General features: G+C 47.6%; 1 protein-coding gene across 1 annotated transcript; it reads right to left on the bottom strand.

The window, feature by feature from the left end:
• Positions 1–14,723: 14,723 nt before the first annotated feature.
• On the bottom strand, positions 14,724–116,327 carry Hunk (hormonally up-regulated Neu-associated kinase). The gene is given in 13 exon segments (XM_042055799.1): positions 14,724–14,897; positions 14,900–15,384; positions 17,973–18,060; positions 18,062–18,190; positions 20,417–20,464; positions 25,107–25,190; positions 29,626–29,788; positions 34,048–34,183; positions 40,655–40,782; positions 50,804–50,939; positions 56,603–56,658; positions 70,930–71,222; positions 116,067–116,327. Coding segments are annotated over 13 exon segments (2,181 nt in total).
• Between the last annotated feature and the right edge of the window lie 27,852 nt (positions 116,328–144,179).

Here is a 144,179-nt window from a genome sequence, read left to right on the forward strand (position 1 = left end):
AGAGGTGTGCTGGGAGGGATGTGTCATTTACAGCCTTCTTGACAGACCCCTGTAACTCCTCTGACCGTGGCAAAAACAGACACTCTCAGGTGAGGGATCTGCAACAGAACCTCCGCCGGTTCCCGGTGGACCTTACATATAGTTATTGATATACTTACAAGACGGTTGTGTGAAGACTCAAACACATAGAAAGATGTCATGTGAAGTTAGAGGTAGAGGATGGACCAAATAAACACAAGGCTACCCGTAATAACCTGAAACAGGAAGAGAAGGGGAGAACCCTGACCCAGAGGCTCAGAGCATGGCCTTGTTAGAACCCCAGTTTCATCCTTTGTAGATTTGTAGATGAACATGTTTCTCTTTTGAGCCATAAAGTTCATGGTACAATAAACACAGCCAGAGAAACATGGGTGAGGAGGCATCTGACAACCCATGGCAGACTGATTATAAAATGAGGAAATGGTTAGATTATAGATGACAATAGAATTCAGACCTCCCACACACTTCTAAGGTAAATAGTCCATGAAGATACACTTCTATATCAGTGGGTCCAGATGGCTATGGTTAGTTCAACAACTGCAGACTTGGCTTCCAACTCCAAACCAATCAGAAAGAAGCCAGATAAGCTCCTTAAACCAGTCACAAAAGATGTCCTACATCTAATGTCTTGGATGTCATCCATTCACTAGTGTCTTAGCTAGGATGACAAAACACCATAACTAAAAAGCAAGACGGGAGAAAAGGGTTTGTTGGACTTCCACTTCTACACTGTAGTCCATCACTGAAGGAAGCCACGATAGGAACTCAAGCAGGGCAGGAACCTGGAGGCAGGAGCTGAAGCAGAGGCCATGGAGAAGTGCTGCTTACTAGCTTGTTCCTCGTGGTTTTCTCAGCCTGCTTTCTTTAGAACCCAGGACCACCAGTGCAGGGATGGCAACACCCACAATAGGCTGAGCCCTCCTAAAACAATCACTAATCCAGAAAATGCCTTATAACTGGATTTAATGGGAGAATTTTCTCAACTGAGGTTTCTTTCCTTCAGATAACTCTAGCTTGGGTCAAGTTGACATAAAACTAGCCAGCATATCTAGATAGGCTATCTCTACATTCCTCATGCCAACAACTGCCAACCAGTGAGCACCCACAACCTTCCTTTTTCCTCTTACTAGCTTCCCTGCCCGCTGTCTGTGAATCTGTCAAGTGCAAATAAAGTCTAGTGTTCACCTACCTTGCTACAGCAGCTTTGAATCATCAGGCTGCTTTTCTATGGTGAGCTTTGCTGCCCTGTCTCTGGTATTTGTGAATGACTGACTAGAATAGAGCAGGCGTGATAAAATACCCCACACTGGGTGGTTTAAACAACAGGCCTATGTTGCGGGATATTTGATCATGCTGTGTGAATATGTGTCTCTGTCCTTCTTCACCTGCCTAAGGCATGTAGAGGGAACGGCGGGGCTGTGTCCCGCCACCCAGCTAGCTTTATACCCGAAATAATTACATGGAAACTGTATTCATTTAAATAATGCCTGGCCCCTGGCCCGTTATCTGTAGCTTCTTATTGGTTGATTCTCATATCTTGCTTTAACCCATATTTAGTAATTTATATAGCACCACGAGGGGTGGCTTACCAGGAGAGATCTTAACCTGCGTCCATCTCGGAGAGGAGAGGCATGGTGACTCACTATGGCGACTGCCTGAAGGTCTCCCTCACTGCCTTCTACCCAGCATTCTGTTCTGTCTACTCTGCCTACCTAATTTTCTGTTCTCTTAAAGGGCCAAGGCAGTTTCTTTATTAATAATGAAAGTAACACATAGACACTCCTCCATCATTTCCCCTTTTTCTGTTTAAACCAAAAAGAAAGGCTTTAACTTTAACATAGTAAAATTACATGTAACAAAACAGCTATCAAGCAAGAATTACAGTTACAATATTTAGATCTATTTTATCTTTTATCATAACTAAGGAAAGCTATAACTATCTATTTATTCTTCAACGCCATCAAAGACTCCAGAAGGATATAATATTACCTAAGTAAACAAGTCATATGCGACTTTCAAACTCTAGAAATGACAGAGACAACTCGTTGCCTGGACTGTCACCCAAAGTTTCTCTGTACCATTGGGGCATCCATCTTCGGCCTTCAGGCCCATAGTGTCCAGCAGACATTTCCATGAAGCAAGAAATTCCAAAGACAGTTCAGTCACTTTCTGCTGCATCCTGCAGAACGTCTCGCAGACTCTTTCACAAATCAGGAACCCTGAAAGACCATCTCACCTTTAGGCAAGTTCAGTAGTCATCTCTCTGCGGGTTCTTTGTGTCCAGTTTATGCAACAGTCCAGGCAAGAGCAGTTTCTTGCCCAAATGGCTATCAAACTCCATAAGGAGCCTCTTCGATGCCCATCTTCCTCTTGAAGTAGATTGTTGCTGCCAGGAGCAGATGTGTCTCATTGTCATGAAAAACCCTAAGTTATTAAAACATTTAAAATGCCATATTCTGTAGCCTTTGAAAGATATGAAGAATGCCTATTTAACTGAAATATATCTCTATATATCTAGAAAATCTAACTAACATGACAACAAGCTTGACTATTATTGATGATTATCCATTAACAACCTATATTTCCTAATTATACATTACACTTTAAAATGAACTACACAATAGCTTAATCAAGATCAGAAATACATATACATAACAAAATTGACATTAAAATCCATACCAATGCAAATTATTCATATCTATATCATATCTCCCTTTAAATGTAAAAGAACATTTATAAACAATATTTGGGAATGTGGGCGCAGTTATTTCTCTCCAAACTGCTTCCTGCTGAATGGGGACACTGTTAATCAGATCTTTCATGGTGTAACCTGTCTGCCAGGTTCATCTCAGTCGGCAGTTGAGTGAAGTAATTTTTTGAAGATGTTCATAGCAACCTTTCAGGAGGCGTGGTCTATCATGCCATATTGGGATAGAAGTAATCCACAGTCTCATCCTCTGTGAAAACAAAAGAAGAAACTCTTTTCCAAAGCATGATATCCTTAGATCCAAATTCTGAAGTCATACTGTTAAGATGTCCATTCTGGTCTAGCCTGGCAGCCCATATAATAAAATGTCTCTCTGTATTTAGCTCCTTTACAGTCAAAAATTTCAAAGAAAACACAATAAAATACACAATCCAGACTCTCTGTGAATTTTCCATTTTTACGTGGCTTATTTTCACTCTATCACTTTACTTTATTCTGTCTCTTTAAAGACATTACCCTTTTTTTAAAGGCATTAACTTTATTCTCTATATTTTCTTCTCTCTCTCAAGCCTACGTACATTCATCCAACATTGTGAGCCATTTAAAGGCCTTCTATGTCTGAATCTTTTTTATTGTGAATCTGTAATTTTTTTACTGTCGAGAAACATGTTTGATTTGCGCCTTTACATCGCTAAGCACTTAAGACTCTAAGCTGTAACATTCCTAGGTCAAAAACAAGTACTGTGTGCTTGTTCTGCCCAGTCCAACATGGCGGAGCCGCTTGTGACTCTGAATCGCTTGCACCTCTGAGCTGCAGAACCGCTGGGCAGTTCTGGATGTTGGCTCCACCTCCCTCCAATTTCAAAATGGAGGATGTACCATTTTCTACTAGCTCTGGGGCCTCCAGGTAGGAGCCGCACTCAGCACTTTAACTTTGAGACTGAGCGTGCAGCACAGGAACTCTTTTCATCCAAGTTACAGCCAAATCTGACACACAGAGCACCGTGCAGCCTGGAAACATCTCTCTGTATGGCGGCAGAAATCCGCCATGCTCTTCCACTTGCGGGGAGCTCTGAAGAGCCACTGGCCCTGTCTCAGCGCACTCTCCTTCCAATCCCAAGTGGGAACACAAATATCCAGTCCCATAAAAGCCACTGAAATGCTTTAAAGCCAGAGTTTGCAATGGTGGCACAGCGCAGGAAGCCGCGTTTTAAACTGACTCAGCTTTTTCTCTGCCGCTATTGCCAGAAACAGGAAATCTCTCTATGGCACGTCCTAGCAAACAGCAAAAAGCTGTGTTAAACTCTCTCTCCTTTATTTAAAGCCCTCTCAGGTTTTTAAGTGGATTTAGTCACCACGTTGGAGCGCCAATGAGAATCAACCAATAAGAAGCTACAGATAATGGGCCAGGGGCCTGGCAGTATTTAAATGAATACAGTTTCCGTGTAATTATTTTGGGTAAAGCTAGCTGGGTGTTGGGACACAGTCCGCCGCTCCATCTACAAAGGCACCTTCTGATTGGTTTAATAAAAGTCCAAACAGTCAATACCTCAGCAGAAAGGATAGGTGGAACTTCCAGGCAGAGGTAGGAACTCTGGGGAAAATCTGGGGTGGGGATTCACCATCAAGATGCCCAGGATGATGGATGTATAATATAGAGGAAAGGTAATGAGCTACATGGTGGAATGTAGATTAATATAAATGGATTAATTTGAGTTTTAAGAGCTAGTTGGGAATAAGCCTAAGCTAAGACTGAGCTTTCCTACTTAATAAGAAGTCTCCATGTCATTATTTGGGAGCTGGTGGTCCAAAGAAAGACCTGTTACAAGCCTGCATCCTAGAGTTCTGGAGATTGAGGCTCAAGAGGTTCAAAGTATTGTTGGTTGGGTTTCTTCTAAGGACTTAGCAGTCAGATGGCTGCCTTCATGCTGTGTCCTTGAATTCCTGGTGTCTGACTGCTTATGTTTCTTCTTCTTACCAGGACGAGGGTGAGACCAGATGAGGGTCTATCCTAAGGAGGTCATCTTAATTTTCCTTTTAGAGGTCTCACCTCTAAACACATTCACACCCATCCAGCTAGTCATCCATCCACTAGCCTTGACATTTGACTATAAATGCTGCTGGATAAAACCAACATATATATTTTGAAAATGCCTTGACTTCAAAATTTAATTCAGCCGGGCGGTGGTGGCGCACGCCTTTAATCCCAGCACTCGGGAGGCAGAGGCAGGCGGATCTCTGTGAGTTCGAGACCAGCCTGGTCTACAAGAGCTAGTTCCAGGACAGGCTCCAAAGCTACAGAGAAACCCTGTCTCGAAAAACCAAAAAAAAAAAAAAAAAAAAAAAAAAAATTTAATTCAAAAGATATGTAACTTTGGAGAAGAGGTTTTGTTTTCACAGGAAATGAGAATCTATGGATTCATTCTTGGTTAAGAAAAATAAGGTTTGATCAGATGTGGATTCATTCCTGGTTAAGGATAATAAAGTTTGATTGAGAAAGACCCCTTGGAAAATCTCCAGTGGGAACGGATGACCCAGATGATCCAACATTTCAGAGTACATTTGTTGCAGTTCCCTCTGAGTTCTACAACCAGAACAGCTTCAAGACTGTTGGCTGAGATAATAAAGCCTCACAAAAATATTCCAGACAAGACTTGACCATAATTCTAAATTTTCTTTAGATCCCAATAAGATTATCAGCACCCCCAATCAGCAGGAGTTAGCCTAGAAACTATACCCACCTTCTCAAAACAATGGATTATGGATATTTTTCTTTGTTTAGAGTATTGGTTACAAGTTGTTATGGATAATGGTCAAGAAAAAAACAAAGGAGATCAGATTCAGAGTGCTTGTTTTGCAAAAAAAGGGGGGAGTACTGTGGGACAATGGCCTTGTATCCTGTAAAGATTTGTCACTTGTATTAGTTTAATAAAATGCTGATTGGCCAGTAGCCAGGCAGGAAGTAGAGGTGGGGTGACCAGACTATAAGAATGCTGGGAAAAGGAAAGGCTCAGTCTGCAGTTGTCACTCAGGCACAGAGGAGGCAAGATGAGAATGCCTCACTGATAAAAGGTACCAACTCACATGGCTAACACAGACAAAAACTATGGGCTAATTTAAGATGTAATAATTATCTAATAAAAAGCCTGAGCTAATAGGCCAACCAGATGATAATTAAGTAGGCCTCTGTGTGTTTCTTTGGGACTGAATAGCTGAGGGACTGGTCAGGACAGAAACCTCCATCAACATTGCCCCATGATACTCTCTCTGTCATGAAGACAACTGACCCGAAACTTTATTTAGTCTTTAGAAATCCTTTCTGGGTCAGGTATTTGGCTATGGTGATGAGAAAGGTAACTAGTGCGTCATCCATCCGCCCACCTACCTACCTATAATTGCATGTTTGGACCCCACAACAGGTACAAGAAAAACTGAAGGGTTATACCAAGCTCTTCGTAAATTTAATGACTGCCATTCAGTATATCAGGGCTGCAGTGCTAACTTGCCAAGAGGAGGGCAGGGTAAATCCACCCCACACAAACCCTTTTCCTTTAAACCCACCCGAGAATCCAATTTCTTAACATGCTCATCCTCATCTCCACCTTCTCTGAAGGCTAAAGTTTTGCAAAAGGGAATGAGTTTAATTCCAAAAGCCAAGGCCTCCCGAAGAAGACACTCCCCTTGGGGTATCTATCAACTCCAGACTCCTTTTCTGAGGTAGTGGTTTGAGAACTGTGCTTGAGACAGATGGTACTACCCCCCCCCCCAACCACATGTTCTTCAAGGCATTATTTCTCCATCCTGGCTTTAAAGAGAAGTTCAGCTTGACTTCAGCTTCCAGCCATGCTTTGCTGATGTGTCTCAAAGCAGGTGGGACAAGGAGAGTTGGACTGAGAACATTCACTCTGAATTTTTTTTAATCTGAATACAGGACACGTTAAAATCTGCTGAGAATTCAGCTGTGAGTTATAAGAACTACACTTCAAGCAGCTGCCCTGTGCTCATCCTGAGGATCTGTGTTTCCTGGTGTTGCTTCACACTCCGAGGACTGGAGCCCGGAGACAGGTCAATTCCAAGGTTGCTGTGAATCTCCGAGATGGCCACACTGAGAGAGAGAATGGCTCATGTAATTGAAGTGGCCGTGGGTGGGAAGGACACTTGAATGGGCTATTTGGAGCTCTGACTCAGACACAATTTGTCTTTCGGAGGCAGGGATACTTATCCGGCCCGTGGCCCCACGTCATCCAGTTGGGAACAATGGCCATGACTAGCCCAGGAGTGTCAGACATCTTCACATGGGTCCTCCATTTAGATATTGAGTAAGCACTCCCTTTCGCAAAAGAGAAATGGGAAATGGCTTGAAGTGCAAGCAGCTTTATGACGGGGGGGGGGGGCAACGTTCCCCTCTTCACAGCGGAGACAGGAAAGGATCCCAGTGTGGGTTACTCAATGGCATCAGCAGGCTGGCATCAGCATGACTGGACCCAAGCATTGCTGCATTCGTGATGGCAAAGGACCCTGCACATCCGCTGTGGTTTGCGTGTGGCTTGGGTGTGTGCCCCTAAAGGATTCATGCATTGAAATTTGATCCCCATTGTGAGGTGTTAAGAGTATGAAAATGTTTATACAGCTCTGTGTTTAGAGGAGGCACTCTGGGAGCTGATGCGACTCCATGAGGTCATGAAGATGGAATTCCCCTACTGAGCACTGGTGGCTCCATAGGAAAGAGAGGCCCGAGCATGGATACATACATCTGTTCCGCATCTCTCAGCAGGTAATGTTCTGCAGCCGCCAGTAAGGTCGTCTCACTTTGGGACCAGAACCCTGAGCTAAATAAACTTTTTAAATAAAGTTATACAGCCTTAGGCACTTGGTTAGAGTCATGGAAAGTAGACTAATCCCAAAAGCAAAACAAAGAACGATAAAGTCTGAAAAGTCAGAGTCTCTCCTGACCTCTGCTTCCCATCAGGTTAAATCATCTTCCAAACACTTTAAGTTAGCATGCACTGACCCTTCTGAGAATAAGGAAAATTCAAGCATGACAAAGGGAACACTCTGTGTGTGTCTATCTCTCTCTCTGTCTGCTGTCTCCCTTTTTTCTCCCTCCCTTTCTTTCTCCTTTCTTTCCTTTCTCCTACCTTCTTTCTCCGGACCTTGAACATATCTATGACACAGAAAATATGACATCTTGCCAGGTGGTGGTGGCACATGCCTTTAATCCCAGCACTGGGGAGGCAGAGACAGGCAGATCTCTATGGGTCCGAGACCAGACTGGTCTATAGAGGGAGTTCCAGGACAGTCAGAACTACATCGAAAAATCCTGTCTTGAAAAAAACAAACAAAAGAAAAAAGAAGAAAGAAAAAAGAAAATTTGACACTTGACAGTGGAGACAAAATCAAGGCTCAGCCAACTACGTCCTGAGGGCTGAAAGTCAACTGTGGTCTGACTTTGTATATTCACCAGATAAAAGGGATTTAATATCTCAGATCCTTGTGAAAAGGGACCAATTAAAAGGACATTTCTGTTAGTTTGTTGCTGTTGTTGTTATTGTTGTTTAAAAGCCAAACCAGAACAAAGAAAGATAATCCTCTGAACTGAAAATGTGGTGGGCCTTTATAGAAAAAGTTGGCAGATCTCTGTTTGAGAGGGGATTTTTTTTTTTTTAATTTAGCTGAGCACACTGGGAACACATGGAAGAGGTAGAAGTTTTATTCTCAGACCAGGGAATTTTCTGGAAGTCATTTCACAGCAAGGGAAAGCGTAAATGAGCACAGCAGACAGGACAAAAGTCACAAGATTTGTAGAATATTATTATTTAAACATTTCTCTTTGGCTCTCTCTCCATGTTAGTCTGTAGGACACCCCTTAAAAAATAAAACAAACCAACAAACAAAAGCTCACTCTGGACTAGGTGGCTTCCACAACAGCCACTTACTGTCCCCCAGTCAGGATCTGAGGTGATTTGAGGCCAGCTGTGTTCTCCCCTGTCCTCACAGGATCTTTCCTGTCTGCTGTCCCTCCTGGGAGGCGATCAGGTCTCACCCCAATGGCCTCATTTTAATTTGTTTCTAAAGTTGTCACATTCTAAGGTACTGAGCTCAGGCTTCAGCATGAATTTGAAGAGGACACAAATCACCCTAAGGTGCTCTTCACAAATGAGATTAGAATTTACCAATGTGGTCCCTTTCTTTAGCAAAAATAACCGTTGGGCTGGGCCGACAGCTCATTTGCTAGATTGCTTACCTGGTATGCGTGAAGACCTCAGTTCCATCCCCCAGAACCAAAAACCTGGATGTGATGGCACATGCTTGCAATCCCAGTGCCGGGCATGCCCAAACAGAGACACACACACACACACACACACACACACACACACACACACACACACACACACACACACAGTGGGGCTCTCAGGTCAGCCAGCCTAGCTAGCTACTGGGAAAGGTCCGTGAGCAATCTCGTCTCAAAAGACAGGTGGAGTGACAGACAAGGTTGCCCTCTGGCTCCATGCACCCGCATGAGCTCTTGCACATACGGACACAGAGAGAAGATAAATCCTTCGATTACTGATAGCTGCCATTACTGCACAACAGTAGAGTGAGGCTTGTCTGATTTCAGCAATATTTATCGATAGAGCCTCTCACTCTGTAGCCCAGGCTGGCCTCGGTGCAATCTTCCCTGCTTTAAGCTCTCCAGTGTTGGGACTTCAGGCATATACCACCAAACTCAGCCAAGGGACCATGAGATAGCTGTTTCTTTCAGGTTGGACATGACTACTGCCATCTTGCAGCAGACTGGCTGTGATAATCTGCCTAGGACCCTCATGAGATGCGCTAGTGAACATTCCCTCCAGGAGGAGAAGAGAGGCTGTGAGACTCCCCAAGGCCCCGGTCACTGCACTAGAGAGGTGAACAACTGGAGTAGGATGGCTGTCCAAAGTCACTTAGAGGACTTTTGGGTGGTATGAGTCACCCACGATCCTGTTTATAACCCTAGCAAGTGCTCCAGTCATGCTGAGAAGATGCTGGTTTGTGCCCATCTTGGGTCCTCCCCAACCTCTGGCTCTTAAAATAGTTTACTCTCTTCTGTGGTGGTCTTTGAGTTTTCCGAAGGTTTGTGTAGGGAACACATCTTTGCTGAGTAGACCATTAGGATCTGGGATGTGCTGTTAGGCAGGCAAAGTCCAAAGGACCCCACACACGGGCTGCTAGAGGGGAGGACCCTGGTGAACCCAACACAATCTGCCCCTTGTCAGCGGTCTGTGGTGAGATGTCTCGAAAAAAAACTGAGTTTTGTTATTGCATGAAGCTTACATATAGTACATGAAGTTACAGACTTGAACAGAAGTTAAGGCTTTTGCTTTCAACATAGGCCATCTTCTAAGTAGGGAAGGCGCATAGCTCCAGCCTGGAAGCCAGCACCCATTTATGCCTTCACCAGTAAATCTGGTTCCTGGTGGAGTTCTCTCTGCCCTGGGCCCCCTTTCATCATAAGCTGGCTGACTCCAGTTGGTCCCAGTTTGCTTCATATCTAGCTGGTCTTCACTCCCAGATGGGATTCCCCCAGATAGCTCATTGCTTGTGCAACATCTCAGATGCAGGCATCTCCAGAAGGTGAGTTGCAGAGTCACGCCTCCTGGCCACCCTCCCCCACCGCTCCTGTGTGCCCACAAATATCAAATCCTAGAAGAGAATGCTGTGCAAACACGTCTGTAGCAAAGAAGCACAAATACATACCCCCATCCCGCCCGTTTGCCTTTGGATCCAGATGTCCGAGAAGCTCCCTTGAGCAATGGGCTGCCACAGATAATACACTCACTTGCCACTCAGGAAACATACTTCTTTCAGGGAAAAGTGATGACATCAAACGGAACCTACTCCCAGAACTGCTCTGAATTATTCTCAGTGTGTCTATGGCACACAGACAACAAATAGGGAAACCAAGAGGCTTTCTAGACCCTGCTTGAAGAGTCAGTCTTGCATTCTTTCCAAATTTGTCTCACTTTGTGATACATCCCTGTGTAAATGTTCGATTGGTTTAGCCCCACAAATGCCCAGAGATTACAAGGGGCTTCTTTTACAACAGATTCAGAAGAAAACAAAAGAGTCCTAAAAAAAAAGTGGTCTGTCTGTCGAGCATCAGCAATCAGAGGAGTGTAGTAAGGTCCAAGGCCTAACAATCTGCGGGTTCCTCAGCTATACGCTGTTCTGAGAGTGACTTAAGATGCCCAGACAGTGCCTCCCGGGAGTGCCTGCTGCAGGGACAGCTTGATCTGACCTCAAGTTCCCTCTCAGCACATGGCCGCCAGTTCACCTGGGAACTCTGGGACATCATCTTTAAAAAGCCTGGGGTCACCGCGTGTGGTGGTGCACATCTGTGCACTGTGGTGCACATCTGTAATCTCAGCTCTCAGAAGGCCAAGGCAGGACCGTGATGTCAGATAGATAGTTGGGTATGGTGGCAGTGCATCTATGTGTTCTCGGAAGGCTGAGGCAGGAGGATTATGACTTCACAGCGGCAAGCCTGGATGACCTTGAAGATGAAGACAAGAAAAAGAAGCAGCAGAAGAAAGAGGAAGAAGAGGAGGGAGAAAAGGAAGGGGAAGAGGGGAAGGAGGATGCTAAGGCTGTATTAGAGAATCTCGGGTTTCTTCCTGTTCTGAAATGCTGCGACTCTTACAATAAAACATCGAAACCACACACCTGCTCCTTTATCTCTAACTTCAGAGCGAGCCTGTGCAGTGGCAACAGGAGCCCCCGCCTGCTCTGTAGTCATGCGACCTGAGCTGTAGTCCCTGTGGGAAAGGGACACAATGATTTAAGGACAGTGGCACCTATCGAAAAACGAACAGTCGAACAGTTCAAATGGTGTTGTGACTGGGACAATCCATACAGCAAATGCCCACCTACCCCCGTCACATACCCACCTCTTTCCCTGACCCAGGACCGGAAACAGACAAAGGCCAGAAGCAAGACTGACGGCCATACTTCTGTGATTCTCCCTGGGAAACCCTGGCCCATTGATGTGAAAAATACGCTGTGTCATCTTGAGCTGTCAGTCAGTCCATCTGCCATCTCAACTTCCATAAACACTCACTGCAGGTGAAATTAACCAGGGGCTACTAGAACAGAAAGTGCCCCCGAGTCTCCCACCTCTCCATTCCCGCTCATATCTGGATCAAGAGCTTCAAGTGAACGGTGGTATTCTGAAGCACACACTCAAATGTTTTAAGAGCAGTAAATACAGAAGCAGCCATAGTGAGGAAAAAGTGTATTTCACAGCCATTATAAAAGTACATATAGTCAATAATGGTGACATAAATACAGTCCTTACTCATGACCAAACCGTACAACTAAAATGGACTCTTCCTCCTGGACTTCACACAGTGACAGCTCGGTCATTCCCATCAGTAGCCACAGGCTGACTGAAATCACAGGCAAAGACTCATGAGGGACAGTCATGGGTCAAACAGACAACACACTCTGTACTTAACCAAAGGGTAGACAAGTTTTCCATATAAATATAATAGAACAATAAAGAACTCAACATTTTTCTTTCACTCAGCTTCATAGATTTGTCTGTCAGGTGTAGACACAACGCAAAACGCAGCTAGTTTCCCCTCCAAGCTCTCCCACTGGGCTCACCACACACCTGAGTTCCGAGTCTGTTACCCGTGGCAACGCAGGCAGCGAGTTGTGCATCTGACATCTTTCTTGAAGCGTTCGCAGAATGGGAAACACTTTCTCCATGAGCTAACACCAACACAGGCACACACAAACACACACGTGTGAAGAAAGCAAACAGCCAGAAAAAGACAGAAGGGGCTACAGAAAGGAGGGGGGGGGGCACGGCACACAGGTATACATCCGACCAACTGGCAGAGCCAGGCAGTTACAGTTGGCAGTTAGATGCTTCAGAAAGGATTCTTCACCCGTCAAACTCAAGCACAACACGCCAATTCAGCATCTGCAGATGAGTCTTCTCTTCCCTCTGCTTGCGGAGTTCTGTTTCAACATTAAGCTCTGGAAGCTGAGCCAAAGCGGTGCTGAAGAACAATGCTGGCTGCCGGGAGGAGACTGGCCTTCTTTATGGTCCCTAAGGAGTGGGGGAGCCCCTCTCTGGGATTAAGCAGCCCAGGTCTTGCCAAGTTTAGCAAGGACTAGAGCATCTTCCAGGGTCAGCCAAATGTGTGTGTTCTTCTTGCCCTGTCAGAGCTGAGGGAGGCCAAAGGAAGCCACCACTGGCAAATGAGAGACGGTGATGCTTCATCTCATCCTTCCCTGGCCAAGGCTGGCGTTGTGACGGTAAAGAAATTAGCCCACTTTACAATCAGTGGACCGAGATGACGAACCTGACTACATGCCTACAGCTGTGGTCTCTGATCACATCTGAAATAAACAAAGATCGAAGATTCTGGGCTATTCCATACTCATCTCCTAAACTGTAACCGGACTTGTGCCGGTCCTTCTCCTCCTTACAAAGCTGCCCATGACTGAGCAGTCCCCCGCTAAGGACCAGGATCCACAATGAGACAGTCCCCCATCAAGTGCCAGCTGGACAGGATTTGACAACACCAGATTCCACAAGAGACACAAGGATGTCACAGCCACGAAACCAGAAACGCATCTTTGGTTCAATCCTGGAGGGGAAAGGTGCAGAAGACAACATGGACCGAGAGTCTGTTTGGGGGACACTGCTTTCCTTGGGGACAAACTATCCGCAAACGTGCTCCCAGTGGGCGAGCCTGCTCCCAGCTCCCAGCACAGCTAAGCTCCAGCTGCAGCCAAGAGAGAGCACTGCACAGTGCCACAGTGCATGCCGCCTTCTTGCCATCTTTCTCCGGAACTACCCGGAGCTGTGTTCTATGCCTTCTGCTGCTGCCACCAGTACAAACACAGGATGGCCAGGCTGCTGTCCCACATGCAGGCCACCATGGTCTAACGTGACTGCCATTACTACCCGGGTCAGCTTTTTGGCCACCTGAGTGAAGTGCAGCCTCTCAGAAAAACATGAATTTTGGGAGAAGCACTTCCCATCTGGTCATTGAGGTTTTTTTTTAATTGCTATTTTGAGACAGACACAGGGGTATACACTTGCCATTCCAGTATTTTGGAAGCTGAGGCAGGAGGATGAAGACTTTAAAGTCAGCCTGGGCTACTTAATGGAGACCCTGACTCCAAAAAAAGAAGTTACTTGAATTTAATAGCGTCATATAAAGAAAGATTTCTTTGGACAAGTTCTTTCAATCCTCAGCAAGTTTCAATCAAAAAAAAAAAGAAAGAAAGAAAAAGAAAAAAAAAGACAGAAAAGACAAATTAGCGAAAACATTTTTTTCTTTTTTAGTCTTCGTGGTCCATCTGGGATCTCACTGTTGGGTTCCATCTTTGTCTGAGGCTCTATCCCATCTTCCTCTGGGGTTCCTGGGGTCCGACAGTGTTACTCAACACTCCTGCCCTCCCACAGGGACTCACTGTTCGGGGAAGAAGGGTTGCTGCCCTCTGTGGAATCCCTAGGCTGGGTGAATGTCCTTGGAGTGGTATGGTCCCTTTGAGTCCGTGATTGGTCACTGGGCAGAGCAGTCTATGAGAGGCACACGTGTAGCAGAGGGAAGGAAGGCCTCCTACCAACTGGGAACTAAGAGTGGTCCAGGGATGGAGGTGTGGCTTTCAGCTCTGAGCCCAGCTGGGGGATACTGGAGAGGGCTGGATGAGGGGTTGTAGGAAAGAGGGTCTCAGACTGGAATGGACGGCCCCTACAGCTGGCCCCCCCTGATTGTTCAGCATCTCAGATGATCCCTAAGTGAGGTTGGGTGGGTGTGCAGGCTTTGAGTCTGTGGATTACAACTGGTCCGAGCTTGGGACATTGTGAGGCAAGGATAATGGATGCTCTTGAGAGGTTGACTGCTCATGCCCTAATGTATGTGTGGAGCTCTGTTCCATTGCTATTCTCAAAGACCACGAATCTTGTCATCCCGTGTTAACACTGGCCCTTGACACCATCAGCCATGTCAAAGGAAAGGCTGGAGGGGGCTGTGGGCTGCAGGGGGGACATGCTGGCCTCCAGGGACCTCTCTGAAGAAGGCTGCAGACTCTGGTGACGCTTCCTCAGCATCTGTCCAATACCCATCATGGGGAACCTTCCCCTGCTTTTTCACCACAGTTGGGGCTCCCCAGAGGCTGTGTGAGGCCATTGCTGGGAACCGGAGGAGGGGAACACACGCCCTCCTCTTTCGGTGAGCTGTTCTTATCTTCATGGCCAAAAGAGACCAGCGTGGAATGCAGTGGAGTTTGGAGAGGTGATGTACTTCCAGACAGTAGCCCTGGAGAGAGTGTCCTGTCACTAGAATTCCTACGAGCCAAGCTCACAGGTGAGTTCAGGATCCTATAATGGTGGGACGGGGACACCAGTTCTATGTGGTCCTCGCGATCCACGGACTCAAAGGAGCGCACCATATCCAGCAGCAGCGGCTCTTCCTTGGGGAGGATGCTGGCACTTCCTGGCCCTGACTGGTGTGGCTCTAGTTTCTTTACAATCCTGGGTGTCCTGGGAGGTGGGACAGGGATGAATTCCATGGAAGAAGAAGCCACACAATTGGAATCGGAGGTTTTGCGGAAAAGATTGCGGCAACCGAAGGAATCTGCATACCGGAAAACAAGACCATGAAAATAGTTTCAGAAAAGACTTACACGGCCATTTTGCCTGTGTTGTTCCCAGCTTAACTGAGATAGCAATGTGGTGCAAGGCATGAAACCAACGACCTGGGATAGGACGCATCAACCAAAGCTCCTGACATCTCAGCAGGAGCCCCGGAAGTCCTTCTAGAGTATAGGAGAACAGAGGCTAGCCCAGAAGCCCAATCTAACGTCTGCTGCCCCTTGATAACTGACAATTCCTGACGCTACCAAGAGTCCTTTGAACAAAGAGGTTTACCTGCTCAACAAAACACCCATTAAAGCTTGGAGGGACACAGAATCTGACATACTGAAGACCCACAGGTCTGGCTCCTTGACTGTTGACCCCGGAAGGACTTGTGCCCCCTAACTTTTTTGTTAAGTTTATCATGGTTTAAAAAGACATATGTAACAGAAAGTTCATCAACTTAGTTTCTTTCTGTCTACAGTTCGGAAAAGCATACACGGCTGTTTCACCCTACAGAAGTAATGTTGCCATTAAACACTCGTCCACCCTTCTGTTCTCTTCCCTACACTCTGGCAGTCTCCACTTGGCCATGAACTTGGTCACTCTAGGTACATAAATAGCCTTTGAAGACTGCCTCATCCCCTTAGTGCGAGGGTTTCCAGGTTCATCCAGGCTGCGGATGTCTCTCCTTTCCCAAGTCTCCCTGGTGGCTTTGAACACAGCAGCCTCCTCACCTTCAAACAGAAATATGTAGCAATATGTAGCAAAGGCAGCCAGCCAATGCCCAGACCTTCCCTCTTGAGCTGGCCTAGACCAGAATCCAGGTTTGTGACCTCTACTAGGAAAGAGATGGAAAACCCCAAAAGGCTTGACACGCGGGGGAATACAGCCAAGTTCATGCAAAATAAGCTCTGTCTCAGGCCCTTCTCAGTGCATAACACTTTATGGGCTTCATCACAGCCCAGCTGCAGGAGCAAGCTGCTGCCCAGTGGGGGTGATTTCAGGAGCAGTCGAGGCCACTGAGAATCTCCCCTGCCTGCAGAAATAATAAATCTCCTCGGGCAGCACATGCCTGAGATGCGACAGCAGAAAGAAGAAAGATTTCTTTAAAGGCCAATACTGTCAGTGCTCCGACTGGCTCGTGAGTGAGCATTGCTTCCTCTGTGAGGTCTGCTGTGTTTGTGTACCAAGACAGGCTGCTCTGGGCAATGCCGGGATATTAGCCACCACCCTGGAGTCACGCTAGGCAAAGCAACAAGCCTGAGTTAACCTCAGATGGCCACAGCCCTCCCTGAGCCTCAGATGCTGCAACCTCTATAAATAAATAATAAAACCCCTGCAACCGGCCTATAATATGGGAGCAGTCCTGCCTGAAGATTCCACATTAGGACACCCCCAGCTTCCATGCCTCCCTCGCCAGGGGTGTTGCTCCCATGCATCTCAAACCTGTGACATCCTGGAAGGAGTTATCAGTATCAACAATGGACTGGATTCTGAATCAGAACACATTAATCTACTTAGTAGGTCCAGCAATCGGTGGCAATTACAACTAAGGGACTCAGTGAAGGTCTTCAGCACCCAACAAACAGTAGAACTGGGGACTTGAACTTGGGTCTGAGAACCCTACCGCCACTCCAGAACCCAGACACAGCAGCCTCACTGGAATTCCTCGTGGGGCCGTTTCTAAGAAAAGCTCCAATAAGATCTCACCCAGCACTTGCTTTTGCCCTCCAGCTCCTCCTCCTATCTACCTACCCCGCTGATCCCTGTAATCTCACCTACTCATTCTGGCCCCAGAATGTGGTGTGTACCGACCAATCGATCTTCAGCCTGCACATCTGCTCTAGTCCTATGCTCTAAATCTCCTTCTGAGATACCTTATACCCTCACCTCTGGTCCCCACAATACCATGAAACCAAATCTCTGCTCCTACAGGCCACAAGCCCCCCAGACTCTCATACCACAATTATCTACCTGATCTCCACTCCTACAGTCCCATGCACACCAGCCTCTACTCCCTCCGTACCACGCAACCCCAGCCTCGGCTCCCTCCTCGTACCCCACCCCCAGCCTCTGCTCCCTCTGTACCACACACCACAGCTTCTGCTCTCTCCGTACCCCGCACCCCAGCCTCTGCTCCCTCTGTACCCCGCACCCCAGCCTCTGCTCTCTCCGTACCATGCACCCCATCCTCTGCTCCCTCCATACCACGTACCCCAGCCTCTGCTCCCTCCGTACTACCCACTCCAGGCTCCGCTCCCTCCGTACCCCACACCCCACACCCCAGCCTCTGCTCCAACAGCACACTCTCCCTAATTTCCTCCTCTATGGTTCTATGCACCTCAGTTCTTCTTCCAGAGTCCTGCTACCCTGACAACTTGCTGCCACATCTCTCAATGCCCGCTTCTTCGTGTCTACAAGCACTATGTACCCTCATCTCTGTTTCCAGTACACCCATGTGCCACCTCTGTCTCACAAGTGCTCAACACCCCACCATTTGGCCCCCAGGTCCCATTGGCTTAGATGTGCCAATGGTACCAGTCTTCACAAGCATCTGCAGGCAGCAGGACCGTGGAGCTGACCCACCTTTGTCGGGAAAGCCCGCCTTGGAGGCCTTGCGGTCTTTGAGGAGGGCTTTGGTGTTCTGGATCTGGGTGATGAGGGAGGCCGAGGGGCTGTTTGTGAGAGGGAAGGCTCTTGTCTGGCTTCTTGGAAAATGGACGATGAAGAAAATCTCCCTTTTTTTCTTGCTCTTTGGGCTCTTTTATCCTTCCAATCAAAGAAAACAGGACACAGTCAGACACCTACAAGAACAGACTTTAGGACTCTTCTCTGAAAAGTCACCCAAATAGACAAGGGGAACTCCAGCTTTTAATGCGGTATATTTTTGCGGTGTGTGGATGAAGGGTTGTCGGGGGCTGAGGTCTAGTCCACGCTCCAGGCGGCAGCTTCCTCTGCCCCGGAGCAAATAAACCTGGTCTCTCTCTAGCTCATCGCCCTGCCTCAGCGTGTTCCAGAGTGGTCAAGGCCATCCTATGTGACCAGGTATCTGGAAAAATGTGAAGGAACTAAGGAGCAAACAACCCAGAATTCCAAAGAACTACTGTGAGCCTTTGAAGCGCTGCCCTACTGTGTTGCATTTGACATGCTGCCCTACTGTGTGCATCTGTAGCGCTGCCCTACTGTGTGCCTTTGAAATGCTTGCACCACTGTGTGCCTCTGAGCCCTACCCTACTGTGTGCCCTGAAGCGCTTGCCCTACTGTGTGCCTCTGAAGTACTAGCCCTATATGTGCATTTGAAGTACTGCCCTAGTAGGCATGGGGGTGCAGACCTCAATTTATTGTTGTGAGGTTAAGTAAGGAGGATTTCAAGTTCAGGGCCAGCCTGACTCACACAGTGAGACCTGGATGTGGTTAATCCTTCAACTTGAATGGATTGAGCAACTTGTAGGGGCTTTAAAAAGTCTGCTCCTGGGGGTGTCTATGAGGGCCCATTCCTAAAGCCTTTAGCTCATGAGAGCAGTAATCCTATTGACTCATCTGCTGATGGCTTCTAAACTTAACAGAACGTTAGGGGAGAGGTGACACCTAGGGAGGTGGGGCTTGGCTGAGAGAGAGGTCGCTGAGTGTGTGCTATTGGCAGCTATATTTTGTCCTGGCCTCTTCCCATCACTCCATTTTTCCCCATCTGCTACGATAAAACCAGCTCTGCTGTGTCCTTACCCCTATGGCCTGAAACCTCTGAGATCAGAAGCAAAATAATTTGTACTATAGGTTATTTTTCTCAGGCAGATAGCACAACAATGAGAAAGTCCACCATAGATCCTGTGCAAATTTATCCATCCATCCATCCATCCATCCATCCATCCATCCATCCATCCATCATCAAGTGGTACCAACAGAGAGATAGCTGATTTCATTTAATCTTAGACCTAGTGTGTTTAGTCTAAACTGCACAGAGCCCTGAGAAGTCCTGTTAGGTTAGACTTTCTATTGTCTAAGCATTGGCGCATTTATATGTAGATCTAAACCATGCATGTATGCTGCTATTTTTTTAAGCTGTGGATTGCATCTTTATAGAACTAGATCATAATCTCTCTAATAAGAGTGGACTTGACTGTTAGATTTGCCTTCAGCCCCGTGGCCTCTGGCATCAAGCCAGGTCCTTAGACACAGCCTTACATTCAGCTGTTTGGAGGGAGAGAGGGTCAGTGGGAACTGAACTGAATTAAAATTAATTGAGTTCAAGTTTCTGGGAATGGTGAGGCCACGAAGCAACTGCAGAAGGAGAAATCGTTTTCCTGGCCCTGATGACTACACTGATATTTACCGTTAAACAAGGCATCCCTGACTGCGTGCCGGGTGAGGGGAAAGGGCAGTTTCCCACATTTTTCTGTCTTTAAGTTGAAGGTTTTGCAATCCGAGGGAGCTCATCTATTTTTCATTTATGTTCTGAGAAGCTTAGTGAGGAAGCATCTCTGCAATTTCACAAAGTGCCTTTCCCAACAAGGACACCCGGCACCTCTGTAGAGAGCTCCTGATGACAGGGTCGCTCAGGAAAGAACAACAGGGAGAGTGGGAAGTGGGGATACTGGGTTTTTAGGGCCACAGGAGATGTAACTTAGCCGGTGAAGGGGGAATGAGGCGGAGGAGAGGCCACCCAGCTCCTACAGCTTCTTCCGTAGCCGCCACTTGCCTTTCCCGAGGGTCACAGTGGGCTGTGATGGAGAAACAGGCTGGGGTGACCCAGTGATGGACCCCAGGAACAGACTGAAATGGACCTCCATAGCCCTCAAGTCAGCACTGTGAACCCCTGACTCCACACAACTGGGGTGGGATCAGAAGGGTGGCAGCTGGGGGAGACATCGCAGGAGACTCCTAATAAAAGGAAGACACACACACACAACTATCTATCAATCACTCTAGCTATCTTTCCACCATATTTCTGTTTTCATGTGTGTATGTAAGTGAGAGAAACTACATCTCCCTGGAGAGCCTGGCTAACCGATCAGAAACCCCCAGGCTCTTACCTGCACAGCATGGAATTCCAAGTCTCTTGTCCAGGTGTCCAGGGAGGCCTGTGAAGGACACCAATTTTCATCAATTCAAGAAGTTACATCTATTACTTATTCCCAAAACTCCATCCCATAGGATTCCCCCTACATCTCTGATGGAATACAATTTCAGTGTGTGTGTGTGTAAATATATATATATATATATAACAACTGCCCTGAACCACTGCAATGTAAGGAGAGGCAGGTGTCCTAATCTGTAATGATATTTTATTTGCATTTTAATAAATAAAGTTTGCTAAGTTCAGGAAGTGATACAGCCCCACTGACCAGCCTTACAGACCAGGCAGTGGCGACACACACCTTTAATCCCAGTAGCCACAGAAACCGGGCGGTATTGGTGCACGCCTTTAATCCCACTCCTAGAAAGGAGTATAAGATGGGAGGAGACAGCTCCCAGACACAGTCTCATGCTGAGATTCCTGGAGGCAGGATCGCCATTTCAGACTGAGATAGAGGTAAGAGTCATTGGCTGGCTGTTTTGCTTTTCTGACCTTCAGGTTGCACCCTAATTTCTGTCTCTGGGTTTTTATTAATCGTGCTACACTAATCTATATATCCACATGTAGGGCAGATCTTCTAGATGAAGTTATTCAACTCTAAGACTGGGAAGGGAGACGTGCTCTCCTGACAAAAGAGCAATTCAGCGCGTTTCTCCAACAGTGCAGACGCCATGGAAAAAACACCCACATCAGGAACTAAATCTCACCAGCAGCTCAATGCTTCTCCTCAGAGTTTTCTCCCAGCCCAAACTCTCTTCTTAAGACTTTTAATTTTAACTAATTAATCAGTTAACTGTGAGTATAGGGGCACACCAATCATAGTGCACATGTGGAGGTCAGAGGACCCCCTGCAGGAGTTGGATCTCCCCTTTAACCTTGTGGCTTCTGGGGAGCAAACCCCTGTCCTAAAGTAGCAAGTTCCTTCACCTGTGACCCATCTGGAAGCTCTCTTCCCAGCCTCTCTGTCCCAGGTGTAGCTACCATTTTCATTGCCTGCAGCACAAACCACTTGACCCGACTCGACACTTTATTTTTTATTTTAAAATATCTGTATGATATAGTTTATCCTGCTTCCTCCTCCCCAGTTCCTCCCCAACCAACTTTGTTCTTTCTCTCAAAAAACAAACAACAAAAATCAAAATCCAAAACAGACCAAAAAAATGCCCAAACAAGATGATGATGATGATGATGATGATGATGATGATGATGATGATGATGATGATAGCAGCTTACGAAAATCCATGGTGTTCGTTTTGTTTGGCCAACCCTAGCCTGGAATGTGGCTGAAATACCCAGTAACACTCCACTGGAGGAAACAGATTTTCCCTTTGGTAGCAGGCATCAACTGCAAATAGCCCCTTGGCCATTCTTCATTTGTGTGTGGAATTTATATACATCATATATATGCAGGTGCTCAAAGACAGCGTCAGATACTCTGAAACTGGGGTTCCAGGCTATTGTGTTCCTCCATGTGGGTGCTGGAACAGCAGCACCAGGGTCCTCTGCAAGAACAGTAACTGTTGAGCCATCTCTCCAGCCCCAAGTCACATAGATGTTTAAATAAGTCCTAAGCTGAACATCTTAATATTTACCTTTAAACTTACAGTCTCAATAGATCAGCAATATCTCAAAATTTCCATGTTGGAGTTTTAGCCTCTAGGACCACAGAATACAACCCTGTTTGGAGTCAAGTCGTCATAGTGATAGCTGAGTTAAAGTGAGGTTGTCAGGACAACCCTTTTGCAGCAGGACTGGTGTTGTCACAAGGCGGGGGGAGGGGAGGAACTGGACATGGGAGCGCATCTAAGATGGCACAGGAAGGCAGCCGAGCCGAAAGGAAGATCAGCAGCAAGTACCAAAGCCTAGGCAAAGGCTGGCAGCTGGTTCCCTCTGCTGTCCCTCAGGAGGAACCAGCCCTGAGTCACCCTGACCTCTAGAATTAAGGGACAGTAGATTTCTGCCCTGTCCCTGCTGCCCCATGGCCATGGTCTTTTCTGGAGCCATCCATCTCCTGTTTCTAGTCTATATTTTATAAATTGACATTATTTTTAAGAGATTTCAACCAAAATGACATTACACCATTTTTGTTCTTAAAGATGGGTTTTCACTCTGTAGCCCTAGCCAGCCTTGAACTCAGAGTTGTACAGGACACCACCTCCTGAGTGCTCCCTTGAAGCACCCTCTCTTACACCTAGCTCATCTAAAGTCACCTTCAACAACCAGTTTAAAATGATGACCAGCCTGCCTCCACCCGGTGGGCCCGGGCTTCACTGGACACCACACATTGGTGTTTCCAAGTGAGATACCTCTACCCCTTCCGCCTGTTTTTTGTTTGTTTGTTGTTTGTTTGTTTTGAAGACTGGGTCCCTCTACATAGCCCTGACTGTCCTGGAACTCTCTCTGTAGACCAGGCTGCCCTCAAACTCACAGAGATCTCCTTGCCTCTGCCTCTGTGCTGGGATTAAAGACGTGCACCACCACACCCTGTTACATGTTCCAATTTTACAAAATAGTCTCTTCCTTTTTACAGGCACAGGAAGAATAATTCTTAATATTACAGCACTGTAATTCCCAAGGGAAGTTTTTGAAAACTCAGTTAAATTTATTTATCCTCTAGTACAGAAAAGAATAGAAATGAGGAAATAAAAGAGGCCACCCATGCACTCAGGGTACAGGACCCAACCGCATGACGTCCTGGGAGCTTGTGGCCCTCCAGGCAAATCTCTGGTGAAATGCGACCTCACTCTCCCATCCACCCTCACCCCTGCACTGTGTTCCCCTCCCTTCTTACCCTCACCCCTGCATTGTCTTCCCCTCCCTTCTCACCCTCACCCCTGCACTGTGTTCCCCTCCCTTCTCACCCTCACCCCTGCACTGTGTTCCCCTCCCTTCTCACCCTCCCCCCTGCACTGTGTTCCCCTCCCTTCTCACCCTCACCCCTGCACTGTGTTCCCCTCCCTTCTCACCCTCACCCCTGCACTGTGTTCCCCTCCCTTCTCACCCTCACCCCTGCATTGTGTTCCCTCCCTTCTCATGCCTGCCCGTGGCAACTGAAGTGAAACCAGGGCCTCCCCTCGGCTGCACCAGTGAAGCCTGGGGCATCTAAGACCTTCTGAGAACTTTTCCTACCCAGCCCTACTCCACTCTCTGGGTTCCGACAGAGATGAGTTGAGCAATCTAGTAACAGCCTGTAATTCAATTAGCAGAAGAAATGCTGCACATTGGAGAAACAAATGGATCACGGGAAACCGTGATGCAGTTTGCCCATTAGTGCTCCTATGTAAATCCTAGCTGTTCAATATTTCAGCAAAGGTTTAAAACGTCCGCCGTGTGTTCTCTGGCCAAGTGGAAATAACCATCAGAGAAAGGGAGTCTGATGAGAGATGGGGCTCTTCCCATCAAGGTGCTGGCACTTATGGGCACATCTCAGAAGGCTGGGAGTGAGAGAGCAGACAAGAAGAAAAGGCATTGCTAGCCTCAATTCAGTCCAATTTCTGACATAGGACAAGGTCCATTTTATCTGACCACTTAGCAAGTATTTACTGGTATGACATGGTACTTCCACCATACCACGGACCATGCAGGCTCTCGGATGCTAACATGCTCCTTGATCTTGTGGAACTCACGGTCCACACGGGAAGTCATTTATTCATCAGCTGATCCCATTAAATAACCGAGAAAGTGCTGCGACCATCCCTGCATGTAGAACGCTGGAGGGCAGCTGCCTTAGAGAGAATGCAGACCTCGGGCACCCGTAATCACTGCGGCTCTACTCACAGTGGCCAAGCCGTGGAACAGACCTTGCTGTCCCACAGCTGGAGGATGGCTGAGGAAGATGTGGTCCATGTGTTACATACATGAAGGGTTTGGTTATTTTGTGGTTTTTCAGCAATTAAGAATAACAGAGTCATGTGCTTTGCAGGAGAATGGATGAAACTGGGGGAAATCACATTAAGTGAATTAAGGCAGCCACAGAAGACAAATATCATTTTCCTCTCATGTGTGGTTCCTAGACCTTATAGATACACAAAATCACGTATGTATATGCCATGAAGTAGAAACAGAGCTAACTAAGGCAATAAAGGACTATTTCTAGAGTGGGGGTGGGGGAAGGGGGGAAGGAAGAAAGGGAAGGAGGAAGGAAAAGGGGGAAGGAAGAAAGGAGGGAGGGAGAAAGGAAGAGGGGAAGGAAGAAGGGAGTGAGGGACTGGAAGATGAGAGAGGGAGGAAGGAAGAAGGGGGAAAGAAAAGGGGGAGGGAAGGGGTATATGCTCAAAGTACCTTATGTACTTGTATGACATGCCTTTGTGTAAAGTAATACTATATATAATACATTTAAAAAGTTTTTTTTTAAAAAAAGGCATTTAACAAATCTCACTGAACAGACTCGGAAACAAAACCAAAGACACAGAGTCTTGACTCCCAAGACTGGATGTCACTGGTGTGTGGTACGGACTGAGCACACAGGTGTTTAAATGTCCCAGGGGTGTGTGGCACATAAGGCCTTGTGGCTTGGAGGCTGAGCAATGCTGGCTCTGCTGTGAAAGCTGTAAAGGTGTTTGTCCTTTGGTGTTTCTGGGTTATGGCGGCTGGCTTTCTTTCCATCTTCCCTATAATAGCCGGACATTTGCTTCAGGGCCACTCACCTCGTAGGGCTCCTTGCTGGCTCTGCACTTCTCTATCTGGTAGAGCTGGGTCTTGTAGCAGATGCCATCTTGGATGTCAGATTTCTACCGAAGAAAGAAATAAAATGTAGCTTAAGTCTTGGCAAACAGAAACATTTGTGACACAGTCATGAATTTTCCAACCAGTGCTTGGCTAAGAGAAAGTCAAAGAATGGCTGGCACTCAGCAAGCTACAGGGCAGCATCTCATGCCAGCACTGAGCACAAGGGGAGTCCAAGGCCCAGAGTTAGGCAGCCCTGGGCCAGTCTCCACTCTCTACTGCATCTCAGTTCCTCCATCTGCCCGGTGTTTGCTGTAGGAGGAGAAACAGAAACCGGACAGTTAAGCTGGAAGAATGACCTACTAACCACACCGAGGAGGAAGCAGCACGCTCACTTGCTTATTGTAAACAGGGGCGGAACACAGTTCAGTTGGTGGAGTGCTTACCCAGCACTCGTGAGTCTGTTCCACCTACAGCACTAAAAACCCCGGCATGGCGGCAAACACCTGCAACCCCAGGGCTTGGGAAGCGGGTGCTGAGCGAGCAAGGGTTCAAGGTCATCTCTGACTATATAGAAAGTTTGAGGCTAGCCTGGAACAGGAGACCCAGTCTCAAACAAACAAACGCAGCATGAAAACGCAACACCCGAAGGAAGGCCACAGCAAAGTCACAGTGGAAGCTAGTGAAGGGCACAGCTTGAGAGGACGGAAGAGAAAGGAAGAAACGACAAACAAGGGGAGACAGGCATTCTAGTTCACTGATTTCAAAATCCCACCCTGGCTATTAGTGATCGGCCAAGATAAGCAACCGTGCCTACAGGGCAATTAGATGAGCCACATCTGGCTACCACAGAGCCGCCACATCTGGCTACCACAGAGCCACAGAGCGGACCAGCGGCCGTCCTGGGAAGAGATCAGTTCACTCCCCGCCTAGAGCTTGGATTCTCGGTCCAGGTAGGTCTTACGATGGAAGAGTTAAGTGTCATTGCTCAATAAAGCCAAATGCTTCTCCAGTCAGATGCGCAGGTCTGTGTTTCTGGGGATGCTTTCCACGGGACATTGCCACGCTCAGCTTTACGGCACTCAAAACTGATGCTAGACAAAGCTGAAGAGAGGAAATGACAGCAGAAGGCAAGGAGCCTGGGCAAAGCAAGGCACAGCCTAAGAGTTTCCGACACAATGTCCCTCTTGCTTGACATGAGCTATGACAAGGTATCGAGGGACCGTGAACGATCAAACCTGTTGGGTGTGAACACAGAAGCAGCCATAGGACACCGCTTTCCATCTGACTTTGGAAAACACATTGCTGTAGACCACCATGGGGCAACATCATTCAGTAATGTATGAAACTAAGACTTCCCTACACGTCAGCGCCATCAAGGCACGCTAAGATCCCGAGCAACAGTCATCATTTGAAAAACGGCGTGTGTGCATCCTCCTATGATCTGGGAGCCATTTGAAAGATTAGCTTTTCGCCTCTGGCATGATCTCCACGTGCTATATCACCTGGAGCCCGAAGGAAAAGGTTGTATGGAGGCGTCTACAAGAATACTCATATTTATAATTCATCACGCACCATGCCACTCATACATCATCTACATCATAAAATATACAGCAAAGTAGGAATTTAAAGGATGCATGAGAAGGAGACTTGAAGATGAGGTCTCTTGCAGCAGAAAATTGAAAAACAGCCTCAACTCCCACCCGACTCTCAGGGTCTCCGCCGAGAGCCGGGAGCCACGTGTGGCACAGAGGCTGTCTTGCTCCTCCTCCCTTACCACTTATGAAATAACAGACTATACCACCAGGGCTTGCCTGGGGGCCCTGGAAGTTCACCTGCTGGAAGCTTGGTTCCTCGTGTGACAGTGTTAAGAAGTGGTAGGGTCTTTCCAACAAAGCAGACAGGCACAAGATAATTAGGTCATCGGGGTATCATTCATGGAAGGGACTGGTACTGTCTCACCCGGCACATCAGTTACCAGGAAAGTGCTGTTGAAAAGCGGGCACCGTACTCGCTTGGCCCTTTGCCTGAAGTTATTTCCCTTTTCTGGCAAGTTGTGACAGAGTGGGGACGCTCCTTAGAGGCTAGGGCATGATCTCAACTCTCACTTTCCAAATCTCAGGCTCAAACAAGCCTGTTTTTAAAGTGAGTGTCCAGCCCCTTGGGCATTTTGTTATAGTAACAGAAGATAGACATATACATACATATATATAGCAATATATATTATATATTAGATATTGATATTACATATTCAAGCTTGATTGTAACTGCAGACCCTGTCTTTCTATGTTATTAAGGGCTAACTTTCAACTTGGCACAGCCCAGAAGCACCTGGAAGAAAGAGTGTCAGCTGAGTAGCTGTGTGTTCTAGGCTGGTCTGTGGGCATGTCTCTGAGGGACTGTCTTGATTATCAACTGATGCAGAGGGCCCAGCACACTGTGGGCGGTACCCTTCCCTGGGCAGGTGGCTCTGGGCTCTGTAAGAAAGCCAGCAAGCTAGATGACAAGCCACTAGGAGCATTCCTCACTCGTCCCTGCCTCCAGTCTTCACCCTGACTGCCCTCGATGATGGGCTGTGACTTGGGAGTAGAAACCAACCAAACCTTTTCCTCCCCAAGTTGCTTTTGGTCAGAATATTTTATTACAGCACCAGAGTAAGATAATGTGTCACCTAATGCCACTGTCCCGTGACTGACTGACCGCCACAGAGGGACCGACTCACAGCCTCCGAACTCCAGACAAAACGTTTACTTACTCATGATGATTTTCCTTCTTTGGGAAAGCATCTTAGTGTTTCCTTTCACATGTCCTGCACATGCGTGCACGTACACACACACACACACACACACACACCAAGAAAGCACTGGGTAAATTTTCCTGGAACCAAATTATACGCTGACTCAGCCTGGGAACACCTGACCATCCACCCAGATGTTTGGTCGACCTCAAGTCAAGCTTCTTCAGACGTGTTTTCTAGCTGCCTCTCAACCTGCCTGCTGACAGGAGCTTCAACAGGACCATCACACCCCACGGACATTATTTTGGTCATTTCTATCCTGTCAAGTGGACACATTTCTCCAGCTGCAGGTGGATTTCATCTCCTGCTCTAAGATAGAAACATTAGATTATTGTGTGACTTTAAACAGTATCGAACTATCTCTAGAAGTCTGACCTTACTGTCTAGGTTCTGCCTTCCTGACAGAAGCACACCAGCAGACCTCAAGGTGCAATATACACAGGGTCAGGGCCACTTTTAAGACAGTGGGTGTTTGACCAAATCTCAAATGGGCTTCTGTCAACCCTGAGGTTATCTGGTTGACTTCCCCTCAGAGCCGGTCAGCACTGCACCTACCTTTCTGCATTAATGCGGAACAGTTTGCATAGAATCTGTACACTGCCTTACAGAATTTTTTTCAAGAGATTGTCCATTTGGAGGTGACTGACATATGAACTACTGTGACCAAGCTGATAAAGATACCATACTATCAGGGTACTACTGGTAAAGTGGGTATCCCACAGTACTCCACATAAGGCACTAGGCACACTTGGCCTTTCTTTTATTAATTTATATGTGTGTGTGTGTGGTTTGCCTACATGTATGTGTATTATGTGTGTGCCTTATGTCAGAGGAGTCCAGGAGAGGGTGTTGGATCACCTGGGACTGGAGTTACAGACGCCTGTGAGCCACCTTGTAGGTGCTGGGAATCGAACCCAGGTCCCCTGCAAGAGCAACAGTGTTCTAACTGTTGAGTCAGCTCTACCCTGTGACTTGAATTCTTTAACATCTGGCCTGTGTGAAGCTGCTGGAGTCAACCCAGTGAAGCACATTGTGTTCTCATTTTTGGGAGAAGAAACCCTAATCATTTTTTTTTCTCTTGGCACCTGGTTCCAGGGCTTCCTACAAATCCCAATTTGGGGTAAGTCATTTATAGGAAACCATACAATATTTGCATATAAGCTATGCGTATCTTCCATACACTTTAAATCTCTGAATTACTCACAACACCTAATACAATGCATATGCCACACAGCTATTATTTAGGGAATAAGAAAAAGAAGGTCGGCACATGTTCGGCCCTAATACAATATTCTTCTAAATATTTTTGATCTGTGGTTGGTTGAATCCTGCAGACACAAACCATCAGAGAAAGGGCCTCCCAGTGGCTTTTCCTACCCAGCTTTATAGATCCAGGTACGGCTCCACAACCTCTAAGAGCAGTGAAGGCTACAGTTCCTCTAAAGCCGAGAACTCAAAGACCTAAGAGGCGACAGAATAAAAACAGACAGCTGAGAACACAAGACAAACAACGCTGAAGGCCCTCGGGGGTCTGCCAGGGCTGTGACGGGAGAACCTCTCCGACCAGGAGCACCATCTAAGAAACGGTGTTTGCCACATTCAAAAGACTCGGCCTCACATTTTAGGCTAAAATAACAGCACGGATCAAGTGTCAGTATCTGCGTAACCCTGGGCAGAAGATGCTCCTCTCGGGTCCCACTTACCCCTGACAAATAGCGCTCGAGTTTCTTGTTTAACAGGAAGTAGATAGCCAAGATGTGGCAGGCGCGGTTGGAGAGCACCGTGTTGATGACGTCGCTGTTCTTATAGCCCAGCTTCTCAGTCATGTGCAGCACCACGCTGGGGCTCAGGTCTTCCAGAGAAATCCTGTGAGAGGCAGACACCGAGAACCAGTCACCTCTCCACCTTCACAGAGCGGCTCACAAACACGGCAGACAGAAGGGGACCGCACAGGGCCCAGGGACAACCGGGCCCTCAGTCGCTCACTCATTCACTTGATTTTTTTTTTTTTTTTTGAGACAGGGTCCCATGCAGCCCAGGCTAGCTCAGACTCTCAGAGCAGTTGAGAGAATGACCTTGACTACCAGACCCTCCAGAGACTACCTCCCGAGGGCTGGGATTGGAGACACACATGCCACGCCTGTTTCATGTGCTACTGAGACAGAACGCAGGACTTCGTTCACACCAGGCAGGCACTGCCTCAACGGAGCTACATCTCCAATCCCAACAGACATTTTATTTTGAAATTTTTTTTATGTATATAGAAAGGTGGTGGGTTTACTATATAATGTTCCTTACATATCTGTGGGCTTTCCATCCATAGGATTCAATTAATCTTAAAACATTTCAGGGGAAAAAATAACTACATCCATACTAAAAAAAAAGTTTTTTTTTTTTAATTGACGTTATTCCCTAAGCAATATAGTATAACAACTATTATAAATCATCCAGGGGTGATTTAAAATGCATGGAAGAATTTGTGTGGTTTATGTGCAAACTATACCATTTCATATAAGAGACTTCAGTGTCTGTAGATTTTTGGGTGGGGTATTTGAAAGCAGCTCACCTTATAATCCTGTAGACCAGGCTGGCCTCGAATCTTCCTGTCTCTGCCTCCCGAGTGCTGGGATTAAAGGTGGGCATCACTACACCTGGTGTCTATAGATGTTTAGTATCTTTTGGGGGGCGAATCACAAGAACTACCCCACCGATACAGGGAAACACCTGTGGTTAGTGTGTGCGCACCATCACTTTGAAGTGTGGGTGTACTTCGCCACACTTCCTCCATTTTCGGTTGTTACTGTTGCTGCTAAAATATTTTAAACTGTAGGCAGCATGCCATGTCATTTCTAAATACTTCAGTGTGTGCCCTTAAAACTGAAGGACAGCCAGACCTGGTGGCACAGGCTTGTCACCCCAGTTACTGGAGAGACTCGGGCAGAGGGATTCCAAGCTGTGTTAAACAGATGTCATAAAAAAAAAAAAAAAAAAAAAAAAAAAAAAAAAAAAAAAAAAAAAAAAAAAAAAACCTAAAAATGAACACATGAGGCAGAGTTGTGCGAAAACTCCTGGTGTCCTCACGCATACTGGCAAATCATGGCCATGCAGGGATGACCCCACTCCTGTGTGCTGCCTCACAGTATGTGGGGAGGTGCAGTGTGCCACCCCAGCGAGAAGAGAGGGAGGGACGGAAGTAAGAGGGATGTCAGCGCTCTGTATCTGTCGTCTCAAGAACCAGGAGACTCCCCCATAATGTAGGGTTTTGACTGAGAGTCATGTATATCGTGAACCTTTTCTGGTAATGAATATGTTTGGTTCTAATACATCTGTTATTGAATCTTTACCATTTTTGGCTGATAAAGAGAATGATAACCACCAAATGTGGTGGCTCATACCTATACCGCCAGGGCCCAGGAGGCTGACACAGGGGGTTCACTGTAAGCTTCTAGTTGGCCTGGGCCGCATAGTGAGTGTCAGGCTAGCCTGGATCATGTAACGAATTATAATTTGAGCTAAGTACATTCATATTAAGTTGCATTGACACTATTTTGGTTTCACTCTGGCCCATTAACAGAACTGACTATGGGTGTGGGCTGTCCAGGTCCCACAGGGAGACAGGAAGAGGAAGGAAGGCCTTCTCCCCTACAAAATGTCTCTGTCCACACCAGGAAGAGTGGCCAGGCACCCAGCCAACACCTTCTGACCAGCTGGGATGAGTGTTTACTGTAAAATATTTCTTACAACATTGTTCCATCCTACCCTTTGGAGATCAGCTTAGAGGCCGAATGAATTCACAGAAGAAAGTCGTGCAGAATATTGTGAAACTTTTCCTTACTTTCCCAAAGGGAAAGGAACACTGACAATATCTAAACTAATTAAACCAAGAGACAGCAGTATCTGGAAACTAGAAAATAAATTTTACATACACACACACACACACACACACACACACACACACACACACACACACATATATTATGTGTCTTTGGCTGTGTTATTTTTTATTTAAGGGCTAGTAAAACCAGAAAAACAGTTACCAGAAATAGATATTTTTTGCCTCAAAGACTAACACTTTTCCAAAATAAAAGCTGTAAATAACACATACCTCCCCCAATATATTAGAACCCTGGTCTCCTATCTTAGAAACAGAATGTTGTTTTGTCTGTTGTCTACAATGAGCCACAGGCCATAGATAACAGAACACACCAAGCTGCTGTTTTCTTTAAACAAGACCTTTGCCATTTTTACATTTACCATTTATTGGCTAGTTGTTTCCTCTCTCTGGCTCACTCGCTTGCTCTTTCTCACACACACGCACCCTCACACACACACATTCACACTCGCACACACATAACTAACACATAGTCACATATTCTCACACCCTTGCATGTACACACACATACACTCACAATCTCTGTCTCTCTGTCTCTCTCTGTGCCTCTCTGTCTGTCTCTGTCTCTCTCTGTCTCTCTCTGTCTCTGTCTCTCTCTCTCTCTCACACAGACACACACACACACACACACACACACACACACACACACAAACAGACATTACTAAGCTGGCTAAACCAGGATAAGGAATTAAATCTGTTTACCTCACCAAAGCCTGCCTCCTATCCCCTGTGGAGAGGCTACAAACTAAGCCACCTTGTAAGTGTTTGACACTGAAGAAGTAGCTGTCTGTGTCTCTAGTGCCAGCCCCACAGCCTTCAATAGCTTCTGTGTTGGGGGGGGGATGCTCAGGTAGACAGTGATTATATTAGCTTAACGACTCATTTGGTGGCCATCAGTACCACCTCTTCGCAGAAGGCAGCCCGCGAGCTGCTCTGCAGAAACAAGGCCGGGCCCCCAGCTTGTCTGCAGGCTCACAGGGGATAATTGTTCTGGTGTCTGTTTCCATTCCTGGCCCAGACTGAGCAGGTATTGGAAAACAGTGTCTATTTCCAGGTTCCCTTGACAACCTGGGTAACCCCGGACTTAGTCTAAATTACCACTCGTGAGTTCTACACGGTAACTAGACCAAGTCATCTCCTCGATGCCCAGGGCGAGAGCAAATTTGGTCAAGTAGCCTGGACGCGGATCCCAGGGATGTTCATCCAGGCACTTTAAGCAAGTCCATCCCAAGTGAGAGCCCTTGTTCAAGAGACTCAGCACTTCAGCTCTCAGAAGGCTTGGCGGATGTTTCTAGAACTTCTCGCCCAAGACCAGGGGATTTTCAAAAATACAGTCCCAGAGGATACCCTTCCCCCGCTCCTTTGTCTGTAGTTCTCTGATCCTCATTCAAGCTTGGTAGAATGTGTAGTGCTTTCAAGGGTTAAAAAAAAGAAGGGAAATGGGCTACCCTGGAAGGCTGGAGTCAGGCGGCCTCCATATCGACCGGAGTAGCCCAAGGGAGGATCTTTATCCCTCACTCAGAGAAGCTGAGAGTAGAGAAATGAGTGTCAAAGCGCACAGAGATGTTTCTCGTGCCAGTCTTCCGCTCTGTAGACTGCCCTCAGCAGACACAGGCCAGGTGAACTGACTCAGTGTACCCGTCCAGAGCCCTCGTGGAAACTGGGAGGTAAGGCCTCCGTCCACGGCAAGTCCACAATATGGCAGCCGATGAAAAGGATCCGACCTTATCTGTACCCATTCCAGATACTTTCAAGCAAGGGACTTGGAGCTGAAAGACACATCAAGACTCAAGCAGCAGACAACATGTGTAAACAGGTGATTTCAAAGACTTAGTTCCTTGGGATCCTATGCTTAATGTTGGCACACACACACACACACACACACACACCCCACATAGGTCACAGTTCATTTAAATAGACCCTTTAAGTGAACTAGAGGGCCCCTTAGAGAATATGTAACCCATCAGAGCAAGGGTTAGTGAGGGGGCGTGTCCTGTAGATCAGCTTCCATTCCTCCAACCAGGCTCCACAGGACCCAATCAGCACAAAGGCATCTTCTTGCCCAGTGAGAGAGTGGCTGCAGAGGTAGGCAAGGCCAGGCAAGCTGGCCAAGGGCAGGGGGATAAACAGCGCTGACTTCAGTCACGTACAGCTCCTGTCTGGAGCTGTGGAAGGCTCACAGGACAGGCCCCACTGCACCGGAGAAGGCGTCCCTCTGCAAGCACTGGTTTACCTGTTGGGATAGGTGACATTACAGGGCACTTTCCCAGTGTAATTCTCGTTCAGCCAGCGATTTGCCAGCGCTTGCTGAATATTTGGCCTCTTCACAGGGTCTGGTTCCAGGAGCGAGCGCAGGAAGTTGACGGCCCCTGTGGGAGAGTCAGCAAAGAACATACCTTACGGACTGAACACGGGTGCCGGCACCGTGGCTGCAGGTCTGCTTCCAATCTCGGGGTCTCTGGCAGGGCTTCATTTTGATTAGGCACAGATCATGGAGTTCGGTCCCCACCTTCAGGACCATGCATTTCTGGAACAATCTGTGGGCTCCTATAGTCACTCAGAGATCAACCACAGACAGGAGCTATTTCCACGTGGGGGATGAAAGTGTAAAAACTGAGAAAACGCCCAACAGCATGGTGGCGACTGAGCGATCCATCAGCAAGGAAGAAAGACGAATGAGTTTGAATTAGACCCTTGAGTTTGATCCTTACCGCAGGCACCGTGTCTCGTGAGGTGCTTTCTGGCTGGTTGGTTAATTGATTGTTTAATGACCCAGGGATTAAGCCTGAGCCATCGTACACGCCTGGGAAACACCACTGAGCTATGCCCTCAGCCCTACCTTACTTTCTATTTTGAGATCGGCTCTCACGAAGTAGCCCAGGGTATCCTCGAACACCTTCTGTAGCCCAGGCAGACTTCTCTCTTCCCCACCTCAGCCTCCCTGGTATCTTGGATTACACACATGCGTTACTGGGAGTCCAGTCTTCTTCTTTCAAAGCTATTCTTTACTGCCTCCTACACTTGCCCCAAACTCTGTGAGATTCTAACACAGTGCCCAGTCTAGCCTGAACACACGTTCACCTAGCCACATGCATCAGGCTGACAGGACACCAGAGATCTGCATGCTTTGGTCTAGGTGTTAGGCCAACTCTAACTTATGTCTTCAAATTCCAGTTTGTCACAGGGTTCTAGCAAGCAGACCACAGCAAACCCGTGCCCCTCTGATGCTGCCCCTTAAACAGAAGGAGATGCCTAGGCAGAATGCACGCCAATAGTATTTGCTCGTATTTCCAGCCTAAAGACAAGTGTAAGGAAGGATGTATAAACCATTGACAAAACTATAAAATCCGTGCAGCCCCTCTTGCTTCCATCCCCAGCACAAGCAATTTGTTTTAATACCTGGTTCTCCTCTCACTAAACGAACGTTTACAGAACACCTGTGATCTACCCAGACACTGGAGGCAGGAAGCTGGATTCTGTAGCCTTTAGGATCACAATAGGAGGGACAACTGGACAACATGCAAAACCATATTCTGGAAGGCCTCAGGTACAGAACTGTCCAGCGAGAGAGTCTGCACACAGATTGAGGGTCCACACACAAAGAGTGAGAGTTCACACAAAGACACTGAGAGTCTACACACAGACAGCCCACACCTGGACAGAGAGCCCACACACGGACAGAGAGCCCACACACGGACAGAGTGAGTGCCTACACACGGACAGAATAAGTGTTCATACATAGACAGAATGAGATTCCACACACTGACCTGGTTTTCCTGAGTTCTGAGACTCTGTTCTCCTGTTCTATGACACCTTATCATAATGTCTTGCAAGGCACTGAGATACACCTCATCCGGCAAAGTGACTGTCTAGCTTGAAGAATTTATCCTGGGATAAATTCCTAAAACCATATAAGTCAGGCACAAGCCTATGAACCCAGCACCTGGGAGGTGGAGGTAGAAGGGTCAGGAGTTCAAGGTTATTCTCAGCTACATAGCAAGTTCAAGGCCACCCTCAGGGTAGGATACATAAGCCACATCCTCTTCCCTCTCAGAAGCAAAAAATACTATTCCTATGTATGTAAGCATGTTCGTATCTATCCAAGTACACATGTGCACTTGGGTGTGTGTACACACCCATGTGCATGTATGTAGAGGCTAGAGGACCACCTAAGGTGACATCTGAAGGGGGCATGGATCTAGGGAAAGTCAGGGAGGGGGTAAATATAATAAATACATTGTATGAAATTCTCCAAGAACTAATTAAAAATGAGGGGTAAAAAGGAATGCCACTCACTTCTGAGACAAGGCTTCTCCCTGACTTGGAGCTCAAGTTAGCGCCAGGATCTTCTTGTCTCCCCCTCTCCAGCCCTGGGATAGCAAGTGCATGCCTGCCACGGTGTTCACCACACCCAGCACCCTCATGTGGGATTCGTGGAATCAAACTCAGGGTTCTAGGCTTTCAAGTCAAGTGTTCTATCAACTAAGTCATCCTCCTAGGTCCCCCACCAAATACTTCTTTTATTTCGTTTTCTATATATCCAAATCTACCGGCTCAAATAGTAAGTCCCAGAAGATAATCTCCATTTGCTTTGACTCCAAATGGCTCTTTCTCTCAAGAGCTCTTTCCCAGGGTTTTGATAGAACCCTGCTTATCCAGAAGCGGTGATGGAAATTCACTTCTGCACCGGCCCCGGTTGCCATTTTATACCATTCTTGAAAGAATGAAGGCCCTTCTGTGAGCTATGGTGGAAATGAAGCTGTCAAAAGAGGGGCCAGTTGTGATCAGAATCGGCTCCATAGCCCTTTGCTAGGCCACATCTGTAGGTAAATTGTGCATCAGCACCCAGCGGATGCGGCCATCTGCCTTCAAGAATATATTGAGCCACTGCCCCAACCCACCACTAAATAGGGGTATCTATTGTTCAAGGACAAAGTGGTGTGTTTGATGACTGACTTGGGTGGGGCGTGTGAGTCAGGGTGCCTTCTGAAATCTCTGATGCCCACCTGTAAGTTACTGGCATCCATTTACAGCCGGGCAGGGCTTCTTTGAAGAATGATTAATCAGAAGAGCTAAGGGTACCCGGATGTGTGTTTCTGTTCTATTTTCACCTCCAAGTGCTCTAAATCTTCACAAACTGCTGATGAGCACACATAATTTTAGTCCAAGTCCCTGCTGACGGTCATACACCTCTGGACGTCACAGTCATCACACCGCTGTCCTGAAAAGACTTTGTGAACATCCTCAGAGTGCTTCGAAGTTTGTCCTTGAATCTTGAAAATATCCGTGTCTCTGGGGCCAAGAGGGATGACGCATTCCCCGCTAACCCAGAAAGTGAGACCTAGCATGGTCCTGGCCACACTCGCCTCCTGAGAGCTGACCTTTGGGCTTTATACTCGAGCTGAGAGAGTTAGAGCCAAGTGGGGGCTCCGTCACCTGCACACACCAGGAGGCAGGCACCACTGGGGGGCCAACACCGTTTCTTTCAGCAGCAGTCTGACTTCTCGAGTCTGAACTGGCTTATGTGAGCACTGGACACTGCCAAAAGCAAGGCTGCCGGCACCAGACAAAGACACCCTACATTACAGCAGCCAGGCAAACACAAGCAGAGGCCTGTCCTCAAGGGAGGCTTCCCCTCACCGCCACTCAGCTAAAAATCCCTTCACAATGGATGGGTAAAGCCTTCTTGGAAACCTTAACCGGGCCCAACCCTCAGCAATGCCAACGTTTCTTCCTCAGCTTCTCTCTCCGTGCATCTGTGAGACAAAATCCTCTTAATTGGAAGTGTCTGCTTGGAATACATTAGAAAGGCTATTCTATGGCGCCGTGACGGAAGAGTAAACTGTTGGGAAACTCTCTCAGCCGCGAAAGCATTCGTGAACTCTGTGCTGTGCAAGAGGCAACTTGCAGAAAGCGGAAACCAACTGGAGGAGAGTTGGAAAGGCCCCCAGGCTGAAGGTTTCCAATTGCGTGATTGGGAACAGGAGGCGATTCTTGGCACATTTCATAGATTATCAAGGACAGGAGCACTGCAATTTTTTTTCCCAACTGAACTTTGCTAAAAATAAATTAATAAATAAAACTTTGAATTTAATCTAAATGGTAATCATAAGATTTAATTGATGTAATCATTTCAAATAGGGCAGACAGAATATCAAACTAACGATGATATGTGTTCCTGATAGAGGTACCATTGGTGCATTTTCAATTTGTGATGACATCACTCGAAACACAAGACCTAAAGACAAGAGACAAGACTTTGAAGTTCATAAGCTGTGGAGGGGACAGATCCTGAGTTAAGTAAGGAAAGAGGGCCAGAGATGGCTTAGCAGTTTAAAAAAAAAAACTGGGTGCTGTTCTTGAGGAGGACCCAAGTTCAGTTCCAGCACCAACATTAGGTGGACAACACAGAACTCCAGCTCCGGGATCAGACACCCTCTCTGGCCTCTGCAGGTGCTGCACACATATGAGCGTGCGTGCGTGTGTGTGTGTGTGTGTGTGTGTGTCTGTAGTGTGTGTCTGTGTGTGCACGTGCACGTGAATGTGTTTTTAAAAAGAAAAGGGAAAATGAAAAACATAGTACGAAGGGAAATGCGGGTTTTCAGTCAAGCCAACGTAATCCCTCTGAGACTCTGGTTCCTCACTGGTAAATTGGGAACAATGGCGTACACCTTGTCTGACAGAGTGAACAGGCAGGAACAGGGGAAAGAACTTCATTCTGTTGGTGCGTGAAGAGACTGCTTCTCTTGGAACTGGTAAGCTAGTACTTCTGGATATAACAGCTGATCACAGGGGCACGAAGGCCGACCAGGCTTGCTGCACCACCCTGCTTCTCCTACAGCCTGTGCGTGGCTCACACTAGTTCTGTCCACACATCTCGGCCTTTCCACCATCAGCACCCGTGGTGGGTGGCACTGCTCCCTCCCTAGGGCCTGACGGAGGCCATGTGCCAGCCAGGCTTAGATACAGAAGGCATGGGTGGCTTTTACTGCTGGGCAGGGACCTCCTCCTTTAACTTCTCTGCATGGACCAGCGATGGGTTTGAGATCCCACTTGGGCTCAGACCTCGTCTATTTTTGATCCAAACTTCAATTAATATGAAGCATACAAAGTAAGCCCTTGTGGTCTCGGCCACTGAGAACTGGGGCTGGCCGTTATCAACGCGACCCAGCAATTCTTCTCTTGGCCACTTGTCTTACAGAAATCACATCCGCACTAACATCTGGGGTTGGATGTTCACAGCAGCCCCAAACTGGAAACATTCCAGCGGTCCTTCAGCGGGTGACAGGCTAAACAAACTGTGGTCTGTCCGTTCCGGGGACACAACTCAGCAGGGAAAAGAGATCTTAGCACAACTGCAGCGAGACAAGGGGCTTGTACGTATTCTCCATCTTCATGATGCCTTCACTTCAAAAACATGAAGAGAGACGGAGATTGGACAGTGGCCAGTAAGGCTTTGTAGAGCCGGGGGAGGGAGGAGACAACGCCTATACAGGGACGGGGAGCGGTTCTTGCAATGCAACTGTGTGTCTTGATGCCACCTCACTTAAAGCACCAACACTACCATCTAACCGACATGTTTATTTATCCATATATATGTGTGTGTACAGATACACATATACGTGTATATGCGTGTATATGCATATATTTGCCTCTCCCACAGATGTATATGCTCTATAGGAGCAGAGGCTACGTATGGCTCTCTTTCTGGCATCTAGAACACACCTAGCATGTGATTGGTTGTCATGGACTAAGAGAACGGATATAAAATGATGAACACATGGATGGATGAATGGACGCTTCCCTAGGGCTTTATGGCACCTCCTAACACTTCCGAATGTCCAGAAGCCTCGTGCGGCGATTCCTTCAACACGTCGTGAATTTCCTAACTCCACGAGGCAGGGCCCCCAGTGCAGAACTATTTCTTCTACAAGTCACTACTGTAACCTCTCTTCCCAAGGACACAATGCCTCCCTGGCTCTCAACCTCCGGGGATTATAATCTGCTTGATAGGCGAAAGTGTAGCTGGATTGGATAATCATGCCCAAGAACTCATTTCACGTTGGGTCCACTGACAAGAGTATATCTCAGGTCAGTTCCCCAGACGCTTACAAACCCAAGGGGAAAACACTCAATAGTGGCAAAACAAAATGTATCGGGAAGGGGGGGAAATTAAATAATTGGCCTTTCTTTGTCAAAAGCCTCATTTTAGTGATCCTAGACTTACTCTAACACAGCAATTAAATGGCCCCTCCGAGCTGAGCGCAGGCCAGGAACTTGATGTGAATTGTGAACCAAACAAAAGATCGGATCCTATCAATTTACTGAGTCTGAAACCCAATCTTTACTCAAGTCTTTTCCTGCAATTCGAAGGGGCTGAAGTATGAGAGAACTCCTCAAAATCATCTCTGATTTAATCTAATGAAGTAACCGAGTCCACATATGCCCGAAAGCTTTTGGACGGCCTCAAAACCCATATAATAAAACAAACCACGGAGCCAATACTTGAATGAAACCACGTTTCCCTGAAGTAAACTGGCTGAAGCAAACGAGTCTTTCCGAGGCCGCACTGCACAGTGTGGCTGCAGCTCCTTCTCAAGCAGAGACGGCAAGGCCCTCTTGCTGGGTGTGGTTTGTACCAGAGACAGAAGGAGGGGACCGGAGCTTCCGAATCACAGTGGAAAGGAGAATGCACGTGCAATGGACGACTGGCTTTGCGGGGACGGGAAGCCCAGCAGCCTCTGTTGTTTGGACAGGGAAAGGAAATCACCACAAGGGGAGTCCAAACCTGTCCGAGCACAGGCGCCCAAACCCTGAGTCCAGGGCAGCCGAAACATTACCTGTGGAAAGCTGGGTGGGGAGCGGGTTCATTTCTTTGTCCACCATCTTCTGGTACAGAGCCCTCAGGCTGAAAGGCTCCACTGTGAAAGGCAGGGTCCCGGTCAACATAGCGTACATGTTCACGCCTCTGAAAAGAGACACATCGAAGCGTGAGAACAGAGCGGGTCCCAGGGTGCAGAAGACAAAGGGCACACAGCCAGCCAGCTGAGGCGTCTTTCTAGAACCCTCCAGTCATGTCACGGTCGAGGTGTTGACACCCGAAAGGCTGGGGTGAGAACACTGTGAAGATGTAATGAGGGCCTCGGAGATGAGCAAGAACCGGAAGAACTGCCTCTGGAGAAGAAACCACGCTGTCTTCGCTCTGGATTCGGGCTGAGTATCTGCCGGAAAATCTAAAATGCCCCAATCAGAAACCTCTTGACTACTGAAATGACACCACAAGCAGGAAGCGCCCCCTCTGGCTTCATGAGGTAGTGCACCAAGGGTACTGCCTAAAATCGCCTTTAGGCTGGGTCTAGACTGTATATGCAGAACACTGACTAGGGTCCCATGCTCCGAATACTTCATTACATACATACAAAGATTTCAAAACCAAAACATGGTTCTGGCCCTAAGCATTATGGACAAGGGACACTCAAGTTGTAATGAGAAGACATCAACACCAAGAGAATTCCAAATAGCAGAATGTGAGACACACTGTTAGGAGCCTTGGAGTGATCCTGCCAGCCTGTAATATTTCCAGATATACTATGCAAGGTAGAACTTACAAGGGGCCAGATTAAATGATACAGGGCACCCCTTCTGGGTTAATGAGGGTTCTGGCTTAGCACTCAGTCCTTAGAAACCAAACTCCACACCCAAAGCCAGTCTTCTATCCATCTCTTGTAAGCAAAGCCATGATACCCACTCCAATCTCTTGAATTTTGCTCTAGGAAGTCCTTTCCAGGCTCATCTCTCAACTGATTAATTATTGGGAGCCTACCACCAGGCCCTGGACCAGTATCTCAGCTATGGTTGAGCTATTGCTGAGCAGACTTAACTGCTTATACCAAAGCCAACCCAGAGGACAGCGAAGTCTTCTGGGAGAATTTTATTCTCTTGATATATAAAGTTCCTGTCATGTGGATGAGGTTTCCTGATGGGGAAGAAATGCCTGCTCGCCAAGAGGCCTCCACTCTTCAAAGGCACAAGGGGCGGATGTGTTTTTTAAAAAAGGCAACAGGATTTCCAGTCAAAACAGAGCCAATGAGACTGGTTGAAATTAAGACCCTTCGGGCCTAATTCCACAGAGGCGCCTCTGAATTCTGCATGCCATATAATGACAGGTACTGGAGCCCACACTGCAGCCTCAAGCACGCTCAGATTCCAGATGTAATCTGAGACTCAGTTCTCTCTCTGAACTCAGAACGGAGTCAGGGGACAGACACATTCATTCCACAGATTCTTGCCGGATGCCTCTCTCTGACTGAGAGTTCTGTCAGCCAGACAATGGTGCCATTTTGGATTTTGAGCTGGAGAGGAACAGGCAATGGGCAAACACACGAATAAACACAACCCTTTCAAGTAAAAATGAGATCAGAGAGAGGAGGACAATGTGGGATTACACTGCTTTTGATACAGGCTCAATTAAGGAGACCGACCGGGCAGCCTCTTTGGGGAGTGTTTTATGTATGAGCTTATACATCTTCAGTCGGATGGACGAGGCCACGTGACAAATTACATAACCCAAGAGTCAAACAGACAGGGCGGATGCACAGTTACAGACAACAGTCATTCTTGACGCGTGTTCAGTGCAACACGTTCCTCAGGGCATGAAGAGAGCTGAACACAAAGTTCCACAGCCAAACAAGTTACCTACACAGCGAGTCACCCTCCCACACAAGCGAACCAAAGGGGCTCAGACTGGAGATCTGAGGAGGGTGGCAGCAAACACACAGTACTGCTATCAGTCAGAATGAAGCGATAGATTTCACACAGAAATCAAGTAGGCAAATGAAGGGATACACCAAGTTAAAACTCAGAAACCAGACCAGTCATGGTGGCAGAACTGAGAAAGCCAAGGGAGGCAGTCTGGAAGGAGAGGGGAGGGGAGCCGAGGTTGCGGCTTGTCTTAAAGACCCATTCTGCAGGTTTGCGTCTTTGATGTGTTTTTTAGGTAGAGCCAACTGCTTGGCTTTTGGGAAGTCTTCAGCACTGACAGAAAAAAAAACTAAGAAATCTCAAATCTATGCGATATTTACGAAGAGGCCTTAGACATAGGCTTTAACGAGTGGAAAACCTCTGGCCTCTCCCACGGTTACTGAAGACCACTAAACAGTTAACCTCCAAAATGAACTGTTCCCAGCAGCCTGGAGGCGGCCTCTCCTGCGCAGGGCTGAAGGAGGACCGGTGGCCAAATACTAAGCCAGAGTTTTCACCTTCTGTACAGGGCTTCTGGAACAAGTCCAGGTACTCGCCCACAGCCAGGACTTTACTGTATCCGTATCTAATGAGGAGGAGGCCAATGTGGACTTGATGTGTCAGGGATGCACCTGTGAGTCTCCTGCTAAGGGTAGTGGCAAACAGTCTCTCAGAGTGTGTCCCTCACTCTGCACACCAGCACCACCTGAACACGGCTTCCCAGAGTGTGTCCCTCACTCTGCACACCAGCAGCACCTGAACACGGCTTCCCAGAGTGTGTCCCTCACTCCGCACACCAGCAGCACCTGAACACGGCTTCCCAGAGTGTGTCCCTCACTCCACACACCAGCACCACCTGAACACGGCTTCCCAGATGTGTTCTCACTCTGCACACCAGCAGCACCTGAACACGGCTTCCCAGATGTGTTCTCACTCCGCACACCAGCACCACCTGAACACTTGAAAGTGCACATTCCCGGGCCGGCTCCAGACTCAGAGTCAGAAACTCCCAGACCTTGTCAGGTGTGGTTTAACAATCCCACTGGGGCCAGTGAGATGATCCAGTAGGCAGCTGGCCAGGCAAGCCTGGTGATGTGTGTCTGAGCGCCGCAATGCACGTAGAAGTTAAAGGAGAGACATGAATCCACAGCAATGTCCTCTGATTCCACATGCCACTGAGACGTGAACCTCCTCTCCTCTCTCCCTCCCTCCTCTCCTCTCCTTCTCACTCTCTAACACACACACACACACACACACACCACATACACAAATGTACTTAAGTGCAATAATGATGAATTTAAAAAAAAAACCTCTCTGAATGCACTGTGCTTTAGAAGCCACTGGGAGGATAAAACATAGATGGTGGGAGACTCAAGTCCTCCAATGGGAGGACTCACTGTGATGACTTGAGACTGGCGGGGAGGACCACCCAGACTGTAGACCACAATCCAGCTCCTCTTCAGCACTGGCCCCACTGCGTTATGTTAGTGTCCTCATTGGAATACGCTGGGGCTCCTAAGTCTTCGAGTTACTAGAATGTAATTAGTTTGGGCATTTTAGTTATACAAGGCCATACATTTACTGATATATAATTCTGGATTTATGTGCTCATAACACTTGAACAAACAAACCAGAGAAATACCTAAAGTTAACACATGAAGACGTCACATGCTCTTCCACTCAGAGGGCAGCACACACAACACTCGAGCCTGAAGACACTGCCCTGTCACCTTTCAGGCCATAGCTCATCTGCTGGGGACGTGTGGCTTCTATGTCACAGGTGGAATGCTCTGAGTGCTATAGGAAGCCTCCAGCAGCAGGATGCTGTGTGGTGGGGAAGGACCCGGCTGAAGGGCAGGATGCTGTGTGGTGGGGAATGACCCAAAGGACAGGATGCTGTGTGGTGGGGAAGGACCCGGCTGAAGCGCAGGATGCTGTGTGGTGGGGAAGGACCCGGCTGAAGCGCAGGATGCTGTGTGGTGGGGAATGACCCAAAGGACAGGATGCTGTGTGGTGGGGAAGAACAGGTGGAAGGGATTTGTTGGAAATCTGAACCAAGAGCAACTCTAAAACTATTGCAAAAGTTTCTTCTGGGTGACCTAAAGATAAAATCACTTGACTCCTTATCACCAGTTGGCTCCAAAGAATAAGAACTAACAACCAAATACAAAACAAGGCACCAGCTCCCTGTGTCACTGCATAGCACGCTGGTCTCTGTCTCCTCCTTACATACCTGGGACCACAGATAAAGATGAAAGATACTGTGTTCAAGACGGCGCCAGGGAACTCCAAGCAGGATCGTGACTGCCTTACCAAAAGGCTTCCAGTTATTATGGATTATTATCAATTACAAACTCACAGACGTTGAGAGATTCCTCTCACCTCACAATGTGAATAATGCAAAGGCCAAATAACTGAAACCATAGGAAGAGTTGAGTGCTGCATCTGGAGTAAATTAAACACCAAATAAATCTTCTCTGTTGTCACATTAAAAACAAAAACAAAAAGGAACAAAAAAAAACCTCATCTTTTTAAATAAAACAAAACAACAATAAGAAATACAATTGTATTTGGGTAAATGACGATGGAAACCCACATTAATAACCGGATAGCCCTAGGAGAGTTTAAAAGACACACCAGATTGGGTGTCTTAACTCCTCTCTCCTAGAGTTTTCATCCATGTTTAATAGGTGGATAAAGAGAGAGGCAGCCCCTCTGACATTACACAAGCATGCGAGAATACCAAGGGAGATGTGGAATGTGGTTTATAAAGCCTGTAATCCCATAGAATCAGGCAGAGTTTCCAAACATGCTCAGAATTTCCTGAAAAGCCTTTTGAAATATGGCCCAGGGGTTTCCTGGGTTCTCTGCGGCAGACACGGAACTTCTACAACTCCAAGATAGCTTTGAAGAGAGCCAGCAATTACAGAGACAGGGCCAGGGAGAGCAGCAATCCAACAGGGCTGGTTTCACAACCAACAGGAAATACAGGGAGCCACTGCAGGGTGGGAAAGCCTATGGGATAAAGAACATTGCACAACGGTCTGATGTCGAAAGAGAAGGAACTGGTGGCAGTGATAGGGCAGCTGGAAGAAGAAAGGGGCCCTGTGGAGAAGGTGTGGAACCTTCAGTACTGAGTCAGAAGGCAAGCGCTGGTCCTGACAGTAAGTCCGACACATTAAAATATTCCCTGGAGGAATATTTTATTATTATTATTATTATCATTATATTATTATTATTATTCATTATTTTTCCTCTGAGAAGGAAACTACCCAGACTCAAGGAAAAAGCGAATATGAACTCGGCCTGAGCAGATGGAGGGTGAGGTCACTAGTCCTGGGGGCATGGGGCCAGGAGCCTTGGCAACCACCTGGCTCACACAGAGAAGGTGATGGGAACCAAGCACACCTTGGTTCTGCATGGTTCTACAAAAAAGGAACTACCTTGAAGAATCTAAACTTAACCCTCCACCAGAAGGTTACATGTGTCTTTCTGCATCAATTTTCAGCAACAACTCCCAAAGGAAGTCCTGACAGGAAAGGAGGAATCCTGCATCCATCTGGAAAAGGCCCCGTCTCAGCCCTCTTCCATTAAATGGTCTGCATTTGGCAGGAAAATAAGTCTGGTGGATTTCAAGGTGTTTGTTCCTTTCCCTTCCCTACTCTATTTCAATAAAAGCAGGGAAATACCAGAGTTGAAGGAAGCTTCGTCTTTGAAATGAGGTTTCACTATGTAGCCCAGGATAGCCTCAAATGCCTCTGGCCCCTGACTCCGAACACTGGGATTGGAGGCAAGTACACCACACCCGGCCAGCACGGAATTTCTCTTCCAAAGTCAACAGCCTTCAGTTTCCCCAAATGAACACAGTTCTCCCTGCACCTTCCTCATCAGCTTTTATCATGAATACAGAGAAAATCCTTCTGTCTGTGACCCCTGCCTGCAGGGAAGAGCATCTGGTGCCATTCTGTAAAACGCGGAGACTGGGACCCAGCCCGGTTCTGTCATTCTCTTCCTGAACACCGTGTTCTGTAGAGAGACAGATGCGCTGGAAGCAGCATGGTGCCTCCTGCCCAACTTATCTACCCAAAAGCACTGGGAAAAGACAGGTTCCTCCCATGAATTCAGCGTGGGGTTGGCGGGGGCACCATGTCTGTGCACGACTCTGCACTAGGTCCCCAGGCTGCACAGCCACCAGGGCAAACCACTGTGCTGTGAGAATGGCGCTTCCTCCATCTCCTGGGGGACAAGCCTCTTGGTATCCGTTCTTCTAACCCTTAAAGGCTCACTGAGGTTCTCAAGCAAGTGTTGTAATAGTCTTGAAGTTAAATTCTCTTCAATTAAAAAGCACATCTGCATTAGCGTTATTTTCAAATTAGAACACATGCCACTCTGAGGAAAAGGCGAAAAGCAAAAATAAATGTTTGATATACTAGTGTGGCCATTACAGTTTTGTGTCTAAAATCTCAAAGTTCACTGAAGAGAAGGGGAAGGGGTGGAGCAGGGAGAGAATGGATGTGCGTGCGTGCGTGCGTGCGTGCGTGCGTGCGTGCGTGCGTGTGTGTGTGTGTGTGTGTGTGTGTGTGAGCACATAAGACCTCTGAGTGAAGTGAAGGAAAAAGGTGAACATGGTTTTAAGGATAACTTAAATGGTCCTGAACGTGACGCCATTGACAAGGATGAGCGCCCCAGGACCCCATCCCCTTCTGCACAGCTAATGCTCACATTACCAGCAGGATGCTCCAGCTGTCTCAAGCATTCTCCAAGCCTTCCTATGCAACAGGCTGGTTTCTTCTTCACCAGTCTCAGAGTTGGTCCCTGCCATCCAGCAGGCTCAAAACCCTCTGGAGAGGGATATTTGCTTTTGATTTTAGAAGTCAATTCCTTACTATGCTGTTTCACAGCAATGAAAAATAAAAAAAAAAAAGGCATTTTGTAATGATGGTATTAGAGCAGGGAGCCAGTAGGCTCCATTTCCCATCTCATCTTAAGCAGTGTTGAATTAAATTCTCTTTGGGTTTTCTATTTCCCAATTCTGTCAACAAAGCCGTGGGTACCACACAGAAACCTAATCCCTCCCCCAGACAGAGGACTCCAAGGCAGTGGAAAATCCACCTTCTAACGAAGGCTCTGAAGTTTCATGCTCTTGCCAGGACCTGCAGAGCCGGCAGTATTCAGATGCCAGCAGTGCCTGAGTTGTACACGGCCTGGAGCCGTCCCTGTCCACCCCCCTCCCCTACCTGGTCAGCCTCACTCAGCTCTCAAGAGCAGGTTAAAGCCCACCCCACCCCCACACTGCTTTCTCAGTTTCAGCCAGGCTGCCTCCAGGCTGCCTGACACTGCATCTTTTTTACAGAGGACTTGTGGGCAGGTATGTGTCTTCATCAGCCTGGTCTACGCTGTGGTTTGGGCAAGTCTCCACCAGAGGTTCGTGTGCTTTTGAAGGCCTGATTCCCAGAAAGGCATTAGGAGAAGACGTGGGATCTTTAGGCGAGGGTCTAGCGGAATCCTTAAGCAGCTAGTACATGCGCTGAAAGGGAACTTGGACTTTCTCTTTGCCCCTGGTTTGTAACCTTAGCAGTTCTGCCCTGTCACAGACTCCATCCCCAGTGCTGCACCTCACCACAGGCCCCAGTCAATGAGGTCAATCCATCCCAGACTGAAAACTTCAGAGGTCCTCGCCAAAATAAAACCATTACTCTTCATGTGCTCGTCATCTCCGGTATTCGGTTATAGCAACGAAAGCTGGCCAACGCAGGCTACCGTAGCAAAATAGCACAGAATGGGGAACTCAAACAAGATACCGTCTTACAGTTCTGGGGCTGAAAGTCTAATATCGAGATCACACAACGGTTGTGTTCAGGAGAGAGCCTCTCTCCTTCCCTCCTTGTCCTGTGACCTCACATGGAACACAGACAATACAAGTCCTCTGTGCCTCCTAGAAGGACACCAGTAGCAGCATGGAGTCTGCCTTCTTCACTACATCTGAAAGCAATACATCCCAAAGGCGCCATCACCAAATACCTCGACCGGGGGCATTAGGGCTTTGAAAGGTTAAGCAGGTGACACAACTCAGTCACAGAACAAGGCACATGAGTCATAGACGCTGGCTATACCCAGCAAGCAGGAGAGAAGGTCTCTCCCGGCTCGGCAAGGTTAAGCCATGCAATTGGCTCTGCCCACTGTGGCACAAGTAAAGGAGACATAGTACTCATTGGCTCTTGGGTGCTGCGGCTTGCCATCTTGTTCCAGGGACTCTTCTGGCATGAGTGAAATTCTACACCTTCCATGCCCTGCTCCCGTGTCTGCTCACCACGAAGCCTCCATAGAGATTTTCTGAGCACCTAACAGCTGTGCATTATCTTCTTGGGGAGAATAATTTCACCAAGTGAACATGACCACAGAAACGCTGAGGAACACCAGGAGGGACCTGTCCGTGCTGGATGAGTGGGAGAAGCCCGCTGGTCACTGGCAGCAGACAAGGCTTCTGACGCATCCAGGCATTGTGGCCGGACATAATCTCCCTTCCTCTTCTCCAGTGTCACCTGTCACCATCACTTCCAGACAGACACAGAGTCCTTGCTTCTAGACAGAGAGCTGGCGGCCATGGGAAATGGGGGAAGAAGCTTCCCTGAGGAGCACGGCCCTTTATCTTAGTCATAGAACTGAGAGATTGGGTGTCAGCAGTTGCTAAATATGAATTCCTTCCCCTGATGGAGCAACTTGGCAAAAAGGCCAAGAACAAAATCCAACCTTTCTCGGCCTGCGCTTGCATCTCCAAGTGGATAACCAATTCATTCTGTGTCAGAGTTAGCAAGAGGCGGCAGAGGAGTCTGGGCCTGGGCCCTCCTCTACACACCTACGCAGGAGATTCTGGCTTCAGCTCGTGTGTTCACACGGGGGGCAACACAATCTTGTCCATCCCCTTAAGAGCCTGACCTCAAGGAGCAAACTGCCATCGGCTCCCTGACCTACCAGCTCCACCTTCCCTTTGGTCATCTCCCCGTCACCACAGGACGCAACACCCTTGCAATGTCCCTCGGCATCTGGGGCTTCCACAGCCTTTAATTTCTTCCATGGCGTGTTAATGAATTCCCCAGCTGTCCCAAGACCGTGAAGACTCTGGAGGAAGCAGCGAAGGGGCTCACAAACGGGAGAGTGGACGGCGGGCGTACAGGGAAATTAAAGTGGGGGGCACAGGGGCCCTCGGCAGGGAACATGGTGAGTCCACAAAGGGGCTGCTGGAGGAAAGTCAGAATATGAGATTGGATGAAGAGCCGGAACAGCATCCCGGCAAAGGAAAAACAGGTGGGAAGATGGGAGAGAAGCCAAGCTGGGGGTGCGGGACCAGGCAGGTGCAAAGAGGTGGGTGAGGTGGAAGAGGTGGGTTAGGTGGGCCGCAGCAGACGGGCTTAAAGCTCATGCTTAGGAAACTATGGTAGGGTCTGTTTGTCTGATTTTGTTTTAGTGAGGATGTGTGGGGGGTGTATGTGATGTGTGTGTGGGTATGTGTTGTTTGTCTACTTATATGGTGTGTTTATGTGGTATATATACACATGTACTGCAAGTGCACATGTGTTTGTTGGTTTGGTTTGGCGTGTGTGTGTGTAGTTTGTAGTGTATGTGTCTGTGTGGTGTGTTTATGTGATGTGTATCTGTGTATGTATATCCATAGGTCTGTGTTTTTGGTTTGGTTTGGTGTGTGCGTGTGTGTATATGTGTGCACATGTGTTTGTTTGGTTTGGGGTGTGTGTGTGTATACATGTGCACATGTGTTGTTTTGGTTTAGTTTCGTGGCACAGGTGATTGAACCTAGAACCTACCATACACTAAGCCAGGATTTCACCACTAGCTGCCTTTCCATCCACTCTCTCCTTGTAATACAGAGACAGAGTCTCACTCAGTTGCCCATGGGACCTTAAACTCAGCCTAGAACTTGCGATCCTCCTGCCTTGGCCTCTTGGGTAGCTGTAATTTCAGATCTGGCTTTATGAAAAGGTTTACATACAACGTGGGTGGTTCACGGAACACCAGTGGAAGTCTGTGAAGGCTAGACTTTGCGCTTTTCCCAACTCCCCAATGAAATGTTTGTAAATGCCATTTTGGAAGTTTATGAAGAAAAGTCTGGAAAGAAAAAAGGAAGGCTGGGCTCTGAGAATCACTGATGAGACCCCAGCATAGTCGGTACATTCTCATCAGATAGTGAGAGACCTTAGGAGGCAACACTGACTTTTACAAGCTGGATAACTCACATTGACCAGACATCAATTTTGGGGCCGTATTTCTTCCTGGCGAGCAGTTCCGGAGCAGCGTAGGCAGGGCTGCCACATTGTGTGCTGAATGGGTCCGAGTAACCCAGGATCCCTGCACAGTTGCTCAGACCAAAATCTGCAGAGACGAGAAGCAAAACACGAACTCTGAATTAGAAAATTGCAAAAACGAGGAGGGAAGAAGAAGAAGAAGAAGAAAAGCAGAAAAGGAAACATTCTCTCAGGCTAACACATAATTTAGCATCCAACAGGAAACCCGCCAGCTGCAAACCATAACCCCTGCTAGACTTCTCAAGACAAAGGCGTGCCGGGTGGTGGCTCCCTTGCTTCGGTGGAACATCTTACATCAGCCCTCGCTGCACAATCCGGCTAGACCTAACAGTGTGAGGAGCCAAAACATATTTCTATCGAGCCTTGTAAATGAGTCATCTGGGGTAAAGAGAGACTCTTAGCTTTCTAGGACTGAGGCAGGAACGGAGAGCATGCTGAGATCCTGGCTGCCTGGTGGCCGTTAGGGAGAACCTGAACGGTGACTGATTGTCTCCGGCTGGCCGTCTGCATCCCTGGCCACTTACGGCTGCCTTCTTCAGCTCAGTTTCTTTCATCAAAGTCTCTGAGAAATTCCTTCCAGAGGTATACTGTAATTTGGGGGTGGGTGGGGGAGGACTGTTTAAACAGCCCTGCGTGTTGGCTGGAAAAAGAACATGCAGCAGGCTGGCAATGCCAACTAGACTAAATGACCTCATGGCGTTGCTTTGTTCTAACTAAGATGGGAAGGCATCTGGGAAGCCTGCAGGAAAACCCGGATGGGCCTCACAGCTACTTTGGGTCTATTAGGAGTTTTGTGAAGGCTTTACTTTGATCTAAAGATACTACATCTAGAGGGCAATTAGGGAGCTGTTAGTGCTCTTCCCATCCCTAATATCTTCTTCAATCTTTGTTGATCTCAGACTGAAGGGCTGAGATCCTGGGCCATCCTTTGAACTCCACTGCAAATGCTGAGCTCCAAACCCATAGGCATAAGACTCCTAAGTTTCAGGGCAGGTCAGAGATTGGCGCTGAGGAGGCTGCGACCACACCCCGTACTTTCTGCACTGGCACCATCTCTGTCTCCGTTCATGACTGCTTTGGCTTGACTCTCGCTTGGCTCCACCTGCAAGTGCACACCCACCACAAAAGCCATAGGGAAGAGAAATGACAAACAGCCCAGGAGAAAACTGGGAGGGTGTGATGCCACCTGCACACCCTGGGTGGCGATGACGACACCGAAGAGCTCCCTAACACTCATAGCAGTGAGCTGCATAACTGAACAGCTTATTCAAAGAGAACCCCGTGGACTCTTTCAGGCTCCTAAGAAGAATACCGAGCCCTCAGGGATCTAGCCAATGAACCACCAGGAAAGTTGTTTCAACACCAACCTTTCTCTTCTTTTGACTTTGATTTGATTGTTTTCCCTTGTCCCCCTCCTCCTGCCCCTTCACGTTTACCTCCACCTGACCGTTTCCTTCCCGTTTGCTCCAGTTTGCCCAATTAGGTACCAAAAGAAAACACTAGAAAAAAAAAGCCTGTCTGAACACAGAGGATTGCTAGCCTCCCTTCTGGGAAAGTATCTGTTGTAAAGAGGGTGAGGGGCCCTGTTCCCAGACCCCAGTAGATTCTGTAGCGCACCAGCTAGGTGGGGTGGGAGCACTAGCAGAAGAAACCATGCCTCTTGGCTTAAGAACACCTGCTGTGGAGTCTGGAGATGGTACCACGGGGTGGCAGTGCTGCCGGGAGTCAAAGTTTTAAGGAAAGTTGTCTTGCTAGAAGCCCAAACACACAGCGGTCCCAGAAAAATGTGTCTCTGAATTTCCAAGATTAGAGGCAAAGCTATCATTCCTCAGGTCAACGGGGGCTCTGTTAAAGCAAAGGGCGGAATCTTTTAGGGCACCCTCCCTCTCCCCTCACCTGATCTATCAAGAAGGGCAAGATAAAAGGCCACTGTCCCAGGCAAGCTAGGAAACAGAGCCTGGCCTTATCTCAAGAGTTTTCCAAGAAGATAAATTAGTTCGGGATTTGGGAAACAGCAGGGCGCAGAACCTGCATTTAAAGTTCTCTTCATCTAGCCAAGAAGACTTGATTTTAAAGACATTGTAGAGAAGTAAACGGCAGAATATTTCACATTCATAATTATGGTTGTTAAAATTTTACACGTATGCCTATAATTAGAATGGTGAAACCAGAGAGAAATTTGCCTCCCAGTAATGTCAGATAGGTCGGAGTCAATTAGATTTGGTAAATACATAAGCTAATTATCACTCAATTTTCTGAGAGCTGCAAAATGAAATCTCAAAAGAAGGCCCCAGTGAATATTCACAGCCCATCTAAGCTGGAGTTATCCCCCCTGGTGGGGGAACATCCTTGCAAACATCCGGCTGCCTTCTCTTTTTTTCTCTCTTTCCTTTCTTCTTCTAAGAAGAAAAATATATGATTGAATCAAAAATCTTACTCCTGATAATTCTAGCTAATTTGAAACATGGCTGAAGCAAGTTTATTTAAACCAAATGATTTCAAAAACAGGGAAACTATTAAGAAGAAATGATAATAGCTATAATCCTCTTTGAAAAAAAAAAACACCTAAGTAAATCCTTTGAAGGGAAGAGGTTCAAAGGGCTTTCAAGTTAACATAGTAATAATAAGGGTTAGGAAAGACTTTTGATCCACACTGCCATCCCAGGGGCTAGAGAGCCACAGACACTTCCCCTTAAGGGAAGCAGGCTAAATATAAGAACTGGCTACCTTCTAGGCTAGTACGATGATCATTCATTTAAGTCATGAATGAACTGGGAGGTGACAGAAGGAAGAGACCAAAAAAAAAAAAAAACCCAGTAATCAGAGCTTCCCTCCTGACAATTGTCCATCCTGGCTTTTGACGCCAGGTCTTTTCCCAGTAGGCTTGGCGCATCTTTCACTACCCAGTTCAATTTGGCCAAAGATGTCACTTTGTAGTTTAAGTTTGGATGGAAGACACCTCCCTGCATAGTGAACTATGACCTACTATAGTGACAGGCATTATGAACTGCAACTCCTCTTACCACAGGAGCGGAGTCTCGGGTGGGTCAGCTGTTGAAGCCACACTCATGCAAGGCCGCTCTGAACTATAACCAATCAGCTTCTCTCTGCCTCCCTCCTGTTACTTCTTTCCTTTGCTATAAACGCAACATGCATGCAGAGCAGGCCAGAGTATTCTGAACGATTTATGGCCAGGACTGCGAGACTCTCAAAGGCAAATCTGGTCTGAACAACTAGTTGTAATTTGTCTTTTACAGACTTGACTTGAAATACCTGGCTGGGTGTTATTCCCATGGTTACCAGCCAGGAGGTGAGAACCCAAGAAAGTGAAGAGAGAAGTTCCTGACCTCCCGATCGTACTCATTGAGAAGAGAATTCCAGGCTCTCTAGCTTAGGTATGCCGTCTCTTCAGTCTGCCTAGAGTGATTTGAAAGGAAATGGCCCCCAAAGGGAGTTGCACTGTTAGGAGGTGAGGCTTTGTTGGAGTAGATGTGGTCTTGGAGAAAATGAGTTGTTCTAGACAGGGGCTTTGAGGTCTCATATATGCTCAAGCCACACCCAGTGTCTCAGACCACTTCCCGTTGCCTGTGAGTCAAGATGTAAGAACTCTCGGCTCTTTCTCTAGCAACATGTCTGCCTGTACACTGTCATGCCTCCCACCACGATGATAATGGACTAAACCTCTCAAATGCAAGTGAGCCATCACAATTAATGTTTTCCTTTATAAGAGTTGCTATGGTCATGGTGTCTGTGTGAATTTCCTCTAAGAGAGTTTATTACTCAGCCAATCTCTGACTTCTTCTAAAAGCACCTGCTATTTCAGGGAGCAACTCTCAGCACTGTGGATACCGGGAGTCTGCTGGCCTAGCGTCACCATGATAGGTTCCTCGTCAACAAAGAGGTCTGTCTTCCGCAGTGCTGCTGTACAACAGCACAGATTTGTAAGGGGTCACCTAGGGCTACAGCCTGACAGAAAGACAAGGCACCGAGGTGAGGGAGTGGGGAAACTGCAGTGTGGACAAGTGACCTGGCAGGACCTGGAAACCCTCCACAGCCGGGCGCTCTGCTAGAGGGGCCTTGTCAACAAGATGGAAACAAATTCTCGGAGCTCTTACTGAGACGCCCATCGGCCTTCGCCAAGCTTGTTCTCTCCGGGTCTCTGCTGTTAAAACATCTCTGTCACTGCCACCACTACATTTTCCAAAGCCAAATTACACATTAGCCAGGGTTGGGTGGAATCGCCCTCCCACCAGCCCTTACCCTCCAGGAGGCTCTTTTGTTAAAGGCCAGAAATCCCAGAGAGTTTGACCAGAAGACATCCTGCAGGCCTTCCGGCAGGGCCTCTATTCACTGGCTTCTGTGTCTGGCTCTCAGGGCAGTCACGGTGAAAACAGCAAAGCAATTTAACCAAAAGAAAATCACTGGTCTGCTCTAAATCACCTGCTAAAAATAGGTCCTTAAAGGGCCTTTTTTGCGTGGGGAAGATTGGTTCCCTCGGAACTGTTAATTTTCCACTAACGGGTAAACCAGCCCCTCACCACCTGTCAGGATGCCCAATCAATGGTGCAGAAAGGCGGGCTGGAGTCCTTCAGCCCAGGAGCAGCGTATCCCTCACTGGGTGGGATCCCAGATGCCAGTGGGTCTCACATGTGAAGTAGAAGTAAGAAAAGCAAGAAATGAGACTTGGCGCTGGCTACCTCACGGCTGGATGTGGACTTTGAAAGCCAAGAGCAACCACACACAAGCAGAGCATCACCAGCAAAAATAACCCAGTTCCTCCTGAACAGCCATGGGGAAGTCACTTAGGATCCTGAACTATGAACCAGTCACAACCTCTAATGTCCTGTAGCTTCCCTTCAGTGGACCCAGGTTCTAGCCATCCCCCTGCTGGCCCCTCTCTTCACAGCACCCAGCCTGCTGCATGAGAGTCTATTGAAAAGGAAAAGCCATTCTCCCTCTTCCTTGTCCTGGGGCATCCTCAGATACACAGTAAAGGGTAATAAGATATGAAGAAGCTATGGGCAATGTTGCTGAGTCAAACTATTTTCTACTAGTAACAATACATTTTCTTGCTAATTCACACTTAAAAACACAATGCTTTAAAAGTTGAGGATCATCTACAAAGGGACCCATGTTTGGGTTCCGAGCACCCAAGGGAAAAGCTGGTCACAGTGGCACATGTCTGCAGTTCGGCTGCTCAGGAGGCAGAGACAGGAGGGTCCCTGGTGCTCCCTAGACTCACGGCCTAACCAGCTGGGTGAGCTCTGAGTTCAGCAAGACCCTGTCTCAAAACATAAGGTGGGAAGAGACTGAGGAAGACTCCTGACCTCCGCCCTCCAAACCCATGTGCATGTGCACATGTATGCACACATGTGCACATGTGCGTGCGCACGCACACATCAAACGTATACCACAGGCACATACAAGAAGCTTACGGAGTCCAAAGAAATATGTGACCAACAAATATTTACTTGAAAGTATAAAATTCATTTCACAATCAAGTGACACTACTTTTAATCTTCCTAATACTTTTAATTTATTATCTAAATAAACTGTTAAGTTAATTTTCAAAACTATGATTAGACGTTAGAAGTTCAAGGGGTAATATGGAAATCTTGACTTCGGATCAGATACAAAGCATGGACAACTTCCAATGTTAATCAGGAGCACGACACTTAAGGGGTAATCTTAAAAAAAATAAATAAAAGTTAAAAAAAAAAAAAGCCATACCAATCAGCTTGATGTTGTTGTCTTCATCTAGTAGCAAATTTTCTATCTTCAAGTCTCTGAAACAAACAAAACCATACGTTTCAGATAAACATTCGGGAGGTCAGAGTGACATTTCGTTCCTGGAGGAATGAAAGCCTTGAGGACCACTTGGAACCCACCCTCACCATCTCTCCTCAAACCTGGTCATGAAGTAAAGAGTTATATGATGGGACATAATTAGTTGTCGTTGGCTATAAAAAAAACTGAAGGATTTCAGGGAATACAGAGTGAATGGGGCAGAAGAGACGAGCAGTTTCCAGAAGTGGACCTAAAATCTGAACATTAAACATAACTGAGACCAAGAAATAAATCAGTAAGTAAACATAGGGACATAGCAGTTCACACAGGTGCTGGCTGAGAATCACAGTATATGGATTCTGGGGCCGGGATGGTGACAATGTGAATAGCACCAGTTAGAGTCACCAATGGATTTGGGGAAGAACTTAAACAAAATAGGGCCAAGAGGGCTAAGGGAGCAAAGGCACTTGCTACCAAGCATGACCACCAAGTGCAACCCCCAGAACCCACATGGTGGAAGAAGAGAACTAGTTCCTGCAAGTTGTCCTCTGACCTCCACACACGCTATGGCCTACCCTCCTCTGCCTCTTATCAATAAAGTAACATAAGTAAAATAAATAAAACTTGAAAGTTGATTTAATGAATCCATTCCACAGCCTCTACAGGCCTCCACGCTTAGCCTGTAAATGTCACAGCACGTTGGCAGATGATAATATTTTAATCTATTTAGCAAACAGATGTTATCACAGGTGGAATAATGGATTTCACAGATGTCAGCCTCCTAATCCCTGGTGCCATGCCTGAGTGGATGCTAACCTGACATGGGAAAGGGAATTGGGTGTGCAGATGGATGAAGAATGCCCCTCGGATGGTAGGTGACGTCACTCGTTGGCACGGAGGTGACAGGTGGGAGACAAAAAGCAAGTAGAGCCCTCTGAGTGGGAGACTCAGCGCTGTGCAAGCTGACTGTAAGCTTCTACCGGGCAGGGAACAGGCCTGCCTTTCTCTCCACTGTACCAGAGAACCCTTGTTCATTGCAGGTAGTCAGTCACTATCACAGAGTGAAGCTAGATTAGCAAAGAGATCATTTGGGGTCTGGATCTGTGGTAACTGGCTGATGTGCACAGTCCCCACAACTACAAAACAGAATTAAACCAAAGAGAACCTCCTGGGTTTCCTGCTGACTCAGACATACACTGATCTTTAATGAAGAGTACTTTTCTAGGGGCTGGAGAGATGGCTCAGCAAGTCACAGCACTTGCTGCTCTTGCAAGGGACCCAGGTTTGGCTCCCAGCACCCACATGGTGGTTCACAACTGTTTATAACTCTAGTTCCAAGAGATCTAAGACCTGGCCTCCTAAGGCTCAGTGAGTGCACACACATAGTGCAAATTCATACATGCAGGCAAAACACTCATACACACAAAATTCAAAAAATCCTTTTTAATAATACTTTTCCATAAATGTATATACACACACATTTATATATTGTCTGCTATGACTGGCTCTGATTTAATTTTCCTACATAGGTATAGAGAAATCAGACAATAAATACTCTTTTTCTTATGTCTATAATGGGTAACTTTGCAGTCTGATCATAATGAAACAGAAATGGCGGCTGACACCTTATGGCAATGTCCGTAAATAGATGAGCATCATCAAACGGAGCAGCAATGTCCCACCTAACGGGGACGGTTGCCTGTAGCCCAGTTCTCGTGCTGCCAGCCTGCCCATTTTCAATGTCCCACCTAACAGGGACGGTTGCCTGTAGCCCAGTTCCCGTGCTGCCAGCCTGCCCATTTGGCGAAAAGCCGAAAGTCTTAATTTGGTCTCAGTTTTTAAATACCAGCAACAAACTTGTGCATAAAATAACAATAACCATACTATGCAGGTCAAGCTTGAGGCAAGATGTGGCCTGCCAGTAACCAATTCTCAACTCAGCATGAGTAGAAGAAGCTCGGGTGAGATATGGGGCTGTCCGGGGCCAGGGTGGAAAACAGGAGGAACAAAAATAAAATCAAATCAGTGTGCACAGGCCCCTGAGGAGTCCAGCCATTTGCAGCAGGACTGGGCTGGAGGGAGCCGGAAGATGGCTTCCTTAGAACCACCAACGATGGGTTTAGAATGGAAAGAATCAAGGAGTGGGGTGTGGGGGGGTGGGGGTGAGTGAGTTCAAGACCAGAAGGCTGCCGGGAGCCTTGGGGCCCGGCACGTGGATGAGGGCTGTGGTAACACCAAGTTAGAGAATATAAATATGTAATGCCCTCTGAATGCACACGTAACTGGGGGAGAAGTCCGTACATCTTCAGCTCAAGCGAAACTATGCATGGTTCACTTAGAAACTGCTCTGAAAAGACAACACATGTACCCAAATATCAGGTCACCCTAAACATAAGGCAGCCCCACCAGCTTTCCCAATAGGCAGACCTGGCCCCTTTGAATGGTTGTTTTGGAAGCATGTGATATCAGCTTTCAGGACTGCGATGGGACCACCAAGTCACACTGGCTAATATTCAGCTTTGAAGTCGCAATATCACATCAGACTATAAGGCTACGTGGAGCCTTGGTTTCTGCCCCAACACCACAAAAACAAAAGACAATATACTCAAATGCCCACATAATTCACCGTGCAGCTCTAGCTGGCCTAGAACTCTCTACATAGACCAGTCCGGCCTATAACTCACGAGATCCATCTGCCTCTGCTTCCTGAGTTCGGGGAGTAAAGGTGTGCACCACCAACTTTAGAATTATTAACTGCACGCACACCCCACCTTGCATCTCATGAAACAATGTCACTACCACTTGTCAAGTCAAAACCGAAGTCTCTTTGGGTCACTGCATGGGAGCGAACCCTTCCTGAACTAGACATTTGCAATGGCAGGCGTGGTTGTCCACTGCTGCTGGGGTACTATCCTGGGTCCTCGCACACTTCGGCAGGAGCTCTCAGCACTAGCTAACACCATGGAAATGCATATCTGTGAATGTTAATATTTGCTTGAGACCCTAAACCATAGGCACCCATTTAAAATCCCCATAAGTTAGGCACTCAATGGGTTGTTTTCCGTGTAGTCCCTAAGCCATCACAGCTGGGAGCCATTCTTCCAGAATCTGTGTCCACTGTCTTCATCGTCCCTTCTGCCATAGTCCTAGGACGACTGCTGGAGCCCGGAGTGTCATCGGTGACACAAACCAAGTGTGATGTGCCTTCTACAGCTACAGCTTGGTCGGTGATAGGGATTTCCAGAGAGACCCTGCAAAGGACGGTTTCTTTCCCAGAGATAACTACGGCTTTATATGAGCCTGACTTTTACTCGAGCATTTACGGCAATTCCAACATGCAGACAAACATACAGCAGAGAGCCAGGAACAGCCCAAAGTGTGATCCGGTGACTACTGATTACACAGCACGACACTTTTTCAATCTAAGGCAAAGACACAGTTTGCTTCAAGTGAAATTAAGCCTCCCTGCCTAAAGGAAGTCACAGTCAGGCATTAAAGGGGGAAAATATTGTTCAGAACAAATATTGTACAAAAAAAAAAACAGCTTAAAGAGTTGAGGAAAAAAAAGTAATTGATAAGAATAATAATCGAAGCTGAGCAATTCTGGGGCCATGAATGCCTAGAGAAAAACAGTAATGATTAGAGCAAGCACAGAAAAGAGGCACTATAAAAGAAAAAATAGCTACAAAAAACACAGAAAGTTTATAAAACCAAGAGGAAGTATAAAATATAATTATTTGGTAAAAGGAGAATAAAACCAGCTCAAAGCCACCACCTTCCTACGCACAATTCTCCTGAAGCGCTGACTCCAGTCACCAGGACAAATGGACAGAACAAGCCTAGCAGGCAAGCGGCCACCCGTTATCCTTTTGTTCAGACTCCTAGATGATTCCAGCGGGAACCAGTTTCTCTACCAGGATGTCCCAAGGCTAGCGGTGGGGACAGGAAGTCCCTGGGTGCCCAAATGATCTTGACTGCTGAGGTGGCAGGAGCATTGGCCCTTCAGACATCATTCCAACTTCCTGCTTTGAAAGGACAATGTTTCCCCGTGGTCTCCCGTGTCCAAATTTGGGGGAATGAATGTTTTGTTTGTTTGTTTGCTTTAAGATGAGGTGAAATGAGGGGTTGAGGAAGGGGAAGTGCCTTGCTATGTAGCTCAGTCTGACCTTGAACTTGTAGCAATGCTCCTGCCTCAGCTGCCCAGTGGTGGGATAAATACGCATCACCACCCCTGGCTTCATGTCCAGCTTTCTAATGTTGCTTTTTCCCGATCACAGCAAACCTTTTGGATTCAGGAGTTCTCCAAGTTCAGACTGAAAACATGTGGGAGGAGAAGATATCCTGTGCGGAGGGTACCCAGACGCTGTCCTTGCCGTGTAACTTAACGTGGTGTTTGCATTGGTTTAGCCATACGGCCAAGGGCTCTGTGCAAACACGGGATAGGTCACTTCATTTCAGAGGCTGGGTTATCTGAAAGATGGGATGTGAGGCGTTGGGGTGCTGGTGAAAAGGCCCTTTGTGGGTCTGTGCTGCTGTATCCATGGAATCATAGATCTCAGGGCTCACAGAAATGTACGATGCAATGAAACTTAGCGCCAACTGCAGCCCTTAGTCAATGCCCATGTCTTTGTTATAGGTCACCAACTAAGACAGGGTGCTATGGCTCCCCAAGCTGCGTAAGTAGACAAAGGGAAGGTGAATGGGGACCCTGGAGTTTCTGTGCAGTTTCGCTACAAGTCTATGATCTTCTCCAAAGAGCCTTTACGCTTTTCTCTTCCTAGCGTTAGGAACATGCGAGGCCGCGTTCACTGACCCTGGGGGAAGAATGGCGCAAATGGCCAACAGGAGAGGGGAAATGAGCAGATCTTCCTACTATCTTACAATATTAATAATGCGTCCTCACGGCAAGGTGACCATGAGGTTCAGTGTTGGTTTGTGAAAGTCACTTTTTCTGGGCTGCAGGGCTTCAGAGAGCAACAAGGTTTATTCCATGTAATACCGTGTCCGGCAGGCTCATTCACGCTGCCACAAACGACAGTCTGCCACTCTCTTCTCTGACTGAATGTGTACATGCGCCATGTTATTTTGTCCACTGCCTGTGACGGACAGAGAGGCACTACAGGTGCCCCTTGGACTTCTTCTACCCTCTGGATACGTAACCTAAAGGTTGTGTGGTAAATGAAATAACCCAAACGCGGGGAGATAAATACCGAATGTTCCCAACCATTTGGGGAGGCGGAAGAAGTGACTTCCTCTAAAGAGGAGGCAGGACAGATTTGCCAGAATCTGGGGAGGATTGAGGGAGGTAGGGCAGAGAGAGGTTGAGGATACAGGTACAAAACCAGAGAAGCCAGATCTGGTTCTACCGCCTGGCTGGTGACGAAAGTTAAAGTAATCTAGTGTGGACCAAAGCAGGTAGAGCTTTGGGCTCTTCTCACACAAGGAAATGATGTTTGAAATGATGTGCTAATTACCCTAGCTTGACCGTCACACATTGTATACACCTATTAAAACATCACTCGGTACCCAATAAACGTACAAAAGTATGTGTCAGTTAAAAACATTTAGAAGGAAAGAAAAATGAAAGCTTTTAGTACTAAAAAGGCCTGGGGGAGTGGGGAGATGAGGATAAAGCGGGCTGTGCTCCCAGGTGGCTCCAGAGATGGGATCTGGGACAGTGCTAGAGGGGACCGGGTCTTCAGAACAAAGTACAACACCAAGACACCAATGAGGAGATCCACCTGAGCTGCCTCTTGTCAAGGAGAGAGTCCGGCCAAGATGAGATCACCAGACAGACATGGGAAGTAGGCAAACAAAAGGTCCCTGGACCATCTCTGCCAAGTGCTCAGCTCCAGCAGGAAACAGCCAGAGGCCGCAGATGTTGCCAAAGCGGGTATGTCCGATGGAGTTCACAGAGAGCATGCCCATGGACCTTTGGTCTAGGTCCTTGACAGAGAAGAGGCCAATCCTACGGTTCATATGTGTGTCTCCTTCCTTCTTCGCCCACCCAAACTTTGCTTGAAGCTTTTGAAGATAGTCATCTTGAATTTGGGGGAACTGGTCACAAGGAATTCCAGCCACTGTCCCCCCAGACAAAAGAGTGATGGAGAAAAGAACAGGGGGGACTCTTGTCAGACACATTTGGGTCTTGACTGGGCAGGGACAATACCTGTGTTCCAAATGAAGCACACAGGAGCGGCACAGGAGAGGGGATTAGGTGTACATGTGAGCACACATGTATTCACTGTGTGCTCGTGGGCATGAGTACACATACATACTCATAGACATATACAAACCCACACACGAGGGCATTACATGTACATGTGTGCATGCATGTGGAAGAAAACAAGCATGCATGCAGTTTACATATAGGCATGCACAATGTGTGTCCTAGTATACAAAACTATGAAATCATCATATGCACACATGTACATGAGATCAAACACATATCCACAAATATGATTGTGGGGGCTGCGCATGTGTGTGTCACATGTTTCCAGGATCATGGGATAGTGGAAAAGTAATGGTAGGAGTGGCAGGAATTCAGGAGAAAGCCAAAGGGAAACGCTCAGGAATGAGACCCTAAATTAGAGGTTCTCAACCTTCCTGATGGCTGCAACCCTTCTAAGTATATCAGAATAACTTCTCAACAGGAGCCCTAAAAAAAACAAAGGAGTAACATGGAAACTCAGTATATAAGGAACTAAAGAGGCCAAAATCTCCAAAAATGGAAACAAAAACTAAAGTATGAGACAAGAGGAGAGACCCAGGAGTTAGCCACTTGACTGAGTTACAACAGACCAGCGGTTCTCAGCCTTTAACAGAGTTCCTCTGTTGTGGCCACCCCCACAACAGCTACTCCATAACTGTAAATTTGCTATTGTTATGAATCATGATATAAATATTTCCTGGAGACAAAGGTTTGTGAGGGGGTTGTGACCCACAGGTTGAGAAGCACTGGAAATGAACGTGATAATGAGCTGAGGCAGCCAGGATTTGCAGAGGTGAGAGGAACCTGAGATGCTAGAGCAGTGACTCCCACAGCTGGGGGCTGAGCAGACAGTAGACAAACATGATGGCCCTGAGCGTGGGGAAGGCAGCGTGGGCTCCACATTCTCTCTGTGAGCGGCCAGCGTGGGCTCCATGTTCTCTCTGTGAGCGGGCAGCGTGGGCTCCATGTTCTCTCTGTGAGTGGGCAGCGTGGGCTCCACGTTCTCTCTGTGTGAGGAGGCAGCGTGGGTTCCACGCTCTCTCTCGCTGACCAATGACTTGCCCCAAGCAAGTCATTCAAACTCCCTGAGCTTTTTATTTTTCCTTTAAAAGAAGACAAAAAGAACAAATAGCATCCTGCAGAGCTGGGAGATGGCTCAGAGGTTCAGGGCACATACTACTCCAGCAGAGCTCTCTAGATTGGCTCCCAGCACCCATGTGAAGAGGCTTGCAACCACCTGTGATTCCATCTCCAGAGGATCTGATACTTTTTTTGGGGTTTTCAAGACAGGGTTTCCCTGTAGTTTCTAGAGCCTGTCCTGGAACTAGCTCTTGTAGACCAGGCTGGCCTCGAACTCAGAGATCCGCCTGCCTCTGCCTGCCGAGTGCTGGGATTAAAGGCATGTGCCACCACCACCCGGCTGATCTGATACTTTTAGATCCCACAAGCACCTGCACACACACACACACACACACACACACACACACAAAGATAAAAGAAGGACAACTCCAGAAAAGACTTATGTAGGATAAAGAATTGTTCATTGAACAATCAGTATTAAGGGCACAACCCTCCCAAGAAAGTCAGAGGGATGGAATCCAGGGAGAGCTAGACCACACTCAGACAGGATAAAGCTTGAGGGAGAAGACTTTTTCGGGGGTGGGGGACAACCACAGATGGACTTTATTGTATTAAGAGCAGATGGGGCAAAGCCTCCAGCTCCTCAAGGCAACGGGCTCTTTGTGGCGAGCTGCTGTCTTCCCTTCAGAAACACCGATTTATAAATCTGGCTGTTTACAAGATGGCTTGGTGGTATAAAAGACACATACAACCTGTTAATGCTGATCTACTTATTTAAAATGAAATTTTTATTTCCTATTATGTTCCACAAGCAAATTGCTAATCAGTGAAAAAATAGTAATAACAAATAAGCAAACAAACTCACACCAAATGAACCAAGAAACTCCCCCTGAAATTATGGGAAGACTATGGAATATTCCAAAAAGAACCTGGGACTGATCCCAGAAAAGCACCATCTAGTACCAAGACTGACATTTGCTGAATTCATTCCGTTTTCCTTCCAGGAGCCCTGGGCTGAGCTCAGGTCTAAGGCAGAATTTGGGAAGAAGACAGAGAGAGACCAGGCAAAACGCACCCAGGATCATGATGGGAAGTAAGTGACGGGTGCTTGGTGTGTGTGGACATGACCAGGGTGCCTGGCCGGAAGGGTTTCCCAGAGGAGGCAGGCTCGAAGCGGGACCAGAGAAAGATGGTGACGGCAGCGCGGGCAGAGGACAGTGGTGGCCGTGAGCATCCAGAGTTCGTCATGGACAGGGACTCCGACACTCCCTACAGAGAAGCTCGCTCAGAACACTTGACACTGGTTGACCCGTCACCACACACAGTGGATGATCGAACGTCCTTGTAAAACGGATTGCCAAAGACAAAGGAAGCCTGACTCATCTGCCCCCCCCCCCCCGTAGCCTGTAAGCAGCAGAGTCTAGAGAGCAGTGGTCTGAGTCCTGGTTGCTGACAGTACACGTCTGTCCACAAAGAGCTTGGACTAATTCTACCATTCACGACCCTGTATTTCAAACCCAACCACACACACAACCTTCTCTGTATCCAGTATCCACAGGCAGATGTCTGCTCCCCACAAAAGGCCCTGGGATCCCCAGCTGGTCCTGGAAGTGACAGACAGGATCCCTCCACCCCGACTTGCCTTCTCCTCCCCTTGCTAAGGAACAAATCCTAAAAGTTAAAAGGATTTATACAACCTGCCCAGGCGGTGCCTGCTTCATGTCAGTCTGAGAGAACAAAGGGCACCCCTCTTTCCCACTGCTGTCCCTCTCAGGGAGGACAACACCTTCCCAATGTTGATGAATACAGGTCAAGGCCCTGGGCAGGGAGGTGCTAACACTTGTCTAAGCATGGGCTCCAGTTCCCCTTTGATCATGGAGCCCTTTCTTCTGGCCCTGCGGGCCTGTGGCTTGTCTCTTCCTGCTTAGGGACAGGCGGAATGCGGCTGTGTCTCTAGCCATCTTTGGTTGGAATCTGCTACTTTGAATGACCAGATGAGTTTCAGATTAGTTTCCCATCATGCTGTTCTTGCGGGTTCACGGGTCAAGCTCTACATGCAGCAGGTGAGTTGTCTGATGGCGACATCCTGCTGCAGGAGCGTTTGGGGGGAGGTAAATAAAACAAATGGGGGGCAGAGGGGCCTGGGCAACAGCTCTGAGGGGGGAGTGCTTGATGCACAGGTGTGAGGCCCAAGTTTGAATCCTCAGAACTCTGAGTACTTAGAGCATCCTCCAACAAGAGAACCCACAGCCTTTTAAGGCTCAGTATCCAGGCAGCCAGTGACATCCCTTCCATCCCTTCCAATCGCCTGCTTCCTTCTCTTCACTCACAAGGTTTCCTCCCACCAGAGACCACGGCTTCTCTGAAATGCTAACTCCTCTAACCTTAGAATAATCGAGGAGCTTTGCTCCTCCACTACCACATGAAAAAGACAATTCTCCACCACTGGGACAGAACGGGGACCAAAGGAGTGGCATTCAAAAATATGCTGCTGATGGCCCCTAAATCAAAAATGTCAAATCAAAAGGTAAATAATTAATTAATTAGTTAAAAGTCAGTCGTGTGAGATTTGTGAAAGTCAAGACGTTTGGAAGAAAGCCACTTGTGAATGGAGGACGGCATCACCTCCTAGACTGCAGGGGGCTGGGGGGACAGCATAGGCATGAGAATCTGAGTTCAGGTCCCCAGCACCCTCATAAAAGCGAGGCGCAGAGGACCACGCCTGCAGACACAGCACCGAGGAGGAAGAAACAGGGCCTGCCACTGAAGTCAAATCAGCAAGCTCAAGGCCGCGTGAAAGGCTGTCTCGAAAACTAAGGTGGAAAAGCAACTGACAGAAACCCAATGTCAACCTCTGGCCTGCACACACATATGTTCCTGCATAGGTGCACACACACATGCACACACACATGTGCACACACAGGCACTTACTCACACACACATACACACTCACACACATATATATGCTCATACACGCATACATATGCTCACATGCAGATGCACATGTACACACACATACATATGCTCACACACAGGTACACACACATACATACATTCACACACACACATGCAGATGCACATGTACAGACACACATACACTCACACACACATACATATGCTCACACACATACATACACTCACACACACATGCAGAAGTACATGTACACACACATAGATACATTCGCACACACATACATACGCTCACATACTCATAGATATACTCACACACACACAGAAGATGCACACGAACACACACACACACACACACACACACACACACACCATGACTTCCAGAGGGAAAAGCAAGCTATACTTGCCTGTCTTTCTGCTCCCTCTCTTCTAACTCTAAAAGGCCAGAGCTCTAGCCAGTATTGGATTATAACACTATTTCCAAGGAGAGAGGGGAAGACAGAAAAAGCTGGAGTTGAGAGCTTTTTAAAAGCGTCCTGTCTCTGCTATCAAAACATTATTAAATTCCTTCCTTTGACATTCTGACAGTAATTGCACTGTGGGATTGGAGTTTGTTAAAAATTGCTTTAGAGGGACTGTTGAGATTTTTCTGCAGGGGAGACCCACAGGCACCCCTACAGGATTTGCTCCAGCTTCCTGTGTTGTCCTCCAACCCTGAGAAGCCCAGCACTCTTCTTACTTAGCACAGAACCCTGGGAAGAAAACATCGAGTCCAGGGGAACACTCCGTGGCTTGCGGTCCTGCTTCTATTTTCTGCTGCGACCCACGGAGTCAGTAGTCCAAGCTGACTCAGTCCTGAGGTTTCCCTCTGTCATCTGAGCAAACAGAGACAGAGCCAGGCACCCTTTTCGCATCCTTCCCCTATAACAGGCCGGAGGTGACAGCACAGGACACACAAGTCAAAAGCAGTGACACACGCTGCAAATTTACTAACGTTCCCTTCCGTGCTGACCTGCAGTAGAGGTCTTACAGAGAAACCGCCTGAGGGGGTGTGACTAAGGCTGCCTGTATGGAGAGGGTCCTCACCTCAGCAAGGACTAAATGACAGGAGCAGATGGTGACCAGCCAAAGCCTGTCCAGAAAAGCAGCAAGCCACGGGGTGTCCTTGAAGCTGCCCCTAGATTCAGACACATGGCAGAGCACTCCATGTGCCAATCTCACTGGGGAGGACACAGCCCTGTAGAACTCGGAAGTGCTGGGATTTATTAAGTGGAGTCGTTCATTGATCAGAAGCGAGTGGCTTTCCGAAAGCGAAGAGGCAGCATTCAAAGTTGAATGTAAAGAAAACCCGTGTTTCTGCAGAGGTAACCTTAGATTCGGTAACTCCCCGTGCAGGAAAGAATCCTCAGGAACAGCAGAAGTGGAAACACAGGAAAGTCCACTATGAACATGTGCTGTTCACAATGGCCCCAAGGAGGAAGCCACCCAAGTGTCCATTCGCATATGGAGAGACTAATAACATGGGCATCCCACCACACGCAGAGAATATCATTAATTGTGAAGAAGAAGAAGAAGAAGCAGAGAGACGAAGAAGAAAGAAGAAGAGGAAAGAAGCAGAAGAAAGAACAAAGCAGAAGGGAAGGGGAAGTGGAGTGCCTGTTTACTGTTCAGTGTTCCTGTTCCTTTTCCTTTTCCTTTTCCTTCCTTTCCTTTTCCCTCTTTCCTTTTCCTTTTCCTTTTCTTTTCCTTTTCTCTTCCTCCTCCTCCTCCTCGCCTCCTCCTCCTCTCCTCCTCCTCCGCCTCCTCCTCCTCCTCTCCTCCCCTCCTCCTCCTCCTCCTCTCTCCTCCTCTTCCCCGTTCTTTTGTTCTCGCAGTATTATGCTGCCTAAGACACCAGCAATGCGGCCATGGTTCAATTTCTATGAAATATCGAGAACAGGCAAGTCCACAGAGACAGGCAGCTGACAAAGAGTTAGCCAAAGGCGCTGGGACGGAAGAATGGTGAATGACTGCCAGTAGGGACAGGGCTCTCGGTGAGGGATAAGAACTGTTTCTAAATTGGATGTAGTGATGTTGCAGAACTCTGAATATTCTTAATACCATTAAACTGGTTGTGCATTTTATATTGTGAATTTTACCATTATATCCCAATTTCACATTTCAACATGTATTCAATGCACATGTATACATGTAAAAATGCATGCATGTTCATTTTATGCCCTGATTTTGCTTTTTAAAATGAGCTAAATGACTTTCTTAAGAATATGGCAATTACTTAAAATTCTATAAAAATAAAAGAACATTTATTAGAGAGCCACATACTGTTTTCTCTCTATCCTTTTTGTTTTTGTTTGTTTCTGGTTTTGTTTGTTTGTTTTGGGTTGGTTGGTTGCTTTGTGTTTGAGCTTTTTTGTTTTTTCTTTTTTATATAAATAAAGGTATTTTTTAATTTTATGTTTATTAGTGTTTTGCCTGTGTGTATGTCTGTGTGAGGGTGTCGGGTTCCCCTGGAATTGGAGTTACAGACAGGTGTAAGCTGCCATGTGGGAGCTGAGAGTTGAACCCGAGTCCTCTGGAAAAAGCAGTCAGTGCTCTTAACCACTGAGCCATCGCTCCAGCTCTTGTTTTTTTCTTTTGAGACAAGTTCTTACTACGTAGTCCTGGCTGATGTGGAACTCAATATGTAAACCAGCCTGGCCTCAAATTCATGATTCACCTGCTTCTGGCTTCTACATGCCTCTGCGCCCAGCACTTTCTCAAGATTTTATTCTTATTTTTAATGGCATGCACATGTTTACACGTGAGGAGCCATGTGGCGGATGTACATGGGGGTTGTGTCCAGAGTCCTCAGGGGGCATCAGCTTCCCTGGAGCTGAAACTGCAGACAACGTGAGCCCTGCCCCCCTCCCACACACACACAACATGGGTGCTGGGGACCAACTTCAGAACTCTGCAAGAGCAGCGAGCACTCAGTATTTTCTTGAGGAGAAGAGGGGCACTGGAACCTATTTTAAACTTTCACACAGAGACTTGCGCCAATAACAACAGCAACACTGCAATGTATACAGTCTCCGTCCACTTTCCTTCTTCCTCCCCACCCCCAAGAGAACAAGCTGGTATCATCAAGCTTGATTTCGTTAATCGTCCTCCAGGTTTGAAGGATTCTGGAGAAGGCCCCTCACTGTAAGGGCAAGCTCACAATCTGGACGGGGATTCCACTCAGAGCAGCTGCCATCAACAGCACACACAACGAAATCACTGAGCTAAAAGCATCCATTCCAAGTGCTCGCCAAGTGAGTTCTGTGAGGCATTCGGGCAACTGGTCCCCTCTATGGCCTTTTGTGATTTTGTTTTGTTTTGTTCTGCTCCGTACATTTTCTATTTATTTTTTAATAACACATTGGTTTATTCTTTGAAATTTTCATACATTTATACAATGTATTTTGGTTTAAATTGTCAACTTGACACAACCCAGAACCATGTGGATAGAGTCTCAAAGAGGGATCTAGATCAGGTTGGCTTGTGGGCACGTCTGTGGGGGATTGTCTTGTGGAGTGGGAAGACCTTGTCCACTGTGGGCGTCACCATTCCCTGGGTTGTGGGGAAGGTGAGCTAATGACCAGGACGCAAGCGCTCACTGCTCTCTGCTCTCTACCGTGAATGCAATATTTAGCTGCTTCAAGCTCCTGCCACTGCTGGCACCACAATGACAGACTGTAACCTAAAATTTTGAGCCTTTTCGCCTTAAGTTGCCTTCACTAGGGTATTTTATCACAGCAGCGGAAGGCAAACCAAGATGGCCGCCTTTGGAAGTAAGAACAGGCTTGCCTGGTGCTTCTATGTATCAAACACTGCTAGGGATCTGGCCCAACACTGGTTCACTGGAGAGAGGCATGTCAGCACTCCCACTTCACAGATGAAGAGGCTGAACACAGAGGGGTCAAGTAATGTACCCAGGAACAACCAACCACTAAAGGGCGGAACCAAGACCCAGAGCCCCAACTGTGAGGCCTTGCTAGGAGGGTCCCCTCAGTACAGACTCGGGGATCAGCGCATGCGCGGCTCTCACCTGTGAACCACTCCAGCCCGGTGCAGGTGCTCCACCGCAGAGATGAGCTGCCGGATGTATCTACGGGCTTCGGCCTCATCCAGGCGCTTCTTCTCATAGATCTTGTGCATGAGGTTTCCGCCGGGGCACAGCTCCATGACCAGGTAGTAGCTGTTCTCCGTCTCCAGGATGTCCAGCAGCTGCGTGATGTTGGGGTGCCGGATCATCTGCTGGATCTGGCCCTCCCGCCGCAGGTTTTTGGTGACATACGTATCCTTTTTGGCTCTCTTCTTATCGATGACCTTGATGGCGACCTGCGGTGAACCAGAAAGCAGAGCAGTTACCAGACACTGCAGGCAAAGGTCATTCAGTCCTCGGGAGGTTTCCAGAACTCTGGGGAAGATGGAACCCGGGAGTAACCTGGGTGTCACCACTTGACGCAGAGAGGTGGGGGCTGGGAAGGATACAGCTGCACAGCCCCTGCCTAGCACACGCGAGGCCATGCATCCCATCCGAGCACCATGAATAAAACAGCGAGCTAGCTCATCAAATAGCATCAGATGAAAACACTAGAACAACAAAAAAAATTCCTTTAAAGGAAGAAAGACAGCATTAACTTAAGCAAACCTGAATCTTGACAACTCAGCAAAGAGACCAACCACGACAAACTTGCTCCCCACGGGGAGGGTGCTGAGATGGGACACTCCTTTTCTTCTGGAACTAAGGACTCTGCCACTTGCTTCCTTCGGGTCTGGTGATCCCCAAAGCCCCGCTTCGCAAACAGCTACACCCAGAACCCCATCTTCAGTTCTCGGGCACAGTTAGGGGGCTTGGGGAGGGACCGCCACAGATGCAGCTCTCTCAGGCTCAGCTCTGCCCACCCTGTGACCTGCACAGATCGCTGTCACACTGCCTCTAGCATCCAGTGGTGGCTCCCTGTCAAATCACCTTTTGGGTAAACTCTAACCCTGCTGTCAAGATCCAACCTCACATAGCAACCACCCACAGACGCTCCTTCTGGGCCATTTCCACACAATGACCTTGTCCTAAACATAGAAGGAGAGCGGAAGACTCTATTATCCACCCAAATCAGCAGGACCCCAAGCTTCCTCCTTTCCTTTGGGGGAGTCACCTCTTCACCTTCCAGGTCCTAAGACACACCTCCACTTTCCCTCGGTCCCCCTCCCAGTGCGGTTAGCTGTGATCAGGCCTCCAATTCACCCTGCCAGGGGTTCATCTCCCCATCTGTCCTTCCCCTCAGTTCATTGGCATGCTGACTCCCTCGAGCCCAGCACAGCTACCTCTGGAGGACACTCTGGAACAGAGGTTGACGCTCCTAGGTGCAGCGGAAGCACGAGTGATTCACACTCCTCTCTATTTTCTTTTGAACAACCGGATTTGGTACCCGGTGCACAGCACACTCAGTGCGACCGAACATGGGTACAGCTCTACACATAAATGAAAGGTAGGTCTGTACGGAAATAGATATGCTTGCGGTGAGAGGCCCAGATAGTACTCTCTGGACATTGTTCGTGGTCACTAAGACTCAAGATCTCATGAAGACCAAGGTGACTATGGATAACAGTGTAACGCACCGTGGGCTTCAACACACTCAGCACATGCACAGGAAATGCTCAGTGGGTGGCAGGGATGCTAACGAGCCTGATGGTGGAACTCATTTCACAACATCATCCACACATATCAAAACAGCACGCTGCACACAATAAACACGTGCAACGTTGTAGCTGTCGATTAAGCTTCAATGGAGCTATAAAAATACTATTAATAAACATAAAATGAGAAAAAGAACAAGCCAAAGACAAGTTTAAATTAGCAAAACACTGGCCAGTAGCAGTCAGCCTGGACTACGGCATCAGTATCCTAACAATTCCATGACCCAGGCCTCCCCTATACTCCACATTGGATATGGATATAGACATTGGATGGACGGGGGCTGCCCCGGGTTTCTGGGTGAACTGCCTTGGGGTTCACTCACTGCTTCACGCAGAAGCAGCTGCACGCTTTTTCATCAGGCCACCATAAACCACCCAGGGTCCCCTCAACCCTCCGAGACATGTCTACGCTACCTAAGTATTTCTGCCACCCTCCTTGCCCCTGTGTGTCCCTACATTCTAATAAACCAACTCAAGATGGCCAGCAGAACCCCCTCCACATCCCTGCACGCTGATCTGCTGTCGGGTGTTAAGACCCCCATTGCTAACGAAGGGCCTGTTCCCTCTGCTCATCACAGTGCATCATAAACAGTGGTAGCCAGGAGGTTACCAGCCAATGAGATGACTGGAGAGGGCATAGCTGTGCGCCCTGAGTCTACTGTGGCTTCCTCCTAACAGGGCTTCCAAACTCCTAGCCTAAAGATACGAAGAACAGAGCAAGTTCGCAGGGCAGTCAGCAAGGGAACAGACAGGCTGGAGGAGGCGTGCTCAACTCCTCCCTTATAACAGGTCGCCTTTCATCTTACCCTGACCTCCCAGGCCAGAGCTCATGGTCCACCTACAGTTACATTCTGGCTGTGGTGTGTCCCAAACTCATTCCAGATGCTAACCTCACAGCTTTATAGATCCTGGTGTGTGCGTGTGTGTGTGTGTGTGTGTGTGTGTGTGTGTGTGTCTGTGTCTGAATGTTTATGTATTAGACTGGAGAGATGGTGCCATCAGTAAAGTGCTCACCTTGCAAATGGAAGACCTGAGTTCCATCCCTAGAATCCACAGTGGGGAGGGGGGAGCCCAGCATGGTGGTGTGTGCTAGTAATCCAGGTGGAAGCCTAGGGCTCACTGGCTCATCAGGCTTGCCTACTGGGCAAGTTCCAGACAACTAAGAGACCTTGTTTCAAAAAACAAAGGGGGCAGTGTGTAAAGGACAGTCACAGTTGACTGGGGATGTCTACACAGACGTGTACACACATATGGTCACCCAGACATACAGGTGCCCCTTTATGCACACACATATATGTATGCACGTATGTATATATCTATCACATAGACAGACAGATAGACAGACAGATCTATCTTTTGGGGGATGGGGGATGCTGAAAAGCCACTACCAAGTTCTGCCTCTGCTTAGCTCTGTGTGGGTGTTTTTAAAAGGACACTTTTTGGCAATGGCGTCTTGAAAGTACAACAAATAAACAGTAGTCTAAAAGCTAGCAAAAATACGACCTTCTTTTTAAACAGAGCACCCAGTTACTGTTGAGATCATTTACTTAGCTCATGAATTGCTTATCCTAGGCTGAAGAACGACCATCTAAAGATATGAAGCGCTAATCCCAGGGTCACATCAATGTGACTTTATTTTGGAAAAGCGACCCTGTGGACACGGTTAAGGGACGTGGTAAGATTAACCTGAACTACGAGAGTGGGCTCTACAACCTCCCAAGTGTTCCTTTGCCATAGCAGCAGCAGGGAGCTTGCGGAGGGCACAGCAGAGAAGGCCACGTGAAGGAGTAGAGAACAGAGTGACTCCAGCCAAAGGACACCAGAGACTACTAAAAACCTTGAAGAGGGAAGGAGCCTCGGGAGGGGCAGAAAGTCTAGCCAGCACTTTGGTTTCAGACCTCTGGTACCCAGAACTGTATCTGAATCAATCTCTCGCAACTGTCATCAAGCTGGTAGAAATTTGTCATAGCAGCGACAAGGGCACAAATAAGTTCCCCGGGGGACAGAGGGGAGCTTTGCCTGGGTGCAAGTTTCCAAGAGCACATCTCCAGGACCCATGCCCACCTCCCTTGCCAGCCACACATGAGGCCACCAGCACCCACCTCACGCCTCTCCTCTGTAATCTCAGGGCTTCTGACAAGGATCCCCACAGGCACGGCCAGGACACTGGATTCTGTCAAGTGACAGAATCAACACCGGCCAGTGCAGGCTTCTCTCTTTGTGTCATGGGTCTGTGCCCTGATAAACCCACAGCAGGAATTCGCTACAGCATACATACCACGCCTCCTGGCTCAACGGTACAGCATGGTGTCAGGAATGGACTGTCACACATGACCACTGACAGGGAAAGCACCAGCTCAGGAAATGACCCAGATGGGGAACAGTGAAGTGTACTTTCTTACTGAATATATGTCACCATTGTGCTACTGCAGTCAAATCATCCTAAATTGAACCGTCTTAAGTCAAAGAATGTCCACATTTTTCAATCATCTCTACCTGGAAAGGGAAGGGGGGAAAGGTAATGGCATGACTCAGCAGGGAGCACCCTGGATGACTCAGCAGGGAGCATCTCGGATGACTCACAGCAGAGAGTACAGGACCCTCACCCTCAAACCATCAGCCCTGCCCTTGAGCTGTCTCACAGAGGTCCGTGGTAATAATAACGTGGAAACTAAGAATCCCAAAGACAGATTCATATCCCAAGCCGGGGAGCCTGTAAATGCTGTTAAGCAAAGGGTCTTTATCAACATAGTAACATGGGCTTGATATAGGGAGATTGCCCTGCGCCGATGGAGCGAGGCCCAGAGACCTTGCCAGATGGCCTTAGAGGATGAGGAAGATCAGACAGGCACACAGAGAAGGCTCTATGAAGGAAACCATGATCAGTACAGCCACCAGAAAGCAAAACAAGCCAAGATCTCCCTGAGGGTCCCAAGAGGAAATGCGGCCCTGTGGTCATCTTGATTGGGAACTGATAAAGCTGACTTTGGACTTTGGATATCAGATACTGGAAAATAATTTCCTGCTGTTTCAACCCACCAAGTCCGTGACAGTTTGTCACTGCAGGCAGGAAACTAACATCGCATGTCACCATCATGTGATGGCTTATTTCCCGAGTCCTTCCAGTCTGGCAGCCCTGTGGGAGCACCCTGAAGGGTTAAAGCTACCGCAGGGACAGAAGGCTGCCTAGTAAACTCTCCCCGTCTTCAACTTGCTTCCATTTCACCCGGCACTGATAACGCGTACAGAGGAAGGCCATTCTGATTGCAGACCCTCTCATCACCTGCATGCACAACAGCTGGACAGGGACGCAAGCTGAGCAGGAGTCAAGGGGAAAACAATCAACGGTCGACACAGGGAGGCCTGGATTCAATAAGACGGCAATCAGAGATCTGCAGGAACACGTCTAACACCCGTTCCATCAGTGTAACAGCCAAAGTGAGCCTAGGTCTCTGCTGGGAAGAGAAAACTGTCCGGCAGGAGAGGTTTCGAGGAAAGCTGTCACCAAATAACCACAAAGTAAGCAGATCCAGCATGGTCTGGACCACGGAAGAGAAGACACCAGTGGCTAAGACCATCGCTACAAAGCCATTGCAGGTCAGGGCTACGGCAACGCCGTGTAGGAACTCCCAGTCAGAGGTGTATGTGTGGTTTTTTGTTTTCCCAGGTTGGGAAGTGTAGAGAAGATAAGGGACAATCTAGGCCTACATGTCTCCCTGAGAAAATCAAGAGAACCGATTCTCTACGAGGGCCATAAAACCAAGGATCTGAGTTGAAAAGTATGGGAATTTTACAAAGGTATCTATTTTCAGGTCTAGAGAGGTGTCTCTGTGATGAAGGGCACTCACTGGCTGCTCTCCATGGGACCCAGGTTTGATTCCCAGCACCCACATGGTAGCTCACAACCACCTGTAACTCCAGTCCCAGGGGATCCGACAGCTGCTTCTGGCCTCTGCAGGCACCAGGCAAGAACGTGATACACACACACACACACACACACACACACACACACAAGTGCGAAACATCCAAACGCATAAAATTTTAAAAGTGGAGAAAAAGGAACTTATTTTCAAAGATTGCCCGTATTTCCAGCATGCTAAACAGCAGAGCTGTAGACAGGTCTGACGCACAGCTGGAAGATGCTTGCCCTTCCATCTATGCCCTGCACCGAGAAGCAGTGTGCCCCCCCCCAGGCTGCCACCCTCCCTCCAACTTCCTTCCTCTTTCCCTGTCCAAACAAACCCAGAGCCCACCCAAGATGGCTGAAATCAACCTTTAAATAGTGAGATAAGCTCACTAGAAAAAAAGAAATCCCTTGACATTAATTTCAAAAGAAAAAAAAAATCAAACAAGCAGACCTAAAGGAACAGGAGAAGGCTTTGTCCCGCGTGGAATGGCGGTGTCACTCTGAGGGGTCCACACCCAGGAGGAAAAGGACCTGGCGGAAAGGAAGCCCAGTGCCTCTGTCACCTGCTTTGTGGAGAGAGTCTATGAGTCGCGCAGTGGTAGAGAGCATGACACGCGGACACAGTGAGGACCCGCAGTTCCCTAATCACACAGAGCGCTCGGGCCTGCGCCCCCACACCTCGTCAGTCCTCCTTAAACTGATGCCATTTTTGTCAACTTCACTTCCAGTAGATCAGCCAGGAGGGAGCAAGAAAGCCAGACCTGCGTTTCAGAGCGCTGAACTCTCCAGCACTGGTTTGACTTTCCAGTTCCGAGGCAGCGGCCTACAAGTCTTGTCTCTCATCTTCAAACACCGGCTTGGCTGAGACTGTCTACAGCATTTCCAATTCATTTCTATCTCCTGGATTCTCTACCCATCAATCATTCTGAAGCCAGATCCAGAATGATGAACCAACTCCCTAAAGAGGAAACCCAGGTATAAAATGGGCCTTGTATGTGGCTGGAAGAAAGATGGACTCCTTTTAACACAACAGAGGCATACACACGCTTTACACATTTCACGGCGGAGGCTGGGTTTCGGGGCGTTCATGCCCTCGTCAAAGCACTTGTCCCCACTCAGGGACAAGAGGCCCTAACAACTAGATTTCTTTTTTACATGGAAATGGGCCCCCAAAAGCTTTCTTTTCAGAGCCCTTTGGTTTCTTAATGGATATTATGTGCTAAAGTGAAATTAATCTTTCCTACTTTAATGAGCAGGCATTCAGCATTACGGCACACTGGATACTGTTCCAGATAACAACTATACCCCGTAACTGGCTCGAGTTTTCAACCTTATTTGTAGGGACAGTTCAAATTAGTTATAGTGGTTTGAAATTACTCTTATAAAATGAATTTTCCTTCCTCAAATGTATAAGCTGAGGCCCCAAGTCTAGTGTGACTATATTTGAAAGAGGAGATTGAAAGTAAGGTGGGGTCACAGGGGTGGGACACTAACCCAGTGCTGCTGGGTCCACACGGAAACAGAAGAGAGAGCCAAGTTCTGTCTCTTTCTTTGTAATGCACAGAAAAGGCCATCGGAGGACACTGCAAGTGGGGGACAAGCCTGAGGAGAAAGCTTTCTGCACCTCCGTTCCTAACCGTCTAGAGCCACGAGAAAATGAATGTGAGCTATTGTAGCCATTCCGTCTGTGGGCTCTCATTATAGAAGCTGGGCAGTCAAATGGGCCACAGAACATCCTACAAGTTCACCCCACAGTAATACAAGGTACCGGGGCTCAGTCACCAAGGCTGAGGCAGTTCTCTGAGCCCCTCTCCTGTCCTCAGCCTGCTCGCTACAGACAACACATAGTGCCACATACCACACTCCAGCATGGGCAATGCTGAGCACAAGACTTCCAACTAACTGTGTCACTTCGAGGCTTGGACCTCTCAAGCTTCCCTCACTGGTTTGAATAACAGAGAAGAGACTCTAATGTCTGGGATGCTGGAGAAACAAATGAACCCTCAGCACAACAATCACCATATTCCTTAAATTGTAATTGTGTTTTGCACGAGAAGGGAAGGTAAAAACAGAAGCCAGGAAACCCCTGCAGTCCAACTCCCCGCATCCCCTACAACTGTCCCCTCAAGTCCCTGGTGCCATGAGATACCTACTCCAGTGTCCCAATTCTCTCTGGCCCCACCTTGTTACCTTGCTCCAGATGAAGCACCTCCTGCTTTTATCACCAGAGCCCTAAATCTCTGGTCAAGGCCACTTTTCTGCCTAAGGGAAGTCCATGTCCCTCCTCTGCGTCCTGACTCAGATGACGCCCACAGGCAACGACAGAGGGCTTTGCTCCACGCTAATGTGCTTGCAGTCATCTGGTGTGGGTCTTCCAAAGGCCACTCAGCCTAGTACCTCTTCTGTGTATTCCAGGTATCCACAGGCTGTCCCAGCTGGCAACCTCCTCCCCTCCTCTCTCCACTCCCCCACCCCACCCCTAGCCCAATCCCTAATTAATCACAAGGCCGGTCAGCTCCTCCTCCTAGTCGCCCCTTTCTTTCCCCTCCTCCACCCCCCACCACTACACTGACCTGGGTCACACTTCCCTGATCCTATCCCTGTCCCCTGCTCTGGTCCTCACTCACCCTGGCCTGGAAATTCCTCCCAGGCACACTCCTCCCTCAGACTCAGGTTACACACTCCATCCCCCACTTCCACCACCCCGTTCCTCCTCCCTGGCTGCCACACCACACACAGGGAGAGGTGGGGGAAGAGAAGGGGAGAAAGGAAAGAGGGACTGAAATACCCCCACAGAGGCAGAAATCGTGTTTGGCCTTCTAGCACTTTGTAAAGAGTTGGGTCCTCAATCTACTAAGATTGATGAGTTCCTAAGAGGGAGACAGGGGCCATGCGCACGCACAGGTAACGTTAGCACAGGTAACGTTAGCAGCCGTAGGGTCAGGGCCTGGGCCCTGGCAGCCCTAATGAGCTAGCCCACCATCCTCAATAGACCAACTAAACAATAAAGAGCAGAGAAAGGAGCTTTACTCAATTCGATCATGTTAGAAAAAGGAAAAAACGAAGATGTCTAGGGACCTCCAAACATGAGGGCTGGGTTTAAATACAGTCATGGGATATGCTTAACGAAAGCAGACCCGGTCAAGGGTGTAGTCCTGCCCATCGCTGGCCCATCTCACTGGCCCATGACTGTCTCAGCCTGTAGTCCTTCCTGCAAGGTGGTCTGAGAAGTAGCCAGGACTGTGTAAAGTCTCCCTTTGGGATACCAGCCCCACCCCCACCTATCTCCTGGGGAAATTACAGTTTGGGGGAAACACTGTCTCAATAGTTTGATCACCAAAAGGAAGAAGGCAAATGTCTTCCTAGAGTAACTCCATCCCTGTCGGGGACAATTAAAAGAAGACCATGTGAAGACATAGCCAGAGAATGGCCATCTGCAGGACCAAGAGAGGCCTGGGGAGAAAGCAAACCTCTGTACCTGGGCTGCCGAGGCCTGGACTGTGGTTTCCCTGCCCATCCTGGGATTTTCTTATGAGCAAACTAACTAGCTACTAGCACCACTTTTGGTAAGCCTCATTACACATAATAAAAAGCTGGGTGACCCTGCAGCATGAAATCAGCAAAGAGATGCTCCCAGCCTCCAAAGAAGCCAGGAAGAAAAGCAGCAAGGGGCTTAGGGCCTTGCTTCTCCAGCCCTAGCCAGAATACAGTGTAAAGGGGCCCAACGCCGGCATGATTAGCATGGCCCAGTGGGAAGGTTTGAAAATCAACTGGCTTCATGCCTTCTTCCCGTAGAAACTGTGTGTACATGCATTCTACTGGAACGTGCTCCTGCGTGCATGAGACTTATTTAACAGGAAGCAAAAGTATCCTTTGCTGTCTTCATAATTAATTTCAGTGCTGCTCTGATTCACAGAGAAAGAGATGCCAGACGACAAACACGCATGACTGTCTTTTACAGGGACCCACTAATTGCTGCTGTTTATGTAGCTGAACACAACTGTACCCGACCCCTGGCTCCCTGCTGGCCTCCCACCACCACCACCACCACCCAGGCTGCAAGCTAAAATTCTTCTCTTTGTAAATGAGGGGAGTGCCTTCTCCCCCAGTACTAAAAATGAGTGGGGGGAAGCTTCCTTCCCCAGAAGAAACCACAGAGCTCATTAGAACAGATCTCCCCGACAACTGACATACCTAGCACTGGGTAAAAGCCAAGGCCTCCACCCTATTTGAAGGGGAGAAAATAATCAGCCGCTGCAGGGCCGGGAAGCCCTCCCACGCCTGCCCTCCCTGTGGAGTTCGGAAGCTACTTTCCCGGGGTTACTCAGCACACACTCCACTCTGGCTCTAATTCATTGGGCAAATCACCCTGGAAACACACCCTGCTGGTGGGAAACAAGAAACTGGATCCTGCTGGACTGGGTAAAAGCAAACAGCCGCTTTCTGAGCTGGCCTGGTAAAGGCTGGACTATAGACGTGGGTGCCTGCAGTGCCTGGAATTCCTACCAAGTCTGCCTCTTCCTTCTTCATGGCCAGGCTGCCTTTGTAGGCCATGATAAAAGAAGACCAAGTCAACCAGTGCACAAAGTAGGACTGAGGACCCTGGGGCATCTCACGGGGGAATGAGGAGCTAATGAAATAAGGATGTAAATGTCATTTCTCTTCCCAACAGAAGTTTCTAGAGGCCAGGTGACCCTTCGTGGTACCCAGCCCTCGGCCTCTGAAGCCAGTCTATAGATAAAGGCGCTACAACACTGCACTCCAGTTGTCTCAAATCCCCATCAGCTCTCCACCAGCCATCTTCACTTCGTTTCCCCGACTCAGCCCCATATTATCCAGAGCCTAAACCAATGGGCAAAGCCTCAACTTATATAAGCTGAAAGCAAAGAGATCCAAGAAATGCAGAGGGCAATGGGTGGGTTTTGACAGCGAGGGTTCCCTGACCACTGAACTCACTCATGGAGGTCAGCAGCAACCCCACTGTCCAAGGATACCCCAAAGTGGGCATTCTGTACCCCACATTTCTTATGTACCATCCCTAAGATCATAACCACGACTGAGACCCCCTAAGAAAAGCCCCCTGGGTCCCATAAGACTCTTTGATGTCCTCATCGACAGCTACAGTGATCCAAATCCTTTCTCTTCCTTGCAACCAAGCTTCTTCTTCCAGAACATTCCATATGGGCTAGCCTCCTCCAAGGCTTCATTCCATCTGGGCTAGCCTACTCCAAGGTTGCATGCATAACACGTGCTCTTAGCTCGCTCTTCTTCCCCATCTATAACTCACTGAGGCTGAAGAGATGTCCTTAAACTGTTCATGACAGAAACTCTTTTTAAAAGATTTCTTAACCAGAAATGTGAAACTCTCCATGATCTGGTACCAGTCCGCTCCCTGCTCCTTCATTTTACTTTTCCTGGAACAATTTCATTTTGACTGCTGATGTTCTATATCCATTTTCGTGTGGCGTTATTACTTTTGCTCAAATAAAGTTTTCATCCTCTAAATGCTTTCTCACAATAGCCATTGTGGAACATCAGATCCTCTATTTTGTCCATTCTCTACTACGGGATGTATGTGTGTTTACGTGTGTGATGTGGGGGAGGACATGTCGCAGCCTGAGTGTGAAGGTCAGAGGCCAACTGTATGGAGTTTAGTTCTCGTTTCACACTCGATGGATACGGCCCAGAGAGCCAACTCAGGTGTGGCTGGACCGCCCTGCTGGCCTTCGGTTCTCATCCTCCCTTGTGCCCCACTTCTGCCTCTCTCTCTCTCTCTCTCTCTCTCTCTCTCTCTCTCTCTCTCTCTCTCTCTCTCTCTCTCTCTCTCTCTCTCATTTGTTAGTTTTTTTAATGACATGTAACAAAACCACCTTCAACATTTGACATGTGCTTGTATTTGTGTGTGCGAGGATGCACTTGTAGGGGACTCTGCATCGTGTAGAAGACAGAGGTCAACCTCAGGAGCCATCCACCTTGCTTTCTGAGATAGGATCATCAGGGGTCTACAGCTCATCACCTAGGTGGGCTAGGTGAGCCAGGGAACCCCCAGGCCGTGTGTGTGTGTGTGTGTGTGTGTGTGTGTGTGTGTGTGTGTGTGTGCGCACGTGTGTGCATGCATGCGTGCCACATGCGTGACTAGTGCCTGAGGGGAGCAGACGAGGGTATGGCACCCCTAGAAGTGGAGCTACAGATAACTGTAAGCACCATGGAGAGGCTAGGAACTAGACCCGTGTCTTCTGACAGAGTGACAGGTGTTCTTAACTGCTGAGCCATTTTTCCCAACCACTGTATTCAGAATCCTTAATGAGCTATCTCTACAACTCTTCGAAACTCTGATCTGTATGTTATATTCGACAGCACATCCTTTATACTCAGGCTTCAATAGCCATCTGTGGTTAGAGCAACCACGGCAGCTATAGGGAAGTTCTAGCCACGTGACTCTAAGCTCACTGCCTGCGGGAGACCCAGAACTCAGTCAGAAAGTGAGGCAGAGGCATGAAGAGCCTCTGTCCGCTCATATGCAGTGTGCCTGAAATGCTTGGCACTCGCATCTAAAGTCAGGGTCCCGGAACCGAGAAAGCCCAGGCAAGAAACTTCCCCTCCAGTACATGGGGATAGTAACAGTAGTCACGTGGGGATGGCAACGCACTGTGTCCGGCACATGGTGAGCATCACCCATGGCTCCTAACTGAGCTGATAATAACGACCACACAGCTGCACGTAGGCCACAGAAGTCGACAGCAGGAGGCAGAAATGACAAAACCTAGGGGAGTGACAGACATGATGGAGAGGTTCGCACAAGGCGCCAATAGGTCTCCCAGTGCTCATTCACACAAGCTCCTTAGCAACCCAATGCAGGTGGCTTCCTTCCTGCCACCTAAGTCCCGCCTAAATCGCCTGCTGTCAAGCCAGGCCTGGTGCCGCGTTTCTCGGAAAAGGAAAAGAAGTTCCTTCTCCAACTCCACTCTGATTTATCCGTGTGCAGTTTTTGAATGAAGCAGAATTTGTGCTCCTGCAAGGCCTGCATAAGTCCTCCTGGCTTCCTTTCCGCTCCATGGAAGACTAAATGCTCTGCTACGGAGAGGAGCGGATAATCACTCAGGAAGGGCACAGAAGCCATAAGCAGAGAGGGGAACTCAGTTAGGGGGCAGCCTGTGTTTGCAGGCTTCTGTGTGGAACCTGCTGGCTGAGATCCTCAACTGCTGTCTCTCTTCCTTTTCTTCTTAACACAAATTGTTCCGTCAGCCTCCCTGGTTAATCATCTCCCCTCATATTCATTCATTCCCTAGGACTGCCACACAACGGTGGCCTCCTAATTCTAAAGTTCAGAAGCCCGAGATCAGAGAGCTTACAGGGGTGGTTTCTTGTGGGGCTTCGCTGCGGTTTGGAGAAGGCCTCTTCTCACAGTGGGCCCGGATGCTGTCCTCAATGAGTCCGGGCCTGTACACAAACGTCATTTGGTTTTTTCTAATTACATTTCCTTTGAGGGATGTACATGTGTGTGGTTGCAAGTGTCACCGTAGGTATGGGGAGGTCAAAAGACAACGTCTTAGAGTCAGTTCTCTCCATCTATAATGTAGGGACCAGGAACCAAACTCAGGCCATCAGGCTCTATGGCGAGTACCTTCACCCACGCAGCCATCTCAACCAGGCTCCTTGCACGTTTTCTTGTCTATCTATCTCCTTGGCTCCCTGGTCTTCCTGCCTGGCTCCTCCTCACCATGCACCAACTCTTTGAAGGACATTTGACTGTGATTCATAGCCGTTCCATGTTTCTTCTGTGCCTTCCCTCTCGGCTGCATCAACCAGGCACCAACTAAAAGAATCCACACTCTATGTAGACACCAATCAGCCTGGACCAGAGCCCATGCTGAAGATGACCCTTAAACTTCTATCCCTCTAAAGGACACTGTAAAAACAGCCATCTTCCAGGTCCTGGGAGTCAGCTTTGACATGTAAATTGGAGGGTCCACAGAGTTCACATATTTAAATGCTAAGGAGGTAGGAACTGCAGGACAGGAGCCCCAGCCCCCAGCAGGAGAAGTGTGGTTGAGTCAACTGACACTGGCCAGTCTCCAGACAGACCCCCAGCTGGGGCACTCCAGTGCTCTTCCGATTGAGTCACTAACCTCTTTATCAATAAAGGCAACTCTTGCGCCTGAACTTTGATTTCATTCTTTGAAAAGGAGTCCCCATGCCTTCATCTGCATTCTGGGTTCTCCCTTCTCAGCAGCTTTTAGTGAGAAAGTTTAGGGGAAAACAGGTTAATATCCTTTCTGCTCTTTATCACTGAAAGCTAAAGTTCAGAAGGAAACCAGAAAAGCTGAGACAGAAGGATCCCTAGGGCTTGCTGGGCGGCCAGGCTGACATCGATTGGTAAGCCCTGGGCCAGTGGGAGACCCTGCCTCAAAACACAAGGTGGGTGGCTCCTTAAGAATGACAGCTGGGGTTGTCCTCTGGCTTCCCACACATATGGTGCATACACCACACGTGTGCACCTGTATATACATACATACACACACACACACACACACACACACACACACACAGGTAAGTACTGAAGTGTAGCAAAAGACTAAACAGAAACAGAGACCATAAAAGTAGACCCCAAAAGAGAATTTCCTAAAATAAGCCAACGTCAAAAATCCTCCAGGACTTCAAAGGTGGTGACAGGCATGAGCCTGTCATCTGCTGTGGTCAAGGGCCATGGTTTGTACACGGATGGAGAGTCACAACTGACAGCTTAGCTCACAAGAGCAGGGGTCAAGCTGGTTCAGGGAAGAAACAATCGCTGGCACCACGACCCAGAAAACTGATTCTGAGCCCTTACAGACACTGAAATTGTCCTGTGATGAATTCACAGACACCGGCACACAGGCATTTTTCTAGTTGATTTTCTTTTGTTTGCATGTCCTTTTGGTTGTGAGCCTAGCTTGTAAGGGCTGTGCCATCTCTCCAGCCCTTGTCTCACTTTCTTAATGGTATCATGACACAAGAGACATCGTTCATCCCAACCTCATGTCGTCATCTTCTCCTACTCCTTCTATAAGCCACTGAATCTAACTAACGTTGTCCATATGTTCACGGGTGTAGGGCTATCCACTGCAGCGCTGGAAGCCTACTAGTGGCCACACTCTCAAAAAAATGACTCTTTCTCCCCCAGAGTCTATCAACTGCCAACAGCGCCTCAGGAAGGGGTGGGCTCTGGAGGGAACTCCCTACCTATGCGGGAACCGTGGCTGTTGACCCCACCTGTGCAGGAACTGTGGCTGTTGACCCCTCCTATGTGGGGACTGTGGTTGTTGACCCCACCTATGCAGGAACCGTGACTGTTGACCCCTCCTATGAGGGAACTGTGGCTGCTGACCTTGTGTAGACATTATGCTTGTGCAGGTAACCACAGCTGCTTTGAGTTCATTACTGCCATAGTCACATCATATTCTGAAGACAGCACTTCCCAGCATTCCTCCCCATGCTCCACCTCCTCTTCTGAGATCCTCCCTGAGCCTTGTGGGAGAGGAGATGATAAGGATGTCCCACCTAGGGCTGAGCACTCATTTATTCTCAACACCTTGACCAGTTATGCATCTCAGCTTGAACCCAGGCTTGTTCAGCCTGAGCACATTTTAACTTGAAGCAATTCTCTTCAGTCCTCCAGAGTCTCTGGATCCATCTTGGGAATGTGAACTGCCCCCCTCCCCACCCCAAAAATGTGACCTTTAGAGAAGGACTCTGGGTTTCCGGCTTGCTTCCATCTGTGGGAGGGATGAGCTTGGGGACCTAACTAGAGTCACACAGACGGGTGGCCATCCCAAGACTGAAGCATAAACATGCCTCTTCTATGTTCAATATCAACTTTCAGAATTATTTTAGAATGAAAATCTCTAACATCATTTAATCAACCACCCAGTTATAAAAGTAATTTCTTTTTATTTTCTTTTCTGGAAAGAATAAGTTGATCTGCGTGGACAAGAGGTAAATAACTGGATTTGTTTGTTTGTTTGTTTGTTTAATTTTGAGACAAGGTCTCACTGTATAGCCCTGGCTGACCCAGAACTCTCTATGTACACCAGGCTGGCCTTGAACTCAAAAGGATCCTTCTGCCTCTGCCTCCTGAGTGCTGAACTTTCTTTTTAACTCAATAATAGTTAAAGAAAAAAAAACAATTTTTAAAATAAACTATTTTAATAGCTGGGGAAAATAACCAGGTGGTGGTGGTGGTGCAGGCCTCACTCGGGAGGCAGAGGCAGGTGAACCTCTGTGAGTTTGGGGCCAGCCTGGTCTGCAGAGCAAGTTCCAAGACTATATCGGCTAGGCTGCAAAGCCTGACAAGAGCCAACTTCCAGAAGGTGTCCTCTGACCTCTGCAACAGTGCAGAGACATGCCCGCCACTCCCTGAACACAAAATAAATATACAAATGTAAAAAAATTTAATTAAAGAAAAAGAAGTGTGAAAGGCAAACATCCAGGGATATGAATATTTATATAATCAAGTCAATAAAAGAACCACTTCAAGAAAGGAGACCGTCACAGACTTCAAAGGCATGTTTTCCACTGAATGTGATCGCTAACTGAAAATACCCTGTAAATCCTGAGGTGCTGCCTCATCTTCCGAATGGAGGCGGCTGTGATCGCAGCTACCATTTTCAGATCTTAAGTGCCTGTCCCGGTGGGCCTCATCCCAAAAATCTGGGTTAACGACTGGCTTATCTATTTCCTTTATCACAATTAACGGAGCTTTGCTAGGTCAGAATCAGGTCGGATAGATTTTAATGTTGCTTTCATGGGAAACAAGATGTGCCGGTTACAAATCTAACCTTTCACCCCTAAAAAGTAGAATTTTAAAAAAAAAAAACAAAGATACTTTGATTGTTATCATATTTTCAAAAAATGATCAAGGGGCAGGATCTCATTTTACTAAGTATCTTTTGTAATCATTCACGAAGAAAAGGTTAGGGGACTGAGGAGATTGCTTGGTTGGTAATGGGCTTGGAGTACAAGCCTGAAGACCTGAGTTCCATTCTCCAAACCCAAAACACTCAGGTGTGGGTGGTGTTCACAATCCCAGCACTAGGGAGACAGAGATGAGTGGATCCCTGGGGCTCAAAGGCCAGCCAGTCTAGCCTAACTGGTGAGAGGCTCTGTTACCAAAATAAGCAGGGTAGATGGCTCCCAGGGCTGACCTTGTGGTGCTTATGCATGTGCCTGCACGTGCACACACACACACACACACACACACACACAAGGACAGCCCACTGTGAGTGGTCACATTCCCTGGCCGATATCCTGGTCTGTATAAATGGAGAAGGTGACCTCAGCAGCAGCAGCAGCAGGCATTCATCACTGTGGCTGAACTCCAGGTCTCACACTCGGTCGCCTTGACTTCCCCACCATGATGGACGCACCTTCGACAGGGAACTGGAAGTTCACCTTGAAGCGGCTTTGTGTCAGAGTATTATCTCAGAAACAGGAAAAGAAACTCAGGCTGCAGTCACCAGAACTCCACCACGGACCATCAGAACTCGGTCACCAGCCATTGCCTTCCTTTCCTGGCACTCGAGTTTGATCTCTGACCGTCATCACTCACTGACCACCGGAAATCAGTCGCGGGTCATCAGAGCTCAGTGACCAGCCATTAGGCTTCAGTCGCTGACCATGAGAACTCCCTCAATAATTGGCAGAACTCAATGATCAGAATTCATTACTAAGAACTAACTCTTTCACCCACTGCTCATCAGAACTTGGCTGCTGATGCCCCAAATGCAGGCGTAGTTCACCAGAACTCTGTGACCAACCAGAACCCAGTCATCAACCACCAGAACTTGGCTTTTCGAAAAAGAAGCAATCCAGGCAGGGCAGGGTTAACCAGACAAGGGTGATGGACAAGGTGAAGTGTCATTAAACACAGATGTGACTAACCCAGACCGTTAACTCAGATCTCAAAAGCTCACTCTGACACAGGCCCCTAGCCTCTGTACAGAGCAAGCTGGGGTGATGTGATGCACACTCAACCCAGGGTGACTGCCCTTGGCTATCAGCCCAAGGCTTCCAGGATGGAAAACTGTTAGTAATGAGCCGGACGTACCAAGCTAGACCTCCCCAGGGTCGAAATGGGGACAGAGCGTATAGAGGTGCTACCTCCTCATATCCTTACCTGCAGGATACATCCTTCTGACCAGACAAACTTCAATAATCCGCCCCCCAGGAGACATACTCCAGGCTCTATAGGAGAGCCTAGGCTAGCAACGCTATTGTCAGAAGGTGTCTTCTGAAGCATTTGAAGTCCTACTCCCAGAACCTCAACACAGAAAATTAAAGAGCTTCTTAGGATGCTGGACTTATAAAAAGATAATTGGCACACAGGGAGAATACTGGGTAAAAGCTGTTTTTACACTACCATGAGCCACAGCACCATGGGAAGCCACATAATGCCTAGAAACAAGACTTTCCTAGCATCCCCTGAGAGCATGTTAGCCTCTCAGCACCCTGGTCTTGGCCCTCCAGCCTTCAGAACCATGGAACAGTGCGTCTCTGCTTCTCTATCCCTACCTTGTGCCATGCTATTAAGGCAGCTCAAGGAATCAAACATACTTCTCAAGGATTCCCTCCATCGAGTCCAGCCTCAGCCCCACTGGGAATTCCTTCCAACTGCTCTGCGTCCAACCCACCAAGAAGTTAAAACATAAGCCACCATTTTTTTCAGGTATAAAAAAGGGTTTTAATGTTTTAGTTCGGGTAATAAGAACGTAATGTCTGCTTGTCCAGCCTCTTTATCATCCAGTTGATCATACACTGGAGCCAATGGCTGGCCTGCACAGGTTCATCCCATACAGAGATGTAAGTATCTTTGGAGAAAGGCCAACTTATAGACACTGATTAACCTGGGTGTCGCTGTGCACTCAGGGCCCGAAGAGGAAACCTTTGGACGATAACAGAGCCTCCTGACTATGGCCAGAACTTCCCAGAGACCTTTGCTCCACTGAGCTTGTCTAAGCAGCCACTGTTTAGGAACAATCACGGTGGGTAGAGAAGAGTGTATTTTTAAAATTTCTAAGTGCACAGTTCTACCAGAAATAGTAGGATTTGATACAGAAGCCAACACACACTCGGTAACGCTGGAAATTCACGTGTAGTATGAGCAGTGGCATGGGGGCAGAGCACAGAGGTAGGAGAAACTACCTGATCCGGGCAAACGACAGCTCTGTGGATGAACGCTAGTGCCCCAGAAACTTCTGCTCACTGTGGCACCAGGAGGAAGCAGAGGGAGCCAGAAGGTCCCCCCACGGAGGTCAGAGAGCACATCAGCACAACTGAGGATGGTGGGGCTGACTCTGCCGGTCTTGGACACACAGAACCAGCTGGAATCTTCTGAGATCCTCAGGCGCTGTTAGCAGGGCTGTGGCCTGAATAGAGTTCGTATCCGGACAGTCAGCATGGACTATAGCATGAGGCACTGGAGAAGGGAGGACAATGGAGGACAAAGTCAGGATATGGTAGACACTGATCAGTTAGAGGGAGCTGAAAGCCTCACAGACAAACCAGTGGATACACGAGGGTGGAAAATCCAAGACAACAAGATGCTGAGGAAGAGAGCTAGCAAGAAACCACAATGAGGGAGATGGGGAAGCAGAGTCCGCCATGGCAACAGCCACTTTGGAACACATTAGCATCCGAACCGTGTTATCCAAAGATATAAAATTATACCCCCTCCCAGTACATCCAAATGTGACCCCTTAAATGTGACCCACTTAGAAACAGGGTCACTACAGGCCTAATCAGTTAATACAAGGCCATTTATGTGAACTCTTTGTCTATAGAGTCTCAGCTATGGTGGCCTTACAAGAAGAGGGGACACAGACACATAAGGGAAAGGTCAAATGAAGAGTCAGACAAAAAGAAAGAGCAAAACAAGGGTCTGAATCCATCGTCTGCCACTGCGGCAAAATATCACAAATAAAGAATTTATAAAGGAAAGACGTTTATCTAACTCCTGGGCTGGAGGGCTGGAGGCTGAGAAGTCCAAGAGCAGAAGGTTTGGGTGGTGTCTGCTCCTTCCAATGAAGGCCTTCTGGATGGATCCTGACTTGTCAGACAAGATGAAAGACAAGAGGACACATGCAGAAAGACAACACTCAGGGACCGCTTCACTTTATAATAACCTGCAGTGACTGGAAGAACAGCGTTAAGCCGTTCGTGCAGGCAGGGGCCACAACCTCCTGACCTCCTAACACTCTACCATGTTTCTCAACTGATATTCTCACGTGCAAATTCCTGGGGACCGCTTCACACTGCTACACATAGTTAAGTGCCAAAGAAGGCCACAAACTACAGGCAACCACTACAAGTTAGCTCAAAGCCAAAGTACCTCCTCACAGAGGAGGCGCTGACATGTCTCCTGCTGGTGGCCCCCCAGGGCCTTCAGCCCACAGCTTGTGTCCTTATGGCCAACCCAGACACAGCAGGTCTATGTGAGGCTGATACAGCAGAAGCTTGTCAAAGCGTGTGGCTCCAAGGCAGAGACATCTTCCTCCCTTCCCACTCATCGGCCTGTTAGCGAGAGTCAGGGTGAGGACTACCATGGAACCATGGCAAACCCACTTCCCTGACCTCTATCACAAATACTTGCAACATGAAAGCACAAAAGATAAGAAGCCCACACACAGGATTCTTTAAGGGACTCCTGACCGACTACTCCATTGGCTCCATCGGATACTTCCTGGGCTTTGCCTTTGCATCAGCTCTTAGTATTAATGAAAACTAACCTTCCACGCTCCCTTTCAACTGCAGCCATGAAGAGCTGATCTGGCATCCCATCACAACCCCATTTCATGCTTCCAGAGGCTTCTAACTGCCCACCTTGCTCTGTCCACATCAGGACAGTGCTCAATACAGGGATGAGAGAGGACCTACAACATCTAGAAGACACATGAGCTGAAAAAAAAATGCTCAATACAATGAGTTTTGTCCTAATTTCAAAATCCCAAAATGTAAAGTTTGCTCTAATAATAACTAGGAAGCTTTGCTGGGCGGGAGCTCGCTCACCACAGGGCATGTTGGGGAAGAAGAAGGTTGAGGAGATCTTGTGGTGTTGCTCGCCTCTGCCTTTCCAGGGAAGTCAGACCAGCTGAAGATATCACGGATTCAGACTGCTGCCACGCCCACTTCAGCAGATCACATGACCACCCTTGTCTCTACTATGCATGTCTCCTCCACATGGGCTCTGCGTCCACTGCACCGTTAGCCCAAGCACCCCAACAGTGGATAGCTCTAGGTGGGAGCTATGGGCTTGATATGAGGTGTCTCCCATAGGCTCATGGGTCTGAGCACTTAGTCCAGGTGAGCTGTTTTGGGAAGTGGGCCCTGGCTGGAAGAGGTGGGTTTCTGGAAGACAGGCCTTGAGGATGAACCCCAACCCTGCTTCCATCTTGGGTCTCCGCTTCCTGCCCTGCTGAGATGTGAACAAGTTACCTCATGACCCCACGGCTACAGCCCGGAGTCGCTCCTACCGCTATGCCTTCCCCAGGACTGACAGCTTCCTGTAAACCATGAGCCTCAAATCCTTCCTCCTTCAAATGGTTTGTCTCAGATATTTCGTCACAACAAGAACAGGAACTAATGACGTGGGCATTTCAAAAGCCACAACACAGGTAGCGGCAACAAAGCGGGCCCTAAGGAGCCAGGAAGAATGGAGGTTCTGGTCTGCAGCCATGAGTTCAACTACGGATGGAAGGTATTTGGGGAAAGAAACTGGTGTTTGTCCTAGACATCATCAGACTTCTCCCAGGCGTTAGTCCTTAAACAAGTTTAGCAACAACTTAAGTCACCTTTTCATCTTCTTAGCATTAGAATCCATCTAGGGATGGATGACTGGGAATACACAGGTGCACAGGTTATATGATACTGTGTATTTACTGCACATAAGGAACTTGAGCACTTGAAGATGCTGGCATCTAAGGGGGACACTAAAATTAAATCTCTGCAGACCCCTAGGGTTAGCAGCATATCTCTTGGCTATGACGACCTCACCCCCCCACTTCGCGTTGCCTGTATCGTGATTTTTGCTTTGTGAGGCCAAAGAACTTTGGGAGGTGTATTAGTCAGGGTTCTTTGGGGAAACAAAAATAACAGGAATATATACATATATACATATATATGCACATATAGCCTGTATAGTCTATATGTGAAGGATATATATGCATACTTATAATGTGTATATAATTCATTAGAGCAGATTACAGGCTATGCTCCAGCCAGTCCAACAATGGGTGTCTCTTGACAGAAAGACCAAGAATCCCAAAGTTATTCGGTCCACAGGGCTGGATGTCTCCATGGGTCTTCAGGCGACATTGGAAGCCTGGAGAAGTAGGGTCTACCACCAGCAAAGGGATGTATCAAAAGCAGCAGAACGGATGAACTTCCCTGTGAGAGTGAGCGCAAGCAGGCAAAACTCCAGAGCTTCCTTCTTCATGTGCTTTGATGGGATACCGCCAGGGGTGGTCCAGATGTAGGGTGGGTCTTCTGACCTCAAATGATCCAGATTTCAGGCAGTCATCTCATCTCTCATAGGTGTGCCCAGTGGCTTGGGTCTTAATTGATTCCACATGTAGAAAAGCTGATCAATACTACTCCTCACAGGAGGCCAGTAAGAAAAACCGTAACAGGGCTGGGGAAGATGGCTCAGTGGGAAATTGGGAAAATGCATACACGAGGACCTGTGTTTGAACCCCACAAAATGCTAGCACGGTGGCACAACTGTAATCCCTGTGCTCTAAATTGAAATGGGAGACAGACAGGTCAGTGCCCAGAAGCTCATGGGCCAGCTTGCCCAGAGGGCACAGCAGTAGCAACGCGAGATTTAGTCTCAAATAAAGTAGCGGTAATGGCTGGCACCTAAGTTTGACTCTGACCTCCACACATGGGCCATGGCATACACGCATCATCTTATGGATTGAATTGCATCTTCCCCAAAGAAGCTGGAGTCCTAAACCCCAGCATCTGCAAGTAGGATCTTTTACGTTAAGATGAGGTCACCAGGATGGACCCTCATCCAATGCAATGTCACCATAGTCAAAATCTAGGCAGGGGAGAGACACGGAGAGGAGAGACAGTGAAATGGGCCATTAACGATCCATGGTCACCTGAGACTGTCCCGGCTAGGAGAAAGTCTAGAGAGTCTTCCTCAGAAGGCACTCGCTGCCCGTGACACCTGCGAGACAGCATCTGTGGTTCAGACACCGGGTCAGCCACACTTTGTCCCAACAGCCTCTGCGAAGGACTCTGCATGAAAGGCTATTAGCAAGAGCCACAGCTCAGTGGGAACACTTTAGGAAGCACACAGAGCAGCCTTTCAGGTTCTCACACCTCACAGGTAAATTCCCAGTGCTCACGGGTCACATGAAGGTATCCTACAACCAGCCTAAGCCTCTGCAGGCACCCTAATAATTCCGTGTACACACCGGGAAGAGTTTCTAATTGGAACTTAAAACACTTCATTCTTTTAATGGGGACTTTTTTTTTCCCCTGAGACAAGGTCCTATTACTTGGGCAGGCTAGAGATTCACCATGGAGCCCAAGCTGGTCTAGCATTTCTGGCTATCGCCCTGCTTTGGCCTCTTTCGTACTTTAGATGGTTACGGAAAGGCCATGGACATCAAGAAACCAGACTCCATGTTTCCAGAAAGGAATTCCTCCCCTCCCCCAACTCAAACAGCCAGCCCTGAGCTGTCTACCACAGAAACAAACCCGGGTCCCATCAGCAAGTTCGGTCCCTTATTCTGTGGGGAGGCTGTGTCTCTGCACAGGCACGTGGTATTTGGTGTGATAAACTCACCATAGAGCAAGAGTTCAGTGAAGCGAAGGGTATGATAGCCAAGGCTCCTTCCAGAAGAAGGAAGAAGAGGGAGGGGCTGGCTAGGGAAAGCTCTCAGTAACTAACCTGCAGAGTTCCCACGGTGACTCTGCAGGGCCCTGGGCATGCAGAGCATGTAAGCGCAGTGCTTGCAAGCACTGCCATCACAGCGCTCCAGAAGCCGGCCAGCTTACAAAGCAGAAATGCGATGTCTCCTGTTAGAAAGGCAGAGCAGCTTTCTGCTGAGTCCCCCACAGCTATCAATGACCATCTCCATCCCGGGACTCTCCCATGGCCACACATCTCTGCCCAAGCCTCCTTTTGGGGAGGAGAAAACATTATATTGGATTAGGGCCACTACCTAAGATTTCAGTTCCCCTTCCTTCTTAAAGACAAATACACATGCATTCAGAGGCACTAAGCATTCAGACTTTTGTAAAGGAATTTTAGGGGGGGGGCCAACTCAGAATTGACAAAGGCAAAACTGGATAGGGGGCCAGGTGACCCCTCCTTCATCTGAGCTTCTCTACTCACATGCTCAGAGTGACAGCTCCCAGCAGCCACTGCGGCACACAAAGCCCCAGCTCGCAGGCCTTTGGAAGGCGGAGGCCTTGCAGAGCAACTTGCTCCTGGGCGCAGTGAGGCACCAGTGAGCGGCGGCCCACCCAGCTGTGCGTGATAAATCAGAAGTTGCTCTCCCAAAGCTGAAGCGTTCTGTCACAGAGAGATGGATGAGCCTCTCAGGTTACACACGAAGAAACCCAAAACCACCGAATTCCTTTCCCAGAAAGAAAGGAAAAAAATCCCAGTTCAGAGGCTCTGGCTTTTCCATTGTCCCCAACTGCGCGTCCTTGTCACAGCCCCTTATTAAAGTGTCACACTGCTCACTCAGCCACGGGAGAGACTATGTGGGAAGGGGTGAGTGGGGCTAAGCCACCGGCTCGAACGTTTTCTGGGACTCTGGCCACGCTATGAATCTGAGCCCTGAGTCCCTCCCATACCCAGTTGGGCGAAGACACTGGAGACAGAAGGACAGAGGTCTTGAGGCCCGAGGCTCTCTTTTAGACTCTACCTGTTCCGTAAGATGGGGTACCAGGTCTGCTGGGCAGTAAGTGGCACACACACTGACCAGTTCCCTTCCGCAGTCCTCCCCTGCTTTGCTGTCTGTGCTAGAGGAAGCCACAGCATAGACTGCCAGAGCAGAGAAGGGCCAGGAGTGCTGGCTGGTTTGAACTAACAATTTGCCAGACCTGTAGGATATTGGTCTGTCGCTCTATTTCTAATTGAGCAGTCTCTAACTTGTATAAGAGCCCATACAGGTGATTAGCAGAAACTTCGCACAAAGAAGGGACCAATGCTGCTTGAATTAAAAAAAAAAAAAAAAAAAAAAAAGGAGGAGGGCTGGAGAGATGGCTCAGCGGTTAAGAGCACTGTCTGCTCTTCCAGAGGTTCAATTCCCAGCACCCACGTGGCTGCTCACAGCTCTCTATAATTCCAAGATCTGACATCCCCACACAGACATCCATGCAGGCAAAACACCAATGCACACAAAAATTTTAAAAAAGAAAAGAGAGAAGAGGGGCTACAGAGATGGCTCAGCAGCTGGAGCCCTTGCTGCTTTTGCAGAGGCCTGTAGTTGGGGTCTTAGCGCCTGTTGGAGTGCTAGCATCCACCTGTAACTCCAGCCCCGGGGATTCAACAACCTTTCCTGGCCTCTGTAGGCACCTGCACGCATGTGCACAAACCCACACACAAACCCACATGCACCGTCACAAATGCAGAAGCAGGAAGGGGGTGACCCAGTCACCCGTTTATCACGGCCTTCTTTTCAGCTGATTACAGCTAGGACATTTCCCCAGTGTTGAGCATTCTGACTTTGCAATCTCCCTACCAAATGACTTCCCATTAAAAAAATTTTTTAAAGTGAACTTTATGCATAGCAATACAGTTTACATATTTAATAACAGAATGATTTTATATCATTTCAAACAGAGGAAAAAATAGATTTCAGGCTACCTTACCATAAGTGACTTTTTGATAGAGGGATACTAACACAGCAAACTTTATGAAAATGGTGAGCTTCCATGAGTGTAGGGGAAATCACTTGGTACAGGGAGGAAGGAATTGGTTCCTTTCTTTCTCCTATTTCTTTTTTTCCTTTCCCTTCCCCTAGGCCTTGGATGACCTCCCCTTCTGCAACAAAGAAGTCTTAGATACGTTCTCTTTCAAATTTGACATTTAATACTTCAAACTCCAAAATTAGCTTTAATTCAAGAAGCATTCCAGTCCCACAGGCAACAGGAAACGATCAATATCCCGCCTCCATCCTGGGACAACTGGCAGCCACATGCAGCCCAAGAGGTACAGGAACAAAATGGCTTTGCGGGAAGGGAGGACGGGGACGCTGTGGGACTGGAAACAGAACTCCAGGATCTCATACAAGATCACATTCCCTACCCAGTCCCAGGCTGTCAACGGAGGAGGTCCCAGACACTCCAGGGCCTTCTAGCCAAGGGTCAGCGAATGGCAGCACACACCGAAAATGCTCAGCTGCCTGCTGGGAGAACAGGAGGCCTGCTAACGAAAACCACTCCAAAAAAGCTTTTCCAACCTCCCCATGGTAACCAGTGGGGAAGTGTCTACAAACTCATTCTTGATTTCATCTTGCAAAGAAGTCTCAGGGGCCACAAAGGTGACAAAGAGGTGAGGCCGGGTGGGTTCCATGATCATTCCTAGCATGATCATGTGAATCCTAGAAATGTAGGAGAACACACACACACGCACACACACATACACACATATATACACACACATATACACACATACACACACACACACACACACACACACACACACACGATCTAAAAAGAGCAGGAAGAGAGCTCGGAGACAGAGAAGCCCCTTCCCCAGGCAGAGAAGGGAGGCTGCCAAGAGGCTCATGGTACAGGCAGATACGAAGGGTGTGGAAGCTGAGGAATGCAGAAGTGTGTGTCTCGGCACGTCCAGAGCCATTCCTGCCCTGGGGAGGTGATTGCTGCAGAGGTGTCCCACGATCCTCTCCACCTCCTGGCCTCTGTCCTCCTCAGAGGGTAACTCCATCAGTGAGATAAACTGAGTGGGCGGTCTAAGTCTTGCCGGCACAAGGGGTCTGACCTCTACATACCTTTAAGTTTAAAAAGAGGTTTGAGAGTCTAAATGAAAGCATAAGCAACTGCCATGTGTTCTCCAGCACAGTGATGAATATACTAATTAAACGCCCCCCACACACACACACCATTTACATATACATATGTACATGATTGTCACTGAATATTCATGAGATATATTTCACTATGCTACAGATGTAGAAACTGAAGTTTAAGAGGGTTTCCATACTTTACCCAAGACCACAGAGCTGCGAAGAAGCAGAAAGATGGGGGGGGGGCAGAAGCTGTGAGCCCCCAGAGCCTGCAGCCTGTCACTAGAAACAAGAGACACAGTTAAAAGTCTCTCCCTACCCAGCACAAAGATCCCTGCACAAACAAGAAATCGGCAACAATCACGAACAATGCACAAAGCAAAGCCAACAGCAAATCCCGCCCTCTGGATAAGCCTGAAATAAGGAGACACTAAGGAGCACTATTAATTGGTGACTAGACAAAACAAAACCTTAATACACCTCTGCCAAAGATGGTCATAAACTGAATCCGAAAGGAAATAAATGACCAAGGAGAAAGACCTACAACACAACAAAGGCAAAGTTAACATCCTTAATATGTAAATAGCTCACGAAAGCCAAGAAGATAAGGAGACAAAACATGGTGAAAATTGCTAACAAGATGCATATTTTAAAAGTCAACCTCATACAGTGTTGTCATGCAACAGAATCCTTCTGAATTGCAATTTGAAGACATGCGAGCACTCTTTGAAGTATTGTTCCTAAGGAATGGCTCAGATACAGACACAAGGGCAGTCCCAGCAGCAGGGTTTACACGGGGGCAATCCCAACTCCTCAACACTACAGTAACCTCAAATAATGAAATAAATCTCAAAACATCACATTTTAAAAGAATATTTAACAATGTGGGAAAACAGTCTCTGAATTGCCAGTAAAATAAGGGTACTTACAAAAAAACAGTATGAACAGTGGATATCAGTGCTATAACATATATAATCAAAGGGGAAAGGAAGATCAGCAATGTCCATAACTAGTGCATGCATGTACTACATGTAACTATATGTAACTATTAACTGCATGTACTACATGTTACTACATATAACTATTACATGTATATACTGCATGTAACTACATATAACTACATGCGTGTACATGTAACTACACACTACTACATGTGTGTGCTGTATATAACTATACATAACTATTGTGTGTGCTGCATGTAACTACATATAGCTATGTGTGTAAGCAGCACATGTGAATGAAATGTTCATACCGACTTCCTCTGGACTGTGTGACTCAAAGCAATTTTTACTTAAACCTGTATATATTTTCAACAAGAAAAGGGGGTATGTTTAATTAAACAGGAGAAAAAAGTTAATGTTATCTAAAATGAAAGGGGAGCAGATCGTGGAATTTAAAGTGCACAGCAAGAGGGAGACTCGATGATGAAAGAGTGTGCTAAGTGGCTGTGCAGAGAAACACAGGCAGCCATTAGCCCAAGACCAACCTGAATATGTAAAAACCTCAAAAATTATAAAACACTCCTGTCACTGAAGTTTAAAACAGGAAATGCTTTGTCAAAATGTTTTTCAAATATTATTTTTACAGTATTTAGGCAAGGGTTACTCCTATGTGGTAGAGTGTCTTCTCAACATGTATGAGCCCCTCGTATCATGTGTGTAGTTGATCATTAGAAGAAGAGAACTGACATTTGGTAATTTATACACACACATGCATGCATGCCACATGCACATGTACACGGACTCACATATAAATAAACACACTGCTGAATAATGACCCTTTTGAAGGCAGGAAGCCACCGCTCTTCGTCTGTTGATTGGAAAAAACTAGCCTGTATATTCCGCATGCTTTCGGGTTCTCTGTCAGCTGCTTTAATGACTGACTCTCTGTGATCGGGAGAAAAAGAAGAAAGGAACGAGAGGGGAGGGAGGAGGGAATGGAAGTGAGAAAGAACAAGACAGCAACTCATTTCTGAGCTGGGAAATGAAGAAATAAATTAGGTGGGAGTACAATAGCCACAGAGCACTCTCCCTCCAGAGGGAAATTTGAGTTTTATTACTTCAAATTGGCCTTGAAATGGCAACTACTGCTCACAAATGTTCGTTTTTAATAGAATCAAATGTCATCCTATGGGAACAACACTTCACGAACCTGCAGCCGTGTTTTCAAAACAAGCTTTCTTTATTAGTGTTATTAAATGTAAATGTTCGACTGAGAACTGAGTCAGAGACTAGCTTCTCTAATTAAATTTTAACCTGGAATAAAGAATGCACTTAGGAGTCCCTGCTTCTGCATGGGAGCAGGGTGATTCCAGATGAAAAGCCAGATTACGTAAGTGACGAAACTTATCTTTAGCCATTCGCTTTCAGACATGGGGCTCTGAAAAACGCTCTCATAATACCTCACCTACACGGCCCCAAGACAGAGACTGACAGACAGACAGACACACAGACAGACACACAGACACACGCGCGCGCACACACACACACAGCAGCCAGCCTTCCCTCAGAGTTTCACTTCTGGGGCATTTCCTCATTCCTTGGGCCTTGAAGTCCCTCCTTGAGGAAGGGAGGACCCACAAAACCTGTGAAAGCTGTCAAGCTCCAGAGGGTTCACATGATCAAGTGGGCAAACAGGTCGGTTCCGGTAGAAAAGTCACTCGCTATTCTAGTGGTGTGCTAAGAAAGTAGAGAACAGAGCCCATATAAAAGAAATCAGACAGGAAGCTCTCCCCCTCCCCAATGTCAGAGACACACATAACTGAACGTGTACAGAAGGGCCCGTGCTTTCTTTTTTTTTAAATATTTATTTTTATTATGTATATAATATTCTGTCTGTGTGTATGCCTGAAGGCCAGAAGAAGGCACCAGACCTCATTACAGATGGTTGTGAGCCACCATGTGGTTGCTGGGAATTGAACTCAGGACCTTTGGAAGAGCAGGCAATGCTCTTAACCGCTGAGCCATCTCTCCAGCCCCTGGGCCCGTGCTTTCTGAATGACAGTGACAGTCCCGGTAAACCGCAAGGAGCACCAGGGAGCTCTCAGCTCTTGCTAGCTTCCTCATTCAGAAGTGGCCCCTGACTAAACTCTCTCTGCTTCTCCCACTCTCCACCTGTCCCTACCCAATATCTTGTCCCAGGACACAAGAATTTGGGAATCCTGGTGGCACCCAGGAGACCCTACTATACAAAATATAAGCTCAGAGCATTGCAATTTGATTTTCAAACCTGTCCAGGTGTGGTGGTGCCCTGGGGAGGCCAGGATGTTTGGGAGTTCCGGTCCAGACTGGTCTACATACTGAGTTCCAGGCCAGCCAGTATAGTGATGGCTGTAACACTGCTCACACATCCAGGAGGACATCAGCTCTTCTTGTTCCTCTCAAACTCTCCTGACCTCACAACGGGTAACTTTGATCCCAAAGATCACACAGATCTGGGTAACTTCACAGAGTGCGGGGCAAATGGCACAGGCTTCCCACTGGAACCTTTTCTGTCTGAAAAGCTGCCGTCCCTCAGCTGACTGGATACTGCTTTCCAAATCACGTTACTACAAATCTGCTCAAAAGAGCTTCCAGCTGGCCGGGTGCAACTTTCCTCAGGAGATAACAAGGCTTCTGCCTCCTGCCGCTGTCCTTCCCAGCCAAATCTCATCCTCTGATCACACAAGAGGCTCAGCTTCTCCTAAGGGTGGCAGCCAGGTTCTCCTGCTTAGGCGTCCCTCACATCTGACTGCCACTCTCCTTCCCTCCGAAATCTTCTCTGTAAAACCTTCGCATCTCCCTCGGTTTCCCCACCCTTGCCCCCTACCCCAACAGTAACTTTCTTTCCTTGGCTGTTTCCGCTCTGCATGGGCACCCTGCCTGGATCCTTCTCCAGGCCAATAAGCCACAGGAAACAGTCACTGCCTCTCCCTGTGAGAATTCCCCAGTCCTCCTTCCACAGCTGGTTAGCCCCTCCAAATAGTGAGTGTATCCCTCCCTCACCACTGACGAAAAGTAAAACCAGATTTAACTCCAAAGCAAACAAGAACCCACAAAGGGGGTCCCTCGTGCCTTGGAGCCCACACCAAATGCTCTTGAGTTACAGGAGGGGCAGGGGCGGGAATGGAAGGGATGAAAGAAGGTTAGTTAGCTCCATCCCTGGCAGTCAAAGCTGTTTGTGGAGTCTTGATTCTTGCTGATCAAAAAACAGAGTCCTCACCAACTAGCAAATCTCTTGAACTGGGTGAGCAAGCGACCACAGTATCCATAAGTTTGGGGGCCTTGATTCTTGGCAAACAACTCCAGAGTTGAGCAAGACATACTACTTCTGAAGCCCAGGCAATCTGATACTCTGGGTTCAATGGGAAGACTCCCACATTGTTTTTCCTTTAGCCTCCAAAATCCTTTGGCCACAGCTCCTCCCATCCCCCTCCCTGGAGCTACACACCTGAAAGGAAAATGTCGGCTCACCCATATCCCTCCTCGGCCCCAAAGTTATCAGCCCCAAGTAGCAAGCCCTTCTTAGAGGAAAAAAAAAGTTTCAAACCGCCCAAACTGGCTCCTCGCCACCCCTCCCTTCTTCTCCCAAATGCGCCTTCCTTGGCCCAGATATAAACCTTCCATGCCCAGCTCCTCTCAGGCTGCAGATGTGGCCCTCTATCCCCTTACTGTCACTTTGCAAGCTGCAGCTGTTTGCTGCCTGCATGGACACAGTCTTCCCGAGTCATTCTGTGTTCAAAGAGAAAAACACACAAACGAACCCCTAAGCCCTGTGGCTGCCCAAAGGTTATAGAATGCCATATTCCCGGCTTTAAGATGTGTGCATATGTGTAAGAAGGCAAAGAGGGTTGTTGTTTTCTAAGACATGCAGGGACATCTTGGAATTTACCAATAACATTAATGAACTTTAAACATAAACTTCTCTTCTACACTGTATTTCTGCAGCACACTGACACTTCCCGAGTCCTCATTTGTTTATTAAGGGATGCACACACTACAAAGTGCATTTTTGGTAAGGAAATTTAAAGAACAGAAAGGCTTTGAATAAAAAATATTTTATGTGAGAAATTTATAAAAAGATGGTTTATTAGTTCTAAATTAATTATAATTCCTATGGCCAAAATTTTATTATACTGAGATTAATGATGCCTGATACTCTGCTTACAGGAAAAATAAATTCTGAAGCACAGATCTGCTTTAGAAATGTTTACAGAAATGGGCTTAGAAATATAATGATTGCGTTCTATTCTTTTACTGAATGAGACATGTAAAACCTGTGATTAGATTTCTCCAAACCCTGCTCATATGTACTTTCAATGGGCAAAGCTGTCTCTTATTGGACAGACACTGTTTAATAGTGGGAAGAATTCTCTTACAAAGAATTATGCCTCCTTGAGACATTCTGGCTAAATTACAGTGATCATAAAACTTATTCTGTTAGACAAATAATTCAATCTATTTATAAATTTGGCCGGTAGACAAAATCCTCATTGTGCCTATGATCTTCGGTCCACCAGATGGATAGTTAAGTGATTGCCACTAACGGGTCGGATCATGAGGTCATCAAAGTAAGATCCTTCAGAGAGGAGACAAGTCGACTGAGTTCATTTACCGGAAGAAGACTCTGCCGGCCTGGAGGGAAAGACTGTATTCTAACTTTTCCTCAATCCTGCTATGCTTGAAAGATGTTTATGGTTTTGCCGGCTTATTCTTCAGGGATAAAATGATGCTAATCCTGGTTTTGATCAGACTACAGAAGAGGATGGCACCGAGCCCTTCCTTTAATCATGTTTGGGTAGAACTGCTCACTTACCCAGAGTCAACTCTACTGCAACCACGTTCTCAGCGTTAAAAACACTCAAATGTGTCGTTGTCTTTGTAAAAGTATTTTATGATTACACAGTATAATTTGTATATGAAGAAATCTAATTTAAGATAGACAAAAACTTATCTTAAGTATGCCAAAAGAAATTCCATTCTAGGATATGTGTGTGTACATTATATACATGTATATGTATGTATATATCTATTTGTGGGAGTCCGTTTTCTCTTTCCTTCATGTGGGTCATGTAGATTGAACTCGGCTTGGCAGACTTGGCAGCAAGCACCTTGACCCAGCATTTTGCCAGCACAGTTCTTATATTTTATATCGAAACTCTTAGAGCCAAAAACCTTTTACTATTAAGTCATAGTGGAGTTCGAGCCATTTACTACAGTTAGGGAGACCTAAGATTTTAAATGCTCTCTCGTCTAAACTAGAGCGCTGACTTTGCCATCACTGTGCTTTTTTATCTTTCTAGTGTTAGGCACAATACTACAATAAAAACTCAGGCTGGCGCATGGCTAATAGACTAACATGATCCAGGAGCTTCTTCCTTGGTGGCTTGGCAGCCATTTCTCTCTGCTGATAACTCAGTCTCGTCTTCATCAGAGCCAAGGAAAAGCAAGCAACACTGGTGTTTGCACAACTTCTGCATGCTCCCTCTGCGCAGCCAGCCAGCGCTTCAACGGGTGTGGCGAGCTGGAATGTTACGGGCCCACAGCCAGAGCTTATATCTCGGGCTATTTTAGCCTTAAAAGAAAACACACAACAACAAAAACAGGCAACCTATGACCTTATCATGTGACTTAAAAGTCGTGCAACCAAATCAAAACTATTTAATGACATCAACTCTAAGGAGAGCTATGGCAACCAGACTGAAATCTATCCTTACAGTGAGGATAAAATCTCACCTAATCTCACCTGCGGCCGCCTAAAATCTGGTTTAATTCACCTTTCTGCACGTCTTCTGCCCACACTTCACAACAAATACAACTCAGATTGTCTTTAAAACTCTTCATGGACATCCTGACACACCTGTGGTTATTCCTTTAATAATAGGGTTTATTCTTACGTCATCATCCCTCCCCAAGTCCTCTGCTAAGGCAGTTCATACCAACCACCACTAAGTACGCCATACGTATTTATATGGACAAGGTCCTCCTAGTGTATTAGTACTGACACCAGTCTGGACTGACTATCGCCCTCCAAGACGCCCAACAGTCCGCAGGAAGCAGTCAGAAACTAAGACATCCATCCCGCCCGCCAAAGGCCCCCTATCCCATCTTTCTCCATCCCTCCTTTTCTCCCCCTTTCTTTATATAAACAAGCAGGGTAAAGATGTTAGCCTAGTCATGGCTAAGGCCATGCCAGTGTGCAGCCGTGTCTCCCTGCCTCTCAGAGCCGAGCACACACAGAGAACTCGGGTTACCGGACTCCATTCTCTCGGCCCCTGGGATGGACACACATTAACTAAGTGAGACCCTCCTCCACACTGCTCTACAAATCCTCAAGATCACACCTTCCTTCCTCGAAACACAGGGGTTCCCTCCCCACCAGTAAGAGGCTGTCCCCTGTGTTACTGGCTACTCATCAACAACACAGGACCGAGCTGCTGTCCTCTGAAATCTGTAAGGTACCCATTCTGCCGTGTGAGCCTGGACACTACTCTGAGACCCTGCCATCTGCTAACTGTCTGTGGTATTAGTAACTTTTCTTTTACTCAAAAAGACAGTCTTCCTCCTTGAAGCCCTTGAACCTCAAATCTAAGACCATTTGGTGGCCACATTGGGAAAAGGAACACATCAAAAGGTCCAGTTATACCCCTCACTCCACGAGGTTTAGGCTTAAATACAGGGCAGAAGACATAATTAAGCAGTCTTAGCTGAAGTGTGGTCCCACCCATCACTCACCCATCATCGACTCACCTCCAGTCTCTCCTGAAAGATGCCCTGCCAATTGTCAGACCCGGGTGAAACTTCTTTCTGGGAGACGGCTTTTCCTCCCGCCGGCACCAGGGTGCCAGCCTCTCCCTCCCTGCAGCACAGGATTCCTCAGGGGTCTATAATTTCAGCAGGAAGATAACGGAAGGGAGAGACACGGTGTCTCACTTCGATGTCTCCTCTTCTCCTGGGAACTTACAAAAGTTGCTGGCTGGTCCTGTCTCTGCCCCACCCCTACCCCCTCCACTACATCCTGTACCTTTCACCGAGAAACTGCACTGCCAAAAAGTTTTACTTGCTTATATCTATGTCCAGAGTAATATCATATAATCTATATTTAATATTATATATATATATATCCACATGCATTTGTGGCGGTGCATGTGTATGTGTGTTTTTGGGGTGTTTGGTTTGGTTTTTCGAGACAGGGTTTCTCTGTGCAACAGTCCTAGCTGTCCTGATACTCATTCTTATAGACCACCAGGCTGGCCTCGAACTCACAGAGATCTGCCTGCCTCTGCCTCCCGAGTGCTAGGATTAAAGGTGTGCGTCACCACCACCTGGCATGTGTGTATTCTTAACCTCGTGGTGAACCTGTAAATGACAGCAGCTGGATATTACAGGTGTGGGACAGTGTCCCTCACTCCCCAGGACCACACATGAAGGTGATGACCCACCAGCCCCCAAGCTCTGCCTAGGGCTCTAAGCTTTCCTTCTCCACAGTCACAGGACCTAGTTAGCTGCCTACTTACCAACACTTTTCTCTGGGAACTCTCAGCTAAGACCCAAAACCCTGGTGAAATGTTTTCTTGGGTAAAGCCAGCTTTGTCGTTCTCAAATGGATCTCCCAAAATATGGGTCTTTACGTGCTAACTTTAATAGGTTCCTAGGATGCTGGTGGAAGCTGAAGGGGAAAATGAAGACCTTAGCACCAACACAAAATGCCACATGGCAGAAAAGGTCTTATCCAACACAACATGGAAGACCTGGCCTGCAGTTGGTATGAACCACAGTGGTCACCTTTTATCTTTACTCCTGGTCCCCGTTCATTTCTTTCCAGCAGGTTAGGGATCAGGAGGCCATGAAACTCTGTTTTGTCTCACACAGAGAGATGCAGGATTCTGACCTCTGTCCTATTCGTAGCTTGAAGACAGACTCTTCAGTGGCCTCTGTGCTCAGTGGACACTCACGCTTTCTGCCCAGTCTAGAAGCAAAGAGCAGGTGACCAATATAGAGGTACCTCATGGAAAAAGAGTTCAAACAGGGGACTGGAGAGAGGGCTCAGCAATTAAATACACATTGTTCCTGCAGAGGCCCAGTTCCCAGTACTGATCCGATGGCCTCTCCTGGCTTCCACAGGTTCCTGCACACACACATGGCATGCATAAACTCATGTAAGCAAACACACACATACATTAGTAAATAGAGTTCGAACTGTGGCAGACATGTTCCCTGACAAATCACCAGGCAATAAGACAACTAGACCTCAAGCAGAGGATGAAGATGGCAAAGGTAACAAAACTCATCAAACAGCTCAGAAGACTGGCGAGCAGAGCCAGGATTACAGACTGTTTCAGCAAGAACCTGGGTTAGGAGACTAATAAACTTATGGAGAAAAATATAGCCAAAGAGACAGACTCCAAGCCTACATATATCTCCATGGGAGACATCCAAAAAAATGTATGTTTGCAAATAGCAACCTCTCATCTGCTGTAGTGTTGGTGCAGAGTCTCTAGGAAGAGCTGAGGGCCCAAGAACAGGGTTATGATCTGCAGAAAACGTGTCTTCTCTCTGTCCCATCACTCCAATAACTAGTTGCCCACCTTAACGAATCTCTACAGAAAGCACAGATATGACTGGGCCAGGGTGTTTCTTCGGACAGCAGCCCAGCAATAGGTTCAACCCTGGATATTCCCAGCAGCCCCAGGGAGGGAGAGTGACAGCGTTTGTGGATCCACAGACTGTTGACACATATGACCACCTGGAAAGCCCTCCCCACATAATGGTTTGTGGTAACTCTTCCTAGGGAGGCAGAAGTACGCATTCATTCACCCTGGATGGGCACCACCAGCAGGCAATTTCACCAAAGTGCAGCTCAGCGAGATCAAGGAGTCATCCGGCTATCTTATGGAGCATGAGTGAGGGGCTACTCACAGGAATATGGGTGACCCCCGCCACAAAAACAGCTGCATCACTGAAAAATCCCATTCCATCTTAGATGGTGACCTCATTGACACTACAGCATGGAGCCCTGCTTTTAATTAACCCTTCTTTTCCATGCACTCCAAATCTCCTAGGATCATTTGCAGCTGCTGGAAGGGGGCTGGGAAGAGTAGCTGGAGTCTCAGGGGAGGTTTCCTGACTCGCCTCTCCTCCATCTCCTGGAGAGTGTTTTTTAAAGTCCTATTGCCATTATCTCAGGCCTGGCTTGCACTGTCTTGTTCTGCTCTAGTTGCCATGGCTACCAGGCAAAGTCCAAGATGGCATCTTGTTATAACCAGAAGAAAAAAGTGCTATATAACACCCAAGAAGATCAAAGCAATCCTTCCATCTATCATGAGTTTTGGTGAATGCCCTGTGTGTGCCAGAAGTCACTATTGGTAAAAGGAATAGGGCAGTTGTCTTCTCCTCACGGGACTTATGGTCTAATGGGGATGTGAACTCATGAGCATATGCCATGCATGGTGTGAACACACCAGTAAGAGTCCCTTGCATCCCTCTGAGCATATGCCATGCATGGTGTGAACACACCAATAAGAGTCCCATTGCACCCCTCTGAACATATACCATGCATGGTGTGAACACACCAATAAGAGTCCCATTGCACCCCTCCCACATTCACAGCTGAGAGCTCTCCATGCTCCTAGTGTGACTTTATGTGAAGAGAAGGTCTTTGGAGATGTAATGGAGTTGAGGTAGTGTCATTAGAGGGGACGCTGACCTACGGTGGCTGCTTCCTTCAACATGGAAAGGCACAGTGGGAAGACAGTCATCTATAAGAGTCTGAGACTCTCCTCACAGCTCTCAGAAGAAACCAACACCGCCAAGCCTGACCTCGGACCTCTAGCCTCCAGAATTAGGCCTTAGGAACACATTCCTCTCTTCCTCGAGGTCAGCTTGCCTGGAAGTCACCCATGACACAATATGCCGACCTAAGGTGTAGCAGGTTGAACTATGCCCCACTCCCACACAGACAGCTTCAAGTCCTAATCTCCAGCACGGTTGTTCTCAACCTTCCCAATGCTGCATCCTTTTAACACAGTTCCTCATGTTATTGGTGACCTCCAACCATAAAACTATTTTCGTTGACACCTCATAACTGTAATTTTGCTATTGATTTGAATCATACTGTAAATAGCCGATATGCAGGACATCTGAGATGCAACCCTGTGAAAGGGTGGTCAACCTCCAATGGGGTCGAGACTGCGGGCGGAGAACCAGTGCCCTAGTGCCTGTGAATGTGGTCATATTTGCAAATAGGGTCTTTGTAGATATAATCAAGTTAAAAGGAGATTAAAAACTTGATTAGAATGGATTCTAAATTCAATGATGGGTGTCTTTATTGGAAGAAGGAAGCAACTCAGCCAGGAGACAAACAAAGGAACAACAGAGATCGGTGGGCCACTTCAACCAACACAGGATACTAAGGATGCTGAGAACGCCCGGCCCTAGAAGAAGCGAAGACCCTCCAGAAGGAGCATGTCTCTGCCAGGCCTTCATTCTGGACTCTGACCTCCAGAAATGTGACATAATAAATATCTGTTGTTTAAGCCACCGGGTCTATAGTAATGTGCCACCCTAGCAAACTAAGAGAAAGTCAGAGAGAAAACCTGCTCAAGCTATCCCTCTACTTAGTCAGTGCCAGGAAAGATACTAGCAAGGGAATGCTCACCTGTGCAGAATCGCTGCCAGCATCAAAGGAGAAAACCCACAGAAGATCCTGAATATCAGCCCCAGGACAGGCACTCAGGACAAGGACTCTCAAATTCAACAGCATCGCCCAATGTGTGAGACACACAAGCCCTAATTTTCCTATACTTTCCTGCTTAGTTCTTAAGGTAGAATAGAAGGACGGGGCGGGGGGGGGGGGGGGGGGTAATGAAGGAACTTGGGAGGAATAGACCTCCGCCCAGGAGTCTGGTTGAATCCTCTCATGAGCTGAGAGTCAAGGATCCCAACACAGTTAACACTGGCTGTGAAGGCTGTCTGCATAGAGTCAATACCTCTTTCACAGAGAATCTTTACGTACGAATGCTAAAGCAACAATGAACCATGCTTAAGGCTAAGCACACTTCTTCATATATCCCTTCCACTCCAAACTGGAAACCAGCCGTGTTCCCGAAATTTCCTAAAGAAACTCCATCTCCAGTAAAAGACAATAATTATGTTGCACGGCTTTACCGAACCAAACTATAGCCCTCCCAAGGCATCTCCAGGACCACCCAACGACCATAGTCTCATTTTTCTTTTTGAAGAAAAAAAGGAGGGGACAAGGGAGGGGAGCTTCTTAGCAGCCTTTTCAGACATAACTAGAGAACCACCAAAACTGTATGTGTGGCTACTGCTGAGACAATCAGGCAGCGCTAGCCCTAGCAGAGGCCACACCCTCACTTGGGGGTGTACCGCCCTCTCCCTGATCACCGCTCCATCAACCTCATATTTAGGAATCTATGTTAAAACTGCTTCTCTTTTATGTGTTTGTGTGTGCGCGCCTGTATATGTGTGCTCACATGTATGTGGGCGTACGTGTATGTGGGTGTGCACATGCGTGCGGAAGCCTGCACATGTCACATGTCTTCCTCAGCTGCTCTCCACTCTGCATGCTGAGAAAGTCTAGTTCATCCCTTTGGATAGTCTGGCTAACCAGACTGCTCTGTGGGCTCCCCATCGCTGCCTCCCCCTGCTAGGATTCCAGACAGACTACCGTGTGCAGACGGCTTTCACGTGGGCACCGGGGATCCGAACTCTGGTACTCACATTTGCACAGCAAGCACTTTCCACACTGAGCTATTTCCCCAGCCCTGAAATTTACAATTTTAAATTATTACTTTTTTTTATTGTGGGTGTGGGTGTGTGCCCTGGCACACCTGTGGAGGTTAAAGGACAACTGGCAGAAGTTGGCTGTTTTCTTCCATTGTGTGAACCCTTGGAGATCAGACTCAGGTTATCAGTGTGGGTGACAAGTGCTTTTACCCACCCCCAGGACGTATTTCCCAGCCCTATAAAAAAAAAATCTCTTAATAAATGTTAACTCCGCTTCTTGCTTATCCTGGAACTATTCGGCCCTAACATTAAGAATCCTGCTTCACCCGGGTTGGGGCCTGTGAAAAAAGTGCCTCAGGACGTGTCCAACAGCTCTGACAGTCTTCCCATCCAGCCATACTCCCATGAGAGAGCAGGGAATTGGGGTCAGGTCAGCACGTCGATGTGGCCAGAGCAGGGGCAGAGCAAACGGGAAGGCTGGAGTAGCTCAACTGGTAGATGCTCGCCTCGCATGCATGAAGGCGTGTGTAAGAATAGCCCTCATAGCCGAGCGGTGGTGGCGCACACCTTTAATCACAGCACTCGGGAGGCAGAGGCAGGCGGATCTCTGAGTTCGAGGCCAGCCTGGTCTACAAGAGCTAGTTCCAGGACAGGCTCTAGAAACTACAAGGAAACCCTGTCTCGAAAAACCAAAAAAAGAATGGCCCTCATAGGCTCATGTATTTGAATCTTTAGTTCCCAGTTGGTAGAACTGTTTGGGAAGGATTAGGAGGTGTGGCCTTCCTGGAGGAAGTGTGTCACTAGGGGTGGGCTTTGAAGTTTCAAAAGTTTATGCCCAGTCCAGTCTCCCTCTCTGCCTCCTGCTTATGGATCAAATGTAAGCTTTCAGCTACTGCCCCAGCATCATGTCTGCCTGCCTGCTGCCATGCTCCCCACCGTGAAGGTTAGGAACTCACCCTCTGAAACTGTAAACAAGCCCTCAGTTAAATGCTTTCTTTTATAAGTTGCTTTGGCCCTGGTGTCTCTTCGCAGCGATAGAACAGGTAAATTAAGGTCCTCCCCACCACTGCATAAACGGGGCATGATGGCAGACATCCATAACTCCAGTCCTCTAGAGGTGGGGGTGGGAGGACCAAGCAGCTCAAGGTCACTTTCCCCAGTGACACAACAGGTTTTGAGGCCAGTCTGTGAGACCCTATCTCAACAAAAGAAAACCAATAAAAATAAGGCTCAGTGCCTGGGGCGCAGTTAGGCAAGACAGAAAGTCTCGCACTTGGCATGAAGGAGAGAAAGGGGAAAAAAAACACTCTCAATACAAACCCCACTTCATGCCCAAGCCGTGGAGCCAACCTGCCCATCTCTCCAGATGGATGTGGCTGCCACTCCCCACCCCTGCTGGGAAGAAAAACACCATTCTGGATGATTGCCACTTCCCTGGAATAGCCAGCAACGTGCAGGCATGGATGAGCCAGAAGACCTGAGTCAAATTAGTAAGGGCAGCCTGGACTCCACACCTGCAGAGAAAATGCAAGGTGTGCTCCTCCTCGCGGGCACCATTCCGCACCGCAGTGCTGACTCACCGAGCCCTTGGAAGTCCTTTGGCCCGGTATCAGTGAGCACCAAGAAAAAGCCCTCCATGCCAATTTCCACCGGTCCCCCAGGACTTCAAAAAGATGAGGCCAGGCGGGAAGCTCAAGAGAGTGTGCCCACAGCCGCACGGCCTGTAATCCAGGAAATTACGGGCACTGCCTCATCACACAGGACACACGGGGCAGGCGCCTCAGCAAACCCCTCCTTCTCACCAAGGGGCCCCTGCTGATGGTGAAGACAGCCACTGCCCCTGAACGTCCCAGCACGTAAGAAGAAATACAGGATTTAGCATCTGTTTGTTTCAGAAATACTTGCTAAAAACGGGTCTGCCAAAAGGCCACCTCTAAAATTAGTCATGTTTCCTGCTCCGCAAAACATAGTAAAGGGTAATTTTAGTAACGTCTCCTCTCCAGGTACCTGGTACCGTTGTGTTCCGTGCGTGATGACTTGCAGCTTACTGAGCAGGCAGTCCTTGTTTTTAGCCCCGAAATAGCTCTAATGAAATGTATAAATGGGCTTTTTTTTCAAAAATTAAAATCAAAGATTAGAATGAGTTATCTGAAATAGCTCAGTGCACCCTTGGCCTCTTCCTCACAGGTGAGGTGGAGGTGAGGAGAAGGCGGCGCCCCTTCTGTGCCCTGCTGGAGAGTTAAGTTTGCCTGCCAAGCCGGCTGAGTCCCAGGCATTCTTGTTCTTTCCCCTTATCAAGTTTCTTTGCTTTGTTCTTCAGTATTTTTAATTTTATTACATTTACCAGCGGGAGGGAGGGGGTGTGCACTGACGTGCACTTGTGGCAGTCTGAGGGTCAGAGGGCAACTCTCAGAGCTTGTCTTCCACCAAGGGAGTACCGGGGAGGAACTGTGGGTCATCGGGCTTGCCAGCAGACTCCTTTAACCACTGAGCCACTTCAGCTATATTCTATCCATGTTTTGAAGATGAGGTAGTAACTTCTCGGGGGCCTAACACAAGTATGTCTTACCTACTGAGAAGCATTGTGCAGCGACAGGCGCAGCCTCCCCCAGGCTGTCAGAGCTGCCATTTGTTCTCTACCTCAAAGCCACAGTGGAGGTCACTTTTCAGAACCTAATGCATGATTCCCAGCCCAAACATCACTTTTCAGAACATAGTAATTAAGGACCTCACATGATCAAGGGAAATTTATTTTTACATAGCCAGATGGACAGATCTCATAGTCTTCACAGAAAGCTAAAGAAAAGCAAAATTAGGTCCCAGCCCTAAAGCGTCCTTTGTGTCCAGCAGTAAAGGGGCCATCTAGGTTCAGGTTACTCCCAATCAACTTTAAAGGCCACTGAGGTGAAAACAAAGCCCTGCCCTGCCCTGCCCTGCAGGCGGCAGCAGCAATAGGAGCCTCTCGATGAGATAGGCTGAGCCCAAAATGAAAGAGGGGAAAAGGGAACTTGTTTGTCACCTGGACTAAGCCAGAAACGCCAGGCAAACCCTGGAGGATTTTATCCAAAGTGCTTTGGAAATGTGCACCTTACCCAAAACACCCCACCACCACCACCACCCACGCTGCTTCACATGCCTTCAACTAGCAAGAGTCTGAATTTGGCCACAAATCAACCAAAATAAAACACGTGCTTTGCTAGGAGATGCTCTGAAACAGGAGGAATCTGAGGTGCTGTGCCCTGGTGTTCCCTCCATCGCCTGGTCCAGGCACCCACTTCTCAGGACGAGCCACTTCTGAAGCTTTCCATGCTTAGAGCTCACTGCAGTATTCACCGCTGCATTCTTAAAAAGAAAACCTGTACCCACTAAAAATGGAAGGAAAAGCTGAAAGGCTTCACCTAAAAGCATATATCCCAAGAATGGGCAATGGCGGATAGGCTGAAGGCAGGCTTCACACCCTCCCGCTGCCCCTGGGGGAAGCCCTTGGCCTGCAGTTTAGTTTGCAAATGGCTTGAGGTTGCCTTCACTTTTCCTTTAGCTTTGCTTAATAAGGCAAAACCCAACAGAAAAGACGGCTGGGGACTCATTAACTCACTGATATTTCTCTCTCTCCCTCTTCCCCTTCCCCTCACCTTCTCATCTCTACAGTCTGCTGAAGCCCACATCTATGAGTTAAGCACAAAAGGTGTAGGGTTAGGAAGATGAAAAAGCCACGAGTGAGTCCACTGTTTCTTTAAAGTTCACCACGGAAGGAGCTAAAACCCAGGTTCCTCCTGATGCAGCCTTGTCCCCAGAGCGGGGATTCTCCTGGCTAGAGAAAAGCACAGCAGGAACGACCAAGTATCCCTTCCTGGCCTCTAGCCCTCCATCCAGGACCAGAGTCTCTAATTAGACCAGATCAACTGGTCCAGGGAAATAATTTTATATCCACCGAGCATCTCCTGACTGCAGAGATGAATTGAGCTATCACAGAGACAGGAGGAAAGGGACTCTTTGCCTGGGCCCCAGTTGAGAAGAAATTCCTTGTATTCCAAGGGCTCCTCATTGGGCAAGAGTAGCACAAGAGACCAGAAGTGAAGAATGGGGCGGGGGGGGGGGGGTTGGAGGACAGGGGTAGAGGACTGAACTTGGAATACATGCCCAGGCAGTCAGCCAAGGTCAAAAGTGTTGTGCCATGGGACAAAACTGCAGTTGAGGAGCTGAGGTCCAGCTCAACGTGGCGAGAACCTCTAAGGAACCAGGAGCAATAGGACAGGAGAAAGGGAGGCACTCGCCACTGTGCAACCAACTTGGAGATTCACCTTTTTAAAGAGCTGATTCACATGGCCAGGCTAAATCCTATAGGTTAGGCGTAAAAACCAACTCCTTCATCTCTCCCCACAAAAACAGGAACATGACTTCACGTTCACGGAATCACCCAGCAACCCACCACACTGAGTGGACCTCGGTGCGTCAGCTAGGCAGCCCACGGCACACCGAAGAGTAAATAAACTTTTGCTTACTCCTGTTAGAACGCAGAGTGCCGGGTCTGAAGAGTTTCTTCTTCTCTGAAGAGCTAAAGTGAGCTCATACTGAACTCTTGCTTCTTGCTTGGGAATTCGGGCAAGAGGTGCTTTTGAACGTGACTCAGTCTAGCCCTGCTTACCCAGTATGAAGGGGCAGCCCACTTGGGACGGCTACAGAAAAGAAGGGCAATTCTAAAGATGATGGAGCCCACTGCTCAGATGTAGGGGTCTCCAAGTCAACAGAAACCAGAAGGGAAAAAAAGTATCAGGAGGCTACCTTAGCAAGGCAAGCGCAGCTGGTTGGGCCTGTCACAAGAGTTCTCCCAATTTAACACTGTGGCAAACTCCTAGGCTGGGCAGGGGAACGGAGAGCAGCAGGCGCGAGGGTTTGTCCCTCGGGGTGGGGGTGGGGCTATTCGCTTCCAGGACCCTCTGAGCGCTCCTCCTCCCGCATGAATCCCCAGCCTGGGGTAAGTGTTAGAGTATGATGCCTATGTGAGGATACCAGTTTGGCAGCCCGCAGTATCTCCCTGTGTGGGGCCACCCAGCCTCTAAAGCAAGGCAGCCTCTTAGGTTTCTTCTCACAAATCTAAGTTACACCTGGCCTGGCAAGAGTTCACACCCTCTAACTTCTAATTAGGTCGAAGCAGTGTCACTCCAGTGGGGGAGGGGTTCCTTTCCTCTACCCTCCCCTAGAAAGATAAAAAGGTATCTCCAAATCTCTAAAGTCCGGGGGGGGGGGGGGGGAGGGCTGGCTGTGCAGTTCTGCACCTGCCAAAAGCAGGATCTTTACAGCCCACGCGGGTGGAGAGGGTAGTTTACTGGGCCTCCGCTCTCTTCCACGTCCTCACCAGAGCCCAGGAGGGATGAAACACTAAGCAGTCTCAGAGACTGGCTACCCTGTTCCCCCGCCTCACATTCCAGAAGCAAGGCTGACACCCCCTGCTCCCCACCCCCACCCCAAACACACACCGGTCTAGATCTAGTTCCATCGTCCCTACGGTCAGAAACAGGAGGACTCCCAACGACAACTCTATGCCCGCGCCCCCACCCCCGACCCCTTCTCTGGCGTCCGCCAGGCGGCACCCTTCCAAAACAAAACAGAAAGGCAGTGCGGGGTAGTTTCGCGGGTACATCTGTCTGTCCGGGTCCCCCACCCCACGAGTCTGACCCCCGCCCCCAATCACCCATCAGTGAATGCCTGGTGGGACCACTGCAAGAGCCTGAGAGTGCGTCTAGCTCTACAGGGTTAAAAAGTCAGGCAGAGTGCTCGCGGGACAGTGCTCCAGGTCCTCCCGCCAGGCCCGCGCGCCCCGGCTCACCTTCTCTCCGGTCAGCACGTGCAGCCCCTCGCGCACCTTGGCGAAGGAGCCCTCGCCCAGCTTCCTGCTGCCGATCAGGTAGTTGCCCACGCGCTTGTGGTGCTGGAAGTCACGGAGCCGCTCGCGGGACACGCCGCTCACCCAGGCGGGCAGGAAACTTCCCTCGCAGGCCGCCGCCGGCCTGGCTGCGTCCTCCGCGCCCCCGTCGCCCCCCGGCGCCGCCGGCTCGCCCAGGAGCCCGTCCCCAGCCGCTGCCGGCATCGCGCCCGCTCGGCTCCCGCGCTCGCAGCCGCTCCTCCTCCGGCTCCCCGGACTGCCCCGGCTCCTCCTGCCGCCGCCCTGGGCCTGGCCCCGCCCGGCCCGGGTCTCCGCGCTCACGCCCCCCGCGCCTCCTTGCGAGCGCGGCGCGCAGACAATAGCTGGCGACGGGGCGACCGGGGACCCGCCCCCGAGAAGTTCGTCCTCGGAGGATCGGTCGCCTAGATCGCGTCCGCCGTCCCGTCGGGTGCCCTGCTCGGGTGCTGGGGGCAGCGGCTGCTGGTCCAAGATGGGCGCAGTCGGGTGGCGGTGTCCCCCAAACACAGGCGCCGCCGCCCTCTAGCCCGCCGGGTAGTCAGTAGTGCACCCCGGGGCCGATCCCGCCGAGAGGAGCGCGCGGCGGGTTGCAGGCGCCCTCTGGAAGGAAGCAGAAGAAAGCCTCATTCAGTTTAAATTTGCAGAAATATAATCCCCTCGCGGGCGGCGGGGACAGACGAGAGCTCCACTCGACAGCCTGAGCACTTTCAAATCCCTCGTAGCCCCTCCTTCCTTCCCGGCGCGCAACAGCCGAACTCGACCCTTTCTGAGAGGGGAGGGGAAGGGAGCGGTGGAGTGGGCGGCGAAGCCACCTGAGCGCCAGACAGGGGGACCCCGCGCGGCCGCGGAGACGCGCGCTCCCGGGCTGCCCAAGACCTGCCGCCTCTGGCGGCGCGGATCGCGCTGCTTCTGGGCTTGAGCTTTCCGAACCTTTCCCGGGTGAATTTCCGCAATAGCCGCACCCACCAGGTTCAGGGGAAAGAGAAAAAGGAGCTCTGGACTGTAGGAGGTTTGAGTACCTAGACCAAAACCCAGCACACAGTAGGGACCCTGGATGGATGGATGGATGGATGGATGGATGGATGGATGGATGGATGGATGGATGGGAACGTAGCAGACTGTGTGTCGGAGCTCGCACGCAGACCAGATTGCTGGGTTAGTGAAGAAGCAGCCGCCACAGTTAACAGTAGAGGCGGCAGCATAGGAACCAGGGCGTTTGCTGTCTATGCGTGTACGTTTGCACCCTCCCTGCTTTCCATAGCGATGATGTCGGTGGTTGCTGGATGATCCGGACTGGAGCTTCGCAGCTCCTGGATGCTTTTGTTCTGTGGGCCCTGTGACTGTACTGATCTCACGTAAACAATTACATCTGTTCCGAGACACCTACCAGATATCTCCAGAATCCCCAACATCTTCCTGAACTGAAAAGGGTACTCAACCCTCCTACAGTCCAGAGCTCCTCTTTCTCTTTCCCCCGAACAAATAAAGAATGCAGACAGGCTTTTCCAAAATGCGACCTGTTGAGGTGGCCGTGTCTAATGCAAATAATTTAACCTCTGATCACACATCATCTGAGCTCAACGGGAGGATTCGGTTCTAACAAAGTTCATTTCATTGTTTATCCTGCAGTAAACAGGTATGACATCATCGATCCACATTAATACTCTGAGGTGGGGGAGGGGATACAGTTATCACCCTTCAAGGGGGGGAGCGGTGGAGGGAATCCCTGACCCATCTGAAAAATAACCCGGAAAATGCCCGTTTTCAAGTTTCAGCATCAGTCGTTTTGAACTAGGTACAAGCTGTCAGTCTCCGCCCTTGCTATGATGACCCAGTCTGGTGCTTGTCTTTTGCTGGGGTCTCCTGGCTCTGGATTTCCCACACTAAAGACAGGCTTTCCGCTGCTTTCTTGCTGTACTTAAGGGACTTCTTAGTTCCTACATTTTCTGCAGGGCTCATCCAATCGCGGTCGTGTTTCTAATTCAGTAATTTAATTTTAAGAAGGCGGGTGGTGGGGAAAGAGGGAGATGCTAGGTCCAAAGTGTGAGGAGAATGAAGCCCGCTTTGGGGTGACTCTTCCATTCGAAAAGGATTTAAAGTTTCCCAATGTTGCATAATTTAATTTTAGGAAATTAGCTCTTTGTGAAAATTTGGAGATTTGTTTGTTGCAATTCAAGGCAAATCGCAGAAAGTACTCATCATTTATGGAGGAACCACTTCATAAGCGGTGGAAGTCACAGTGAAATGGAGACTTTCTATCCTTTTGATGTTTTGATTATGCCCTCCCAGGGTAGAGGTCAAGAAAGGGGTGAAGAAGAGGGAAAATACAGGCCCATTAAATCTTCCTCAAGCCTGTTGCCTGGGTCTGGTCCAAGCTCACTGCTAATTCTATTGTCTGGGATGCATGCCAAAGAGAAGTTCAAATCCCACCCCTGACTGGGTTTAGTAACTGGTTCTTGAACTACAGTTCCTGCTGTCTGAAGTGGCTCTTCTCAATAAGGAATGTCTTCAGAATTCATTTCAGAAGACAAATAAGCACACAAAATACTACATCATCCTCACAGTAGCTATTCTGGAAATATATGTCTGAGGAGCCAACATACATCACTGCAGAGCCTCTACTAAGCCCCAAGTTTATAGGGTTTCTCTGCATATTACAGGTTAGCAGCCTTTGTTCTGGAGAGATGGCTCAGTGGCTAAGAGTCTGCATTGTTCTTCCAGAGGTCCAGAGATCGGTTCCCAGCATCCTCAATGATCTGCTCACAACCACCTGTAACTCCAATGCCATCTTCTAGCCTCCAAAGGCACCTGCCCTCATGTGCACATGCTCCCCACATGCATGTATGCATGCATGCATGTATACATACATACACACATGGTACAAAATAAAGCATTTTTTACAAACAAGTTATCTGTCTTCATCCAGGCTTGGCTTTCCTAACTCTGTTCTTTCACTTAACCCACGCTTACTTCCAAACTGCTGCTTCTGACCCACTTTCCCCCATCATAGGTGAAGCCCTTCCAACCAATGAGCTGCTATAATCTATTGAACGCTCTGTTCTTCTCACTGGGCACCATTAGCTTCACATCCACCTCTGTCTTCCAGGTTACCTATTGGATGTGCTTCTTTTTTAGAACCTGTGGACAGGGGCTGTGTCCGTTTGGTTTGTATTTTGTCCTACAGTGCCCTGAGTGGTGTCTGAAGAGTGTTTGCGACTGGCTGAACGAAAGCTTTCGGTTACTCAACAGCCAGTGACGTTTTCTTGCTTGGGGACAGCAAGACCCCCATCTTCTCTCAGGTAAACCTTAAAAATTACTTTCTAAAGTTATTGTTCCATTGTTACCTTTGGGGAATAGACAGATTTAATCATTTATCATCTCCAGACTCAGAGGAGCTAGCCCTTTCAAAAGCGTCATCATTCGTAGGGGGCCAGGGGCGTCTGGAGAAGCTGTTTCGGTTGACTTGTGCCAGCTGCTTCCTTCTTGCTCTTCCTTTTCTCCTTTTCTTCCCCCCCATATGGCTGAGAGACTGTTTGTGTGCTCCCACAGTACGCCAGCTACAAGACCCAGCTGGAAGCAGTCAAAGACAATTAGAAATTATCAGCCTGGCACTGCCAGGAAATGAAAGTTGGCTAAGGAGCGTTAGGCTGGCAGGGGTGGCATGGTAGCTGGAGAAGAAGCAGCAGAGCAAAGGCAGAGGCCATGGAGAAAAGTTGCTTGGAACCCGTCCTGAAAAGCCAGCAAATCGGTTCTCGGCGAGCAAAGCAGCCGATAAATAGCAGACTCCGGATTTGAACCATGTCCCCAGAGTTCATGGCTGCTGTGATTCCTGCCACACAGCCATCTGTTGACTGTGCTCAGGGAAAAGGCTGAGGAATGAGGGGTTCCCCAGCCACAAAGTCTGGTGTGTAGGGGCAGCCTTGCATTAGCTGTACCCACACAACAAGGGCTTCTCATAGGGAACGGTGACCTTTCACCTCTCTGCCTCAGTTTCCTTAACATGTAAACCAGTGTTAGCTCACTCCCTGTCGTATTATAAACTCGTCTCTTTTTCCTTGTTCCCTCTCTCATTGGTCTTAGTTACTTTTCTATTGCTGTGAAGAGACACCATGACCAAGGCAACTTATAAGGGAAAGCATTTAATTTGGGGCTTATTGTTCCTGAGGAGAACAAGGTCTGTGATCATGAGGGCATGCTTGCCAGTAGACAGGCATCCCTGGGGCAATAACTGAGAGCTTACTTGTTGAAACAGCCTCAGGACAGAGAGAGGCTAACTAGGAAAGGTGTGGGCTTTAAAACCTCACTACGAAAGGTGTAAGCTTTAAAACCTCAAAGCCCACGCCCAGTGACACACCTCCTCCAACAAAGCCACACTCCCTAATCCCTCCCAAACAGTTCCACCAACTGCAGAACAGGCATTCAAATACATGAGCCTATGGGGGACCTCCAGCACACCAAGAGAAGTCAGTTCAGACTGTCCCAAACCCGGCAAAGCCTCATTACCTCCAGGTTGGACCTCTTTCCTCAATCCAAGTCCCATGGGCTGACTTCATCACACCAGGCTGTCTGATGAGATCTCAGACTTGACCCACACCTCTCCCTTTGCTTTTCTTGGGCTTTACCCAAATTCAGCATGAAGCAGTCATCCTTTGCTTCCTCTCCATCTTAACCCTGAATCTCTCCCATCAGATAATCCTGCTCTCTGCCTAACATGACCCACCAGTGACCACCTGTCCCTTCCACCCCATCACCATAGTCCAACCACCTCCCATCTGTGGTCCTTTGCTTCTACACCAAGCCAAAACGTTCTCTTACTAATGGGAATCAGGATCTAAGACATGGCTAAGTGGTTCCAAGCACAGGCTGGCCTTCTAAAGAACCCAGGTTCCAGTAACCATATGACCCTTACAAGTCACAAATGCAAATTCAGGTGTATCTGATGCCCTCTGCTGGCCTCTCTCAGCACTGCATGCATGTGGTGCACACATGCAGACAAGCAGGCACATATAAAACAAATAAAATAAATCTCTTTTGTTTTTAAACGGGACTCAGATTCTACCACTTCTTTGCTCCCCACACCCATGTGTCTGGCATATTGCAGATGCTCAACCTAGAACTTCATCTCGACTCTTATCGACATGGGAGAAGAGAGTGGTTCTGGGCTTTGGTTGGCCATGGCAACAAGAAGGTGACAGGATGTGAACGGTGGTACCAAGCCAACCTCCGCAACTGCTTCCCACTAGCCACCACAGTGACATCCTGGGGGGGGGGGGGGGGGGCGTGCATTTTCACACCAGTGGTTTCCCTTCTAGGAAAGCTGTACTTTTTACACAGTTGTGCCTGCCTCAGTCCCCGGGAACCAAAGGATGCTCTGTTGCAGGAAGAGCAATGTATCCTCCAGCATCAGGGATCTCGGGACTCTCAGATTCCAAATCCCAGATGGAGGCATTGAGGAGGAATGGTGCTGAAATCATTTCACAGGGAAGACACCATCGCGCACAGTCCTCCTGCGGGTCAAAGCGGTGTCCTGTCTCACATCAACACCAGTGTCCCCCCCACCCCGGCACTTCACAAGGCCCAGAGATCTGCATCTCACCCTGGTACCCACATTCTTTCCCATGTCTCGTGTCACCTCCCTCATCCCCCCTCAGTCACCCCATTCCAGCTGCAGTAGATTGCACAGGAAGCCCACTGCCCGGTGGACTTTCTGCAGCACCTATTCAAAGTCACCATCCTGGGCCTTTTCTGTGACCCTTTCTCTGCAATGCAAACAGACCCCACCCCCTGCACCCCCCTCTGTATTCTTTCTCTCTTCTGTTTTTTTCATAGTAGGCATTGTCAGCTGAGAAATTACATAGTTTCCTTTATTGGTTGTATCCCTTCAGGAACTACAGCCTCGTAAGGGCTGGGATTTTGGCTAACTGTGCTGTGTATGAAGCCTGGCTCCCGGGAGGAAAACAAATACAAATTTGGTTGGTGGAATTTTTAACTCACCGTAATAAATAAGACAGAAAAAGAGAAATTGAAAAAAAAAAAAAAAAAAAAAAAAAAAAAAAAAAAAAAAAAACCTGGGTTCTGCTGGAGTTGTATACATCCCAAGGGAACACTAGGAAAAAAATAAATATTCATGCCACAGAGATAAACCTCCCTGATAAGTTACATTGTGTGGATTTATAGCCAGAAGGGAAGGGCTACTACCATCAGTACCAAGCTTAGGAACCATGCCTGGCTGGATGCTGCCTCTAGTCCGTTTCTGGACACAGCCGCAAGAGCGTGAGGGAGCTTTAGAGCGAGTACACGATGAGCAACCCTGTGTGGAGACCTGGAGACACTAAGAGGAAAGCCTGTGACGCTGATTCAATGACCTGAGCCCAAACTGAAGGCGGAGGTCTGCCTAGAGCAGGCAGGTGGACTGACAAGAGGAGGCCGCCCCCTGCTGGTGGACACCGCAGCTTTCCCTCCACCGCAACGAGGCCGGCCAAGGGACCACACAGTGGTTTCTGTCTCCTAGTGCCAGCTTTCTTCATCCGGAAAGGGAAGAGCATTTCTGTGTGCTGTTACTGTTCTTAGCACGGCGGTTTTATGTCACAGTCATTGAAGATGTAAGTCAGAAAATCGTAAGTCTAAAGTAAAGCGAGAGTGAACGGTTTCAAAGACATTATTGTCAACTCCTCTTCGAGGGAAGCCTCTGGGGAGCATCCTGGAGTAGAGACAACGTCACGCCCTGCACGCACTGCTGCGGCCCACCCACAAGCCTCTGCACCTGCCTCCTTGACCCTGACCTTCCAGACTGTCTGTTTTGATGCCTTTGTTACTGCCAATGAGTCTCTGTATAGAATGATTGAAGGTGATAAATCAGTAGATAGACTAGACAGACAGAAAATGTACAAAGATATAGGTAAATGATTGAAAAAGCAACGGATATATGGCGGATAGGTAGATACATTGATAATGATGGTGACAACACATGAGACGTAGATAAAACTTAGTGGCCAATGACCAGACAAAGAGAGATGAGGTAGACACGTAGCACACAGCCATAATCCTAGTACTCAGGTTAAGGCAAGAAGATTGCCAGTAGTTCAAGGCCAACCTAAACTACATAGTGAGTACCAGGCCAGGCTGAGCTACATGCGTGAGACTATGTCTCAGAGAGACAACATTGCAGAGTTGGGTTCCTTGATACTTGTGGTGATTAATCTTGGTTGTCACCGTGACTACATCTGGAATTAACTGTGAGAGATTTTTTTAAATTTTTATTTAGTTTTATTTCATTTAAATTAAATCAGTTAAAGTGGAAAAGCCCATCTTTAACCTGGATCTTCTGAGGTAGGAAGATTCGCCTTTATCTGAGCTGTGTCTTCCACTGGTATCCTATAAAGGACGTAGAAGAAGGCTGTTTTCTCTCTCTCCTCTTTGCGTGCTTGCTCTCGTACTTCCTGGCAAGTCCATTCCGTTGCTGGCATTAGAGCCTTCTTATTTAGGATTCTGACATATAATGAAGAAGAGCTGAGACATCCCGCCTCATGGACTGAACTACTACAGGATTCTTGGACTCTCCATTCATTAACAGCCACTGTTGGAATAGTTGGGCCTGTGTCTTAGTTAGGGTTTCTATTGCTGTGAAGAGACGCCATGCCCACGGCAACTCTAATAAAGGGAAACATTTAGTTGGGTGGCTTAGAGTTCAGAGGCTAGGTCCATTGTCATCGTGATAAGATGTTGTGCTGGTGAGGGAGCTGAGAATCCTACCTCTTGAGCAGGCAAGAGGAAGTGAGCTCAGGCACTGGGTGTGGCACACACACTTCCTCCTACAAGGCCACACCCACTCCACAAAGCCACCCCTCCTAATAGTGCCACTCTCTTTCAGGGCCCTTTTCTTTCAAACCGCCACAATCTGTAAGCTATTCTAATAAATGCCCTTGCTGTACATTCTTTCTCTGTTCCATTCCCCTAGAGTGGTGGTTCTCAGCCTTCCTAATGCTGCGCCCCTTTAATACACTGTGGTGACCCTCAGCCATAAAATTATTGTTATTGCTACTTCATAGCTGTAATTTTGCTACAGTTATGAATTGTAATGTGACTATCTGATATGTGACCCTGCCCCCCCCCAGGCTGACAACTGGTGTTCTAGAAAATACTAACACAATACTTACATGTGTAGTAGGATCTTGAACTAACAAAGGCCAGGTGGCAGGACTGAACCACCAGCAGCCAGGCAGGTGCAGTCTGGGGCGAGAGTAGAAGCTTTGTGGCACCCAATTAGTTCTCCCTAGGAGACCTATGTTGATAAAGAACATGATATCCTAGGGGTGAGACCGATGGCAAGCAAGCAAGGATATCATTTTGCTTTATACACTTTGAGGGAGTCAAGGGTGGATGACCAGAGCAACTGCCCCATGAACAAATCATGATCATTAGCTCAGTTTCCAATCTTAATGTCCTCTAGTTCCGCAAGTAGAATATAAGCCACTACTGCTAAGTTTTGAATGTTTGTGCCTCTTCCAAAACTCACATCAAAGTTTAATTCCAATGTACAGTATTGAGGCCTGTATTAGGTTTTTGTTCTTGTGGATAAATCTCTTATAAAAAGGGCTCGATTCGCAGAAATCGTTAAAAATATGTGAGAAAGTCATGGCAGAGAGCTGGAGAGATAGCTCAGTGGTCAGCAGCACACACTGATCTTGCAGAGGGCCCAAGTTTGGTTCCCAGCACCCACACGGGTGCTCTCGACTTCCTATAACATCGTCTCCAGGGGAATGCAGTGCCCTCTTCTGGACTCCAGGGCACCTGCACTCATATACACACATGCCCACACACATAGATGTTCTTATACATAGTTAAATACAAAAAGATTGCAATTTAACCTAGAAAAGAAAAGCACGGCAGAGAGTTAAGCTTCCAGCAGTGATGGTGAGTGCCCCAAGGATGTGAATATAAACAACAAACAACGTTCAAACTATAAACCCTATCTGGATCAATAGCATCATATGCAAAACACAAACCCAACTCGAAAAGAAAATCAGCCAGGAAGTAGATGTCTAAGTTTAAACAAACAGGTTTAAAACTATGTAATGGAAGCTGAGTCCAGATCTATACCAAATCACAATGAAAGAGTTCAGTGGGCTGGAGAGATGGCTCAGCGGTTAAGAGCATTGCTTGCTCTTCCAGAGGACCTGAGTTCAAATCCCAGCAACCACATGGTGGGTCACAACCATCTGTAATGAGGTCTGGTGCCCTCTTCTGGCCTGGAGGCATATATTGCATACATAATAAATAAATAATTTTTTTAAAAAAATGAAAGAGTTCAGTGAGATCTATCTTAATAATTCAACTCAAAATGACAGCTTTTAGTGAAGTAATATACAATACAATAGAAAATATGTACAACAAAAGACTTTGGTGGCCAACCGTGTATACATTTACCTCCAAAGTGATGCTGAAGGGTCCACGGCAGAAATCCCAGCACCAAAATAAAACAAACCATGGAAATGGACTCAAAGGAACCAGTTTAATCCAACCCCAGAGGAAAGTGTTGACGGGAAGAAGATGCTATTCGTGAAATGAGTTGATGGAAGACTTCTCTCTCCATTTTCTTCCTCTGCCCTGACTTCCTAGACTTCCTAAACTATAACTAAGAATTCAGATATCCTAAAATATGCTTCTCCATGTCAGTGGATCCTAAAGGGGACCCGTCAACACTGAGGTGGGCCTGTACCTTTGTGTGGCACCTGTAGAAATATCTGGAATTCATCACAGGTGGTGGCAGATGTACTGGAAACAGTGTCTCCGGCCTAAGTCAGGAGGACAACCGATTGTTGACAGGAGCCAGATTCTTTCAAGGGACACTGGCACCCACAAGATAAGAGGAAATAGTACAGACTTCTACGTGTCTGCTGTTGTCCTAGAAGGCCGGCTGACGCCACCCAGCCCGGACCTCGTGTTCTAACTGTACAGTCCTTGAATCCAGATTCAAGCCTACAAAGTAAGTCCTCACTGGGGAGAACAAATTCCTTGTCTAACAGAAATTTGTTTGGTCTGAGGGAAAAAAATAGTTAGTCATCTCTATTCAATGAACTTACATAAACTAATTCCACATCTGAAGAATTTTATGTTTATTCAGGAAGAATCAAAGAATCTTAAATTGCTGGTTATTTTATCTTTTCAAGCTCATCTTGAAGCTCTTCCTGTGTGAATTTTCATTTTCTCAGGTCCCAGAGAAACGGATAGCAGGAAATACTAATGTCCCCAAGGCAGCAGAGGGGGAACTGAAGAGGCTCACAGACACGTACATCAGATGACATGAGATTGAGAGAATCTCAAAGAATGTCTCACAGCCAGGCATAGCTGCTCAGGCCTGGAATCCCAGCCCTTGGTAGGCTGAGTGAGGAAGATGACTAGCTAGAGACCAGTCTGGAATCTGCCTCAGTACCTGCTCCAAGAATTAATAATGATATCTCACAGCGATATCTCACTTAGCTGACACAAAGGGCTTATTGAAAGGACAGGAGCTTGGATTTCACAAGTGTTCATTAATTAGTAATAGTCACTAACAATGACCATGTCATTGAAGATAAACTCTGCTCTCAGATGAGAGTCTACTGCTGCTTGCTACTTATACAATAGATACCTCTTTCAGTCTTATCACTTGGATCCCTTGGTGTTTTATTTCCCTGTCATACTCTAAGAAAGATGGGTAGATATCTAACCAAGCATGTGGGGCACAATGCAGGCAAAATACCCATACACTTAAATAAAATTATTTTTAAAAAATTAAAAAAATCAGAATTTTTTTAGATATTAAGACTTACAGAACACTGTTACATGTGAAGGCATGCGGCTGGTTATTATGTCTCCAAACTAAAACTTGCACTTTCTCTCTCCCTGTCTGCCTCTGGGCTCGTAGTTTTCGTTCAAGTGAGTTTGCAAGTCAGGGGTGATGTGCTGCCATCACGACTCTTGCTGTGTGATGTGCTTTGCTCCCCGAAACTGAGTCGGAGTGGTTTACAGCGGGATTCAGTTACTATGGGCACACTTCATTTTCAAATCTGAACACTTCAACAATGCGGTGGTATTTTTAGAAATCCTTCTGATAGTTCTTTTCAGCGGTACCACTGATTTTATTGAAACACCAACTATAACAAAGCTAAAATCATAAAGGTAAATATTTAGAAGGCAGAACACAGTTATGCCTGATTTTTTTAAAAAAGAAAATAAGTAAAATTTAAGATCTACAAGAACAAGAACACTGCAGAATGTTCAGTTTGGGCTCTTTAGAAATGAAAAAGCCATATTATAAAATTAAATATACAAGATTGTATATATGTGAGTGTGTGTGTATATAAAATCTTTTGAGCGTGTTCATTTCTTAACCCAGAAATTTTAGTTCTAGAAATTTAAATTTAAAAGAATTCCTTTTAAAATGTGAAAAGCAGGATAGAGAGGTTTCAGTGGCAGGGACTTGCCCAACATGAGCAAGACCCTGGTTTCATTCCTAACACCATGAAACAAAATAAAAAGACATCATACATTTGTTTTTTTTTTTTTCAACATGCAAAGATATATCCGCCAGAAGGCAATCCCTGCATCACTTTCTCCAGCGGCATTACTGCTTCCCAGGGTCCACACTTGTGTGAACCACACTCTAGACAGCTCTAAACTGGTCACCCAAACAAAGCAAAGTCAGACATGAAGGTAGAAGGGGAAGAAGAAGAGAAAGAGAAAGAAGATCCATAGATGGAGGAGACAAGAGACAAGATGGGTGGGAAGAAAACAATCAAAATATGTATGTATATAAGAATGTCATGATGTGTGTGGGAGCTCCTTTTGCTCCTTTAGCCAATAGCCTTTGAGATACCAGCCCACTAGGGCGTGGTCTCTTTTGGGTGGTGGTGCACTTTAATCCCAGCACTCGGGAGGCATAAGCAGGTGGATCTCTGTGAGTTCGAGGCCAGCCTGGTCTAAAAGAGCTAGCTCCAGGACAGGCTCCAAAGCTACAGAGAAATCCTGTCTCAAAAAAGAGTTAAGGATAGAAGAGTTGCAGTATTTATTCTGCTGGGTTTGGACAAGGTTCATGTACTAAACTCGACTCCGTAGTGGAGTCCCTGTTACATGTCTGGAACTGACTGTGCGGAGTGTGAGATTTGAGCTGAGAAGTCCGTGTCCTGTCCTCGTGAATATGGATAGGTGACAATTTAATCAATAGAGCGTGGAGAGATGATGTGATGTGACTTCTGAAAGGACGCTGGAAAAGACATCCTCTTCCATCGGGCTATGAAGACATCCCTCTTGGAATACAGAGAAATCCCTACTGCAACCTAGGACAATCCTCTCTAAACCCAGCGGCCCGCTGTGTCTGTGTCTCACGCTGTGCCATGTGTAAGCACATCTGTCATCAGTGCTCACCCAGCTTGCCCTCAGCCTGCTCAGGCCATGTGCCAGGTGCCTCAGACAAGGCGCACCTTAGACAAGGTTCCTGTGGCTCCTTGGCATTGTGGAAGCTCAGAGTCAAGAATACCATCCCAGTGTTGTGGTTTGAATGAGGAAACTCCCCTGTTGGCCATGTGTTTGAACACCTGGCCCCAGTTGGTGGCACTTTTGGGCAGAGCGTATGGAAACTAGGAGATGCATTCGTGCTGGGAGCTGACTTTCTTGCTGTTTGCATCTCCAGTTCCCCCCCCTCTCTCTCTCTCTCGTGTATGTGTGCATGTGTCCATGTGTGTCCCTCGTGCAGATGAGATGTGATCTCCTGGCTTTCTTCTCATCATGCCTTCATCACCATTATGAACATGCAGCCATCTGGAACTTTAAGCCAAAATAAACCCTTTCTTCCTTTGTTTTTGATCACGGTGTTTTATCCCAGCAATAGAAAATGAGCCCTCTCATGGAGCCTTCTCTGAGTTCCTCACCCGTGGACTGTGTGGGCATAGCGAAGTGATTGCCGTGTCTCAATAGGCAGCACATGGTAGACAACAAAAATACCACCAAGCACTTGAAGATCGTTAAGGGGAGACCTGAAGGGCTTGCTGAGGTGGGGACGGGCTTCCAGCGGGTGAAGTGCTCACCATACAAGCATAAGGATCCCCAAAACCCGTGTAAAGGCTGAGCGTGACACTGTATTGCTATAAACACAACATAAAAAATGTATAATATTGAGGAAACGTGGTTTCAGAGAAAAAGACAGCATGTTCCACCATGTACATGTAGTGTAATGTGTGTGTGTACACATATGTGTACGTGTATATACATGTGTATGTATCTGTGAGATATGTGCATAGGGGTGCACAGACCATGTATTTGCACTCAGAGGCCAGAGTAGGATGTTAGGTATCTTTCTCCATTGCTCTCCACCTTCGTCCCAGAAGTGAAGTCTCTTGTTGAACGGAGCTGTAACACAAGCCCAGTACTTGCTCTTTAGGGGCCAGCCCCACTCTCTCTTCTTGCTGTGCATATTTACATGGGATCTTTGACACAATGGGCAATGTAAATTGGGAGGAAATAATAACCATCCGATAAATGATGGTGGCACACGTGATTAACAGCTAAGGGTAAAAATCGAGTCAATCTCCATACCAAACCATTAATAAATCAGTTCAACTATGTTTGAGGATTAAACCTCAAACAAAAACAATGGGCTAGATGGGGCTGGGGAGAGTTCAAAGTGAAGCACTCTCTGAACAAGCCTGAGCACCTGCGTTCTCCAGCACCTTTGTAATCATGGAACGCTGTAGCCACATCTGCAATCTCCAGGCTGTGCCTACGTGGAGATGGGAGACAGAGGTCAGAGCATTCCTAGTTTATGGGTTGGCTGTCTGGCATATACAGCAGTGACCAGCAAGAAAGACCATGTCTCAGACAAAGTGAAACAAGGACTTACAGCTGTTTGCCCTCTGACCTAAACCATTCTCTCTCCCTCTCTCCCTCTCCCTCTTCCTCTCCCTCTCCCTCTCATACACACCAGCAAAAGAAAAATGTGAACTAGAAACAGAGAATAACATTTAACCTCAGCATAAACCACACACATAAAAATCTTTCCCATGCCTGGGTGCCGTGAGAAAGCTCTTTAGAGGCCAACTTTAGAAAGCCTAATTGTCCCCAAGCCTGACTGCTGGGCTCTGAAGTCTATCAGTGTGTGGCACTGAGGTCACACTACCCACAGATAGTGGTAATGACTGGCAATGACTCAGCACAGTGCCGCACTTATGGGGCCCCCACCCAGCTTCATGCCCTCCAAGACCCTATGCTGTCTGTCAGTCACAAGCTCTGACAGGACTCACACAAGGCTCTGGACTCACAAGGTCACCTGAGTTTTGTTTAATGAAGATCTGATATTGATGTCTTGAAACTATCGATAATTTTCTAAGGAGAAATCCTAAGTGTTCCTCTCTCATGGTCTTTACAAATTCTGTAGTTGGTCCTACTCAGAAACAGGAGTCTTCTGGAAGCCAGCATTGGCCCAAGGGATACCCTGGAGTCTTTGAAGAACCAAGCTTCTTAGTACTGCACACTAGTCAAGAACATTTCTGCCCTCCCTCCACGGTCTGACAGCTCTCCCACCTTTTCAGGTTCTATTTTCTCACAAACACTTGGCATAGTAAAATCTCTGTGTGCCTCGTCACACCTCAGTGTGTGCCCCTTGGAGAGAGTCGGAAGCTTAGATGGTATTTGGAGAGGCCAGATGAGACCTGAGAGAGACCTGAGAATATTTACCTTCAGTTGACGCTCATCTACAATCTGGGGGGCAAAAAGAAGATCTGAATAAAGGGCTGGGCAGTGACAGCTCTTGTCACAAGTAATGACTCTTTGCTGAAGATCACCACTGGAGGACGTGGCCAGTGGAGATGGCTGTGATGGCAGGTGCAACTGAAATCACCTGGTGCAAGTTCGAAGGAAACATGGAACACGCAACAAACCCGCTTAGGAGCTTATTAGGGGGGGGGGTGTGTACAGGCCTGGGGAATCCGTGTGCAGAGAGAGGAAGATGGCGCTTCCAGCTTTTTACAAGCAGCCTAGCATATGCACACAGGGGTTTGGCGTGACTACGTGATACGCAGATGACGCAGATGACAGGCTCACACATGCACGCAGGGGCTTAGCTGAGTCATAGAGGACGTAGTCATGCATGCGTGCAGGGCCTTAGCTGAATCATCATAGACGTAACCAGGCATGCTCGCAGGTGGGTTACGCAGGGCCCTTTAACATTCTGGCACCTCCGTGCCTGAGGGCCGGTCTGCACAGGCGTGGCTCAAGAACCCGGAAGTATCAGCCTTATGTGGCTGAAATTATTACAGCAGTGATGTTGGCATTTGATAAATCTTGGGGTAACAGAGTCTAGTGCAGGGTAAGTTCTGCTGACTTGGTAGCCTCCTGCAGAAGGATGTACATATCTGGGGCTGATCACTGGCTGTCCATGGCACAGCGGCATAGCCAGAAGACCTGGGAGGAACTCACAAGGAGGCCTGTCACTGCAAAAATGCAATACACCGTAGCAACAGGGTGAAGACTCGGGTCTGCTGCCGGCAGCTTCAGAGACATTTGGAAGTTCAGTCAAGGTATATATATGACAACATATATATATATATATATACACACACACACACACACACATATATATGACAACAGTCATAGCCCTAGTAAAGAAAAATTATGGATGCAACCCAGTCTGTAAAGTAAACCAAACAGAAACAGACCACAAGAGAGAGTCCAGGAGACAGTGGTGCATGGCCTCTTGGATCCAGCTTTGAGAGCCAGAGTGAGTGGCTTCAGTGAAGGTGAGTCTGGTGCAGAGTTTCTCGCACCGCAGAGTGCACAGCTTAGACATCCTTTTTAACAGAAAAGCTTCTTTCCTCTGTGTAGCCCAGCTACTCCAAAAACTCTGTATGCTTTCTTTCATGCTTTTTTTTTCTTCTTCAGAAAATGGGGGAATTACGGGCTCACACAGAGCACGGTTCTGTAACTTGGTCTTGTTTCAATCAAGAAAATCCTCCAGGCAGTCTGGAATCCATTTCATTCCTTCCTACTCTGCAGCCCCCTTTGAGGCTTCCTGCTGGCCTCAAATTTGTTTTACATAGGATGGCTCCAGATTGCTTTTAAAGCCCTGGTTTCTACATTCTGGCTCCGGAACTAAAGCTCTTTCAGTCCTGGGGGAGTTACAGCCTGACTTTCTGCTGATGGGAATTTCTTTGTAATCCAGACCTTTCTCTTTCTAGTGTTTTCTTATGTATTTCAAAAGGCAGATTGGATATAGGGTCGGAAAATGGAGGCTGGGTATCCTCACCCTGTGGTGGAGCGTTTTCAAGGTAGCTGTGGCTTAGATGTGGCAATTAAAATCCGAGATTATTCCAAGCTTTTTTTTATCTCTTCGTGATCATGGGCTTCTGAGAGTGTGGCTCACAGGGTTACAAGCTGGTCATAGATCAGGGCGTGATTCCTTACTGCATAGAAACAATCAGCAAATATTTACTGAGTGCTTTGGTCTTTACATTATCATTTCCAAATATTTGCTGCCAGTCCTTGTGGAGAGACAATGTGCCCATGTGCCAATGACATAAAGGGAGGGCACTTCCTTTCTATCCGGTGAGAAGTCAATAGCAGACACCTGTAAGTTCTGGGCAGAAACTCCAAGAGCCGATGTAAGGTTCACCATGTCCTTCTCCCACCCTCTGCCAAGGACTGGAGATGTTGCCGACTGAGTCCCAGAGTTGACAGCACACAAACTGGAGCCAAAGAAGCATCATGGTGGCCATGAGTCACCAAGTCCAATTTCTGTTGATAGAGCAGAATTTATAATGGTTGCAAATGTCTTTAGATCATGGTTTGAGAATGGGAATTCTAGGATCAAGGAGCTGTAGCTGGTGCAAGACTTTGAGCCGTGTCATCCTATTGGAGAAGGACAGACAGAAGCATGCCAAGTGTGGAGCCAGATTTACCACTGCCGTGGCTGCCACCTCCTTCTTCCTCCTTTTTCTTCATGTGTTGTTTGTGTGTGGTGTGTGTATGCACGCATGTGCAGATGCACATGTGCATGTATCCACACTGAGACCTCAGGTCAACCTTAGGTGTCTTCTTCCCTCTGTCACTTTGATGCCTTCACTCAGGCAGAGGATTCCCCATCTTCAGCTTTTCAGAACTCAGCCACCACAACCAGCACTTTTATGTAGATTCTGAAAATTGAGCTCAAGTTCCCATGCTCGCATGAATTCCAGTCCTCACTTTTAACCACTGGGCCATCTCACCAGCCCCTTTCTTTCTAAAAAGCAACATTTATTTTTCCACTAATGGCATGAATGAGGAACACACACACATACATGCGCTCCTGACCCCCCCCCCCCCCACGCGTGATAGCATCACTGTTTAAAGGCTCTTTTTTTTTCCCTAATGAGGACAATTTTTTCGGCACTTAAGAGAGGAAATAACAGAACAAGGAAATTGGGATCTCACAGTTTCTTGGAGGAGGGAGAGGGAGAAAGAAGAGAAAAATGTCACCGTTTCCTGAGCTAGGGGTCAAGAAGCCGTCAGAAATGAAATCCTAAGGGCAACTGAATCTCTAGGGTCAGATGAGGCATTTTTCAGAGACAGTGAAAATGCTCAGATTGTCCACACAAGCAGGCTTGGGTTTTGGTGAGGGGAAGGTGGAAAGAGCAAAGGTTAGGGTTGCTGAGTCACAACTCAGAAAGTGGGCAGGCTTAGCCGTGTGTTCCAGGGCAGCTGATTGGAGGGAGAGGCTTTGGGGAAGCAGCAGTGCAGACTTCATTAAGGGGGCAATGACTCCTCCCATTTTCTCCTCCGGTCTGTAGGTGTGTCACATTTCCTCCCTCCTTCTGGCTCTAGGATGGTCTTCTCTCTAACATTCTCCCAGCTGGGCCTCATTTCAGTGTGGTAGGCTGATCTCTAAGTTGTAAATGATGATTTTCTCCTTATCACAGGAGATCCCTGGCCCTGTCTGGTAGATGCATGCTGTCTACAGCATAAGGATATGAGCCAGCACGAGCCAAGCTAAAGGGGGTGGGGGAGGTGACTGGTGACCAACCATGCTATTTGTCAAAAGGTGTCTCAACTCTGTTAACAATGGCAACTGAAATTGAGTTTCAGCACCAATCAACATTTAAAAGCCATAGCTGTGAGTGGGAGACTAATCCTTCATATGGAATGTCACTGAGATTTGGGGATCATTTCTTACAGATGTCCATGATCAGCACAGATTCCGTTAGGAATGGATGTCCGTCATGTGCTGGTGTATAATTCACTTATATCTATTAGATCACGGCTTCGAGATAGGGATGCTTTAACAAAACAAACAAACAGCAAAAAAGCCTTCCTTTAAGCTTCCTTATACTCGAGCAGAGTTCACAGTTTCCTGGGGCAGCGCTGTTACAGAGGGCTCAGCTGTGAAGCAGACATGGACAGAGATGCTGTGCGGGAAGAAGTGACAGCAGGAACTTGGCAGCTCGCCCTCCCCGAGGATCACATCCAACCCAGTGCCAGACATCTGGCCACAGTCAGTGAATATTTGTTGAATAAATAAGCAGGTATATTAATTCCAAGGAATTCTTTGAGGACTCTCCAAGGAACTCTGGAGAATTTCACATTCTCTTTCATGAATGGATGGTCCCTACAGGGTTCAGATGTGACGCTCACGTTCGTGTGTGCCAAGCCAGAGGACGGGTGCGAACTGGCAAAGACCCAGGTCTTTTTCAGCCAATTATTTCTCTACTCTTTCGCTCAGAGTTCTATCAGAGATGTTAATGATGGCTATTAACCAGCTCTGCTAAGTGTTTCCTATCACATCTTTTTCTGTGGTTGAACCACTGCAGAGAGACTAATAAATAGACAAGAGGAACAAGGGCCGATCTAATCATTTACACATTGGTAATTAGTCCTAGAGTAATCATTCAACTGCAATGTCTAGAGATGACCCTAAAAAACCAACAAGACTGAGACAACTGGCCCAAAATCACACTTTCTATGTAAAACTACTATGGTGGTTTGGATGAGAAAGGCATCCCACCCTACGTATGTGAACACTCGGTTCCCTAGTTGGGGGTTATGGAACCTTTAGGAGGCAGAGAAATGCTGGAGGAGGTACGTCACTTGCTGTGGGCTTTGAGGTTTTACAGCCTGATCCACAACCCTCATCCCTACTTCCTTCATGCGGATGAGATATGACGCCTCTGCTTCAGGCAAGCCTCATGCTCTTGCTGTGTGCCTTCCCCGCCGTGATGGACTGTATCCATGGTGGGCCTGCGCCAGAGGAAACTGTTTTCTCATCTAAGTTGTTTTTGCCATGAACAGAAAAGCGATGCAAGTGCTCTCTTAAGTCTCTCTCTCCCTCTCTCCCTCTCTCCCCTTTCCTTACGTGTGACCCAGTAGACACGACGACACTAAGTTCATATCGTTCTCAGGGACAACACTCTCCTAGAAGAAAAAACTTCTGAGCCAATAATGGAAGAGGGAAAGGAAGTCTTTTAGCAAGAGAGCAGACTAAGAAAGGAGATGACATCAGAACCCTCCCCTTCCTGAGAGGCTGCCTTAACTACAGATTTTTATAGTCAATTTAAAAGGTATTACAGAACACACAAGAGAGAAGAGGGAACTGCAGTGGGCACAGAGGAGGTAAGGGCTGGCGTGCAGGTGAGCTGGCACTGTGAGGGAACTGCAGTGGGCACAGAGGAGGTAAGGGCTGGCATGCAGGTGAGCTGGCACTGTGAGGGAACTGCAGTGGGCACAGAGGAGGTAAGGGCTGGCGTGCAGGTGAGCTGGCACTGTGAGGTGCACTCTGAGCTTGGTGTTGGTGTCCATGTCATGATAGCTGCTGAGGCCCTGTAGGAGACGAAGAGAGAAGCCAACCTCCTGGGAGGAACTGGCTGTCAAACAGCTGCAGCTTCAGCAACAGGACAGAGGTTTAGTCTGCTCAAGCTGCTACAAAAGCATGTCACAACCATGTGGCTTCTATAAAGACAGAAATTACTCTTCTAGAGTTTGGTAGTCCAGGATCCTGGGCCCAGCGTGGCCAGGTTCTGGTGAGGACCTCCTTCTAGGCTGCAGACATCGGAGAGTTCATCGCATCCTCGGGTGTAGGACTGAGAAGTGAGCGAGCTCCCCGACGCCCTGGTATAAAAGACTAGCCACATTCAGGAGTGCTTCGTCCCTCACCTCGCCACCTCCCAAAGCCTCCACCTCCTCAGACCAAGCATTTGGGCATATATTTAATTATATGAAGTTGAATGCCAGGCGGTGATGGTGCACACCTTTAATCCCAGCACTCTGGACGCAGAGGCAGGTGAATCTCTGAGTTCAAGGCCAGCCTAGTCTACAAAGAAAGTTCCAGGACAGAAAGGGCTGCACAGAGAAACCCTGTCTCAAAAACAAACAAACAAACAAACAAATAAGTAAATTTAAGGAATGCAAAATCCCTCACTCTAACTGTCAGACTAGACAAAAAGTTTACTCACGAACACAGCGAGGAGCTAAGGCAAGAAGTGTATAGTGTCATCTTTTTATTCATGTGTGTGTGCCCGTGTGTGCACATGTGGAGGCTGCACATGGAGACCAGAGGACAACCTCCAGTGTCACTCTCATGGTCCTGAAGATCAAACTCGGGTCCTTGCTAGGCAAGCACTTGAACAACTGAGCTGTCCCCCAGTTCTTGACAGGACACCTTTAGGAAGTAAGTAACCCCGGCCACTGTAGCATTCCTCCAGTTGTTACTGCGGTTTCTGTTTTGTTTGGTTTTTTTTACTCTTAGGTTTGCAATCACCAGTGTTCTTAATGCAAAGTCTTAAGGTTCTGTTTGAATTGCTCTTAACCCATTTCACCCATGTTTTTCTTGGTTTTAGTGTGTGACTTACTGAATGTAATTCAAGAGTTTTCAGACAACCCTTTAGAGGAAGAGGCTCCGCTCGGTGTTGCCTTCTCAGCACGGGCTGTCAGGTTTCGGCACTTTCCCTGCTTTCATCCGTAGCATCTTGAGTTTCCTGTGCATTCCCTTGCCTGTGCCATTTCACCGATTGCTATTTTAGAAATGATTTCCCATTACTTTCCTGCTCCTCTGCGTAGGGTGTAAGCGGACTTGGAAACATGTCAAGGTGGAATCTCCTCATGAACGGCACATGATGGGTAAATCTCCATCCTCCATCAAACACCCCTCTGTTGAGAGGGATGCCAACATAGCCATTGTGCACAGAACCCAGAAGAGGGTGTCGGGCCCCCTGGAGCTGGAGTGACAAGCAGTTGTGAGAAGCTTAACACAGGTGCTGGGAAGTGAACTTGGGTCCTCTGCAAGAGCAGTGTGTGCTCTTAGCCATTGAGCCATATCTCCAGCCTCTTATTCACTGATAACTGCAAGAAGCACCCAATGCACTGCAGAACTACAGATCACACCCCAGATAGAAGATGGTTAATACAGTGAACATTTAAAGGAGTCAGCAGATTGACTTCTCCAGCAAAGTTAAAATAAACTCTGCAGCCAGGGGGTGGTGGCACACACCTTTGATCCTAGCACTTCTGAGGAAGAGGCAGGCAAATCTCTGTGAGTTCAAGGCCAGCCTGGTCTACAGAAAGAGTTTGAGGACATCCAGGGCTACACAGGAAAACCCTGACTTGAAAAGCAAAATAAATAAATCAACAAAATAAAATTAGCAAATGAAATGCATTATTCAGACCATGCTCCATCTTTAATGTCTATGTGGAAATGGTCAGCTTAGTAGCAGTTAGTAGGATTTAGTTCAATCTAGTAGTTTCTGATTGTTTTAAATAAAAGTGATGGTCTAAGGGAAAACATATTTCTTCCTTTCTTTTTTCTTTTTTTTTCCACTCTTTTTTTTTTTGAGACAGGGCTTCTCTGAGTAGCCATGGTGTCCTAAAATTTGCTTTGTAGATCAAGTAGGCCTCAAACTCACAGAGATTCATCCACCTGCCTTTTCCTCCTAAGTGCTGGGATTAAAGCCGTACACCACCACCACCCGGCTTCTTTCTTTTAAGATTTTATTTTACATGTGTAAGTATTTGCCTTATGCATATATGTGCATGTATGTGCTAGTGCCTACAGAGGTCAGACAAAGAGGTCGGATACCCTGGAACTGGGATTATCAATGTTTATAAGTCACCATGTTGGTGCTGGGAACCAAACTCAGATCCTCTGCAAAAGCAGCCAGTGCCACTGAGCCATCTGCCTAGACCTGGGAGAGGTATTTATAAGAGCCCACTGCATATAAAATATCATTCTCTGAAAATTCCACGGTGTAGCAAGGGACCACTTGTTTCATTCCCGACTGCCCGGCAGCTCAGACCTGAAATAACCACACAGATACTATATTAATTAAATCACTGCTTGGCCCATCAGCTCTAGCTTCTTATTGGCTAACTCTTACATCTTAATTTAACCCATCTCCATTAATCTGTATATCGCCATGTGGCTGTGGCTTACCAGCAAAGTTTCGGTGTGTCTGTCTCCGGCAGGGCTACATGGCTTCTCTCTGATTTCCTCCTTTCTCCCAGCATTCAGTTTAGTTTTCCCCACCTACCTAGTTCTGCCCTATCAAACAGGCCAAGGCAGTTTCTTTATTAACCAATGGAATCCCACATCACCAGGGACTTTGGTCTCATTAAGAACTATAAAGAGCCGGGCGGTGGTGGCGCACGCCTTTAATCCCAGCACTAGGGAGGCAGAGGCAGGCGGATCTCTGTGAGTTCGAGGCCAGCCTGGTCTACAAGAGCTAGTTCCAGGACAGGCTCTAAAAAAGCTGCAGAGAAACCCTGTCTTGAAAAACCAAAAAAAAAAAAAAAACTATAAAGAGAGATCAACTGGAAAGGCAAGGTAGTGGCCTCCAGAGGGGCACCCTCCACAAAAGCATTAAAAACACAGCACAAATTATCAAAATCCACTACTTCAGAACTCTAGAAATTAGGACATGGTTTGCAGCAATCCATCTAAAAGCATAACAATAATAAACATATTCACACCTAACTACAGAGTCTAAAAAATACATGAAGCAAAAAAGAAAGGAAAAAAAGACCAGTTATAAAGGGAACATAAACTAATCATCAGTGATTTGGAAGGCTTTAAATTTCACTCTCAGTAGTAGAAACAGCTATCAGATCATTGGCAGATCTGAACAACTGGAAATAAAAAGAACCTTAGAAACCTGTAACTGTAACACAATCAGACTGCCCAGCCATTAACAGAACCCTGCCCCTCATAGAGGAGCAATACACCCTTCTCTGGAACACAGGACGAAATTCTACAGGAAAGGCATGAATTAGACAATCACTAATCCCAACTTCAGAGCTTTGCTTTCCGACCATAGTGTGATGACGTCAGAATTCAATTAGCAGAGAAAATGTGAGAGAAAATTAGAGAGAAATGTCAAAATTAAATGGAGTACTCAAAGAATTAAGAAAAAGAAATTGAACAATAAGCTTGAAAATATTTTTAGAGAAATGAAAATGTCAAGAAAAAGGTAAGGCTATAAATTAATTTTATTTTTATTCATTTTTATTACCTCTTCTTTATTTACACGTGTATGTGTATGTGTATGTGTGTATGTGCACAGGCACCTGCATTCCACAGTGTGCAAGCAGAGGTCAGAGGGCAACCTGCGGGAGCCCATTCTCTCCCTTCCACCATACCCTTCCCAGGGATCAGGCACAGATGGTTTGGAACCAAGTGCCTTTGTCCACTTAGTGATCTCTCAGGCCCAATTTTATCTTATAAAGCAGCTGTTTTAGAAATGATTTTTAAGCTTTTCGACTCATATTAATTCTTCTTTTTCATTCTCATAAAGCAATAATAATACTCTGATAGCATTAAGTGGAAAGGGGCTTTGCTGTCTTGTAGGACAGTCATATGGAAAACAGGCATTGGTAGAGAAAGAGACTCAACCCACAGCACCAGAGAGGAACATGAGAATTCCCCCAAGTTCAACCCTCTACCTGCTGATCTGCCAATCTCTTCCATTGGTCAAGCCCAATGCAAGCAGTCAAGGTCATCTACTTCTGCTGTCTGAGGGACGACCTTCTAGGACATGAAGGATGGTGGATGTGGACACCAGTGGAAAGAGACCCACATGGTGGCTTGAATAAGAAAGGCCCCCCGAAGATTAAGATTTCAATATTAAGGGAGTAGCATTAGGAAGTATGGCCGTGTTGAAGTAGGTGTGGCCACGTTGGAGGAAGGGTGTCACTGAGGAAGTGGGGCTATGAGGTTACAGATGCTCAAGCCAAGCCCAGGGCTACTCTCTCTTCCTGCTGCCTGCTGATCTGGATGTAGAACCCTTGGCTTCTTCTCCAGCACCACGTCTACCATGCTTCCCACCATGATGATAATGGACTAAACCTCTGGACCTATAAGCCAGCCCCAATTAAATGTTTTCCTTGATAAGAGTTGCCCTGGTCACCGTGTCCCTTCACAGCAATAGTACACTGACTAAGACAACCAACATTCCATCTCACGTCCTTTTGCCTGAGAGTTAAGGGGAGGGCCAGGCGTGGTGGCCCACACCTATTTAATCCTAGCACTTGGGAGGCAGAAGCAGGTACCAGATCTCTGTCAGTCTGAGGCCAGCGTGGTCTAACTAGTGAGACCCTGTCTCTAAATAAAGTCAGTCAGTCGGAGGAGAGCCCAAGTGGCCTCCTGCAGAACTGAGTGTCACGCTCCAGCAAGAAGGGGCACAGCGCTGTTGTCACGCTACAACACTAAGCAGTGTGCATAGGATGTTTTGTGGGAACAAGAACACCTGCTTGCCAGATGGTGATGGACACCAGGGACATCTCTGAGCCATAGTTTTTTTTTTTTTTTCCAGTATTGTTGTAACCCCAGCCAGACAACTACAACACAGACGTGAAAATTAAATGGCATGTGTAACCAACTGTAGCTTGATTGTGGGGACCCCCTATCCAGGAGGCTTCAAGGCCCAGCGAAAGACCAAAACAGTCCTCTAAGTACAGTGAGAAAGCAATCACTTCCCTCCCCAGTGATACCTTATTAGTGAGGACGGGGGTGACAGTTCCAGCTCAGGTTCTTGCTAACTCCAAGAGTACACACTTCCAAGCCACTGAAGTCATGGGAGAGAGAGAAGATTCTTTGTTTCCTGTGCAGCCTGAGGACAATATGAGCACACGCTGGCTGATGGGCCCTAGCCAGTGCCAGCCCTAGCAGATATGAGCGCAGCCTGGAAGAGACTAACACCTTCCTTCCAGTGGTACTGTGGAGTCAAGGGCAATACAGATAGGATCTTGAGAGTTAAATAATCCCTACAAGTAATTTCTAGAAATTGCCAGTCTGCTCAGGCAGGAATGGGCTGGATTCACTATAATTAAGCTATTTTCCTTCGTACTTGAACATGTAGACACAGGGCTCTTACTGCAGAGGAGACTCTTAGAGATAATCAACACCTAACATGTGAGTGGTAATTATCATAGACCAGGCTTCGTATGGAGCAATTACCCAGCATCCCCATTTTGCCGATAAGGAACTATGGTTAAACTAATGTGTCCAAGGTCACTCAGCCAACAGGTGTTTGATCCAAGATCAAAAGGAGAACGCTTGCTCCCACTACTTCGTCCTGTTTTCTTGAGGCAGTTTAGGCGATATGAAACCAAGAAGTTGAGAAAGGGAGCTGTTGACCGTTGAGAAGCTGGAGTAGGGCAGTCTACTGGTTCCTGGACCACTGTGCTTTCTCTCACTCAGTGGAGGAGAGAGATAACTGTGTTCCTTGACAGTTGCCTGCTGTTCCTGTAAGAAAGGGAAACCAGCATTTTGAGTGAGCGAGAAACAGGAAAGACCATCTCGCAGAGGCCTGGGTTTTCCTAAGTCTGTGGATCTGTGTGTCTCCCCCTTGGCTTCTTTGAATACGTGGAAGTGAAAGTGACTTACATATCTCTCTGTGTGTTCTCAGTCTTGCGGAGCACTGTCCACAGAAGTGAGAACACGCACCATCAGGAACGGTATGCAAATTGGGATGTGAGGAAAAACTCATTTGATTCTCCATCTGTCTCCCTGTTTAATTGCTTAGCCATAAATTAGCACTTTTTACTAGCTATCTTCTGCAAGTGTGATCAGTTCGCTGACTTTAATGTCAAACCAGGGATATTTTTTGACTTTCAAGTATTTAGCCTTTTAATTTACCTTCACATTCTGAAATATAAATTAGCGGTTTAAATCTGCCCAAATGCAACACTGGGGAATTTCTTTTCCTATTTATTTTCTCATGAATGGCATTTCTTTGATTGGATTATTGATGAGATGCTTCGCGAAACATGTTTCCACCACCCCTAAAGGGCAAGAAAAGAAAGTGTTTTCAGCATTCGAAGGATAGAATTAGGATGCACAACATAAAGTGTAAACTCGGGGCCTTGAAAACACAGTGTGGCTGCTTCGAATGGGCTCAACCTGACTTCTTCATCCTCGCCACATAATCCTAGCCCTCTCTTGAAATACTCCCTGGCATATGCTTGTATGCTGGTGAAATCCTGTTTTTACCGGGTGCTATGTGCCAAACCACTGTCCAGGCCCAATAGAGAAATACGGAAGGCAAGATCACTCCTGAGACAGACTGACGGGAGGCCGAAGGCACATTAGGAGATAGCATGGCATTCTCCACCAGTGCACACATGTGTCACAGGCATTCTGCTCCTCTTTGGTTCTTGACAGCACAGTCCCAGCCGTATCAAGGAAGACCATGTTCCCAGCTCTAGGCAGTGGACCAAGAATAATAGAATCCACTCTTGACAACCCAGTTCCCTGGAATCTCAGATATTCCCCAACTACAGATAGCGTACAACATTATTCTAGCTACTAAAATATAATGGATCATTCCAAGAATTCTAGGAAAGATGTTTTCTGGGTATCAGCTCCGGGGTGCCTCTTGCACCCTCTCTGTTGTGAATACAAGTGTGAAATTTTGAGTGAAGCCATCTTGAAATAGTGAACAACGAAAAGAATTGCAAGGATGCCAGCCCTGAAATCTTCAAGTGCCTGAATCGATTCCAGACGCCACCTACCTTCGGACTTTTTATTGTGTGAGGAAAAATAAATCTGTTACATACAACATATCCATATATATATGTATATATTAATTGCATATAGATGTTAATTACAAAACATATTTAACTACAAAAGTACTAAAATACAACCTCAGGAGGGGAAGCATTGCTAGAAAGCTAAGCTTTAGTTCCATGCCTGTTTTTCAGCTGAGCCTCAAAATACCCAGCTGGTCCCATTTCAGTCCCTTGGCGAGGTACTGATTCATCAGCCTGCTGAGACGGTGTGCTCTGATGTTTGGCCTCTGGTCTGGAACAGATGCGAGACAGAGACATGCTGGTGTTTTTTAATGATGTACTCAGCCAGTTCTGGGAGAAAGGATAGACACTGAGTATCTGGCTGGTTTAATGGCTCAAAACTCTACACTAACAGTTGTGGAGCCTCCTGGGAAGGAATTTCTGGGTTGACACCTGTGGGATCAGCTAAGAGGCCTTACTGAGAGCATTGGCCAGGAAAGAAAGGAAGAGTTGGACATGACACAGTTTACACACAAACCCTACTGAAATTTTTGGGAAAACCCAAGCTAGTTATATGGAATTGTTAGACTCTGGGTAATCAAACAGTATCTTAAGAAATAACAGCACACTTATACTTTCCAACTTACTTATAGCAAGATAAAAAACAACCCAAACAATGAGTATAAAAGCAAACATTTAGGCCAGGGAAGTATAATTTTAAATACAAAAAAATCCATTTCCATGTGACCAACTGGTATTTTCCAAGATTGTCAAGATCGTTCAGTGGGAAACGAGTATCTTCAGCAGATTAGCTCCGTCAACAGGTTCACACAAGTGAAGGAATAAAGGTCAACTTTCACCTCAGACCACAGAGAATATTAACTGAAAATGATCAATGACCATAATTTATGGTCTTAATTTGGCGATGTGTTCTTCAATATGACACCAAAAGCACAGATCACAAGAGAAAATCCAGGTAAAAACCTGGCTTGATCAAACTCAGAATGTTTGCCCATCAATAAATATTGTCAAGGAAATAGAAAG

This window comes from Arvicola amphibius, chromosome 10 (assembly GCF_903992535.2).
Source record: "Arvicola amphibius chromosome 10, mArvAmp1.2, whole genome shotgun sequence".
Classification (NCBI taxonomy): domain Eukaryota; kingdom Metazoa; phylum Chordata; class Mammalia; order Rodentia; family Cricetidae; genus Arvicola; species Arvicola amphibius.